A 144179-nucleotide genomic window follows, 5' to 3' on the forward strand; every position below is an offset into this window, starting at 1 on the left:
ACAAACCTAACATCATAAATTCAGTTGGTGAAAGTGCTGTACACCCCATTAAGGGAATACAATTTCCTTCCTCAATTGAAATACCCTTCATGTATCACCTGAAACTAACTCATTGTGGAGCCTAATAAGAAATACGTGGCAGATTAACAATAGAGCAGGTAGGATAATAGAAGTACCTTTATACCTAAAGTAATCCAGATAACCTTGCCTAGGCCTCCTTTAAACACACGTGCTTTTTTAGAAAGAATCGGAAATATTGACTATATTTTTTAAAAAAGCAATGGAAGAAAGGACATGGTTTCCTTCTGGGGTTTTTTCAGCTGGTGGAAATAAGGATGAGAGAAATGACAGTGTGAATGAAAGCAGTAGTCAATAAGAGCAACAAAAAAGAAGCATCCACACAATTCAACTATTAAAATAGAATTCTAATTTTTAGGAGGAAACGGTGCGCCTCAATCCCATTCCAGGTCTCTGCTATTGTGAGGCATTCAAAACGAACAGGAACTATTTCAAAAGGGACAGTTCAATATGAGTGGAAAACAAGCGATTCATGAATTCTTTCATCCATCAAAACTATGTTCAACTAGGTCCTTGCTTTCCTCCCTAAAGCTGCAATTTAAAAGCAGAAACCAGCAAATTACCATAGCTATTCAAATGATTTGTAATTGTAATAAATATACAATTCTGTGTAACCTACTTTTGATCTGAGTTATCTAGAGAAATAATCTAACAACATTATGGGGCATGATCTTGTATCGAAAGTCATGCCAGAGTACAGTGCATTCGGGAAAGTATTCAGACCTCTTGACTTTTTACCACATTGTTACATATTGTTATTTTAGAGCCTTATTCTAAAATGGATTAAATAAATAAAACATCTTCAATCTACACACAATACCTCATAATGACAAAGCAAAAACAGGTTTTTCGAATCTATTGCAAATTTATTACAAATAAAAACAGAAATACCTTATTTACATTAGTATTCAGACCCTTTGCAATGAGACTCAAAATTGATCTTAGGTGCATCCTGTTTCCATTGATCATCCTTAAGATGTTTCTACAACTTGATTGGAGTCCAACTGTGGTAAATTCAATTGATTGGACATGATTTGGAAAGGCACACACCTGTCTATATAAGGTCCCACAGTTGACAGTGCATGTCAGAGCAAAAACCAAGCTATGAGGTCGAAGGAATTGTCCGTAGAGCTCCGAGACAGGATTGTGTCGAGACACAGATCTGGGGAAGGTCTCCAAAAACACATTGGCCTCCATCATTCTTAAATGGAAGAAGTTTAGAACCACCAAGACTCTTCCTAGAGCTGGCCACCCAGCCAAACTCAGCAATCGGGGGAAGGGCTGTGGTCAGGGATGTGACCAAGAACATGATGGTCACTCTGACAGAGCTCCTGAGTTCATCTGTGAAGATGGGAGAACCTTCCACAAGGACAACCATCTCTGCAGCACTCCACCAATCAGGCCTTTATGGTAAACTGGCCAGACGGAAGTCACTCCTAAGTAAAAGGCATATGACAGCCCGCTTGGAGTTTGCCAAAAGGCACCTGGTCTGATGAAATCAAGATTGAACTCTTTGGCCTGAATACTAAGCGTCACGTCCGGAAGAAACCTGGCACAATCCCTACAGTGAAGCTTGGTGGTGGCAGATTCATGCTGTGGGCATGTTTTTCAGCGGCAGGGACTGTGAGACTAGTCAGGATCGAGGGAAAGATGAACAGAGCAAAATACTGAGAGATCCTTGATGAAAACATGCTCCAGTGAGCTCAGGACCTCAGACTAGGGCGAAGGTTCACCTAACAGGACAACTAACCTAAGCACACAGCCAAGACAACGCAGGAGTAGCTTCGGGACAAGTCTCAATGTCCTTGAGTGGCCCAGCCAGAGCCCGGACTTGAACCCGATTGATCTCTGAAAATAGCTGTGCAGTGACACTCCCCATCCAACATGACAGAGCTTGAGAGGATCTGCAGAGAATAATGGGAGAAACTCCCCAAATACAGGTGTGCCAAGCTTGTGGCGTCATACCCAAGAAGCCTCAAGGCTGTAACTGCGGCCAAAGGTGCTTCAACAAAAGTACTGAGTAAAGGGTCTGAATACTTATGTAAATGTGATATTTCAGTGTTTTATTATTAATACATTTGCAACAATGTGAAAAACCTGTTTTTGCTTTGTCCGTATTGGGGTATTGTGTGTAGATTGATGAGGAGAAAAAACAATTTAATATATTTTGGAATAAGGCTGCAACGTAACAAAATATGGAAAAAGTCAAGGTCTGAATACTTTCCGAATGCACCGTAGACCAGGTTTGAGCAGAATCATACAGCATGGAGCAAAAAGTCAGATTCAAAATTATTGGCACCTTTGATAAAGATGAGAAAAAAATACTGGATAAATAATTCAAATACTGAGCTATATTGTATGCTGAAAGAAGTTGGATAATTATTTTATACTAATATAATTGCTCAGAGAAAGATTTTGTTTAACAAGCAATATAATTATTTTCTAAAAAGTGTCAATTATTGGTACCCCTAAACATTCTTCTTCTAAAAAAAAAAAATCTAAATTAAATCTGCATTAACATTCTACTTTATTTCAGTTAAATCTCTTTTTAAGAAACTGTACTGTGGCCTTGCATGGCTTTCAGTTTCATTGGGGTATAAAAAATTAAAAATAGGACATTTTAGCCAAAGACCTGGTTGCCTCTGCCAGGAACCTGAAACTTGGCCGCAAGTGGATCTTCCAGCAAGACAATAATCCCAAGCACACATCAAAATCCACAAAAAAATGTTTCATAAAGAACAAAACCTACATTTTGCAATGGCCAACTCAGTCTCCGGACTTTGAAGAGGCCAGTGAGGATAGAAAGGCTCTGTAAAGATTTTGTATGGAGGAAAGGTCTAAGATCCCAATGTGTTCTCTAATCTCATGAAACATTTTTGAAAAAGGCTGTTAAAAAAGTGCAGTTATCCTCACAAGGGGAGGGTGCTGGAGAATTGAAAACAGGGGTGCCAATCATTTTGACACCAATCTTTTTTAGATTTGTTTGTATTACTAAAATGTATTTTCTGAGCAATTGTATAAAATAATATAAATGTCCTTTTTGTTGCATACAATAACTCAGTATTTTAATTACAAATTTCATAGTATTTTTATGTCATCTTTGTCATCTTTATCATTGCCAATCATTTTGGACCTGACTGTATCACTATATACAGCAAGGGTGGGCAATAATTTTGTCTCGAGGGTCACCTCCAGATTTCAAAATTCAAAAGGGGCAGTTATTTGAAAATATACACTGCTCAAAAAAATAAAGGGAACACTAAAATAACACATCCTAGATCTGAATGAATGAAATAATCTTATTAAATACTTTTTTCTTTACATAGTTGAATGTGCTGACAACAAAATCACACAAAAATAATCAATGGAAATCCAATTTATCAACCCATGGAGGTCTGGATTTGGAGTCACACTGAAAATTAAAAGTGGAAAACCACACTACAGGCTGATCCAACTTTGATGTAATGTCCTTAAAACAAGTCAAAATGAGGCTCAGTAGTGTGCGTGGCCTCCACGTGCCTGTATGACCTCCCTACAACGCCTGGGCATGCTCCTGATGAGGTGGCGGATGGTCTCCTGAGGGATCTCCTCACAGACCTGGACTAAAGCATCCGCCAACTCCTGGACAGTCTGTGGTGCAACGTGGCGTTGGTGGATGGAGCGAGACATGATGTCCCAGATGTGCTCAATTGGATTCAGGTCTGGGGAACGGGCGGGCCAGTCCATAGCATCAATGCCTTCCTCTTGCAGGAACTGCTGACACACTCCAGCCACATGAGGTCTAGCATTGTCTTGCATTAGGAGGAACCCAGGGCCAACCGCAACAGCATATGGTCTCACAAGGGGTCTGAGGATCTCATCTCGGTACCTAATGGCAGTCAGGCTACCTCTGGCGAGCACATGGAGGGCTGTGCGGCCCCCCCAAAGAAATGCCACCCCACACCATGACTGACCCACCGCCAAACCGGTCATGCTGGAGGATGTTGCAGGCAGCAGAATGTTCTCCACGGCGTCTCCAGACTCTGTCACGTCTGTCACGTGCTCAGTGTGAACCTGCTTTCATCTGTGAAGAGCACAGGGCGCCAGTGGCGAATTTGCCAATCTTGGTGTTCTCTGGCAAATGCCAAACGTCCTGCACGGTGTTGGGCTGTAAGCACAACCCCCACCTGTGGACTTCGGGCCTTCATACCACCCTCATGGAGTCTGTTCCATTTGAGCAGACACATGCACATTTGTGGCCTGCTGGAGGTAATTTTGCAGGGCTCTGGCAGTGCTCCTCCTGCTCCTCCTTGCACAAAGGCGGAGGTAGCGGTCCTGCTGCTGGGTTGTTGCCCTCCTACGGCCTCCTCCACGTCTCCTGATGTACTGGCCTGTCTCCTGGTAGCGCCTCCATGCTCTGGACACTACGCTGACAGACACAGCAAACCTTCTTGCCACAGCTCGCATTGATGTGCCATCCTGGATGAGCTGCACTACCTGAGCCACTTGTGTGGGTTGTTAGACTCCGTCTCATGCTACCACTAGAGTGAAAGCACCGCCAGCATTCAAAAGTGACCAAAACATCAGCCAGGAAGCATAGGAACTGAGAAGTGGTCTGTGGTCCCCAACTGCAGAACCACTCCTTTATTGGGGGTGTCTTGCTAATTGCCTATAATTTCCACCTGTTGTCTATTCCATTTGCACAACAGCATGTGAAATGTATTGTGAATCCGTGTTGCTTCCTAAGTGGACAGTTTGATTTCACAGAAGTGTGAGTGACTTGGAGTTACATTGTGTTGTTTAAGTGTTCCCTTTATTTTTTTGAGCAGTGTATATAGGGCCATTATAATTTCTATACACAACAATTGTTTTACTCAAACCTCCCGGGGTCAGTTTGAATGGACTCGGGCCGTAACTTGCCCACCCGCGATACAGTTGAAGTCGGAAGTTTACATAAACCTTAGCCAAATACATTTAAACTCAGTTTTTCACAATTCCTGACATTTAATCCTAGTAAAAATTCCCTGCCTTAGGATCACCACTTTATTTTAAGAATGTGAAATGTCAGAATACTAGTTGAGAGAATGATTTATTTCAGCTTTTATTTATTCATATTCCCAGTGGGTCAGAAGTTTACATACACTCAATTAGTATTTGGTATCATTGCCTTTAAATTGTTTAACTTGGGTCAAACATTTCAGGTGACCTTCCACAACCTTCTCATAATAAGTTGGGTGAATTTTGCCACATTCCTCCTGACAGGCCTCCTTGCCCGCACACACTTTTTCCAATTCTGCCAACAAATTTTCTATAGGATTGAGGTCAGGGCTTTGTGATGGCCACTCCAATACCTTGACTTTGCTGTCCTTAAGCCATTTTGCCACAACTTTGGAAGAATGCTTGGGGTCATTGTCCATTTGGAAGACCCATTTGCGCCCAAGCTTTAACTTCCTGACTGATGTCATGAGATGTTGCTTCAATATATCCACAGAATTTTCCTCCCTCATGATGCCATCAATTTTGTGAAGTGCACCAGTCCCTCCTGCAGCAAAGCACCCCCACAACATGATGCTGCCACCCCCATGCTTCACAGTTGGGATGATGTTTTTCGGCTTGCAAGCCTCCCCCTTTTTCCTCCAAACATAACGATGGTCATTATGGCCAAACAGTTCTATTTTTGTTTCATCAGAACAGAGGAAAGTTCTCCAAAAAGTATGTTCTTTGTCCCCATGTGCAGTTGCAAACCATAGTCTGGATTTTTATTACAGTTTTGGAGCAGTGGCTTCTTCCTTGCTGAGCAGCTTTTCAGGTTATGTCAACATAGGACTCGTTTTACTGTGCATATAGATACTTTTGTACCCGTTTCCTCCAGCATCTTCACAAGGTCCTTTGCTGTTGTTCTGGGATTGATTTGCACTTTCCGCACCATAGTACGTTAATCTCTAGGAGACAGAACGCGTCTCCTTCCTGAGCGGTATGACAGCTGCATGGTCTCATGGTGTTTATACTTGCGTACTATCGTTTGTACAGATGAACGTGGTACCTTCAGGCGTTTGGAAATTGCTCCCAAGGATGAACCAGACTTGTGGAGGTCTACAATTTGTTTTCTGAGGTCTTGGCTGATTTATTTTGATTTTCCCATAATGTCAAGCAAAGAGGCACTGAGTTTGAAGGTAGGCCTTGAAATACATACACCTCCAATTGACTCAAATGATGTCAATTAGCCTATCAAAAGCTTCTAAAGCCATGACATCATTTTCTGGAATTTTCCAAGCTGTTTAAAGGCACAGTCAACTTAGTTTATGTAAACTTCTGACCCACTGGAATTGTGATAAAGTGAATTATAAGTGAAATAATCTGTCTGTAAACAATTGTTGGAACAATTACTTGTGTCATACACAAAGTAGAAGTCCTAACCGAACAAACTATAGTTTGTTAACAAGAAATTTGTGGAGTGGTTGAAAAATGAGTTTGAATGACTCCAGCTTAAGTGTATGTAAACTTCCGACTTCAACTGTATACACAGTATGGACCAGGGTGATCCATGAGCCACCAGTAACTCACTGGCCACCTATGAGTAGCTCACCAAACAATTTTGAAAGTAAATGAAATGTTCACGTGTTCTACCTCACAAGTATCAGACACCGCAACCTCCCAGCAACAAAACATTTACATTATTTCACCCCTGGTTAGCCAGTATTAGCTTTAAAAGCCAAACCCGTAGCACACGCTCCAGCAGGTATATTTCACTGGTCCCGCCCAAAGCCAATTCCTCCTTTGGCCATCTTTCCTTCCAGTTCTCTGCTGCCAATGACTGAAACGAACTGCAAAAATCACTGAAGCTGGAGACTCATATCTCTCTCACTGACTTTAAGCACCAGCTGTCAGAGCAGCTCACAGATCACTGCACCTGTACATAGCGCATCTGTAAATCCAACTACCCCATCCCCATACTGTATTTATTTATTTATTTATTCTTACTCCTTTGCACAACAGTATCTCTACTTGCACATTCATCTTCTGCACATCTATCACTCGTGTTTAATTGCTATATTGTAATTACTTCGGCACCATGTCCTATTTATTGCCTTACCTCCCTTAACTTACCTCATTTGCACACACTGTATATTGACCAAAAAAGTATTTATTTTTCTACTGTATTATTGATTGTATGTTTGTTTATTCCATGTGTAACTCTGTGTTGTTGTATGTGTCGAACTGCTTTGCTTTATCTTGGCCAGGTCGCAGTTGTAAATGAGAACTTGTTCTCAACTAGCCTACCTGGTTAAATAAAGGTGAAATAAAAAAATTAAATAAAAAACCTAACACGTTATCTGCCAATTATTTTCCAGCAATATTGCCCATCTGTCTGTGTGGTGTGCGTGTTAGTCTATCACTCCGTGTGTAGACAGTTGATGTGATAACTGCCTTGTGGGTTGACAGAAATACTTTCACCAAAACCTTCTCAATTAAATGTTAACTGCAAAGTAGGCTTACCTGGCAGACGTACAGTACCAGTCAAAGGTTCAGACACGCCTACTCATTCAAGGCTTTTACTTTATTTGTACTATTTTCTACATTGTAGAATAATAGTGAAGATATCAAAACTATGAAATAACACATATGGAATTATGTAGTAACCAAAAAAAGTGTTAAACATATCAAAATATATTTTATATTTGAGATTCTTCAAAGTAGCCTTCCTTTGCCTTGATGACAACTTTGCACGCTCTTGGCATTCTCTCAACCAGCATCATGAGGTAGTCACCTGGAATACATTTCAATTAAAAGGTGTGCTTTGTTAAAAAAGTTAATTTGTGGAATGTCTTTCCTTCTTAATGTGTTTGAGCCAATCAGTTGTGTTGTGACAAGGTAGGGGTGGTATACAGAAGATTTGGTAAAAGATCATGTCCATATTATGGCAAGAACAGGTCAAATTAGCAAAGAGAAATTACAGTCCATCAATACTTTAAGACATGAAGGTCAGTCAATGCAGAAAATTTCAAGAACTTTGAAAGTTTCTTCAAGTGCAGTCGCAAAAAACAAACGCTATGATGAAACTGTCTATCATGAGGACCACCACAGGAAAGGAAGACCCAGAGTTACTTCTGTTGCAGAGTAAAAGTTCATTAGAGTTACCTGCCTCAGAAATTGCAGCCCAAATAAATGCTTCACAGAATTCAAGTAACAGACACATCTCAACATCAACTGTTCAGAGGAGACTGTGTGAATCAGGCCTTCATGGTTGCATTTCTACATGATTCCATATGTGTTATTTTATAGTTTTATTTTATAGTTATTTTATAGTTTATAGCGTCACTTGAGTGGGTTGAGTCACTGACATGGTGTTCCTGTCTGGGTTGGCGCCCCCCCCCCCCTTGGGTTGTGCCATGGCGGAGATCGTTGTGGGCTATACTCGGCCTTGTCTTAGGACGGTAAGTTGGTGGTTGGAGACATCCCTCTAGTGGTGTGGGGGCTGTGCTTTGGCAAAGTGGGTGGGGTTATATCCTGCCTGTTTGGCCCTGTCCGGGGTATCATCGGATGGGGCCACAGTGTCTTCTGATCCCTCCTGTCTCAGCCTCCAGTATTTATGCTGCAGTAGTTTATGTGTCGGGGGCTAGGGTCAGTCTGTTACATCTGGAGTATTTCTCTTGTCTTATCCGGTGTCCTGTGTGTATTTAAATATGCTCTCTCTAATTCTCTCTTTCTCTCTTTCTGTCTTTCTCTCGGAGGACCTGAGCCCTAGGACCATGCCTCAGGACTACCTGGTATGATGACTCCTTGCTGTCCCCAGTCCACCTGGCCGTGCTGCTGCTCCAGTTTCAACTGTTCTGCCTGCGGCTATGGAACCCTGACCTGTTCACCGGACGTGCTTGTTGCACCCTCGACAACTACTATGATTATTATTATTTGACCATGCTGGTCATTTATGAACATTTTAACATTTTGACCATGTTCTGTTATAATATCCACCCTGCACAGCCAGAAGAGGACTGGCCACCCCTCATAGCCTGGTTCCTCTCTAGGTTTCTTCCTAGGTTTTTGGCCTTTCTAGGGAGTTTTTCCTAGGGAGTTTTTCCTAGCCACCGTGCTTCTTCCACATGCTTTGCTTGCTGTTTGGGGTTTTAGGCTGGGTTTCTGTACAGCACTTTGAGAATATCAGCTGATGTACGAAGGGCTATATAAAAATAAATGTAATTTGATTTGATAGTTGTGATGTCTTCACTATTATTTACAATGTATAAAATAGTTTTTAAAAAAAGTATAATTGAATGAGTAGGAGTGTCCAAACTTTTGACTGGTACTGTATATCATGAGGAAGTATACAGTATCATTTGTATCTAATATTTGTTATTTGCAAACTAAGCCATGAAATGAGCAGCAGCAGTACAGAACCATCACTAGACAGGCACATTAGACGGCACAATCCTCACTCACTAGATACGCAATACAAAATAAATAATTGTTAGTTTTCTTCCAGACCCCCCCAAGAAATTGTCTTCTGTTGTAATTTAAGCATTTACATGAACATCCAATTTCACTGTTCCTCTAATAAACAATTGTAATGTTGAGAGTGAAAAACAAAACAAAATGTAAAACCAGGAAAAATACAACTGAGAAAACATAATTTGGGAAAATTTCAAACATAATTTGGAGAAAGAAAAATCACAGATTTTATAGGGCCATCCTTAAGAGTTGTTTATTTACCATTATTTTTACCAAGTATATTGACAGAAAACGTTATTGTGTACAGTAAGGACCAGTGGAAGACTTGCAGGTGAGAGGAAAAGAGAAGAGTTTGAAAAGAAATGAGTAGCTCTCATGCTAGAAAAGGTTGGAGACCCCTGGTATGGACTATATATAAAGTATATAGCATGGCTCTGGGAGTGAGGGTTGTTACCATCGCCTTAGATGTTGTTCTGGTACAGGGACACTTCGCAGCGCTGCCCCAATCACCATGAAGAAGGCTGACAGTAGAAGAGACACCCGCAGACCTGCAGCACAAGAGGGGAGAGATGGAGCAAGAAAGGGGCGAGGTGGAGAAAGAGGGGAGAGATGGAGAGAGAGTAAAGAGAAGAGGGGAGACAGCGATGGGAGAGGTGGGGTTGAAGTAGGTTAGGGAGTAGAGAGAGAAAAATGGGAGGTTATTCTGTATAATATTTCCAAATGTTACACTACTACTACACAATGCATTCAAAAAGTATTCAGACCCCTTTACTTTTTCCACTTTGTTACGTTACAGCCTTATTCTAAAATGGTTTCAATTTTTTTTTTCATCAATCTACACACAATACCCCGAAATAACTAAGTGAAAACAGGTTTTTAGAAATGTTTGCTAATTTCTTAAAAATTAAAAACAGAAATACCTTATTTACATAAGTATTCAGACACTTTGCTATGAGACTCGAAATTGAGCTCAGGTGCATCCTGTTTCCATTGATCATCCTTGAGATGTTTCCACAACTTGATTGGAGTCCACCTGTCGTAAATTCAATTGATTGGACATGATTTGGAAAGGCACACACCTGTCTATATAAGGTCTCACAGTTGACAGTGCATGTCAGAGCAAAACCAAGCCAGGAGGTCAAAGGAATTGTCCGTAGAGCTCCGAGACAGGATTGTGTCAAGGCACAGATCTGGTCCCCAACAACACAGTGGCCTCCATCATTATTTTTTTATTTTTTTTTTGTTCTTTTCTTTTTTTTAATACCCTGTTTTTCTCCCCAATTTTGTGGTATCCAATTGGTAGTAGTTACAGTCTTGTCTCATCGCTGCATCTCCCGTACGGACTCAGGAGAGGCAAAGGTTGAGAGCCATGCGTCCTCCGAAACACAACCCAACCTAGCTGCACTGCTTCTTGACACAATGCACATCCAACCCGGAAGCCAGCCGCACCAATGTGTCGGAGGAAACACCGTACACCTGGTGACCTGGTCAGCGTGCACTGCGCCCGGCCCGCCACAGGAGTCGCTAGTGCGCGATGAGACAAGGATATCCCTGCCGGCCAAACCCTCCCTAACCCGGACGAAGCTGGGCCAGTTGTGCGTCGCCCCATGGGCCTCCCGGTCGCGGCCGGCTGCGACAGAGCCTGGGCTCGAACCCAGAATCTCTGGTGGCACAGCTAGCACTGCACTGCAGTGCCTTAGACCACTGCGTCACCCGGGAGGCGCCTCCATCATTCTTAAATGGAAGAAGTTTGGAACCACCAAGACTCTTCCTAGAGCTGGCTGCCCGGCCAAACTGAGCAATCGGGGGAAAAGGGCCTTGGTCAGGGAGGTGACCAAGAACCCAATGGTCACTCTGGAGCTCTGTCAGAGTTCCTCTGTGAAGATGGGAGAACATTCCTGAAGGACAACCATCTCTACAGCACTCCACCAATCAGGCATTTATGGTATACTGGCCAGCAAGAGCCACTCAGTAAAAGGCACATGACAGCCCGTTTGGAGTTTGCCAAAAGGCACCTAAAGACTCTCAGACCATGAGAAACAAGATTCTCTGGTCTGATGAATCCAAGATTGAACTCTTTGGCCTGAATGCCAAGTGTCATTTCTGGAGGAAACCTGACATCATCCCTTCGGTGAAGCATGGTGTTGGCAGCATCATGCTATGGGCATGTTTTTCAGCAGGGACTGAGAGATTACTCTGGATCGAGGGAAAGATGAACGGAGCAAAGAACGATCCTTGATGAAAACCTGCTCCAGAGCACTCAGGACCTCAGACTGGGTGAAGGTTCACCTTCCAACAGGACAACAACCCTAAGCACACAGCCAAGACAATGCAGGAGTGGCTTCGGGACAAGTCTCTGAATGTCCTTGAAATGACCCAGCCAGAACCCGGACTTGAACCCGATTGAAGATCTCTGGACTGAAGAGACCTGAAAATAGCTGTGCAGTGACGCTCCCCATCCAACCTGACAGAGCTTGAGAGGATCTGCAGAGAAGAATGGGAGAAACTCCCCAAATACAGGTGTGCCAAGTTTGTGGCATCTTACCCAGTAAGACTCAAGGCTGTAATCGCTGCCAAAGGTGCTTCAACAAAGTACTGAGTAAAGGGTCTGAATATGTATGTAAAACTGATATTTCTGTTTTTCATTTTTAATCTATTAGCAGAAATGTCCCAAAAAACTGTTTTTGCTTTGTCATTATGGGCTAATGTGTGTAGAATGAGGGGAAAAAACAATTTAATCAATTTTAGAATAAGGCTCTAACAAAACGTGGAAAAAGTCAAAGGGTCTGAATAATTTCCGAATGCATTGTATATACAAAAGTATGTGGACACCCCTTCAAATTAGTAGACTCTGCTATTTCAGCCACACCCGTTGCTGACAGGTGTATAAAATCGAGCAAACAGCCATGTAATCTCCATAGACAAACATTGGCAGTAGAATGGCCTTCCTGAATAGCTCAGTGACTTTCAACATGGAACCATCATAGGATGCCACCTTCCCAACAAGTCAGTTCGACAAATTTCTGCCCTGCTAGAGCTGCCCCAGTCAACTGCAAGTGCTGTTATTGTGAATTGGAAACATATAGGAGCAACAACAGCTCAGCCGCAAAGTGGTAGGCCACACAAGCTTACAGAACGGGACCGTCAAGTGCTGAAGCGTGAATAAATAGTCTGTCCACGGTTGCAACACTCACTACTGAGTTCCAAACTGCCTCTGGAAGCAACGTCAGGACAAGAACTGTCGTCGGGAGCTTCATTAAATTAATTTCCATGGCCGAGCAGCCGCACACATGCCTATGATCACCATGCGCAATGCCAAGCGTCGGCTGGAGTGGCCATTGGACTCTGGAGCAGTGGAAACGCATTCTCAGGAGTGATGAGTCACACTTCACCATCTGTTAGTCCGACGGACGAATTTGGGTTTGGCGAATGCCAGGCGAACGCTACCTGCCCGAATGCATAGTGCCAACTGTAAAGTTTGGTGGAGGAGAAATAATGGTATGGGGCTGTTTTTCATGGTTCGGGCTAAGCCCGTAAGTTCCAATGAAGGCAAATCTTAATGCTACATCATACATCACATTCTAGACAATTCTGTGCTTCCAACTTTGCGGCAACAGTTTGAGGAAGGCCTTTTCTTGTTCCAGGACAATAATGCCCCTGTGCAAAGCGAAGTCCATACAGAAATGGTTTGTCATAATCGGTGTGGAAGAACTCCGACTGCGAGCCAGGCCTAATCGCCCAACATCAGTGCCCGACCTCACTAATGCCCTTGTGGCTGAATGGAAGCAAGTCACCGCAGCAATGTTCCAACAAGCCTTCCCAAAAGAGTGGAGGCTGTTATCGCAGCAAAGGGAGACCAAGTCCATGTTAATGCCCATGATTTTGGAATGAGAGATGTTCGACGAGCAGGTGTCCACATACCTTTGGTCACATAGTGTACTTTGTATAATTGTTGAGATCAATCTAAACATTATCCCAAATATGAATCACTAGTCCCCAGTCAACTCCCCCCAAACAACAACATCCCAGTTCTCTTCCTCATATACACACCCAGAGAAATGCAGCTTCCTTTCTGTCTTAAGTCTACATTTTCAGTTTCCACCACATGACCATCATTTAAGAGAACTTCTGTTACCCTACAGTCATTATCTGTTCCCCAATTTCATTTCAATTTTTTTTTTTTTTACATTTAAGTCATTTAGCAGAGGCTCTTATCCAGAGCGACTTACAAATTGGTGCATTCACCTTATGATATCCAGTGGAAGAACCACTTTACAATAGTGCATCTAAATCTAGTGACTCTCAGCTAGTGAGAGTCACTAGCTGAGAAAGTACACAATTGGTGACAAATTGATAGTAGAAATAGGCCTAATCCTATCATTAGATAAACTAAATCTGATTTTGATCACTGCCTAGTTAAATAAAGGTTTAATAAATACAAATAAAATAAAGAAATGTTGGGGAAACCTAAATTCTGTATCTCCGAATGTTTCTGCGGGTTCCCTTTAGGAACTCTCTGTTTCTGTCTGTCAGATCTCCATGTACTAAAGATGGCACAACTAAACAATGGCAGATGCTGGTATTTGGATCCTGTGTACAAAATACATTTCATTGTAATCTCTACCAGACAGTCATTGGAGCTACATTTCATCAGTTGGCCTACATACTACAGTAGCAAAAAATCTGAAGCTTCAAACTTTGATATAAGAGTGTACTAGGGGGAAATAGGAGAAGTGTGACTTATGCAACATTGAAATGCAGGCAGGGGTTGTTAGTTCCATGTTGCTGTTTTTCCAAAGATGGTTTGCCTGACTCTCAAATGAAGGAGATGATGTAATCGAGTTATAATCAGGCATAAGTCACACTTCTCCTATTTCCCCCTAGTACACTCTTATATCAAAGTTTGAAGCTTCAGATTTTTTGCTACTGTAGTATGTAGGCCAACTGATGAAATGTCTCTCAAAATCAATGTCTGATTTTAGTGCTTTAAAATGTTGAAATCAGATGGACCGCTGCACAGCTCTAACACAAACTGATACGGAGTGATCTCCGTTTATGTATTTCTCCAACTCTAGAAACCCCTGACTCAGAGGGGAAACTTTACAAACACTTTCCTCTTTAGCGCCATATTTAACAGTCAGGTTTGGGATACTGCAGCCATGATACCACTGACATTCTAAATGTTGTATTACACTGTATGACCTGTTTTGATTATGTAACACCCATAGCACCGTCATCATTTTGTTTTAGAGAGACAGTCATGTCCCTAGATGACTAACTAACCACATGACAAACTTATGACAAATGCCCTTTGCTTTAATATGCTTTATATGTTATTTGCTTTTATGTTACCTGGGGGATAAATTAACTGTTTTTGTCACCTGACAGTGTGTTCTGGGTGTTAGCTAACGGTGTCAATCAAGTGATGTGGAGGAACTGGTTTGGTTTGGTGGTTAGCTAGCCTGTATGGGAGCACTTGTCGAGACACTTATACATGGCTCCTTCTAAGTGTTACTTGAACTGCCTGTAAATTACACTTGACTGGACTGTGTTGTTTGAGAGCTTGGTGAAAGAGATTTCAGAGACTAACACATAAGTGGGTCCTAGCAAAAATTCCACAGAGGCAGAAAGTCAGTCACCATTTCTTACAGTAATATGTTCTTCTATGGAGGCTGGATTGTAATGGTTACTAAAAAGACTTGGTGAAGAGAACATACTGAAAAGACAGAAGCATTATGTTATTTATGGCCGTCTGGTGCCAGGACAACAACCTCTCCCTCAATGTTATCAAGACAAAGGAGATGATTGTGGACTACAGGAAAAGGAGGACCGAGCACGCCCCCATTCCCATCAACGGGGCTGCAGTGGAGCAGGTTGAGAGCTTCAAGATCCTTGATGTCCACATCACCAACAAACTAACATGGTCCAAGCACACCAAGACAGTGGTGAAGAGGGCACGACAAAACCTATTCCCTCCCCTCTTTTACACCGCTGCTACTCTCTGTTGTCATCATCTATGCATAGTCACTTTAATAACTCTACCTACATGTACATGTTACCTCAACTAACCGGTGCTCCCACACACTGACGCTGTACCGGTACCCCTTGTTTATAGTCTCGCTATTGTTATTTTCCTGCTGCTCTTTAATTACTTGTTACTTTTATTTCTTATACGTATTTTTTTTTTTTTACTGCATTGTTGGTTAGGGGCTCGTAAGTAAGCATTTCACTGTAAAGTGAAATGCTTGTATTCGGCGCATGTGACTAATACAATTTGATTTGAATATCAACATTGAAACTAGGTCAATCTGAGGGAAAATGTTTAAATGTTTCTTTGTTTCCTTTCTTGTGGTTGATTTGGTTTGGGGGGTGGTGGGGGGGGGTAGCTTAGCTGATCGACTTTGATCTATGATTTCTCAGCAATATCTTATCTTGAAAGTTTTATAGGGATTTATGTGTCAACTTCATGCACTGCAATAAAACTATAGAATTTTGGAATGGAGACAAACAATTAAAACATTTTACATAAAGGAAAGTACATTGTGTTCCAGTACAGTATTGTCAACTGCCATTTAGAACAAAACAACTCACCCTTTTTGTCCATTAGCCATATAAATAGCAGCCAAGGCGCGAACCCCACTGGACCCCAAAGAACCAGCACGGCGATGTCAGATTTGGTGAAATCGTACGCATGCATGGCAGAGTTCTGAATTGGGCCCCAGGTGTTCCATACTATCCCTTGCATGAACGCTAACAAGGAAAACAGAGTCAGAACCAGCCATCTTCTCCCGTAGACTTGGCTGTAAACTGGCTGAATGCTCGTCTCGCGGTCAGGAGGAACAAGAAGAGGTTCCCTTTCACCCTCTGTGCTCGATGCAGCACCCATCGCATTTGATACAATGTAGCGTTCGTTCAGCAGCGATTTAGTCCGAGCGCTATGTCCAATATTCGATTACACAACGGCAACAAATGTACCGGTAACTTCAATATCAGTTGCCCAGAGAAACAATAACAATCGATGTCATTGCTACTTCACTGCGCATGCCTGGACGTTCACGGAAATGGTCACAATTTTGAAACCGAAACCTGGGATGTTGGCATTACTATTAGTTGGATTCCGTTGCAAAACGTTTGGTCTGTTGCAAAACGTTTTGCAACGACAAATTAATGTTAGGTCCCGCCCCGTTTGGATCCTTTAGCTGGTGTTGCTTCCGTTTGGTTCCGAAAGTAAACGGTAAACGATTTCCGTTGCAAAACATTTAGCAATAGATGAAACATTTTCCAGCGGAATCCGACTAAACGTGATTAGCACATGTTATTGAGGGTGTAGCGAAATGCGTGTGCTTCTAGCTCTGACAGTGCAGTAATATCTAACAAGTAATATTTAACAATTTACACGACATATACCCAATATACACAAATCTAAGTAGGAATGAATTAAGACTATATACATATGGATGAGCGATGTCAGAGCGGAAACTGACTAAGATACAGTAGAATAGTATAGAATACAGTATATACATATGAGATGAGTAATGCACGATATGTAAACATTATTAAGTGAATGAGATACCGTAGAATAGTATAGAAAACATATGAGATGAGTAATGCCAGATATTTAAACATTAAGTGAGTAAGATAACGTAGAATAGTATAGAATACAGTATATACATATGAGATGAGTAATGCCAGATATGTAAACATGATTAAAGTGACTAGTGTTCCATTCCTTAAAGTGGCCAGTGATTTCTAGTCTATGCCTATAGGAGGCAGCCTCGAATGTGCTAGTGATGGCTGTTTAAAAGTCTGATGGCCTTAAGATAGAAGCAGTTTTTCAGTCTCTCTGCCCCAGCTTTGATGCACCTGTACTGACCTCGTCTTCTGGATGATAGCAGGGTGAACAGGCAGTGACTCGGGTAGGATGTCCTTGATGATCTTTTTGGCCTTCCTGTGACATCGGGTGGTGTAGGTGTCCTGGAGGGCAGGTAGTTTGCCCCCGGTAATGCGTTGGGCGGACCGCACCACCCTCTGGAGAGCCTTGCCGTTGCGGGCGGTGCAGTTGCCGTACCAGGCTGTGATACAACCTGACAGGATGCTTTCAAATGTGTACCTGTAAAAGTTTGTGAGGGTTTTAGGTGACAAGCCCCAAAAATGTAGCCTCCTGAAGTTGAAGAGGCTCCGTTGTGCCTTCTTCCCCACACTGTCTGTGTGGGTTGTCCATTTCAGTTTGTCAGTGATGTGTACGCCAAGGAAGCTTTCAACCTTCTCCACTGCGGCCCTGTCGATGCAGATAGGGGGGGTGCACCCTCTGCTGTTTCCTGAAGTCCACGATCATCTCCTTTGTTTTGTTGATGTTGAGTGAGAGGTTGTTTTCCAGGCACCACACTCCCAGAGCCCTCACCTCCTCCCTGTAGGTTGTGTCATCATTGTTGGTAATCAAGCCTACTACTGTTGTGTCATCTGCAAACTTGATGATTGAGTTGGAGGCGTGCTTGGCCATGCAGTCATGGGTGAACAGGGAGTACAGGAGGGGGCTGAGCTCTCACCCTTGTGGGGCCCCAGTGTCTGAGGATCAGTGGAGTGGAGGTGATGTTTCCTACCTTCACCACCTGTGGGTGGCCCGTCAGAAAGTCCAGGACTCAGGGCGGGGTTCAGACCCAGGGCCTCGAGCTTAATGATGAGCTTGGAGGGTACTATGGTGTTGAATGCTGAGCTATAGTCAATAAACAGCATTCTTACATAGTTATTCCTCTTGTCCAGAGGGGATAGGGCAGTGTGCAGAGTGATGATGATTGCGTCGTCTGTGGATCTATTGGGGCAGTAAGCAAATTGAAGTGGGCCTAGGGTAGCAGGTAAGGTAGAGGTGATATGATCCTTGACTAGTCTCTCAAAGCACTTCATGATGACAGAGGTGAGTGCTACGGGGCAATAGTCATTAAGTTCATTTACCTTTTCCTTCTTGGGTACAGGAACAATGGTGGCCATCTTGAAGCATGTGGGGACAGCAGACTGGGATAGGGAGAGATTGAATATGCCCGTAAGCACACCATCCAGCTGGTCTGCGCATGCTCTTAGGACGTGGCTAGAGATGCCGTCTGGGCTGGCAGCCTTGCGAGGGTTAACACTTTTGAATGTTTTACTCACGTCGGCCACGGAGAACGAGAGCCCACAGTCCTTGGTAGCGGGCCACGTCGTTGGCACTGTGTTATCCTCAAAGCGTGCAAAGAATGTGTTTATTCTGTCCGGAAGCAAGACGTCAGTCTCTGCGACGTGGCTGGTTTTCCTTTTGTAGTCTATGATTGTCTGTAGTCCCTGCCACATACTCTCGTGTCTGAGCCGTTGAATTGCGACTCCACTTTATCTCTATACTGATGTTTAGCTTGTTTGATTGCTTTGCGGAGTGAATAACTACACTGTTTGTATTCTGCCATATTACCAGTCACCTTGCCATGGTTAAATGCGGTGGTTCATGGTTTCAGTTTTGCGCGAATGCTACCATCTATCCATGGTTTCTGGTTAGGGTATGTTTTAATAATCACTGTGGGTACTGCATCTCTTATACACTTCCTTATAAACTCAGTCACCGTATCCATGTACGCGTCTCGATTATTTTCGCAAGCTACCCGGGAACATATCCCAGTCCACGTAATCAAAACAATCCTGAAGCATAGATTCCGATTGGTCAGACCAGCGTTGAATAGTTCGAAGCACGGGTACTTCCTGCTTGAGTTTCTGCCTATATCTAAACACGTCGATATACTGATTGTTTAGACTGATATCAGTGGTTGGAACCGAAATTATTTTCCAATCGTTTCTTTCTGAACAGAACAATTCTTTTTTTCCGTTCTGTTTTGCTGTTCCGACCAGCAAAATAAAGTTCTGAACTGGTTCAAAACAAAATAATCATGGTTTATATTGTTCCTTTCTTAACTCTCTGATTTATTTATTTTTTTACATTTAGCTCGAAATCCAATTACTTCACCAATGGATACAGAAGCTTGCTATGGCGCAGGAAAGCTATGCATTGGACATACAGGTGTAATGTAGGGTGCGACGTGCCTGAAATTTTGCGGGTGAGGAGAGCGTGCTGGGCATCTTGCTGTTATGACATGCATTATCTAAATTAGCTAGGCCCACAGAATTATCCCTACGGAGGAGCGGCTTCTATGAAGGAACTTTGAATGTCTTTGAACTTCAGAGAGTTGGCTTAACTAACGTTGGACCAGAGCTAGCCCTTGATCATGACTCTCAGTTCCATTACATTGCACATACTGCCACCTAGAACTTGAGAGCTAGACCAGAGCTAGCTAACATGCTAGCTAGCTAACAAGCTTGTGTGTGCAGAGTGGCTCCAGAATTAAAATAAAAACACGTCTTACCTTTTTGTAGTTAATAAATCAAATGTGAAACGTGATAACTATAGTATCCTTAACTAGCATTGGAAAAGTTTATCCATTGTTCTCTAATTAAAATTCTAATATCTGAATCACGCCTGTAACGTGCATGCTTCTGAGAGGGTAGCCTACACACACACTGGCAAAGATTTTCAGCTGGCAGGCAGGCAGACACTGGAATAAGTTCCTGACTGACAGTCAAGGCTTTGCATACGCGCTTTGTGTAAAATAACATGCTTTTAAAAGAACGGTTCTGTTCCAGAACAGTATAGATCACTTTCGTTCTCAGTTCTGGTTCTGTTCCTCGAAAAATGTCATTATTTTCTGGTTTTTGGCTCTGTTCCCAGAACCAGTTTCAACCCCTCATACAAATAGGATATGTTTCTTCATTTCTAGCATTATGTGTCGATTTCCATCTATCCATGTTGCAGAGTTCAGCACAGCAGCGCCGCCGTCTTTTGATTCGGTTTAACAAAAAATATGACACAAAAGCGTTGAAAATAGGGACAAAGTACTATTGTTTAGACTGATTTGCCCCATGATTTGGCAACTCATGCACAATTAATCTGTGCGTTGCTGCTCCTTTTGCAGGCCTTAAAGAGTTGCCAATCGGCATAAATGCAGTACATTCTTCATGTTGGATGCCGACTGAGTTCGTAAACTCAGTCCAAGGGCCTTCAAAGCCTGTGGGCTGCCAGTTGCCCATCCATGATCTAGCTAATTAGATGGGTATGTCAGTCTGTAAAGCCTTGTTCACACTGCAGGCCTTAATGCTCAAATCAGTTTTGTTTTTCAAATCCGTTTGGGAATATTCACTGTCCAAACAGCAAGTTAAAAGTGACCAAATCAGAAATGTGTGTGTTCAGACAGCAGTCATTTGCTGGCATTGCTACGCTAGTGATCATAGTACGGACAGATGTGTGTGCAGTGGTATTTATTTATTTTAATTTTATTTAACCTTTATTTAACTAGGCAGGTCAGTTAAGAACAACTTCTTATTTACAATGACAGCCTACCAAAAAGAAAAAGGCCTCCTGTGTGGACAGGGGCTGGGATCATTTAAAAAAATTAATTAAATAAAATATAGGACAAAACACACATCACAAAGGCTGATTGGTGGTGGGGCTCGTGCTTCCTATCACTCAGAAGTTACGTAGCCAGCTAAAGTGACAACAATGCCTGCCATGGATGTTTCCCAGTTGCTTTGAACGTTCAAAATCATAGTAAAGGAACACTTTCAAAACAAGTCCTTTTTGGCTAGCCACAGAAGCCAATTAGCTAGCTAGGTAACTATTTAGCTTTATAGCACAGTCACAAATTTTTATGTAAACCATTAACAAGCTAGTTGGCTACCACATGTTCTTGTTAAATTGTCAACAAAGTAGCTAGCAAGCAATAAGATATGCCAAATAACAGTCTAAAAACCACTTGAGAGCAAAAAAATCAGATTTGATCGTTCAGACACATTGCATGGCCAGGAATAAGATTTGTATGTGGCTTGAAATATTCGATTCCATTTGCTTTTGGCTGTTCAGACTACAGGAAAAATAACAGATTCGAGTTGGATATGCAAAAAAAATTAAGAATTTGATTTGAGTCACTTCAAACTGCCAAAGTGCTTCATCAAATGCCAAACCAGATTTCCATTAGTTTGCATCTCAATAAGGTTGGTCGTTACGCACAATCTTGTTGATGGTTGGAATTACGCACCATAATGCCAGTCAGAAACACGTTAAAGTCTTGTGTGGAAACAGCGTTTCATTTATAATTGGAAACAACCCAACAGTAGCTGAGCTAAAAAGTATAAAGACATTTTTGTCTTTATGTGAAATAAAACAAACAGCATTTACCAAATAGAGTAAACTCTGAACTAGGCTATATAATACATATATATATATTTTAACCTTTATTTAATTAAGCAAGTCAGTTAAGAACAAATTCTTTTTTACAATGACAGCCTACCCCGGCCAAACCCTAACCCGGACGACACTGGGCCAATTGTGTGCTGCCCTATGGGACTCCCAATCACGGCTGGTTGTGATACAGCCTGGAATCGAACCAGGGTCTGTAGTGACACCTCTAGCACTGAGATGCAGTGCCTTAGACCGCTGCGCCACTCGGGAGCCCATACGTAGGCCTACACCAATCACCCATACCCACCCGACTATCTTATCCCTTCCTAGTCCTTGCAGGTATCTAACAGAGTAGAATGGACCCCTCTTTTACAGTGACACAATGTAAAATATATCGATAATTGTGCCGATTTTATGTCATTCTTGCCCTAATTATTCATTTACAAATTATACAGGACAGGACTCTTATTCTGAAGGATTCCAAAAATCCATGACCCAGAAGTACTTAATTATTCTTGCCTCATTCACAGCGGAAAAAAAGCCACTTGAGCTTTGTTTAATTCCTCTCTGATTTGTTCGTGCAAGTGTAAAGAAAGTTGAGACCCAAATGATTGTTGTTCTGGCAAAACTACCTACTCTAGATTTCTCTTCGTGTAGTAAGAGTTTAAAGTTGTGTCCTTATTATTTTACTGTCAATAGTCTTTTATGCAGTTGTCAGCACGATTGATGTAACGGGTGTCGTAATGATCAGACCAAAACGCAGTAGGAATATTAATACTCATCTTCTTTTTATTGTTGAAGAAGGAAAACAAACAAATCACGTATACAAAAACAACACTAAACAGTCTTGTCAGGTGTACAGGCACAAAACAGGAGACAACTACCCACAAATCCCATAAGAAAAACACCCCTCTTAAATAAGACCTTCAATTAGAAGCAACGAGGAGCAGCTGCTTCCAATTGAAGGTCAACCCCATTAACTAACATAGACATAGAAAGACTAGAACTAACATAGAAATAAACTAACAAGAACATAGCCCCAAAACCCCGGAACACTCTAAACAAACACCCCTCTTACATAATAACATAACCCAACAAACCCCGAACCACATAAAACAAACACCCCCTGCCACGTCCTGACCAAACTACAATAACAAATAACCCCTTTACTGGTCAGAACGTGACAATTGAGGTGTACTGTGTGTGTGTTTGTTTGACTGTCTGTTTCTGTGATTGCATATTAAATCATTTGATCTGATGATGTAGATGACAAACAATTAAAACTGACATCATGTTGCCTTTCATTAATACTCTACAGATGCACACACTACATATGCAGGTGTGTTAAAAAAAATTCTAATAATTGTCACATGCGCCGAATACAACAGGTGTAGACCTTACCATGAAATGCTTACTTACAAGCCCTTAACAAATAATGGAGTTCAAGAAATAGAGTTAATAAAATATTTACTAAATAACTAAAGTTTTAAAAAAGTAACACGAGAAAATTACATTACAATAACGAGGCTATATACAGGGTGTACCAGTATCGAGTCAATGTGCGGTGTATAGGTTAGTCAAGGTCATTTGTAAAGTGACTATGCATAGATAATAAACAGCGAGTAGCAGCAGTGTAAAAACAGAGGGGGGGAGGGTCAATGTAAATAGTCCAGGTGGCCATTTGATTAGTTGTTCAGCAGTCTTATGGTTTAGGAGTAGAAGCTGTTAAGGGGCCTTTTGGTCCTAGACTTGGCGCTCTGGTAGCAGAGAGAACAGTCTATGACTTGGGTGACTGGAGTTTTTGACAATTTTTTGGGCCTTCCTCTGAGACCACCTAGTATATAGATCTTGGACGTCAGAAAGCTTGGCCCCGGTGACGTACTGGGCCGTACGCACTACCCTCTGTAGCGCCTTACGGTCAGATGCCGAGCAATTGCCATACCAGGCGGTGATCAGGATGCTCTCAAGTCAGGATGCTCTCGAAGGTGCAGCTGTAGAACTTTTTGAGGATCTGGGGATCCATGCCAAATCTTTTCAGTCTCCTGAGGGGGAAAAGGTGTTGTCGTGCTGTCTTCACAACTGTCTTGGTGTGTTAAGACCATGATAGTCTGTTGGTGATGTGGACACCAAGGAACTTGAAACTCTCGACCCGCTCCACTTCAGCCCCGTCGATATTAATGGGGGCCTGTTCGGCCCTCCTTTTCCTATAGTCCACGATCAGATCCGTTGCTTTGCTCACATTGAGGGAGAGGTTATTGTCCTGGCACCACATTGCCAGTTCTCTGACCTACTCCCTATAGGCTGCCTCATCGTTGTCGGTGATCAGGCCTACCACTGTTGTGTCGTCAGCGAACTTAATGAGGGTGTAGGAGTCGTGCTTGGCCACGCAGTTGTGGGTGAACAGGGAGTACAGGAGGGGACTAATCACGCACCCCTGAGTGACCTCAGTGTTGAGGATCAGCGTGGCAGATGTGTTGTTACCTACTCTTACCACCTGAGGACAGCCCGTCAGGAAGTCTAGTATCCAGTTTCAGAGGGAGGTGTTTAATTCCAGGGTCCTTAGCTTAGTGATGCACTTTGTGGGCACTATGGTGTTGAACGATGAGCTGTAGTCAATGAACAGCATTCTCACATAGGTGTTGCTTTTGTCCAGGTGGGAAAGGGCAGTGTGAAGTGCAATTGAGATTTCTTCATCTGTGGATCTGTTGGGACGGTATGTGAATTGGAGTGGGTCTAGGGTTTCCGACATGATGTTGTTGATGTGAGTCATGTCCAACACCGGCATTATGGTGTTGATGTGAGTCATGTCCAGCCTAAAGCACTTCATGGCTACCAACGTGAGTGCTACAGGGCGGTAATCATTTAGGCAGGTTACCTTTGCTTTCTTGGGCACAGGGACTATGGTGGTCTGTTTGAAACATGTAGGTATTACAGACTCGGTCAGGGAGAGGTTGAAAATGCCAGTGAAGACACTTGCCAGTTGGTCCACGCATGCTTTGTGTACACGTCCTGGCAATCCGTCTGGCCCCGCGGCTTTGTGAATATTGATCTTTTGACAGGTCTTCCTCACATCGGCTACGAAGAGCGTGATCACACAGTCGTCTGGAACAGCTGGTGCTCTCATGCATGCTTCAGTGTTGCTTGCCTCGAAGCGACCATAAAATACATTTAGCTCGTCTGGTAGGCTCGTGTCACTGGGCAGCTCGAGGCTGGGTTTCCCTTTGTAGTCCGTAATGTTTTTCAAGCCCTGCCACATCTAACGAGCATCAGAGACAGTGTAGTAGGATTCAATCGTAGTCCTGTATTGACGCTTTGCCTGTTTGATGGTTTTTCTGAGGGCATAGCGGGATTTCTTATAAGTGTCTGGATTAGTGTCCCGCTCCTTGAAAGCGGCAGCTCTAGCCTTTAGCTCAGTGCGGATGTTGCCTGTAATCCATGGCTTCTGGTTGGGAAATGTACATACGGTCACTGTAGGGACAACCTCATCAAAGCACTATTGATGAAGCCGGTGACTGAGGTGGTATACTCCTCAATGCCATTGGATGAATCTCGGAACATATTCCAGTCTGTGCTAGCAAAACAGTCCTGTAGCATAGCATTCATTATGTACAAAATTTGTTACAAACAATGCAAAAAAACTAACAAAATAGCGCAGTTGGTTAGGAGCCCGTGAAACTGCAGCCATCCCCTCCGGGGCCATTCATTTTTAGGGGCGGTACATCCTGTATAAATACAAACTCACTTCTTTGACAACTTCCTTCACAATAGCTCTGCTCTGCTAAGCGCAAGAAGTATGTAAGCCCTGACGTCTGCGGAGGCTGGCGTCAAATTGACCATGCAGAGCCTTTTCTACACACACACTACACACACATACTTTTACAGTGATCATTTGCTGCTACTCTGTTCTTTATTTTACTGTTATTATTATCTGTCCTGATGCCTAGTCACTATACCCTACCGTCATGTTCATAGCTACATCAAATACCTCGTACCTCTGCACATTGATCTGGTACTGGTACTCCCAGTATATGCATGTCGTTTTGTCATGAACCCGACGTCAGTTCAATTATTAGAATTTAATTTAATAAAAATAATTATGTAAGCTCGATATGCAGTTTCTGTAGAGACAAATCAGATCAAGTCTGAACTGTGTGATGTAGTAGGGAGTTGTAGTTTCCAACAGACCAATATTCTACATAGCGCAGAACATGTTGTAATTAACTACAATAACCATAATCCATGCCTGGTGTCAGAGATTTTCATATTATTCTGAATGTAAATCCAAGACATTCCTTTTAGTATGATATGTTACATTTCGTATGGTATGTATTATTGGATGTTATCACCCATTTTGTATATGATATGTTATGAATTACAATTTGTATTATGTTACAAATTTGCACAATAACTCTGCTGTCATCAAGGCAAAGGGTGGCTACTTTGAAGAATCTAAAATATATTTTGATTTGTTTAACACTTCTTTGGTTACTACATGATTCCATATGCGTTATTTCATAGTTCTGATGTGTTCACTATTATTCTACAATGTAGAAAATAATAAAAATAAAGAAAAACCCTTGAATTAGTATGTGTGTCCAAACTTTTGACTGGTACTGTATACTGAACCTCCCGCCCCCACCTACTGTCAACAAATCATGTCAATGTGGAGCTATACGAAGCCCTCCGCATTGGTACAAAGTGTGGGTCGATGCACAGCGATGCAGTACAGAGCTGAGCTCTGCAGAGGCCATTAGGGTAGACTAGTTGAACATGCATACATGTACATAGGCACATAGATTATATTTACGAACAATATCTAGCATAATAGAAGGAAATATGGCATTACCCTCAACCTTTGCACAGTGACCAGACCATACAAATGTACCTACAGTAGGTAGGTAGGCAGACAGCGTTTGGGTACAGCCAAGTCAAACAGGCATGCTTAGGCAAATATTTTTATAGTAAAACCAGCTTATCAGTTTTAGAGATTTACAACAGTAAAATCGTTGTATTATTGTTTCTTCTCATTGTTCGCTAGTAAACTTAGCTAGATAGCTTGCTTGATAGACAATAATTGATATTTACATCTGTTTGGAATCCTATCTTGCATCATGCCTATAATTTAGTGATTTTTAAAAGCCTCCACGGTCATGATCATAACAAATGTCAGCCCTTGTCAATGATGTTACATAGCCAGCTGGTAAAACTATAATGAACAAAAATAAACGCAAAATGCAACAATTTCAAAGATTTTACTGAGTTACAGTTCATATAAGGAAGTCAGTCAATTTATATACATTCATTGGGCCCTAATCTATGGATTTTGCATCACGAGAAATACAGATAATGTACGACGTTGGTCACATATACCTTAAAAAAAAGTTAGGGGCGTGGATCAGAAAACCAGTCAGTATCTGGTGTGACCACCATTTGCCTCATGCAGCGTAACACATCTCCTTTGCATAGAGTTGATCAGGCTGTTTATTGTGGCCTGTGGAATGTTGTCCCAGTCCTCTTTAATGGCTGTGCGAAGTTTCTGGATATTATCAGGAACTGGAACATGCCGTCGTACATGTCAAACCAGAGCATCCCAAACATGCTCAATGGGGGGCATTTCTGGTGAGTATGCAGGCCATGGAAGAACTGGGACATTTTCAGTTTTCAGGAAATGTGTACACATCCTTGCAACATGGGGCCATGCATTATAATGCTGAAACATGAGGGGATGGCGGCGTATAAATGGTACGACAATGGGCCTCAGAATCTCGTCACGGTATTGCAGTGCATTCAAATTGCCATCGATAAAATGCAATTGTATTCATTTTCCATATCTTATGCTTGCCCATACCATAACCCCACCGTCACCAAGGGGCACTCTGTTCACAACGTTGAGATCAGCAACGGGGGCTCCCGAGTGATGCAGCGGTCTAAGGCACTGCATCTCAGTGCTAGAGGCATCAGTACAGACCCTAGTTCGATTCCAGGCCGTAAACCAACCAGCTATGATTGAGAGTCCCATAGGGCAGCGCACAATTGGCCCAGCGTCGTCTGAGTTAGAGTTTGGCTGGGGTAGACCGTCATTGTAAAAAAATATTTGTTTTTAACTGACTTGTCTAGTTAAATAAAGGTTAAATAAAAAATATTAAAAATAAACGTTCGCACACATGACACAATGTCTGCTATCTACCCGGTACAGTTGAAACTGGGATTCATCCGTGAAGAGCACACTTCTCCTGCGTGCCAGTGGCCATCGAAGGTTACAACACCGAACTGCAGTCAGGTCAAACCTTGATGAGGATGACCAGCACGCAGATGAGCTTCCCTGAGACGGTTTCTGACAGTTTATGCAGAAATCCATCGGTTGTGAAAACCCACAGTTTCGTCACCTGTCCGGGTGGCTGGTCTCAGTCAATCCCGCAGGTGAAGAAGCCAAATGTGGAGGTCCTGGGCTGGCATGGATACACATGGTCTGCGGTTGTGAGGCCGGTTGGACGTACTGCCAAATTCTCTAAAACTATGTTGGAGGCGGCATATGGGAACAGCTCTGGTGGGCATTCCTGCAGTCAGCATGCCAATTGCATGTTCCCTCAAAACTTGAGACATCTGTGGAATTGTGTTGTGTGACAAAACTGCACATTCTAGAGTGGCCTTTTATTGTCCCCACCTGTGTAATATAAACATGGGACCAACACTGCATGTTGCGTTTATATTTTTGTTTAGTATTTACAGTTTCTAATGTTTGCAAGTTTGCTAAAATGTTACAAATGGTAGGCCTAGCATATAGTAACAAGTTAGCAGGTGCCAGGCTAACTAGCTAGCCAACTCCAGTCATGTGCTCACGTTTGCTGGTAAACCTAGTTTAGGTGGCTGGTTGTAAGTTAAGCTTGTTGTTTAGTAGCCATATCTATGACTAAAAAGAGAATACGTTTTTCAATCGAGATACAATAGATCTCCGATTGTAAAACCTCTTCTATTGTTTGTCACAGGTATGGCTATCTGTAGTTGATTATCTATTTTAGCTAGCTACCTACTTAACTACGTAAGTTAGCAAACAGAACAATTATTTGATTTCCCCCCAAAGTAGTATGTTAGCCAGCAATACACAATATTGGTTTCATTAGATAAACTAAAGTTAGCTAGCTAGCTAACTTTGTGACTTCTAGCTAAATCCAATGCTTTGTTTTCGAATCCTCTTCGCTATATTCCGGTTGAAACATGTATGGTTAAATACCGCCATGTAGCAACAACAACAAAAAATGCTCCATCTGAATTCGTGTTGATGACAGGAATCACTTGAAGCCATTGTGGTCTGGTCAGTTCTTTCAGTTTTGCCCATAAGATTAGGTTGTTAGTGTCTCCCTTTCATAAAAGCCTGCTTTGGGGAGGGACGGGGCCAGAGCGCAAAGCACCGCCTCACACGAGTTGTAGTCTTTCAGAGACTGGAAAAAATGTGTCAGCTTATATATTTAGGAATAAATCAGCTGACAGGAACATCGCTGAAAGACATCCAATGGCTCTATCGAACAAGGACAACCATATCAACAAGCACAAAAACATATAGTGTGATCAGTATCACATAGAGCCTTCACGAAATGCCACAAAGCAGGACTACATTTAATTTCAGATCTCGCCCCCCAGATCAATACACCAGAAGCCATAATAGGGTGTATATTCAGCACGAGAAGCCCAGACCTGCCTTCCTACTGGGAAATTATGTGTGAAACGCATCTCACTGACCTAGAAATGCCTTGGACATGATGAAAACAAGCCCAGATTCCCCCAGGGTGAAATTCCCCTTTAAGAGAAGAGAGAAAGGGTGATCGATAGCAGTTGCTTCACAAGGCTGAAAATACATGATCTAAGTGATTGATAGTTGGTATTCCACAGTCATAAAAGTATGCCTTATTTACTTTGCATAACTACTAAAATAGTGATTTTGTCAGACAGCATAGGCAGCAGCTCTTTAGAGATGAGATTATATGATTTGGAATGAAATAATAAAGTCATCAAATAAAACAAATATTTTATTAAAGTAATGTAAATAAATGATGCAGTAAATGGGCAGTGTCATGACGTTGGCCTGTGGGTAAGGTTTATGACCCCCCCCCCCCCCCCATAAATACCTTTCTCTCTTCCCCTCTCTGAATCTACTGAAGGACGTGAATAGCCTGTGTTAAATATAGAGAGTCTGGGAACATCAAACAAATGGGGAAAAGGAACCATATTTTGTTAATAAAACCAGTTGGAAATATGCTTGATAACGTAATGAGTATGGATTTCATTTCAGTTGTCATCTGAGACATTATGATTGATGACAGGACGACATAAATTGTACCTGGGAAAGTATCCACCCTCTAGTTATCAGTCACATGGAATTGTTATGCAATTGAAATGTTTGATATTGAAAATGTTTGTTAGGAGATGAAATGTAATTTTAGCTTCCAAACGAGAGAATTGGGTTTTCATAAGGAAAGTGCCCTGCTCGACCCTGTGAAGAGACAGCGGTTATAAACGATGAAACACCTCCCTCCCCCTCTCCACTATATAATCCTTTGACGAAAAGATAACCACGTTGTTCCAGTACGGGAGGTCTGCAGCCTCTACGTTAGAAGGACACACATGTCAAGTACAGAACTAAGCCAACCTCGGCGTGAGCTCTGGTATGAACTGGTATGAACTTTGAGCTTATTCACTACAGAAGTGCTCCTTCCTAGCCGTTGAGTTAGCAGCGGCCGCTGCTAACGTGGGTTAGGAAAGGACGGACGACGGATCCAGTCTAACAACCAGACGAAGATACCACCACGTATCCAATGGACCACCATTGACATTCTTCCGAAAACAGGGAGATCTGTTGGCCAACCCGGCCAGCATCTACGACCAATCTACCGAAGCGCAGCTCAGAGTAAATATTTATTGCATTTTCCTTTTCCAAATGGGCGGTAATTTAGAATGCATAAGATAATGTATTTACGATAGCATAGCTGCTGTTTCTGTGTTCCTAAATCTTCCCGCTCTTTCATTCAAGCCCAACCCCCTTTCCTTTGTTTTAACCAGCCATGATACAGGTTCCGTTCACCAGGGGTGAATTCTGTATGACATCATTGTATTTTGTGTATTTGTAATTCTGTGTGATTAGTTAGGTATTTAGTAAATAAATAATTAAACCCAATGTTGTATTGCTGATTCAACTTGTTAGCCAGGGTTCGTGAAGATAGCCAAGAATTTACAACTTTCATTATGAGACTGAAAATAAGACAAGGGTTAATATTGACTGCTATCGAGGTAAAATATTACTAAGTATTTTAAGAGTTTATTCGGAAGATAACAGCTCTATAAACGTTCTTCCGTGGTGCCCCGACTTTCTAGTTAATTACATTTACATGATTAGCTTAATCAGGTAATATTAATTACAGAGAAATCATTTTATAAGTTAGCATGTCATATCACTTAATCCGGCATAGCCAAAGACACGACAGCAGTCACTACCATCATGGGACTTTTCTTAATTGTTTCATTCAGTGTTGTTACAGCATTCAATCCATGTAATGCATAGTGCATTTAATATTGAAAAAAAATGTGAAATCGAAAACCGTGATCATTTTTTTTATCATCGCACAGCACTAATATAGCTCCATTGTTCTATTTGATTTCATTACTTGTGTTACTATTTAATTTGAATTATTAAACTCTGCATCGTTGGGAAGGGCTCGTAAGTAAGCATTTCACGGTAAAGTCTTCACCAGTTGTATTCGGCACAAAATGTATTTGATTAATATTGGCTATGCGTGTCAGACTGTGGACCACCTGTCACGATTCCTAGGAGGGAAGGCTGTCAGATTCAGAATGGGAGACGGCATGAGAAGAAGAGTAAGAGAACGGTCCAGTGCAGAAACAACTCTAACCCCTAGGCTCTTCATGTATCCACAGCCCCTTAGGCACTTCATATACTGAACAAAAATATAAACGCAACATGCAACAATTTCAACGATTTTACTGAGTTACAGTTCATATAAGGAAATCAGTCAATTTAAATAAATTCATTAGGCCCTAATCTATGGATTTCACATGACTGGGCAGTGGTGAAGCCATGGGTGGGCATGGGTGGACCAATCATGAGTTTATCCACTCAAAAGGGCTTGATTACAGACATATATCTGTGTTTTCTGTCTGTATGTTGCCAGTTCGTCTTGTTTGTTCAAGCCTACCAACATTTTGTCTCAGCTCCTGGTTTTCCCCAGTCTTTCTTTTTGTTGTCCTCCTGGTTTTGACCTTTGCCTGTCCTGACCCTTTACCTGCCGTCCTGTACCTTGGCTCTGCTCTGGATTATCAACCCCTGCCTGCCTTGACCTGTCGTTTGCCTGCCCCTGTAGTTACAATACACATTGTTACTTCACACAGTCTGCACTTGTGTCTTACCTTGATTCCTGATACAAAGGTTTGAAGATAGCCGGACCCCCATGTCCTGGGTGAGTTGGGCCGTTTTTTTTACTTAACGGACCAGTCGTAAACTTTCTCTCTCTTGCCCCTGCAGTATGGAGAAGTAAAACAAATCCCTTTGTCACAACAGAGAGAGACTGTCACGCCCTGACCTTAGAGATCCTTTTATGTCTCTATTTTGGTTGGTCAGGGCGTGAGTTGGGGTGGGCATTCTATGTCCTTTTTTCTATGTTTGGTATTTCTTTGTTTCGGCCGGGTATGGCTCTCAATCAGGGACAGCTGTATATCGTTGTCGCTGATTGGGAGCCATACTTAGGCAGCCTGTTTTCCTTTGGGCTTTGTGGGTGGTTATTTTCTGTTTAGTCATTTGTTACCTGACAGAACTGTTTGGCTGTTGTCTTTTGTTTATTTGTAAAGTGTTCTCTTTTTCCATTAAATTACAAAGATGAGCACTAACCACACTGCGCCTTGGTCTACTCCATTCAACAGCCATTACAGAAACTTGCCAAAACTTCAAACAATGAACATTGGGACAATATATTTCAATATCCAAATGTTGGGAATTATGACAGATGGAAAACGAATGTCTATTTTGTGATGTCATTAAAATTATCAGGAAGACGTGATAACGTGTATATATCAGATTTACATCTAAATGTTGTAAAACGTATATGCTTAAATATGAAAGTATTTGTGAAAAGATAATGTGATTTTTGCCATCTAAATGAGAATTGTTTCTCTTGCAAAACTTGTGCCAGTCAGTAGCCATGCCCAAGTGAGCTCAGAGTTCGTGTCAACATGATGGAACTGCCTTTCAGGTCAGAGTGCTTACAAGGACTCGTAACGAAATGTACTGTACATTAGACCAAGCAGGCGGATGGTGTAAGCCAGACTTCACGAAATGGTTAAAACTACAAGACCAGAAAATGGTAAGACCCTCTGAAACTCTCGACAAGTGAAAACTAGACGAAAACATGCCGATGAATAGCAGTCATCACATTAATGATAGTCACGTCACAACACCAATTATTTCAGAGGCTGTATGTATTAAGTGTCTCACATTAGGAGTGCTGATTTAGGATCAGTGCCTGTAGGATCTATGGGTTGGGTCTGGACTGGGCCAACTTTGCATTACCTCACTGCATTACCTCACCCAAACTTTAGGCATTGTCATGAAGATATTCTACTCCACCATTCTTCATAATTTATGAAAGTCAGCCATTGAGCTCTGTGCATCTTGCATGGCTATGTTGCCTCTTTGGCTCCAAAGACCTTGTTGTTTACTGTTATATTTACTGAACAATTTGTGGGCCTATGTTTAGTTTAGTTGTGATATACTGTGCTTTTCCAATGTTCTCAAGAAATTGTTAAGGACCTATTTGTCTTTATCATCACTTTTCAGCTGCAGAATGACCAACCTCAAGCTTCCTCCAGTTGCTCTGGTCTCTGGCAGGTTTTGCAGTTTGATGTGGTCTAAAATAAAGCTCCAGTAAAATTGTTTGTACATTTGGTAGCGTAAATATTGGCTTTTGTCTGCCAGCCTTCAGAATATCAAAAATATTTTTAAGGGCTCACCCTGGGATAGGGGGCGCCACAGCGCATTTTGAAAAAAATTTGTGCCCATTTTCAATGGCCTACTAATCAAACTCAGAAGCTAGGATATGCATATAATTAATACCTGTGGATAGAAAACACCCTAAAGTTTCTAAAACTGTTTGAATGGTGTCTGTGAGTATAACAGAACTCATATGGCAGTCAAAACCCCGAGACCGATTGAAACAGGAAGTGGAATTCTGAATTGTGGACTCAACTTCACATCTTTCCCTATTAATCACACCGTGAGCTATCGTTCATTGAGCACTTTCTATTGCTTCCACTAGATGTCCCCAGTCTTTACAAAGTGTTTTGAGCCTTCTACTGTCGAAACTGAATGAATGAGACGCTGTGGAAATTGGTCACAGGGGGAGGGCCATCACCATTATGACGCCGGCGGCCCTGTCAAACCCCCTCCTTTCGAAACGTTTTGAAACACAATACAATCGTCCCCCTCGAATCTTATTGGCTCTCTTGTTGAAACAGGCCCTGAAGATTTATGTTATACAACGTTTGACATGTTTGAACGAACCTAAATGGGGGGAAAAAAATATTTTTCGAAACCGCTGTCCCGCGCCCGACGGAGCATTTGGATACAGCCTTCAGACGCGCTAACAACAGCAAGCTAATGGAACATAAAGGATGGACTTTTTCGACCGAAAACACATTTGTTGTGGACCTGGGATTCCTGGAAGTGCTTTCTGATGAAGACAACTAAAGGTAAGGGATTATTGACAATAGTATACAAGATTAGATGTGATATGCAATTGTTCCAAGATGGCGCCGAGCTGGAATTACTAGCTAATTTTCTGAGTATCGCATCCCCTTTTATCGCAAAGTGTGATTACCCAGTAAAGTTATTTTTAAATCTGGTATGACAGGTGCTTTCAAGAGATATTCATCTATAAATCTTAGAATGACAATATTACATTTTAACCTGTTAGGGCTAGGGGGCAGTATTGACACGGCTGGATAAAAAACGTACCCAATTTAATCTGGTTACTACTCCTGCCCAGTAACTAGAATATGCATATAATTATTGGCTTTGGATAGAAAACACTCCAAAGTTTCTAAAACTGTTTGAATGGTGTCTGTGAGTATAACAGAACTCAAATGGCAGGTCAAAACCTGAGAAGATTCTGTACAGGAAGTACCCTGTCTGACCATTTCTTCCCCTTCTTGATTATCTCTATCCATTACAAAGGATCTCTGCTGTTACGTGACACTTCCTACGGCTCACATGGGCTCTCAGAAGGCGGCAAAAAGCTGAATCGTGGCTTTGCAGGCTCTGGCTGAAACAAAGTAGCGCGTTTGGGTAGTGGCTGGTTACAGTACTGTGAGACTCAGGCTCGTGCCCGCGTCGACCGAAAGCTTTGTTTTCTTTCCTCTGTTTACCTAAAAGGAGATTCCCGGTCGGAATATTATCGCTTTTTTACGAGAAAAATGGCATAAAAATGGATTTTAAACAGCAGTTGACATGCTTCGAAGTACGGTAATGGAATATTTAGATTTTTTTTGTCACGAATTGCGCCATGCTCGCGACCCTGATTTACCATTTCGGATAGTGTCTGGAACGCACGAACAAAACGCTGCTATTTGGATATAACGATGGATTATTTTGGACCAAACCAACATTTGTTATTGAAGTAGCAGTCCTGGGAGTGCATTCTGACGAAGACAACAAAGGTAATCAAACTTTTGTAATAGTAAATCTGATTTTGGTGAAGGCTAAACTTGCTGGGTGTCTAAATAGCTAGCCCGTGATGGCTGGGCTATGTACTTAGAATATTGCAAAATGTGCTTTCACCAAAAAGCTATTTTAAAATCCGACATATCGAGTGCATAGAGGAGTTCTGTATCTATAATTCTTAAAATAATTGTTATGCTTTTTGTGAACGTTTATCGTGAGTAATTTAGTAAATTGTTAGTAAATTCCCCGGAAGTTTGCGGGGGGGTATGCTAGTTCTGAACGTCACATGCTAATGTAAAAAGCTGGTTTTTGATATAAATATGAACTTGATTGAACAAAACATGCATGTATTGTATAACTGTCACGTCCTGACCAGTAGAGGGTGTAGTTGGGTCAGGACGTGGCATGTTTGTGTTGGTTAAATGTTGGGTGGATGATTGGGACTTCCAATTGAAGGCAGGTGTGTATAGTTGCCTTTGATTGGAAGTCCTATATAGGTGTGTGTGTTTTTCTTTGGGGTTGTGGGTGGTTGTTTTTGCACTGCGTTTCTAGCCTGCAGAACTGTAGCTGTTGTCACTTTGTTTGCATTGTTAAGTGGATGCTTTACTTCTTTATTTTAATTAAAGATGAGTATTCACATACCTGCTGCGCCTTGGTCCATTTCTACAGAAGACAGCCGTTACAATAACATAATGTCCTAGGGTTGTCATCTGATGAAGATCATCAAAGGTTAGTGCTGCATTTAGCTGTGGTTTGGGTTTTTGTGACATTATATGCTAGCTTGAAAAATGGGTGTTTGATTATTTCTGGCTGGGTACTCTGCTGACATAATCTAATGTTTTGCTTTCGTTGTAAAGCCTTTTTGAAATCGGACAGTGTGGTTAGTTTAACGAGAGTCTTGTCTTTAAAATGCTGTAAAATAGTCATATGTTTGAGAAATTGAAGTAATAGTATTTCTAAGGTATTTGAAAATCGCGCCACGGGATTCAACTGGCTGTTGCGTAGGTGGGACGTATTCGTCCCGCATAGCCCAGAGAGGTTATATTATACCTTCGGTCTGCTGTCACAAAATATGTACCTTTTAACATGGTTAATTATAAATGTCATCACCCACCCTTGATCCTACTGACACATTGTTCAAGCAGAATAAATCAAATGGAGACACCAATAGCAGTGTTTTCCATTAGTGCCGCCTGTTGGCTAATCAGCCGGTTATGGACTCATTTTCAGCCGGCTACATTTTCCACTTCATATTTACTAGGCTACTTTGCATTTTCATTTAAAAGTTTCAATTTGCAAGTCCGTCGAGACCTCTCCTACTAGAATGAACGATATGCATCTTCTACCGATCTATTGATAGGATAGGCGCCTGTCAGTCACAAAGTGAGCGATGACAGGGAAATGTGCCAGAGAGGAAGAGGTGAAGAGAGAGGTTTCACCCTCGCCAAAATCTGTCCAAAATAAGCCCAATGCATTTCTATGGGCTTATTTTGGACCTAAGCTTGTTGCCTGCCTTACCGCCTTTGGGACAACGACTCACATTGTTAGGTAGAAGACATGAGCATCTTGTCATCATATACAATGCATTCGGGCCCCTTCACTTTTCCAACTTTGTTATGTTACAGCCTTATTCTAAAATGGATTATATAAAAATAAATCCTCATCAATCTACACACAATAACCCATAACAACGAAGCGAAAACAGGTTTTTAGAAGTGTTGCAAATGTACTAAAAATAAAAAACGTAAATACCTTATTGACGTAAGTATTCAGACCCTTTGCTATGAGACTCGAAATTGAGCTCAGCTGCATCCTGTTTCCATTGATCAACCTTGAGATGTTTCTACAACTTGATTGGAGTCCACCTGTGGTAAATTAAATTGATTGGACATAATTTGGAAAAGTCCCACAGTTGACAGTGCATGTCAGAGCAAAAACCAAGCTATGAGGTCGAAGGAATTGTCCGTAGAGCTTCGAGACAAGATTGTGTCGAGGCACAGATCTGGGGAAGGGTACCAAAACATTTATGCAGCATTGAAGGTCCCCAAGAACACAGTGGCCTCCAACATTCTTAAATGGAAGAAGCTTGGAACGACCAAGACTCTTCCTAGAGCTGGCCGCCCGGCCAAACTGAGCAATCAGAGGAGAAGGGCCTTGGTCAGAGTGGTCACTCTGACAAAGCTCCAGAGTTCCTCTGTGGAGATGGGAGAACCTTCCAGAAGGACAACCATCTCTGCAGCACCCCACCCATCAGGCCTTTATGGTAGAGTGACCAGACGGAAGCCACTCCTCAGTGAAAGGCACATGACAGCCCGCTTGGAGTTTCCCAAAAGGCACCTAAAGGACTCTCAGACCATGAGCAACAAGATTCTCTGCTCTGATGAAACCAAGATTGAACACTTTGGCCTGAATGCCAAGAATCACGTCTGGAGGAAACCAGGCACCACTCATCACCTGGCCAATACCATCCCTATGGTGAATAATGGTGGTGGCAGCATCATGCTGTGTGGATGTTTTTCAGTGGCATGGACTGGGAGACTAGTCAGGATTGAGGGAAAGATGAATGGAGCAAATTGCACAGAGATCCGCGCTCAGGACCTCAGACTTGGGCGAAGGTTCACCTTCCAACAAGACAATGACCCTAAGCACACAGCCAAGAAAACACAGAAGTGGCTTCGGGACATGTCTCTGAATGTCCTTGAATGGCCCAGCCAGAGCCCGGACTTGAACCTGATCTAACATCTCTGGAGAGACCTCAAAATAGCTGTGCAGCCACGCTCCTCATCCAACCTGACAGAGCTTGAGAGGATCTGCAGAGAAGAATGTGAGAAATACAGGTGTGCCAAGCTTGTAGCGGCATACTCAAGAAGACTCAATGCTGTAATCGCAGTCAAAGCTGCTTCAACAAAGTACTGAGTAAAGGGTCTGAATACTTATGTAAATGTGATATTTCAGTTATTTTTTTAAATACAGTTTTTGCTTTGTCATTATGGGGTAATGTGTGTAGATTGATGAGGGAACAAAAATATTGAATCCATTTTAGAATAAGGCTGTAATGTAACAAAATTTGTAAAAAGTGAAGGGCTCTGAATACTTTCCAGATCTCTGGTACAATCAAATTTCTTTACACTGAGGGAGAGAGCGCGATGCTTGTGAATTTTAATGTCCCATGTTGACTAATGTAAGTTGTAACAATGAGTCGAAATCCAGGATTTAGCCTAATTATTGTTTTCTGACACATTCATTTTTTTTATTTTGCGTGTTTCACATAGCCAGCACGCATAGTAGGCTATTTAGGCTACGGTGTGTTGATTGACAACTAAACAGCAAGTGTTGACAAGTTTTTAAAAGGTGTCAAAGGTGTCAAACTGACTGAATAAATCTCCTCTTCCCTTTGTTATTCATAAATCATGCAACGTGGTTATATGTCCATGGTATCGCATCAGGACACATAAACCAAAGGATTTCCCAGGATGTTGGGTCTTGCCAGACAGTAGCTATGTTTCTGTTAACTTGTCCAGGGATTTTTGGTCGACATTTAGAACGTTTTCATTGAAAATAGGTGTTGACAATTGCCTACTTGGGTGCATTAATAAATTGGAGGCAGCCTGTATACCCTGCACCAGTAATGTAAAGTACTTAAGTAAAAATACTTGAAAGTACTACTTAAGTAGTTTTTTTGGGTATCTGTACTTTACTATTTATATTTTTGACAACTTTATACTTTTACTTCACTACATTCCTAAAGAAAATGATGTACTTTTTACTCCATACATTTTCCCTGGACACCCAAAAGTACTTGTTACATTTTCAATGCTTAGCAGGACAGGAAAATGGTCTAATTCACACAATTATCAAGAGAACATCCCTGGTGACTACTGCCTCTGATCTGGCAGACTCACTAAATACTAAATGCTTCATTTGTAAATTATGTCTGAGGGTTGGAGCATGCCCCTGGCTCTCCGTAAAAAAAAACATGAAAATGGTGCGGTCTGGTTTGATTAATATTAGGAATTTACAATGATTTACCCTTTTTGTCACATCCTGACCATAGTAAGATGTGATTTTCTATGGTAGAGTAGGTCAGGACGTGACAGGGGGTGGTTTGTGTTTTTCTTTTTCTATGTTTTCTATTTCTATGTTTAAGTTCTAGTTTTTCTATTTCTATGTTGTTTTTGGGTTGATCTCCAATTGGAGGCAGCTGGTCCTCGTTACCTCTAGATCATATTTAAGTAGGGGTTTTTCTTCCTGGGTTTTGTGGGTGATTATATTTTGAGTAGTGTTTCTTTCTCTCTGCGTCACGATTTGTTGTTTTGTAAATTCAGTTATTTATGTTTTTGCAAAGTTTCACGGATTTAATAAAATGTGGAACTACAACCACGCTGCACTTTGGTCCGATTCTTTCGACAGCCGTGACACTTTTACTTTTAATACTTCAGTATAGCAATTACATTTACTTTTGATACTGAAGTATATTTAAAACCAAATACTTTTAGACTTTTACTCAAGAAGGATTTTACTGGGTGACTTTCACTTTTACTTAGTTATTTTCTATTAAGGTATCTTTACTTTTACTCAAGTATGACAATTAGGTACTTTTTTCCACCACTGCCCTGCACATGCAACATTTTGGCAATTCATATCTTGCAGTACAACTCTAAATAAGACTTTAATCTCAAGAAAATACTGGTTAAATGTTTAATGTTATTTTACTTCGAAAATCATATATTTACATTGAATTAAAACCTGTTTAGGATAGGGGGCAGTATTTTCACGGCCAGATGAAAAAACGTACCCGATTTAAACTGGTTACTACTCTTGCCCAGAAACAAGAATATGCATATTATTAGTTGATTTGGATAGAAAACACTCTGGAGTTTCTAAAACTGTTTGAATGGTGTCTGTGAGTATAACAGAACTCATATGGCAGGCAAAAACCTGAGAAAATTCCAGGCAGAAAGTGGCCTGTCTGAGAATTTGTAGTTCTTCTTTTGATTCTCTATCGAAACTACAGTATCTGTGGGGTTACATTGCACTTTCTAAGCCTTCCGTTGGCTGTCTAAAGCCTTCAGAAAGCGGATTGAGGCGTCTTCTGTCTCTGGGCAGAGTATAGTAGCTCAGTTTCTCAGTGGTCTGCCTGGTGACAAAGAGATTGGATATGGTGGTTCAAGCGAGCACGCCGTTTTTTATTTTCCTCTTTGAATGAATACACTATTGTCCGGTTGGAATATTATCGCTATTTTACGAGGAAAAAAACATAAAAATTGATTTTAAACAGCGTTTGACATGCTTCTAAGTACGGTAATGGAACATTTTGAAAAAAAAATGTCTCGAAATATGCTCGCGCGTTACCCTTTGGATAGTGACCTGAACGCACGAACAAAACGGAGGTATTTGGACATAACTATGGATTATTTGGAACAAAAACAACATTTCTTGTGGAAGTAGCAGTCCTGGGAGTGCATTCTGACAAAGATCAGCAAAGGTAATACAATATTTCTAATAGTAATTCTGAGTTTAGTGTGCCCCGAACTTGGTGGGTGTCAAAATAGCTAGCCATGATGCCTGAGCTATGCACTCAGAATATTGAAAAATGTGCTTTCGCTGAAAAGCTATTTTAAAATTTGACACAGCGATTGCATAAAGGAGTTCTGTATCTATAATTCTTAAAATAATTGTTATGTATTTTGTCAATGTTTATGATGAGTAAATTAGTCAATTCACCGGAAATTTTTTGTGGGAATGCATGTTCTGAACATCACACGCCAATGTAAAAAGCTGTTTTTGGATATAAATATGAACTTGATTGAACAAAACATACATGTATTGTATAACATAATGTCCTAGGAGTGTCATCTGATGAAGATCATCAAAGGTTAGTGCTTCATTTAGCTGTGTTTTGGGTTTTTGTGACATATATGCTTGCTTGGAAAATGGCTGTGTGATTATTTTGGTTTATGTACTCTCCTAACATAATCTATTGTTTTGCTTTCACTGTAAAGCCTTTTTGAAATCGGGCAATGTGGTTAGATTAACGAGAGTCTTATCTTTAAAATGTTGTAAAATAGTCGTATGTTTGAAAAATCGAAATTATTGCATTTTTGAGGTTTTTGTATTTCGCGCCACGCTAGTGGAACGTCTGTCCTCAACAGGTTTAATACATTATCAATAATAAAATTGTAAATTGTCTTTCTACACAATACCACAGCACATTTTTCAAATCTGGGAGGTGAACTTGAAAAGGTATTCAATCATTTCACTATGTATTCCAGATGGAATCAAGGCATTAGAATGTACCAGAGGCCATCAAAATAGAGATTGTACTGCAAAACTTTTTGAACTCAGTGGGGCAATTCAGTTCAAAAGGCTTTATCAGCATGGGAAACACATGTTCTCTCCCTCTCCCTTTCTATCTTTTCATTGTCAAAGCACTTATTTTTGAGCTCAGTGTTCATATGTAGAGGCCAGACTTGAGGAGTTTCAGTCTTGGACAGAGGGTCAGACTGGTGCAGAAGATGTTGGGTGTTTTTCTGACTACCACCTCTCACAGTACTGAGCCTATGCAGACTGCTAGTACATGGCACCGCTGCTCCAAGACGAGCCCGACATGTTTGAAGTAAACTACTCTCTATTTCAGATATACACACCATCCTCAATCAATCTCACGATGCTACACAGTCACATCTATCTTATATAATCAAGGAAACTGAACAACATAATTAAGAATTATTAGTCTTTTCAGCACTGACATAATGTTGAGATGGATTACATGTTGTCACTCTGCAATTTGTTTGCCTGTGATTTCTTACTTTTTGTATGCTATTTCTGTCCTCAGTCACTAACTTTCTGTTTTCAGGTTGCCAGGTATGATGAGTAACTTGTAGGGCAGTTGAGGACAGGGCTCACATAAAGTGCTCAGTGTTATACAGATTCAGGCCATGGGGCTAGTTCTATGGAATGTTCAAGTGGTTCTGTCACAATCAAAAGCCTGTCCCTTGAATCACTCTGCTGAATTAAAGCCATTTTGGTTAACACATGGGCTGCTCTGATCTGTTATATTCAAAGCACAGACACAACTATATGGGATTTTTCCTCAGTCAATTCAGGTCAAGAGATGCATTTGAAATTCCATTCTTTAATAAAGTTGTACTCAGAGAAAATAATGGATGATTATCAATTCGTGCCATGATTTTCTATTTATTCATCAATTGAATTTAACTGAAATTGAGTCCAGTTCTGACAGTATCACACCAACATGTAAATGTCAAACAGATGCATGGATATCTTTAATGAATTCCTTTGCCCCATCAGCAATCCTGGAGAAGCTAACTAGCCTAAGCCTAAATTGACAGACACGTACAAATCAAAAGTGACAACTTTAGTAATCAGCAGACATTCTCTCTCTTTTTGATGATATCCTGTCGTGATAGGACAGACATTTTCAGTGGAACTTTTCAATGGCAGCCCTTTTCCTTTTGAGTCCTCGGGCAGACAAGGACTTGAAAGTCCACTCTAGTTCGAGCTGGCCGCTCCATTAATTCATTTTCCTTTAATGATAATAGATGCTTAAGGGGCGGCCTGCATTTTTGCACAGGTCTGATGAAATTCATGCCTTAAAGACAGGCAGTCATATGCCTTTTTAAATGATGAATAGCACCATTTAAAAGTTGCTGAAAGCCAAGATTGTGAAGTCTATCATTTACAGTTGCCTAAATATGGTAATAGTTTCATTATCCAGGGTGCTGGGCAGAAACCCACCTTTTTTTGTTGCTTTTCGACAGGAAATGATTGACAGCCCAAATGGTTTGACAAAGAGCCTACAGACAACAAACATCTTGTTTCCTCTAGAGTAGTGTTTGTCCCAAATGGCAGCCTATTCCTATATAGTGCACTACTTTTGACCAGGGCCCATAGGGGTCTGGTGAAAAGAGGTACAATATATAGGGCATAAGGTGTCATTTGGGGTGCAACCTTTGTTGTCAGTCATTGCACTGCCTATTAAGCAACCAATGAGATGGTGAATGGGCATGCATTTTCACCTGTGTCTAGTGACAATGGAGGTTTCCCTCGGGATGTATTGCTGCCATACCGTAATATTGAAACTGCTCATGGCACATTGTCATATTTGTTCCATGAATATGAATAGTTTTGTTTACAATTACATATTTAAATGTTAGATGATATTATTTAAATAGATGACCGCATGAATTGATATGAGAGATTATAGCAACCATGAATATACAGTATGATTGGTAATTACAGTGTTAGTAATTGGAACTGTATTGTGTGCATTACAGGACGTAGTGTGGTCTCAGTTTGGGTTCCTGGGTTGTAGTGGTAGAGACAGCACATTGTGGATTGATACAGAAGGTGCCAATACTCTCTGCCACCTGGACTCCTATGGGCACAACAGGTGCAAGGAAGGTAATTGTACAGAACTGGGTTGTGTTCAGTAGGCACAAAACAAGAAAAAACACCTGTGAAATGGAGAGGGATTACCTGGATATGTCCAATAAGAAGCGCTTTTTGTTTTCTGTTGCAAATTGTTTTGCTTCGATGAGCCCTAATGAACAAAACATACCTCACTGGCAAGTGGTAGTAGTGCACACAGACGATGGATGTTTCCCTTCACAGAGGGAATTGTACAATAGATTAGAATGAAACAATTTAACAGCATTATAGCTAAGAAGAAAGGAGTGGTACTGGAGTCAGACAATAGATACAGCAAATCAACAGAATGAGAACTGTCTGTAGGGCAAAGATCTACTCACCATTCATCCCTCTAACTCTGAGGAAAGAAGGTTTAGAAACCCCTTTTGGAGGATGTAGAGGTGGCCGTTTTTATTTCCTGGGAGGGGAGTGGGGTGAGGGGCTGAGAGGAGGGTAGAGAGACAGAGGGGAAGGGGATGAAACTCACTTGGGGACAGAATCAGATGGGTTCTCTGGCCCCTGAAAGAGAAAGTCATTTATCGAGGTCTCATGAGAAAGAGATGGGGGTATGAGGTGAGGCTCTTTAGAACAGAGATATTAGTTCTGTGGAGCACAGTCTGACAAAAGATACAAATATATTTTTGTATATTATATGCTCACTGCTTTCACATATGAAGATCACTATTCTTGTTTCTTTAAATTGGCTGTTGAAACCTTTCACATTGATGTGATGACCTAACCAAAAAAAACTCACCTTAAATTGAATGGTGATAGATTCCATGTTTCCTCAACTACATAGAGTATAAGCATTGGGGTTTCATGTTTTATTCGTCACATGCTGAAGTACAGTGACATGCTTAACTTGCAATGATGCATGCAATGGCTTTGGTGATGGCTTTCCCTTTAAAATAAACTGAACCTAGATCAGTACTCCTACCCTGTTGTATTTCAGGAAGCGTTGGCAGCTGTTCCCCCCTGCAAACAAGCTGTCTGTACCCCAGCAGGATACCCTATGAGTAGTCTAGTGTGACGTACTCCAGCCAGACGTACTCCGGCCCACACAGTCACCCTCTAGCCTGGACAGGTACACACTGTGCCAGTTTCCTGGACACAGGTTCTCTCGAGCATGCTTTTTAATTCCAGGACTAGGCTTAATCTGCGTTGGAGTCAGGAAGCAGGACGACGCCAGCCGCAGGACGACGCCAGGCCTGGTGGAGGACCGTACCCTCCCAGTACACCAGGTACTGGAGCCAACCCTCATGACGTCAGGAGTCCAGGAGGGACATGACGGCAAAGGCGAGGCACCCATCGATGTCCAGGGGCGTTGCGAGGGACGTCCACTGGGAACCAACAGCGCTCCTCTGGAACATACCCTCCCAGTCCACCAGGTACTGGAGCCAACCCCCACGACGTCGGGAGTCCAGGAGGGACCTGACGGCAAAAGTGATGCTCCCATCGATGTCCAGGGGCGGGGGACAACACCAGCCAGGGGACCAGGAACCACTGGGTAGTTGTAATCTATAGGTTACCTCATTGACCGGAAGACCTTGAAGGGTCCCATAAACCGGAGACTCAGCTTCCTACAGAGCAGACAGAGCAGAAGGTTCCGGTGGCGAGCCAGACACGATCACCAGGATGGAATACGGGAGCCTCAGTCCGCCGGCTCCACCTGCTCCTTCTGAACTACTCGTCTGCCGCAGGAGAGTCGGTCTGGCTCGGGGTCCATGGAGCCAGGGATGGTTATCCCAGGACACACTGGAAGGGGGTCTGCCTGGTGGAGGAGTGGCAGTGTAAATTCTGGGTGTACCCCATCCAGGGATGGAACCAGGCCAGCGCCTAAAGAACCTCCCCAGCTCCTGGTTCATCCTCTCCACCTGCCCATTGGACTGAGGCCGGTACCCAGAAGTGAGGCTGAAGGTGACCCCCAGCTTCTCCATGAAGGCTTTCCATACCCGTGACGTGAATTGGAGGCCACTATCGGAGACGATGTCCTCCGGAAGGTCATAGTGTCGGAAGACCTGCTGGAACTGTGCCTCAGCGACCTGGAGAGCAGTAGGGAGACCAGAGGGAGGGATAAAATGGCAGGATTTACAGAATCGTCTTATTCCATCTGCTGGAGGCTGCCACAGTCTGGAAGGTGAGGGCGTACTCCGCAGTGATCTGGGCACCCTGACGGAGTAGTCACTCACCTCCTGCTCTGCCCTCAGGTGGATGATCAAAGATCGCCATAAACAGAGCCATAGGAACCCAGCTCCTCCTCTCCTCTCTCCCAGACGGCCGTAGCCCACTCCAAAGCCCGTCCAGTCAGCAGGGAAATGACCGCAGCAACCTTGGACTTCTCGGTGGTGGGGGCTCCTGTCTGATGAGCGAAATAGAGAGAGCACTAGAGTAGGAAGCCACGGCATTCCGATGGAGTCGTGTCATATTTGTCTGGTTGGGACATAGACACATATACATACATACATACATACATACATGCGGAGGTTCCTCTGGCTCGCTGGGACGACTCGTGGTAGAGGAACCTCCGCTAGTTGGAGATGAATTCTCACGGGTGGTGGAGAACACGGAGGACCTTATCCATTACCGTACCCAGTTGAGCCAGCTGGTCATGGTGTTGACGGAGTAGGTGTTCCTGTTCGTCGACCATCTGGGAGATATCCTTAACTTCTGCAGCTTCCATATCTTGAGAGGCAGTATTCTGTAACGTATACACAGGGAGGCAGGAAGACGGTGAGTTTAATAATAAAACCATGAATATGCTCAAATAAGGCATAAACAAAACCAAAACTGCCTAAATACTGAGCTACTGAGGGCTAAATAAAGGGAGAGTAATCAGGGTGATGATGAAGTTCAGGTGTGCGTAACGATGGGGAGCAGGTGTGTGCAATGATGGTGTCCAGGTGTGCGTAACGTGGATTGCCAGGACCGGTGGTTAGTAGACCGGCCACGTTGAGTGCAGGAACAGGAGAGCGGGACAATGAAATGTTTGTTTTATCGGTTAATAATTGAGTAATCGTGACAGAACAGAAGCTTTAATGTTAAACATTATTGACTCTCCAAAGGAGCATGTTTCTCTGCCTCAGCGCACAGCCTCTCATCTGTTAGTGATAAGGACTTTGGTTTATAAATCCAATTAAGACCTAGCAATAATCTATAACACTGGCTGCTGAGGATTGTTCTGGCAGAACAGAGCAGAGATTCATTATGGATGAAGAGGACAGGTATGCTGCATGAAAGTAAGATTGTGCCATCAGCCACCCAGACTTCTAGGAGTTCCAAATAGCACGCTATTCCCTATATAATCCACTTATATTGACCAGATTCACCAATTCAGACGCAGCAGCCCTAGTCAATGGAATATTAATCATTGGAAGTTCAGCCTTACTCAACCCCACATTGCTGCTGCACAGTATGAGGTCTGAGTGAGTTTGCAGGTCAAAGATGTTTAAATTATTTAAAATGTTTCTTTGTCTCATTATTGATACTTTGGTTTGTGACCGCTGGCCTTTTCCTGTCTTGATACTGACTCTAGAAGCTAATTAGGAGAGGGGTTGTGTTGTCTTTTGTCTCTGATACCCACCACTCTTTCACCCTTCAGATTCCAGCAGCATCAGCCAGCACATCCATACACTCTCTCTTTGAGTCAAGACAGTGGCAAAACAATGAGTTTCTATCCCCCTTACTATCTCTGAGAACATAGTGCTCCTGCGGAATGCTAATGAAGTTAGTTACAAGTGCTACCACTAAGAAACAAAACAGTGGGGGCTGTTCATTTGGTTTATAAGTTAAACCTATTATGTAGGTACATGACACCTAGTTTTAAGGGGACTTCAAAGAATTAGGTCTTTAGAGGTTATACACTGTTATTCCAGACATCTGTTGTACAAAGCTGTGGATGGGAAACCAAGCATTATCGTACAGGTTATCCTGCACTATTATCTCATAGGTGATTCACTTTCCGATTTTTAGCAACTAATTTCAGTTGTTTTCCACAGGTCCATGTCTGTAGGGTTGAACTAGGACCCATCGTCTGTTGTGTCAAGACTAAGCCCAGTTCCCCCCTAGAAAAAAACACTTATCACTATGTGATTTATTGAAATATTGCTAAGTCTGTCCAAATCAAACAAAGCACGCAGCAGACTGCTCTCTAGGCTGAATGAATTAAGACTGCAGTGGAACCAGAGGATCAATATGGCCTGTTCACTTGAAGACCAGAGCCACATTAGGAATTGGACAAAAGTCTCTTAGAGGGAGTGGAGGGAGGTCACAAGCTGCCATCTAGTGGCTAGTGTCCCCCACTGTGTTGAACCAGTCTCAAATTTCTGTTTCATATGTCACGAACCGGCTCGAAGCCCGTAACAAAAAAAAGAGACGACTTGGAGATAAGGAATAACAAAAATATATTTAACTGAGGCAACCTATATACAAATAAAACCAGGGACAAACAAGGACCCCGGAACACCACACCAATCACACAAACAAAATACTGCCCTGGATCCTAGTCCCACTGCCCCAGCCAACCTCGTCCTCCCCAGACCTCAGCAACCTTTGGCAACAGGAAGCAACTTTTAAGAGGAAAGAAGAAAACGAGACCAGAAGGGAACAGACAGGAGCGACAGAACAGGACAATACCAGACATAATAAACAACGGTCAGTCATTTAGACATTCAGGAACAGGGCGTACGAGAGAGCGCGTCAGCAACAAGTTCCAACGAAAAGAACGTCTCAGGGTCCTTCCATTAAATTTTGCCAACAACCATAAGTTTACAACAATATCAAATAAGCCCAAGCACAACCAAGAGCGACCCCTAGGTAAATCTGGGTCACCATCCCAGAGCAAACACTCCCTGAGAGCTTTCCTTCCCTAACCAACTAGCCGCTCTTGTTGCAACTTGATTTTAGTACGCTCCAAATCCTGTTTAAATGCCAATTCCTTTTCATACTTTACACGATCATGCTCTAGCTTAAACACAATCATACTCTAGTTGTAACAGAAGCAGTTCCAAAAGAAAGACTACTAGGGCTAACAGATGGAGCGGCCATTGAACTTGGGAGACGGCGAGTCCTCAGCAGAGGCTGCCCCAGTGGTAACTCCCATCAGATTCCATCAGATTGGCTTTAAATATCAACCTAACATAATTTGACATTTATGACTAATTTCAACCTGGTAGTGATCAGCGATCTTCAACAGATGCTCTTTAGTACAGAATTCAAACAGTTCCTCTGATGGAAAGCGAATGAACTTGTCTACATTAGACACCATAGTCACAAGTAAATACAAAAAAAATATATTCCCTCTGCTGAGCACACCAGACCACAAGAGAAATGCCAATCACACTGGGCACCACAGAAGACAGATGAGATATATGGAGCTTCCCCAAATCCTACAATAACTCAACCCTAGTCTTCGTGCAGATTCTCGGTGGGTAATTACACACTGTACACCGCTAGCAAGGGAAAACCCCCACCAGCACGCTGGCAGATTCCCCCCAAGCCACAGATGTGCCACCGAGACAACTGCTGAGTCCACAGACACCACCAACAAAACAATAACCATGCCCAACCTATTCCAAAATGAAACACATCAAAGCCTAACAGGTGAAAAAAATAAAGGCTATAGCTCCAGGTAGCAAAGTGCACTACCCTACCCATTTCTCCCACGGAGGTACACTGCAGATTGTATTCACCTCAGACTGATGTCCCAACAGCGAGTAGAGCAAGAGTTTCCAGCCTGGGCAAACAAACTATCCACCACAGTGGCAAGTTTACCAAACAAAAAGGCAACCAACACTGGGCACCAAACATTACAACTCAAAAAAATATAAAAAAATTAAAAATAAATTTCGAACAAAAGATGCAAACAAAGCACCTACAGAGTTTAACATTAACTCCACATTTTCTACCAAACAATACACATACCAGTTAACCTAATGACACTAGTATTAGTCCTTGATAATGCAACAAAGTGCAATACACCAAAATGTATAGGAACCAACTTTATGATCCTGGATGACTCACACCACAAAGCGAAAATCATAACTTCAAAATCCCAGCTGACTCGCACCATAATGTGAGAAACATACCTTCAAAACCCCAGATGAACCCCCACTTGTCACGAACCAGCTCAAAGCCCATAACAAAAAAGGGAGACAACATGGAGATATGGAATAACAAAGATATATTTATTAACTGAGGTAACTCATATACAAATAAACAATGGTGTTTAGTCAGTAGCATAAGTGAGCGGTTGCATGTATAGATGTGATAATGAGGAGCGTTGAAAGATGCCAACACAAACAACCCAACCAAAATCAAACAGCATGTCTGCATGGAGAGTCTCCTCAATGAATGGGGAAGAGGTCTATTTATCCCGGGACACACCCACGCCCAGGTGTGTCCCATTTCGCTGACGACCCTCCCAGCTCCGCCCACCGACATCCTAATAAGGAAAACAAGAGCAAAGAGAAAGTATTCGGCAGACAGAGTGGGAGGGTCGTCACACAGAGCACTCAGCATTCTAATCCTTACAGTCCTTGACTCCTTCAGCTCTACTACTTATTGACTGGCTATGCTCTGCTCTGCTCTCTGACCCCTGGACTGTGATCTGTGGTGCTAGAAGACAATTCCAGACATTTTTGGCTCCTTCAGTGCGCCTACTAAGAAATATGTTCCTTATCCATATTCTTCTATATACAGTTGAAAATATACCAATTGTCATTGACAATGACCATAAGACTTGGGAAGACGGCATAAACAGATCTTGGACCAGGTTACCTTGACCCCGACTTATCCTCTTCACACTCTACTGTATGTCAAAATATTGACATTGCGTTTCTTCTGACATCTGGCCCTGTTGCCCTCCTACTCCAATAGGTGCTATTTGTTCCCAGACACTGGGGGCACCATGTGGAGTCTGTCGACCCTGTTAACGTCTCCGTCAACTCCTGGATTGAGTTGGTAAGTACAGTAAAGTCACCTCATATGCTTCAGAGGAAATTAAACGTTTCAGAGGAGGGCCATATTTACAGCTTGATGTGGTTTTCCCACCACAAGCTACCCCTACTGCCCATAGGGCCCTGGTTAAAAGTAGTGCACTATATAGGGAATAGGGTGTCATTTGGGATGCAGCCTCACGGGGGATGGATGTGACGGGTGTTGAGACTCCCTGATGATGACTGTGGGTTTTTGAGTAATGAACAGGCCTCAGAGTAAAGCTATGGCTGTCATAATGATTTGTGGGTGTGCATGTAAAGGAGTGGTGCACTGCATAACACATTGATATATCTAGATGAGAGGAATGTGTATTCAGGTAGTGTGTCACCTCTGGTGCCTCCTGATAACTGGCTCTGAGACAACGTCACAGACACAATCAATTATGCCTGCTGCACATAATGTCTTTATCAGCGACTTCTTTCCCATGATAGGAGTTTTTCTTTCTTCTTCCTGATCTGATACAGGAAGTTGATGAGGCAAGAGTAGGCGAGGCCCTAGCCAAAGCCATCGTCTGAGCTCTGAGGACAACACTTAGTAACGACAATGATGATGACTGGCTCAATCCCACTGAGGTACAGTATCCTGACCCTTGGTCCCAGATCTATTTTGCTGTCTTTTTATTTGTTTTTATTTATTTCACCTTTATTTAACCAGGTAGGCTAGTTGAGAACAAGTTCTCATTTACAACTGCGACCTGGCCAAGATAAAGCAAAGCAGTGTGACACAAACAACAACACAGAGTTGCACATGGAATAAACAAACATACAGTCAATAATACAACAGGAAAAAGTCTATATACAGTTGAAAATATACCAATTGTCATTGACAATGACCATAAGACTTGGGAAGACGGCATAAACAGATCTTGGACCAGGTTACCTTGACCCCGACTTATCCTCTTCACACTCTACTGTATGTCAAAATATTGACAGTTCACTTGGCACTGCCACAAGCCACACGAACAGTCCCAGGAATGCAGCATAGAACAACAGAGAGGAGATGATTGAATTCCAACCCACCCATATTGACAAATCTGTCTAGCTCCAATTAGCATTCAAGCATTTGAGTTGTTGACTGACCTTATGCTAGAGATTGCCTAGCCTAAAACTTGGCTTTTTAGGTAAGAAATTAAGAGCTCGAAAGAGGCTACAGAACAAAGGATTAAGTGTGTGAGACTAGTTAAGAGACAGAGACCTTGTAAACATACAGTACTGACCATAGTCCCTGAGGTATGTCAACCCTGAGTAAGGTGGATAGTGCCGAAACATTGGTTATTTTGGTTTCGACTTTATTTTTCTGAAGGTGGGGTTGGTGGTACTGATGTGAACATGCAGTACCTGAAGCTGGCTGTGGGGGCCTGAATAGAGAAGAGAGGGACAAGTCACCATGACCAACAGACCCAGGATACCCCAGCAGGGGGCCATCCAGGGACCCGTACAGGGACATATCGTGACTCCAAAGGCCAAGCTTAGAACACTAGCCCTTCATCACCACCAGCAGAGGACTCCTACTCACCCTCCTCTTCCTCACAATCTACTGTACCCTTCGGCCCCCACCTCATCCCTGTGACCTGGAACCAGAATGGCAAACAGAAAACTACAGAGCAGAACCCCAAAGAGAAAGACGGACCATCACCATCCAAAGACTGTGACATAGTCAGGCCTAGCAGCATAACACAAAGCCTCACACCCAGACCTGGTTGTGGGAGTAGAGCCCACACCAGCATGGAGGGGAGGCATGTCCAATCTCCAGTTCAGCCTCAGACCCTCTAGTGTTACCAGAGCCAGGCTACAGAGATATAGGAAGGCCACCACCTGGGGACAGAGACGAGGGTGACGGAGCATACTGCCCCAACTCCATCATCACCAACGACCTACTGCAGAACTACTGATGGAGAGACAGTCAGATCAGGGACAGCCCCACCATAGCCTCATAGTCTGCATTACAATGTTCATACTAGCGTACTACTTAGGATGAATGCCATACTACATTACTTCATACTAAGTGGTAAGCTAATATATGGATACTGCAGCAGAGTCTAACACTCACAGAAGAAGTAGATTGACTGTTAAAAGAGTAGTTAACTATTTTACAACTTGATGTTAGATGGTTAATTGCCTGGAAAGTAGTCTATGGGCCAGGAGAAACTGTAATGTATGGTTCAGTTCTCTTTAAACATCCACTACAAACTTCAGCTAACTTTAGCCACCACAAGCTAACAATCAATGGAAGTGATGGGGCATGTGAGCATGTTTTTTTCAATGGCCAAATTGATTTCAGGTGATTTTAACTTTTTACATGCTCTCACTTCCGTTGATTGTTAGCTTGTGGTGGATAAGGTTAGCTGGCATTTGTAGTGGCTGTTTAGAGAAAAAATATAATTCAGGGTTCAGTTATCTTGGCCCATCGACTAATTTACAGGTTAAGAAACATCTAACATCACGTTGTAAAATAGTGAACTACTCCTTTAATTAAGTTCCCTCAATTGTTAATTAAAAAGGGTGAAAACAGGTCAGTAAGTAATCTGTAAGTATATCGTTTTGGACTTAGTTGAGTAACACTTGAAATGCACCACAACACTCATCGAAGAAGTAGATTGTAAATAAGTTCCCTTAAGTGTTAAAAAAGGGGGAAGGAGATCAGTAAGACAGTTGACTTGAGTACCTGAGGTAGTGAAGGTAGATCATAGTAGTAAAACCTCTGACAGCGGCTCTTATGTCCTCTAATACGGCTGCTGAGATTCTCTCTGTGGAGTTAGCAGTGTTTTAGAGATTTAGAAACCACGGAATGAACTTCTCTGCTCTGCAGTGCCCACATGGGAAATCCTGCCTGGCTCATAGTTATTCCAGTGTCAGAGAAGGAAAAAGTAAAGAGATGCTCCTTCTTTTTCTACCCCCATAGATATGGTTTATTGTAGTCTGTTATAATGATTTATATGACTATTATAATCTTGGGGACTCAGTTCCATGAGGTCAAATCCAAGACAAGATTATTTCTTCCATTCTTACCATGTTTTGTTGTCTTGTGCTATTAGTTTGATTCATTTAATTCTATACACGCCGAGCAAATAGCACTCAAATAGCACTTAGAATTACTTTGTATGATCCTAATCTTTGTAATAATAGTGATATCTCTCAGATGTCGGCTACATTATCTGCATTACATTCCCCAGCTGTTTGCATCCCAAATGGCACCCTATTATCTATTTATTGAACTACTTTTGACCAGAGCCCTATAGGTGCCATTTGGAACTCAGAGAGAATGGTAGAATGGCAGCCTGTTATGAAACAGTGATTAATGAAGGTTGTCTAAGGAGTGATGGATGTAATATGTCCGTTACTAGGAAGTGGTGTGATTGCTTTCTGTCGGTAGTCATGGATCTGTGATAAGGGAAGGAAATCCCACGTGCCAAAGCCATGAATGAGTAAAAATGATAAATGTGCATACCGATTCCACCAACAGTGAGCTAGTCCTGCAAAGCCATAGGAGTAGTAAGCTTTCTAGTGACACCATCAGAAATAAAAGTATAAAATATTCAACTAGAGAAATGTACACCTTTTTATTTAGCATTTAATTTTTTATTTACAGTAAAATTACAGGAAAATGTTTCTCAAGATTAGAAAATGTTATGCTGATGATTAGGAGCAGCGTGTCTTCTCTAGAGTGTCTTGAGACTTTTCCCAGACTCCACAGTTGTCCCTCACGATGAAATCGGGGAGGGGACTGTGGATTTGTCTCCATCCTTCCTTTTGTTCGTACGTACGTCTTGCCACAGAGATCCGGCTTTTACAAAATTACACTGATTGGCCAAGGCGTGGAGCTATAGTAATTAACTGAAATTTACTAGTCACACGCAATATCTCCATTAGCCCAAGGTGGTGGCACTGCATCATTTGTGCGGGACTACATGTTTACTGTTGCCTCTCAAGTAGCCAGTATGAAGAGGGACCATTTTTACAATGTCCTGTTATTGTGTTGTTTTTGGATAGGTTCTCTTTCATTTATCATTAACTGTAAGAGACAGTTGTGTTCCTTGTCTACTATGAACAACATTATAAACAGGAAACTAACGTTTGTTTATGTGCAGTACTGCAAAATTCTGTAAAATGTTATAAATCCACAAAAATTAAATGTATTTTGCCATAAAGTATTTCAACAATGTGGTTTTGTTCCTACTGATCCTGGTTTCACCTGTCGATGTTGAGGTGTTTAGGTTGGAGTGTTAACTCTGGTTAATACATAAGATCACACAGACAGGGTGTGACAACAACAAACTACATACAGTAAGGCTCAGTGAAAATATACTCAAACACCATTCACCAAATCGTAATGCTTTGCTTCGTTTTACCAATGCATAAAAACATTCCACAATAGGGGCTTACAGGTCTATCAAGGGGGAAGTCGTAACACAGTACGTCAGTCACCAAGCTACATCTTAGTGCTCTTCTCTATTGGGTTCAAGTACATACTGTTGTCTGTCTGGTCCATGTGGTATTTCTGGTTCTTTTTCAAGTTGTCTTCATCGTCGTCATTGACTGCCTTGTCTGGGAACAGCTTGTCTAGCTCGTCAGGGTCTACGTAGGTGTAGAAGTAAGCCATGATGGAGAAGATGATGCAGACTGCCACCAGGAGGCCAGCGAACAGCAGGAACTCCATCCACTGGGAATTAGAAGTTCGACTCAACGTTAAACACATTTAACACAGGTCTATGTTGTTATTTGAAAGCCATATTTATTACCCTGCTGTACTCTACTTGAGAAAGGGACCAAGACAGTAATGATGTTGTGATTGATTGCCCTCTAGTGGACTACCACAGACATTTGGTTCTGTTTTACTGTTTTTAACTGTTTTATGCAGTCTATGGGTTCAATGGTGCAATGACAAGATTTTCTAAACGGCACAGTGAAAACAAAAGCACTTTTCTACTACTGGGACTGGGACCTACCTGATCCAGACCTGCCCCCTCTGCGACGATCAGCACAATGACATTGCCAAAGGCTACAGTCAGCAGCCAGCCAGCCTGCAGCACTGACTTCATGTTAGCTGGGGCCTGTATTGAACATAGACCTATATATTGTTTATCATTGGTGGGGAAAAGCAGGGACAGATCACACAGCTCTGGGGGATAATAGTGATGATGCACACGTTCTTTACTCAAACATTATATTCTCTCCTTGTAAAGGCGGAATTCCAAATAATCAACCCATAACCTTGTAATCCCCCAACACATTTCATGTAGATCTGAAAGGGTTCAGGTTGGTATCAGCAATATGGTTTTAGCTTCATCTTGCCCTGTGAAAGGCTAGGTAGATTTTTCATCATATTGGACACCCCAATTCTTTCAGATATTCAGAGGTGCCTACAGTATATAGGCATTTTAGGCTTATTATCAATACTCAACCAATAACCAATTACCAATCACTGCTGACCTGTGAGTAAGACAACTACTGACCTGTGAGTAGGACAACTACTGACCTGTGAGTAAGACAACTACTGACCTGTGAGTAGGACAACTACTGACCTGTGAGTAGGACAACTACTGACCTGTGAGTAGGACAACTACTGACCTGTGAGTAAGACAACTACTGACCTGTGAGTAAGACAACTACTGACCTGTGAGTAAGACAACTACTGACCTGTGAGTAGGACAACTACTAACCTGTGAATAAGACAACTACTGACCTGTGAGTAGGACAACTACTGACCTGTGAGTAGGACAACTACTGACCTGTGAGTAGGACAACTACTGACCTGTGAGTAGGACAACTACTGACCTGTGAGTAGGACAACTACTGACCTGTGAGAAAGACAACTACTGACCTGTGAGTAGGACAACTACTGACCTGTGAGTAGGACAACTACTGACCTGTGAGTAGGACAACTACTGACCTGTGAGTAAGACAACTACTGACCTGTGAGTAGGACAACTACTGACCTGTGAGTAAGACAACTACTGACCTGTGAGTAGGACAACTACTGACCTGTGAGTAAGACAACTACTGACCTGTGAGTAAGACAACTACTGACCTGTGAGTAGGACAACTACTGACCTGTGAGTAAGACAACTACTGACCTGTGAGTAAGACAACTACTGACCTGTGAGTAAGACAACTACTGACCTGTGAGTAGGACAACTACTGACCTGTGAGTAGGACAACTACTGACCTGTGAGTAAGACAACTACTGACCTGTGAGTAGGACAACTACTGACCTGTGAGTAAGACAACTACTGACCTGTGAGTAGGACAACTACTGACCTGTGAGTAAGACAACTACTGACCTGTGAGTAAGACAACTACTGACCTGTGAGTAAGACAACTACTGACCTGTGAGTAAGACAACTACTGACCTGTGAGTAGGACAACTACTGACCTGTGAGTAAGACAACTACTGACCTGTGAGTAAGACAACTACTGACCTGTGAGTAGGACAACTACTGACCTGTGAGTAAGACAACTACTGACCTGTGAGTAAGACAACTACTGACCTGTGAGTAAGACAACTACTGACCTGTGAGTAGGACAACTACTGACCTGTGAGTAGGACAACTACTGACCTGTGAGTAAGACAACTACTGACCTGTGAGTAGGACAACTACTGACCTGTGAGTAAGACAACTACTGACCTGTGAGTAGGACAACTACTGACCTGTGAGTAAGACAACTACTGACCTGTGAGTAAGACAACTACTGACCTGTGAGTAAGACAACTACTGACCTGTGAGTAAGACAACTACTGACCTGTGAGTAGGAGAACTCGAGGCCTGTGATGGAGAACATGACTTCTCCTGCTGTGATCAGGACGTATTGTGGAATCTGCCAGGCTATGTGGACATTGTTGGCCTTCACATCCTCCATTTTCTGGAGAATGATCTCTCCAGGATCCTGGGAAAAAAGTAAAGGAGGTTAGTACTGTATGCCAGTGCAGGCACTGAAAATGCTAACAATGCCAAGGTTGAGTGTTCAATTATCGCAGGGATCACATACACTTACTAGTTTAACTACCAGGTAGCTATTACTGGAGGTAGCTAGTACTGTGCTAGTCCAGGTATTTATAGTTATACTGGCATCAGGCTGTAGCAGGAAACACATATAGTATCTACAGTATGGTCTTTTGTGGTCTCATGTAAAGCCAGTGGCCTGACTCACTCCTTTGAGAATGACAGTGTACGAGGCTCCAAAGTCAAGCAGGCCCAGGGTGATGAGGAAATCCTGTGAGCCTGTTGTACACTTATCATTTGTGTACCTGTGAGAGATGGGATAGGTGAAGGATTTAGAGAAGGCAGAGGTAAAAGTGATCTGTGTCTACTGAGATATGATCTAGTATTGTATCTATTACCAATTTGTTAATATATCAGTCAGATTTTCAATGTTAGAAAATTAGGAATATCAATTATAGGATATTCTGTCAGTGGACTGGGATGAGATACTTTAATATTTGTTAAGGTGAACTACAATGGAAAGGAAATATGCAAGTCATACTCACTCTTTTCTTTCCACATTGTTATGGGGAGATATGCCATAGTCAGCAGGTACGTAAAAATCCACAGCACCCACTGTTATGTTCACAGCCTCGCTCCGTGTGTTGATGAATCTGTTCGAGACAGTGTACATGTTAAATGTTTCAGCTCCAATACATTTCTAAAGCAGGTATGCAGAGATGGGATAAAGTGTATTCATTGATCTATAGCTGAGAGTCATGGGGAACATGTATTTTTCCATTGTACAAGATGATTCACAAGATGAACTCTTATTCTTTCCTCCAGTTAAATTCACACATAAAAACATAATTACCTCAGGTACGCTTCCATTTTTTCACTTTTATGTATGTTGTCTGTCGCCTATATTATGAAAAAATAAATTAAAAAATAAACAGAAAAGATCATGAAAGTTGGAAATACAGAAATAATTTCTGTAGTAGGCTATTAAGAAGAGCTACTGGTCGTTCAATAACTTTTGTAATCATTATGGTGCTTCAGATCAGACTTCAGACTCACTAGTTTACACACAATCCCAGAACCATTGCTGTGCAGGACGAGAGTGTAGGCTTTCTGCTCTGTGAAGGTCTGGACACACTGGTAAAGAATTTCATTTTGGGTGACCGCCATATTGATGGTCTTGTTGTGTCCCCCTAGTTGAATATGCTGATATGCTGGTGGATCCTAATGGACAGACACAGTGGCAGAGTGAATTGACAAGGCTTACGTTCAACTATATAGCCAAAACAAAAGACACGCTGATTCAGAAGAACACACTCCTATCTGGTAGGACTGCTTTCTGTAAGAGCTGCTGTCAACGTTTATAAATACATGTGTTATACGCATAGCATTATCAACTTAAGTTAAGTTCATAGAAATAGAATTACAGGAATGTACAAAGCCACCCAGACCACAGCAATTTGGCCACACCCTCATGGGTACATTCATTCAATGGTTAGGTTACAGTAAAACATCCTGTTTGGTATTATCCTGTAATGTGCTTTACTGTTGTATTGTTTTACAAATCTGCCAATCTAGTTTACCTCATAGGATTTGATGGGTTGTGAGAAGAGGTTACTCCCGGGGATGTTCAGTTTGACGTCACTGACAGCCAGATTGTAGACCTGTAGCAGACATTGTCCCTGTGGCGCAGGCTCCACCACCGTTTTCTACCAGAGGCAAAGAGAAGATAGAGGGGACATTAGAATCAAGGTAGTCTCTCCCCACAGCTACAGCTGCTATACGTAGGGTAGAACGCCATGATTCTGTCACTATGGATTTAAAGAGGTCGTTCCAGAAGTTATTGAGAATTATGATAATCTTGCAAAAACACGATTAGAGATTGTTCTGGCCTTTGGCAAGTTATACAAACAAAATCTAAAGTGAAATTGAGCCAGAGATGTTTAGTCTTACCGTGACATTGACCTCCACCAAGGTGGCAGAACCGAAGGCCAGCGCTGCAAAGATCATACCCACAGCCATCTTCTTCAGCGGCCTGAGAAGAGATAGAAGAATCTGACAATCAAACAATCTGACCCCACACTATCCTTAGATACCTTACACTACACTCTTATAGACTTCTAAAGATGCCCTCTTGGATCTTAAGCACAAATTCATAACATATAGTACGAATTTGATTATTTTTTTTGCATGACATAACATAGCATTCGAAATGGATGACGTAGTATATGACTTGATGACGTAGTACACAAAACATGGGGACCACTTTTGGCTTGTGAGCACCACTTTCAAAACTACTGGCTGAATTTATACAAACGTTCGAGAGTGCATCTTTAACAGACTGCTTGACGGTCAACTCACATTGGTCAACATTGTCCCTAACACAGTTGTTACCACGCACTACTACACAGTACTAACCAGTAGTACACAGTTGATACTACACAGTAACAACAATTTCTGTTCTCAGAAATTATTAATTTGGTCAGTTGTTTTATATCTCTGTAGGAGAAGACGTTTGCACAACATTGTTTCCACGTATCTTTCACCCATCTCTATGACATGATAAGATCACGAGGTTTGGTAGAGCAGCTACAAATGTTTTCTTTATGGCCAACAGGCAGCTGTGTAAGCCACATGATGCCTGTTCTTGCACCATTCCTTACTCCCTTAGTTTCCTCATAAAAGATGACTGTGGAATGCTGTAGTGTCCACCGTCAGCTAAAGCCCCTGCTCGTTTAGAGACGGGCTGTATCTGAAAACATAGCCTTGCTTCCTTCATCCTTGTTTCCCCAATTATCCTTAAAACGCATTGGAGAAGAGGATCCAAGGTCCCTCCTCCAATGAGCTTTGATAGGAAAGGCAAGGAATTGAGGAAATAAGGACGGAGGAAGCCAGGATGAGACAGCTAGTGTTCAGACACACAAGGTCCACTCACGTGAGATTGATCCTACACAGGCCTATGAGTGGGTACACAACCATGTCAAAGATAGGCACAAACACTAGGATCAGCAGAGCGTTTAACATCTGAAAAAACAAGCAAGAACAAAACACAGGGCACACGCCTATAAATGACAATAAAAAATCCCCTAAAAATATCATAAAATCATAAAGGTTAATGCAGCATACTTATAAAAGACACCAGTAAATATTTGTGCTCAATGTTCTCAGTAAAAAGATAGCCTTATGGTGGTAATGTCCATTATAAAAGGGTTTGGGTTCAGGAGAAAACAAGTGTGATCTTAGTCAAGGCCATGAGAGAGATAACCTATGGTTACAGTTCTAAACTCAGCAAAAAAAGAAACGTCTTCTCACTGTCAACTGCGTTTATGTTCAGCAAACTTAACATGTGTAAATATTTGTATGAACATAACAAGATTCAACAACTGAGACATAAACTGAACAAGTTTCACAGACATGTGACTAACAGAAATGGAATAATGTGTCCCTGAACAAAGGTGGGGTCAAAATCAAAAGTAACAGTCAGTATCTGGTGTTAAACCTCTTCAGTTTTCATAACTGTGACCGTAATTGCCTACCGTCTGTAAGCTGTTAGTGTCTTAACAACCGTTCCACAGGTGCATGTTCATTAATTGTTTATGATTCATTGAACAAGCATGGAAAACAGTGTTTAAACCCTTTACAATGAAGATCTGTGAAGTTATTTGGATTTTTACAAATTATCTTTGAAAGACAGGGTCCTGAAAAAGGGACGTTTCTTTTTTTGCTGAGTTTAGTATAAAGATTATAAGCAGTAGTATTGTATTATATAGTGTTAGGAAGTGAGTAACCTAAGTTAGCAGGTGTGAAAAAACTATTGAGCGGAGGCCCCATATCCATTTTTCAGGGGAAGCGGAAGTTAGGTTTAAAATACTGTATCCCTGAAAACATCGTCTTTCTGTCGACCCCGCAGAGAGTGGGAAGAAAGTAAGGAACTGCAGGTACCTGCATTTGATCAGGCTTCAGGACAAATGTTGATCCCTGTAACATGGAGACAGATTTTACAACAAGATCTCAATTTCAGATTACAGTCAACGATAATAAAACAATTCAGAATACTATGAAATCATAAATATTGTACAATCACCTTTTACCACAGTTGTAAAGCACATTGCTACACAAGGAAATAAACTTACGAAGACCATTCACAACGAGACTGTTGTTATGTACTGTACATTGAAAGAAAGAAAAAGGAACTTACGAAGGCCATGTTCATCCGGGTGGCCTGGAGAGTCCAACGGGAACCCTACAGCATCACAAAACAAAGATGGCTGAAAGTTATCATGTTATCACTGGCCCATTCATTGTATTCTATAGCACTGGATAGCTGGTTTGCCGTCACCATTCACTTCAATGGCATAATCAGACCTCATTAATCCAACATGTCCTTGGCTTCTAACATGCCTAATGGAAAGCCAAACGAAATGTTCTTGCCTATAAACAACATAAATTCCCTTCCTTTAAAACTAAGATGAACGTTTTTGTTCTACTTGTTAGTTTGAATCACTGTGTTATATAAGAGGAATGTGCCCACGAAGTTTGGGTTCGGGAATGTTGGATAGATGTGGGTTTGGAGTTTTCCCTAATCAGATGGTAGTGTGGTGCTGTTTGTTGTTGGCCAGAGGAGAGGAGAGGAACCTTAAGATCAAGCAGTGAGGCAAGCAGAACTTGGGGTCCCAGAGGGCAAAGCTGGTTGAAATTACTGTCTTAACTCAGTCCATACCCACTGTATTGGACTGTATCCCGGGTTTCGGAATCATGAAAGGTATTGCTTAGGCCGGGGCTTTTTAACAGCGAGGGTGGTGATTACTGTTCTCGTGAGGCTGGTTAGGGTAAGGGTAAGCGTTGGGTCCTTACCTGCTGGTCAAACAGAGCCCAGAACATGGGCAGAGGAATGTAGAGCACTAGAACCCTTAGGACCATCTTAATCTCATGGATCAGACGTCTCTGTAGAGAAACACATAGGAAACCATACATTATGGGTCACTACCAGGAGAGACTTCTTTATCCATACACATATTCCTTTTCCTGTAGACGTTCACCTCTAGGCCAGATCTCCAAAGACAATGCAATTTTATGAAAATCTTAGGGACAATAACGTTTTCTTATCTTTATTTTATCATATCTTAATCTGAAACATTGTTAATGGGGGCAGTTAAAAGCTCCATGAAGTCATTCTAGTCGTCACTGGAGTTAATCAGAAAAAGTTATTTCATTCTTGATAATCATACCGGATACTTGTCCTCTGCCCAGTCCAGCCAGTGTTTCTTCTTAGGGTCATACTTAGAGCTCTTCCAGCGGTTCTTGATGGCCAACTGTAGGATGGAGGGAACAGGAGCAGTCATGCTACAATATTAAGCACAGGGACAGAATTTCTCAGAGGTTTATCTTTCTGTAATCTCAGAACCCAGCACCAAATCTTGAGTGTGCTGGCCAGCAATGTTAACAGTCTGCCACGAGAGACATCTTTCTATGGAAGTATATGACTGCTGAGAGAGTGAGAGACAGATGACTTACCCCCATGCACTTACACACATCCAACAAGATGTTCCCTTCCGGTGGACTCTTCTTATACATCCCACTTCCAGAGATGAACACAACTACAAAGACATAAACATATAAAGAGTGGAGTTTGAGTAGATGTTGAGTAGAAGTTGTGCTAAACTCAGCAAAAAAAGAAACGTCCCTTTTTCAGGACCCTGTCTTTCAAAGATAATTTGTAAAAATCCAAATAACTTCACAGATCTTCATTGTAAAGGGTTTAAACACTGTTTCCCATGCTTGTTCAATGAACCATAAACAATTAATGAACATGCACCTGTGGAACGGTTGTTAACACACTAACAGCTTACAGACGGTAGGCAATTACGGTCACAGTTATGAAAACTTAGGACACTAAAGAGGCCTTTCTACTGACTCTGAAAAACACCAAAAGAAAGATGCCCAGGGTCCCTGCTCATCTGCGTGAACGTGCCTTAGGCATGCTGCAAGGAGACATGAGGACTGCCGATGTGGCCAGGGTAATAAATTGCAATGTCCGTACTGTGAGACACCTAAGACAGCGCTACAGGGAGACAGGATGGACAGCTGATCGTCCTCGCAGTGGTAGGCCACGTGTAACAACACCTGCACAGGATCGGTATATCCGAGCATCACACCTGCGGGACAGGTACAGGATGGCAACAACAACTGCCCGAGTTACACCAGGAACGTACAATCCCTCCATCAGTGCTCAGACTGTCCGCAATAGGCTGAGAGAGGCTGGACTGGGGGCTTGTAGGCCTGTTGTAAAGCAGGTCCTCACCAGACATCACCGGCAACAACGTTGCCTATGGGCACAAACCCACCGTCGCTGGACCAGACAGGACTGGCAAAAAGTGCTCTTCACTGACAAGTCGCGGTTTTGCCTCACCAGGGGTGAGGTCGGATTCACGTTTATCGTCGAAGGAATGAGTGTTACACCGAGGCCTGTACTCTGGAGCGGGATTGATTTGGAGGCGGAGGGTCCGTCATGGTCTGGGGCGGTGTGTCACAGCATCATTGGACTGAGCTTGTTGTCATTGCAGGCAATCTCAATGCTGTGGGTTACAGAGAAGACATCCTCCTCCCTCATGTTGTACCCTTCCTGCAGGCTCATCCTGACATGACCCTCCAGCATGACAATGCCACCAGCCATACTGCTCATTATGTGCGTCATTTCCAGCAAGACTGGAATGTCAGTGTTCTTCCATGGCCAGCGAAGAGCCTGGATCTCAATCCCATTGAGCATGTCTGGAACCTGTTGGATCGGAGGGTGAGGGCTAGGGCCATTCCCCTCAGAAATGTCCGGGAACTTGCAGGTGTCTTGGTGGAAGAGAGGGGTAACATCTCACAGCAAGAACTGGCAAATCTGGTGCAGTACATGAGGAGGAGATGCACTGCAGTACTTAATGCAGCTGGTGGCCACACCAGATACTGACTGTTACTTTTGATTTTGACCCCACCTTTGATCAGGGACACATTATTCAATTTCTGTTAGTCACATGTCTGTGGAACTTGTTCAGTTTATGTTTCAGTTGTTAAATCTTGTTATGTTCATACAAATATTTACACATGTTAAGTTTGCTGAACATAAACGCAGTTGACAGTGAGAAGACGTTTCTTTTTTTGCTGAGTTTATTCGACATTGGTTATTAAAAAACTGATTGTAAATATACTATGGCAATACAGTTTTATGAGTGTTGGTCTCCTCCAAAGAGCACTCCCTAACTGCAAACAAATTATCATCACTGTTGTCTTTCTGTCAGACCAAGGGGGAACTGAGGGGAGACGGACATGCGGGAGTTCCCAATGAGTTCCCGAAGTGAAGTCCTTTTGACATGTAAAAATGTGAATTCTAGGAGTTCCTAGAGAAGCCTTTTCCACCCATGGTCATCCCCGAATGGTTAGAAGTAAACAAGACCCTTACTCTCTGTTATAGTAAACTTCTTGACTACACACTGAAGAGTGTTGATGATGTGTGCTATCTGGGTGGGTGACATTTGTTTAGGAACTAAAACAAATTAGCCAAAAGACCTGCAGACTGTATTTACATATGTCAACAACATTTGTGTCCTGTTTGTATTGTTATTGTAACCCACCTACCGCTAAATCAAGCATATGTTATAATGGACAAGACCAGCAAGTAGCCAATACCAGCCGTGTGTGTGTGTGTGTGTGTGTGTGTGTGTGTGTGTGTGTGTGTGTGTGTGTGTGTGTGTGTGTGTGTGTGTGTGTGTGTGTGTGTGTGTGTGTGTGTGTGTGTGTGTGTGTGTGTGTGTGTGTGTGTGCCTATGCATGTTTGTGTGTGTCTAACACAGTTCCGTGTTGTTTTGACTGGCGAGGCTCCATGTTTACCAGGCCCTACACACACATCGGTGTTCCTGCCATTAGGGTCTTTCTGCTGACTGCCTCAGAATCCCATTCTTCTTTAGGGTTCACTGCCTCTGCCAGGCTAAAGCATGCGCTATCAAAACAAACCCTGTTTTCCGACTCGGGGGCCACAGCCCCCCACTGTGACCCATAATGGTAGCTTGGCTATGTGAAAAGTAGCTCATGTATACAAGTCTGCTGCACAACCAGGTCTGTGCTGAATGCATTCAATACATACTTTACCCAGCAGGCAAGGTTGTAATCTGGTAATGTAATAACATCCTTTCTACCAGGTTTACTGACTGGGTATATTCTAGTCTCAAGTAGAAATCCAGACTGGCTTCATAAGAAGAGGTGTGAAGAAGAGAGTACACTCACCTAGAGCAACGACCATCAAAATCGCTGGTACTCCGAAGGCAAGAGCATAGCAGTCACCACCAAAACACTGCACATCTCCTGCAAGTGTAAGAACACACATACAGTACAGTTAAGCTGTGCTGTCTATGCAGCAGCCATATGCAATTTCAGAGGCCAAAGCGCTCACTATTAAGGTTAGGATTAAGGTTAATGTTGACACGAACCTCGCAATATTGGTGTGATGAGTGTCGATAAGACACTCCCACCATTGATGGACATGTAGAAAATGGAGAAGAATTTCCTCCTTTCATTTGTCTGAGGTGAGAGGGAAGAAAACCAATGATGGTGAACACTGTTTAATATCAGAAAATCAATTTAGATTAGTTATTTTACAGCTCAATAAAGTTGTTGTTTTCTTCCATTCATGGCTGAATTTCTATCATATTTCTACTTCAATAGGCCTTCAACAAAAGACATTTTAGTAATCACAGATGTTAGATTGAACCATCCCTCACATATTGCAGTGACGGTATAAAAGCAGGGGTTGGAACTGAAAATAGTTTCTAATTATTTTGTTCTGAACAGAAGTATTTTTTTTGTTCTTCGTTCCACTGTTCTGACCCGCAAAATAAAGTTCTGAACCGGTTTGGGCCCCAAAAAAGTACAGATACACACTACTGTTCAAAAGTTTGGGGTCACTTAGAAATATCCTTGTTTTTTAAAGAAAAGCAAAAAAATGTGTCCATTAAAATACATCAAATTGATCAGAAATACAGTGTAGACATTGTTCATGTTGTAAATGACTATTGTAGCTGGAAATGGCTGATTTTTAATGGAATATCTACAAAGGCATACAGAGGCCCATTATCAGCAACCGTCACTCCTGTGTTCCAATGGCACTTTGTGTTAGCTAATCCAAGTTAATCATTTTAAAAGGTTAATTGATCATTAGAAACGTTTTTACAATTATGTTAACATAGCTGAAAACTGTTGTGCTTATTAAAGTAGCAATAAAACTGCCATTCTTCAGACTAGTTGAGCATCTGGAGCATCAGCATTTGTGGGTTCGATTACAGGCTCAAAATGTCCAGAAACAAAGACCTTTCTTCTGAAACTCGTCTATTCTTGTTCTGAGAAATGAAGGCTATTCCATGCGAGAAATTGCCAAGAAACTGAAGATCTCGTACAGAGCTGTGTACTACTCCCTTCACAGAACAGCGCAAACTGGCTCTAACCAGAATAGAAAGAGGAGTGGGAGGCCCAGTGCACAACTGAGCAAGAGGACAAGTACATTAGAGTGCCTAGTTAGAGAAACAGACTCCTCAAAAGTCCTCAACTGGCAGCTTCATTAAATAGTACCCACAAAACACCAGTCTCAACGTCAACAGTGAGGCGACTCCAGGATGCTGGCCTTCTAGGCATGTTTTTTTACATTTAGCTTGACATTGAATTGCTTCACCAATCAGTGTGGATAGAACTGCTTGCTTTGGAACGGGTAAGCGATTTAATCTGTATAGGAAAGTAATTAAGAGCAAATTGTATTTTGCCGTAACAGCATAGTTTTAATCTTAGTGAAAGAAAAACACACACTGTGTTGCCAGTCACAGTGTAGGGCGTGAGATGCTACTGAAATTTTGCGAGCGGCTTCTATGGAGGAACGCCTTTGGTCTTCAGAACTGGTTTAACGTTGGACCAGAGCAAACATTAGCTCTGGTCCACAGCTCTTCCTCATTTATGGATCATGCTTGTAATGTTGTCAGTAAGCTACAAAGTAACCTATGCTTCAGAGGGGAGGGGCAGCCTACACATAAACGCATACCCACTGGCAAAGATTTCCAGCTGGCAGGAAGACGCTGGATTAAGTTTCTGAGTGACAGAGTGAGGGCTTTGCATAGGCTTTTTGTTGTAATTTGTGTGGGACTGGATAAAAATGCCCGGAATGTAAAATAACGTTATTTACCGGTTCCCATGCTTTTAAAATAAAGTTTCTGTTTCGGAACAGAAACAGAAACACTTTCGTTTCCGGTTTGGGTTCTGTTCCTCAAATAATTTCATTATTTTCCGTTTTTTTGGTTCTGTTCCCTGAAAAGTTCCAACCCCTGTATAAATGTTGGATATAATATTCTCTTACATGCTCTTCATCAAACTGGTCACCTCCGAACGCTGCTACACAGGGTTTGATACCTCCTGTACCAAAGGCTATGAGGATCAGACCCACCATAGACAGTACTCTAGAACACACACACACATACACATACACATACAGAGCACAGCGTTAGATGTCAGATTGGTCAACCCATTTACAGGGTAACATTTCTAGCTCTTAACCAATCAGTGATCAACTACCCACATGTGTATGGTTGAGTCCCCCACACTCGGTATGGCCCCAACAGACTTGACGATGTGACCGAGCACATAGACAACAGAGAGGTAGACAATGGTCCTGTGGATGACATGACACACAGTAGTTACTTTCACAATTAGCTTAGAATAGAATAGAATACTTGAAACCACAATAGATCAAACAGAGTATTTTTCCCTTTAAGGGATGAAAAGACCACCAAAAACCCTGAAATTTCCATCCCTAACTATAACATTTTCCAACAAGATAGAACTGCCAAACCCCCTTTGAGTTGCAATCTACTACAGAGATAGCCTGCAGAGTTCTGTTTTACTGTCCAGGTCTGTGCCCAAACAATTTGAGCTTCGAATTTTAAAAATCCACCTTTGCAGAAACAAGTCTCTCACCGTTGCCGCTTGCCATAGACCACCTTCTGCCCCCAGCTGTGCCCTGGACACCATATGTGAATTGATTGCCCCCCCATCTATCTTCAGAGCTCGTGCTGTTAGGTGACCTAAACTGGGACATGTTAACACCCCAGCCATCCTACAATCTAAGCTTGATACCCTTAATCTCACACAAATGATCAATGAACCTACCAGGTACAACCCCAAATCTGTAAGCATGGGCACCCTCATCGATATCATCCTAAACAACCTGCCCTCCAAATACACCTCTGCTGTTTTCAACCAGGATTTCAGCGATCACTGCCTCATTGCCTGTGTCCGTAATGGGTCTGCGGTCAAACAACTACCCCTCATCACTGTCAAACGCTCCCTAAAACACTTCAGCGAGCAGGCCTTTTTAATCGACCTGGCCCGGGTATCCTGGAAGGATATTGACCTCATTCCGTCAGTAGAGGATGCCTGGTTATTCTTTAAAAGTACTTGCCTCACCATCTTAAATAAGCATGCCCCATTAAAAAAATGTAGAACCAGGAACAGATACAGCCCTTGGTTCACTCCAGACCTGACTGCCCTTGACCAGCACAAAAACATCCTGTGGCGTACTGCATTAGCATCGAATAGCCCCCGTGATATGCAACTTTTCAGGGTTGTTAGGAACCAATATACACAGGCAGTTAGGAAAGCAAAGGCTAGCTTTTTCAAACAGAAATTTGCATCCTGTAGCACAAACTCCAAAATGTTCTGTGACACTAAAGTCCATGGAGAATAAGAGCACCTCCTTCCAGCTGCCCACTGCACTAAGGCTAGGAAACACTGTCACCACCGATAAATCCACGATAATTGAGAATTTCAATAAGCATTTTTATACGGCTGGCAGTGCTTTCCACCTGGCTACCCCTACCCCGGTCAATAGCCCAAGCCTCCCCATTTCTCCTTCACCCAAATCCAGATAGCTGATGATCTGAAAGAGCTGCAAAATCTGGACCCCTACAAATCAGCCAGGCTAGACAATCTGGACCCTCTCTTTCTAAAATTATCCGAAATTGTTGCAACCCCTATTACTAGCCTGTTCAACCTCTCGCATCGTCTAAGATCCCAAAAGATTGAAAAGCTGCTGCGGTCATCCCCCTCTACAAAAGTGGGAGACACTCTAGACCCAAACTGCTACAGACCTATATCTATCCTACCCTGCCTCTCTAAGGTCTTCGAAAGCCAAGTTAACAAACAGATCACCGACCATTTCGAATCCCACCGTACCTTCTCCACTATGCAATCTGGTTTCCGAGCTGGTCATGGGTGCACCTCAGCCACGCTCAAGGTCCTAAACGATATCATAACCTCCATCGATAAGAGACAATACTGTGCAGCTGTATTCAGCGACCTAGCCAAGGCTTTCAACTCTGTCAATCACAACTTATCGGCAGACTCAACAGCCTTGGTTTCTCAAATGACTGCCTCACCTGGTTCACCAACTACTTCTCAGACAGAGTTCAGTGTGTCAAATCGGAGGGCCTGTTGACCGGACCTCTGGCAGTCTCTATGGGGGTGCCACAGGGTTCAGTTCTCGGGCCGACTATTTTCTCTGTATACATCGATGATGTCGCTCTTGCTGCTGGTGGTTCTCTGATCCACCTCTATGCAGACGACACCATTCTGTATACTTCTGGCCCTTCTTTGGACACTGTGTTAACTAACCTCCAGACAAGCTTCAATGCCATACAACTCTCCTTCCGTGGCATCTAACTGCTCTTAAATACAAGTAAAACTAAATGCATGCTCTTCAACCGATCGCTGCCCGCACCTGCCCACCCGTCCAGCATCACTACTCTGGGCGGTTCTGACTTAGAATATGTGGACAACTACAAATACCTAGGTGTCTGGTTAGACTGTAAACTCTCCTTCCAGACTCACATTAAGCATCTCCAATCCAAAATTAAATCTAGAATCGGCTTCCTATTTCGCAACAAAGCATCCTTCACTCATACTGCCAAACATACCCTCGTAAAACTGACTATCCTACCGATCCTTGACTTCGGCGATGTCATTTACAAAATAGCCTCCAACACTCTACTCAGCAAATTGGATGCAGTCTATCACAGTGCCATCCGTTTTGTCACCAAAGCCCCACATGCTATCCACCATTGCGACCTGTATATCTTCTTGTTGGCTGGCCCTCGTTTCATATTCGTCACCAAACCCACTGGCTCAAGATTCATCTATAAGTTTTTGTTGGGTAAAGCCCCGTTCTCTCAGCTCACTGGTCACCATAGCAGCACCTACCCATAGCACTTGCTCCAGCAGGTATATTTCACTGGTCACCCCCAAAGCCAATTTCTACTTTGGCCTCCTTTCCTTCCAGTTCCCTGCTGCCAATGACTGGAACGAATTGCAAAAACCACTGAAGCTGGAGACTCATATCTCCCTCTAACTTTAACTTTAAGCACCAGCTGTCAGAGCAGCTCACAGATCACTGCACCTGTACATAGCCCATCTGTAAATAGCCCATCCAATTACCTCATCCCAATACTGTTATTTTTTATTTTTTTGCTCCTTTGCACCCCAGTATCTCTACTTGCACATTCATCTTCTGCATATCTATCACTCCAGTGTTTAATTGCTAAATTGTAATCATTTCGCCACTATGGCCTATTTATTGCCTTACCTCCCTTATCTTACATCATTTGCACACACTGTATATAGTCTTCTATTGTGTTATTGACAATGTTTGTTTATTCCATGTGTAACTCTGTGTTGTTGTTGGTGTCGCACTGCTTTGCTTTATCTTGGCCAGGTCGCAGTTGTAAATGAGAACTTGTTCTCAACTAGCCTACCTGGTTAAATAAAGTTGAAATTTTAAATATATATATTTTTTAAAGTGGCTTCTACATCTAACTCACTTGAACTTGCCCAGCCAAGAGTCAGCAATGAGGGCCCCCAGCACAGGGGTGAAGTAGCAGAGGCTGGAGAAGGCATGGTACACTGCTGTGGATAGGTTCGGGTCCCAATGCAGGTAGTTGATGAAGTACAGTGTCAGCACCGCTACAAAGAAACACAGTAAGCACCAGGTTAGGGATCAGAGTTTTGCAATATAATAATGTGGCTAAACTATCTTTTTTCAGTTTTGTTTGCTATAATATGTATATATTTACTTATTTTCAATTAGCGTACAATACAATTCACCAAATACAATTTTGAGACCCACTATCTCACTGACTACTACAATGTATTTTTTATATGTGAGACTCCGTAAACTCTTTACTACTGAAAATAAGGATGGGATTATGTAAACTCTTTACTACTGAAAATAAGGATACGATTATGTAAACTCTTTACTACTGAAAATAAGGATGGGATTATGTAAACTCTTTACTACTGAAAATAAGGATACGATTATGTAAACTCTTTACTACTGAAAATAAGGATGGGATTATGTAAACTCTTTACTTCTGAAAATAAGGATACGATTATGTAAACTCTTTACTTCTGAAAATAAGGATACGATTATGTAAACTCTTTACTTCTGAAAATAAGGATACGATTATGTAAACTCTTTACTTCTGAAAATAAGGATACGATTATGTAAACTCTTTACTACTGAAAATAAGGAAACACACTTAAAACCTTTTAAACATTAAGTCCCCTATTTAGGAGACTTTCGTTATAATGTAATTGTTTTACCAAGGCATATCAAGGTAATTGGCTTAGTAATCAACTTCTGTTACACTGGGTTTTCACCAACAACGAATTTGACTGCTTCAATTAATTTAGCCTCAAATTACTCTGGGGTATCCGGTCACATATCCACAGCCATTGGAGACTTGGGAGTACCACCTTAACGCTCATTCAGTGATTGGACTGTCTGTCAATTTGTGTCGGAACGGTACATCACAGGCACATAAGCTGCATATAGCTGCAAAACTGAGAGTTTACTGGAGCGTTAGACAGTAGTTCCATCGTTCTATGACAAACACACATCGATTTATATAGAAATTAATTTAAAAAATGTAACAGTTTGAAGATGTGAAACAAAACCACTTTGTTCATCACAGTGGGACAAACTAAATAATAGATGAAAGATGAGATTGTGATGAATCAGTAGAGTTGCTGGCCAACTCTGTGGTACGTTCACAGGGAGAGAGAGACTACAACGAATGAGAGCAGTCCACCAAGAAATGAGTCAGATTTTCCCTGACCACTAGTTACAGTTTAAGTCGGAAGTTTACATACACTTAGGTTGGAGTCATTAAAACTCGTTTTTCAACCACAAATTTCCAACAATTGCATAGTAATTTTTCCAACAATTGTTTACAGACAGATTATTTCACTTATAATTTACTGTATCACAATTCCAGTGGGTCAGAAGTTTACATACACTAAGTTGACTGTGCCTTTAAACAGCTTGGAAAATTCCAGAAAATGATGTCATGGCTGTAGAAGCTTGGAGGTGTACCTGTGGATGTATTTCAAGGCCTACCTTCAAACTCAGTGCCTCTTTGCCTGACATCATGGGAAAATCCAAAGAAATCAGCCAAGACCTCAGGAAAAAAATTGGAGACCTCCACGAGTCTGGTTCATCCTTGGGAGCAATTTCCAAATGCCTGAAGGTACCACGTTCATCTGTACAAACAATAGTACGCAAGTATAAACACCATGGGACCACGCAGCCGTCATACCGCTCAGGAAGGAGACGCGTTCTGTCTCCTAGAGATAAACGTACTTTGGTGCGAAAAGTGCAAATTAATCCCAGAACAACAGCAAAGGACCTTGTGAAGATGCTGGAGGAAACAGGTACAAAAGTATCTATATCCACAGTAAAAAGAGTCCTATATCGACATAACCTGAAACGCCGCACAGCAAGGAAGAAGCCACTGCTCCAAAACCGCCATAAAATAGCCAGACTACGGTTTGCAACTGCACATGGGGACAAAGATCGTACTTTTTGGAGAACTTTCCTCTGGTCTGATGAAACAAAAATAGAACTGTTTGACCATAATGACCATATTTATGTTTGGAGGAAAAAGGGGGAGGCTTGCAAGCCAAAGAACACCATCCCAACCATGAAGCACAGGGGTGGCAGCATCATGTTGTCGGGGTGCTTTGCTGCAGGACGGACTGGTGCACAACACAAAATAGATGTCATCATGGGGCAGGAAAATCACGTGGATATATTGAAGCAACATCTCAAGACATCAGTCAGGAAGTTAAAGCTTGGTCGCAAATGGGTCTTCCAAACGGACATTGACCCCAAGCATACTTCCAAAGTTGTGCAAAAAATTAAGGACAACAAAGTCAAGGTATTGGAGTGGCCATCACAAAGCCCTGACCTCAATCCTATAGAAAATGTGTGGGCAGAACTAAAAATGTGTGTGCGAGCAAGGAGGCCTACAAACCTGTCTCAGTTACACCAGCTCTGTCAGGAGGAATGGGCCAAAATTCACCCAACTTATTGTGGGAAGCTTGTGGAAGGCTACCCGAAACGTTTGACCCAAGTTAAACAAATGAAAGGCAATGCTACCAAATACTAATTGAGTGTATGTAAACTTCTGACCCACTGGGAATTTGATGAAAGAAATAAAAGCTCAAATAAATCATTCTCTCTACTATTATTCTGACATTACACATTCTTAAAATGGTGATCCTAACTGACCTAAGACAGGGAATTCTTACTAGGATTAAATGTCAGGAATTGTGAAAAACTGAGTTTAAATGTATTTGGCTAAGGTGTATGTAAACTTCCGACTTCAACTGTATATAAAACATTATTAGGCAGCTCAAATCTTATAGCATGTCAATTGTAAATGTTCATAGCATGACATTTGAAAATGAAATCTATGATGTGAGCTTTCTAACAGTGTAAGGCATTACAACCTACTGTTCATGGCACTCTCATGAAGATATGTTTTATATGCCCATCCACTTAACATTGACGTTCAACGGGTGGCACCCTTTTCCCTATATAGTGCACTACTTATTAATACACTACATAAGCAATAGGGTGTCATTTGGGACGCATTATATCTCTTTTTTCTTTAAGTGTGTTTCACAGGAGAGGATGTAAATCAGACAGTCAGACAGTCAGACAGACAGACAGTCAAAAAGAAAGACAGAGAGACAGAGAGACAGAGAGACAGAGAGACAGACAGACAGACAGACAGACAGACAGACAGACAGACAGACAGACAGACAGACAGACAGACAGACAGACAGACAGGGGGTCTAGATCAAGTGAAATGAAGTTCAGGTCTGAGGCCAAAATAGATACCTGGTGTGGTCCCTCTGTCATAACGGCCTCATTGACTTATCGAATTTGACATGGGCTTTTGCTGCTTCTCATGACCAGGGCCATGCACAGACATGCTCAAAATAACAAAGGACACATGTCAGATCCAACTTCAAATATGGATGCCTGCCCGGCACCCTGCCCGCCACCCACATCCAGTGGCCACTGCATGCAAGTCAAACGAGTGTGCTCTTGGGGCGGAGGAGGGGATTCAAGAGCTTATGAAAGTATCTAGCTTGATGTGCAATTCGTTACATTTAAAATGAAAAGAGACTCAAAATAAAATGTAAAAGTACGTAATAACATTTTTTTAAATCCATGGAGCGAGGGCACTTTCATAGGAGGGCAAATGGGCAGTTGAGCCCCAGTGGCAGCCACTGATTGGCTGAATACTGGACTTTTTTTTTAGATGATATATCACGTGATCTGTGCATTTGAACAACAGCATAAATACACCTACTTCAACCGAATGATCGCTGCTGCACATGCTGCCACTGTTTTGAACAGATTAGATTATACTATTTAGATTGAGCAGCTAGCTCACGTCACAAACGAATAAGTGCACCAGGAAGAACACAACAAGCATTATTTAACTGGGGATATCTAGCTAACATAATGTCACAAAGCATGATGCACTAGCCAGGTAACTTTCATTCTGAAATAACTTCCTATTTCTGAGTTAGTCAGATATTAGTTTAGAAAGACTTGAAATTGGCATGGGAGCTAACTAGCTAGCAAGTTACTAGCAGCTATAGCTAGCTAGCTGCTTTTCAAAGTTAGATAACTAGTTAATTTGACCAAAAAAATCGACCAAACTATTTCTCAATGTTTCTCAAAATGACTGTAGCTGGCTGATTCATTTGATTATGCTTTGTGATACAGTTTTAAAATGTTTTAGTCCACACAACATGTTGCCCTGTCACTTACAGTAGGACCTGATGAACAACATGGTGGGAAAAAATAAAATTAGTCATGCTTTCTTGTGTTATAAAATCCGCTATGAGAAAGTTGTAGCTAGTGTATCGCTGTCCTTCGATACTTGTTGGATGTAGTTGTCCGGTTTATCAGGTCCCAGGCTACCATGACTGTTATTATTATTTATTTACATGTTAATTACAATTTGCTTTTTGCTTTAGGGCCATCTGTACCTGATAGAGCAGATCTAGTCTCACATGCTAGTAAGCTGTCTGATGCAAGAGAATTATTGGGAGGGAGACTAGAGCAGAACCAGAAGTTCTGACTGAACAGACGCACATTTAAGGGCCCCAGAATGGTCCATTTACTTTTTGCTGTTGTAATTTATGCTATTTATGCTCCTGTGATTTCATTGGGTCAGTTCGCTATTCATAAGCAAATAGGTGGCAAAACAATCCATGTTGGTCTTCCCTGTGGCTCAGTTGGTAGAGCATAGTGTTCGCAACGCCAGCATGGTGTGTGCAACGGCAGGGTTGTGGGTTCGATTCCCACAGAGGACCAGTACAAAAAAGAAAAAAAGAAATGAAATGTATGCATTTACATTGTCATTTAGCAGACGCTCTTATCCAGAGTGACTTACAGTAGTGAATGCATACATTTCATACATTATTATTTTTATTTTTTTCTGTGCTGCCCCCCCGTGGGAAACAAACCCACAACCCTGGCGTTGCAAACACCATGCTCTACCAACTGAGCTACAGGGAAGGCTGCATTCACTACTGTAAGTCGCTCTGGATAAGAGCGTCTGCTAAATGACTAAAATGTAAATGTTCACATGTGCCCACGGAGGTAGAGCTGCTGCTGCTGGCAGTTACTGAGGGGCAGAGTAGTAACTGAACAGCTTGTTTTGAACAATATATTTTTGAAACATGAAAATGTACACATTTACCACACTTTTATGAGGATTTAAAACATAATCCATGAATTATATACATTTTATTTACACTGAACAAAAATATAAGTGCAACATGTAAAGTGTTGGTGTTATGTTTCATGAGCTGAAATAAGATCCCAGAAATGTTTCATACGCACAAAAATATTATTTCTCTCAAATTACATCCCTGTTAGTGAGCATTTCTCATTTGCCAAGATAATCCATCCACCTGACAGGTGTGGCATATCAAGAAGCTGGCCTACATACTCACCAGAAATGTCACCCATTGAGCATGTTTGGGATGCTCTGGATCAACATGAATGATAGTGTGTTCCTGTTCCCACCAATATCCAGAAACTTCGCACAGACATTGAAGAGGAGTGGGACAACATTCCACAGGCCACAATCAACAGCCTAATCAGCTCTATGCGAAGGAGATGTGTCGTGCTGCATGAGGCAAATGGTGGTCACACCAGATACTGACTGGTTTTCTGATCCACGCCTTACCTTTTTTTTTATGTATCTGTTACCAACAGATGCATATCTGTATTCCCAGTTAAGTAAAATCCATAGATTAGACCTAAATAATGTATTTCAAGAAACGTATTTATTTATATGAACTTATATGTAACTCAGTAACATTTTTGAAATTGTTGCATGTTACGTTTATATTTTTGTTCAGTATAATTTAAAATATATATTTTTTTGACCAGTCAAAGTGGGGTGCTGCCCCTAATGCCCTAATGGGAGGGCCACCGCTGTTGAACCCTATCTGTGTGTAACCAACTCCACATAGCTCCCCAGAAGAAAGGCACATTGACACCCACACTTCAGGTTGACTCAGTTTTTATCTGCAGTAAAAGATACTAAACAGTGATGACAGGCATTGCCAGGACGGTCACAGCCACACGTTCACTGCTCTCAGAATATCTCTCAGACTCAATACACAAAGTGATCGTAATGGTTGCGTTGTGTTTAGAAAATAACAAAAATACAGAAAAGCATACATGCGGTAAAAGATATCACACAGTGATGACATGCTTTGACATGACGGTCACAGCCACACGTTCACTGGTTAGGTAGGACACAATATATATTTTAGATAGGAGCAACAGTAGTGATACATACTCTCAATCTGAAGTGATATTAGTCCATAAATACAGAGCACAAGTACAACCCTTTTTATACAAACCTTTTAAGGTAGTAAGAAAATAAACATTCACTTAATATTTCAATAAACCACCAGCTAGCAAATCACCTGCTAGCAATTGCTAGAGTGACATTGTAGTGCAGTGACCCAACGGTGCTAGTTAGCGCGTCATTAACATGGCTAGCTAAGCCAGCAAAAACTTGGTTAACTTGCCGAAATATGTCTTAAATACATTAACGGCAAAATACATATATACATAGTCACATTCGTTATTGACTTCAGAATATATGAACCAGTTTTCCAAAGACACTATTGTGTTATACAGTTTTAAACAGTTTTATATACAGAGGAAGAGGCACAAACATGCTCTCAGAATATCTCTCTCAGGCTGAGGAGCAGGCAGACCAACTTCCCAAATAGGGGAGAAGCACTCAAAACCCACTAGCTGTTCTTTCAAAGCAAATATTACAATGTCCGAAGACCTCTCGTATTGCCAACCTTACTACAATGGCAGCAAATATTCTTATGAATTCAGCAACACATAATGAAAGGAAACTTTATTTATATCACCCCTTTTCCTGAAGTGAATGGTTTCACCTACAACTCCGCGAACTGCGGCGTTCTTTGATATCTACATTGCCCGCGAGGTTGATGGAAACTCTACATTTTCACTTTGTCACATGTACACTTGCCTGCTCATGTCGCCTGTTTGTGTCTTAGTTAGGTTAACTATCTTTCAAGCCATTGTAGGAGAACCATTCTTAGTAATGTTCTTAGTTAGGTTCTTACTTAGGAGAACCATTCTTTATTATATTCTTAGTTAGGTTCTTAGTTAGGAGAAACATTCTTAATTATAGGTTACTATACCTTTCATGCCATAGTAGGAGAAGCGTTCACAGAACTCATTCACCACTATAAAGGAGATGCTGACAGGGTAGTTGGTCCCACATAGTTTCTGAGAAGAAAGGAGAAAGAGAGACAGAGGGACAGAGAGAGGGGAGAAGGGAGAGAGAAAGAGAGCGAGAGAGAGAAATGCAGAGAGATAGAGGGAGAGAAAAAAAGAGAGAGGGTACATAAGGACTATGCACAGTTTACTGGAGTAGCCAATATCCATTCTAACTACAATCAGTTAAACAATACAATTATGACATTGTCCATTCATGGTACAAAGAAATGACAAGTACTACTAAGGTCTGAAGAAGAAGAAATTAAAGTTGAAATGTCGCTCAACTAAGAAACCAAGAAAACAAAGATGCCACTTTCCAAGAATCATCCAATCGATATCCATTGTGCCTGTTCAAGGCACTTTCCAAAGACAGGACCATGGATATAGTGCAATGAAACATGAAAGTAGAGAAATATCAAAAATTACCGGTGATTTGCTTGTCTTTCCATTTTCATGAATTTTCAACTCATGTTCTGTAAGGAAATCACAAAATAATTTAACATTGGAGGTATTGCATTTACAAGATGCATGTACATGACATGACGTACTGTATCTACATTTAAAGTAACTGTCCAGTGTTTCCAGATTTCTATGAAATAAGACCTATAATTAATTACAATATGATTAAAATCGTTTTCCTTCCAGTTTTTTAAATTATGATTAAAAAGCAGCTTTTCTGTGTTGGAATGGTGTGGGTGTACCCCAACAACAGAATGGTGTGGGTGTATACTGGTCCATAAAAATATGAACGCAAGTAGACCGCTGATTGGCCAGCTCATCCTCATCAGGAAATAGTAAGCATTTTTTAAATGCCTGTTTGAGATATAGGTTTGAGTTGGGGTTTTTGGAATGTTTTTTTTCTACAATGTATGCTTTGGCCACAAGTACCAGTATATGTCACGTCCTGACCATAGAAAGATGTTATTTTCTAAGGTAGAGTAGGTCAGGGCGTGACAGGTTTTTTTCTCTCTATGTTTTCTATTTCTATGTTTAGGTTCTAGTTTTGTATTTCTATGTTGGGGTTTTGTTTAGGATGATCTCCAATTAGAGGCAGCTGGTCCTCGTTGTCTCTAATTGGAGATCATACTTAAGTAGGGGTTTTTCCACCTGGGTTTTGTGGGTGATTCATTTTGAGTAGTGTATCACCTCTGCTTCACTGTTTGCTGTTTTTGTCATTCAGTTTCATTATGTATTGCATAGTTTCACAGTATAAATAAAATGTGGAATGACACACATGCTGCACTTTGGTCTGCTCATTCCTACGAAAACCGTGCCAGTATAGGATAGGACAACATTATTTAAGTATGAGTTAACAGAATATGAACTTTTAAAAGTGAGCTTTTCACTGGACAGTTACTTTAAGCATAATCTCTAATAAATGCAGGCCTTCTGTCAAATGCAATGAAATCCCACCCGTATTGCAGTATTCACGCAGTGACAAATACTAGTCAATTAGGTGCATAATTTCTGGGAATTGCCATACTGACTATTAATAATAAAATAATAATTCATGCCAGACTACTCATTATTATTACGCTCTATGGCCTATGAGAAGAGAGTGGTTTATGGTAATAATAGGTCAAATGAATACAAACGCTCCGATGATGCGTCTGTTGACTCAGTTCCATTGCAAATAGACAGATGTGATGGAAAACATATTCAGAAGTTTCGCAGTCAAAACCAAATACTAAATGCAAAATTACAAATTACACATATTTCAGCATTTCTATAAATCGAGCACATGTTACACATTTGCCTACATCCATCCATCTTGTCAAGCATTGGCATGCATAACGACAATCATTCGCCATTTGTCACTCTACAAAAACCGAAAACTATTGATAATAAAGTTTGTGTGTAAAACTCTTTCCTTCAAATATGCATGGACCATAGATCCAATAAAAATACATGCATTACCCTTTCGTGTCTCCATTTCTTCAGTTTTTTCTGGAGTGTTTTTGGCACACTAGCGTCGCATCGGTCGGTGGACCTCTTGACGTGCATCCAAGTCCGTTCCTCTCTTGTCTGTGACTCTGAGCGCACTGCGCAGTAATGGAAAACGCAGCTCTCTTATAACATATGTTCAACCCCTTAGTTAATATTCGACTCCAGATCCATGAATTTGTGACTTCAAGAGCTGTTCAGTACAGATCTGTTACTGTCAGTAGAATAGCAGATGTTACTTTACTTTCATATAGCCCAGCAGAGTCTGGACTGTGTGGGAACCTGCCTGTGAACCAGATTCTGGATGCACAATAGAGTTCTTGTTTGGGTTTTTGAACCCGCAAACCTGAGCATGGAATGCCTGTTGAAATTGGCCTGAAGTGATCATAGCCTGTGAGTTCCTTGAGTCCCACTGGTGGATAGTAGACTAACAGCAGTGTTTGCTCACGCAAAATAGGGTAGGATAAGCCTACCTTTTCATAAGAAAAGTTTAGAGAACATTTATCCCTCATCATTTTATTATCAAATCATTAGTCTGCCTATTTAACTAATTAAACTGTGGTAGTAGTTGGCTTGATGTGAATTAATAATTCGTGACTTGTAACTTCGTTAGTCTACTCTCTGACGAAGTCCATGCTGCTGAAACGCGTCAGAGATTTTACATATTTGTTCCATTAAACAAACTGTAAAAATGAAGGCATTTTCATTATATGAAGAGTGCCTCTGGTCCTCCTTGTTTTTTGAATATTTTCTGAATTGGATAACTTCGATATGTTCTGGCACTTTTAACTGAGACATTTTTAGGGTTTTGTTATCATGCATTTTTTTCTCTCTCATGGAGCGTGCTATTGTTGAAGTGACTGAATAAAATAAATTGTTCACACAAAAAAGTTTTCATGTAGTTCATCTCTAGTATTTCCTGATTTCCACACACAGGTGTAGGATCTTAATTTGACCTGTATTGTTACAGCAAAATAATCATGCAGAAACAAGATTTCATTGTAATGTTGCTTGATAAGGGGTTAGGCTATTAGCTGGCCAAAAGTAGGCTACTTGAAACGTGCAATACTGTTAATATAACCATGTTAGTGTGGGTTTTCAGTGAATGTATGTAAATCGCAAAGCTCATCTGCATTCCCTGCAGTGCAGGATAATTCTCAGCAACAAAATAGTGGATTGTAAAACTCAATAGTATATACAGTATTATTAGCATATAACTCTTTCCCCCATGAAACCCCTACCATGCTGTTTGGTTATATTTTCCATGTCAATAGTCTCCAATTGTAAATAAATGAATGGTCAGCATGTCACATTTACATTCTCCTTTGATGTGCTATGATGTTCCACCCTGGTGCCAGTGACCATCCCCTATGCATGAGCACCAAAGGCGGCAGTAGAGACACTGACTACATAACAGCATTACTTTTTAATTGGTTGTTGAATGTGTGTGCTGAGAGAAAGAGTTAATTTTATTTATTTATTTTTAAATTGAACCATTATTTAATTAGGCAAGTCAGTTAAGAACAAATTCTTATTTACAATGATGGTCTACACCGGTCAAACCCGGACAATGCAGGACCAATTGTGCGCCGCCCTATGGGACTTCCAATCACGGCCGGTTGTGATGCAGCCCAGATTCGAACCAGGTTGTCTGTAGTGACGCCTCTAGCACTGAGATGCAGTGCCTTAGACTGCTGCCCCACTCGGGAGCATGAAGACAGGATATGTACCCACTGTCCACAAAATGAGGTGGAAACCAAGCTGCACTTTCTAACTTCCTGCCAAATGTAGGACCATATAAGAGACGTATATTTCCCTCAAATTACACAAATCCACAAAGAATTTGAACACAAATTCAAAATCCCATATCTGTTAGGGGAAATACCTCAGTGTGCAATCACAGAAGCAAGATTTTGACTTGCTGCCACCAGAAAAGGTCAGCCAGTGAGTCAAAAACACCAATGTAAATAAATATAACCTATATTTATCTGCCTATTTATTTCCCTTCAGTCAATCATTCATTCTACTAGTTGCACATTGTCACAATAGCTTACTAATAGCCACTACGGCCTATTTATTGCCTTACCTCCCTAATCTTACCTCACAGATTTTTTTTCTATTGTATTATTGACTGTACATTTGTTTATTCCATGTATAACTCTGTGTTGTTGTTTGTGTCGCACTGCTTTGCTTTATCTTGGCCAGGTCACAGTTGTAAATGAGAACTTGTTCTCAACTAGCCTACCTGGTTAAATAAAGGCAAAAAAAGAATATGTAACATTTTAAATGTTATACTATATTTTTTAATCGCTAACAATATAATATTTTGAACATTATTATTCTCTTGAAACGTTTTGTGTGTCTATTGTTTGCTGTTATGTCTGATTGTTTTTGTCTTTGTTTTGTTTAATTTGCTTTGTTGGTTTTTGGTGTTGTTGTTTAGGCAATATATACTGAAGAAAAATATAAACGCAACGTGCAACAATTTCTATGATTTTACTGAGTTACAGTTAATATAGGGAAATCCGTCAATTTAAATGAATTCATTAGGCCCTAATCTATGGATTTAACATGACTGGCAATACAGATATGCATCTGTTAGTCAAAGATACTTTAAAAAAATTGGGGGGCGTGGATCAGAAAACCAGTCAGTATCTGGTGTGACCACCATTTGCCTCATGCAGCACGACACCTCCTTCACATTGAGTTGATCAGGCTGTTGATTGTGGCCTGTGGAATGTTGACCCACTCCTCTTCAATGGCTGTGCGAAGTTTGTGGATATTGGCGGGAACAGGAACACGCTGTCGTACACGTCGATCCAGAGCATCCCAAACATGCTCAATGGTTGACATGTCTGGTGTGTATGCAGGGCATAGAAGAAAATGTTCAGCTTCCAGGAATTGTGTAAGGATCCTTGCGACATGGGCCTGTGCATTATCATGCTGAAACATGAGGTGATGGCGGCGGATGAATGGCACAACAATGGGCCTCAGGATCTCGTCTCGGTATCTCTGTGCATTCAAATTTCCATCGTTAAAACACAATTGTGTTCATTGTCTGTAGCTTATGCCTGCCCACACGATAACCCCACTGCCACAACTGGGGGCACTCTGTTCACAACGTTGACATCAGCACACCGCTTGCCCACATGATGTCATAAACATGGTCTGCGGTTGTAAGGCTGGTTGGACGTACTGCCACATTTTTTTAAATTACGTTGGAGGGGGCTTATGGTAGAGTAATGAACATAAAATTCTCTGGCAGCTCTGGTGGACATTCCTGTAATCAGCATGCCAACTGCACACTCCCTAAAAACTTGAGACATCTGTGGCATTGAGTTGTGTGACAGAGCTGTACATTTTAGAGTGGCCTTTTATTGCAGAGAAATAAGCTTTTGTGCATATGGAACATTTCTGGGATCTTTTATTTCAGCTCATGAAACATGGGACCAACACTGTACATGATTTCAGCTCATGAAACATGGGACCAAACACTGTACATGTTGCATTTATATTTTTGTTCCGTGTAAAAATATGTTTCCCATGCCATAAAGCCCATTTGAATTGAACTGGATTTAGAGAGAGAGAGAGAGAGAGAGAGAGAGAGAGAGAGAGAGAGAGAGAGAAAAAAGAGAGCGAGAGAGATCAAGAGAGCTAAGGGAACCCTGGGCCATTGAAAACAGCAACCCATACAAGGACCTGTACTCAGTAATGTAATTCACTGAAAGACTTCAATTGCTCCTTTGAAATTCTGACCACAGGACCCTTCTAGCACAGTCTCAGATATAGGCTATGTTAAAACTGTGATGTGAAAAGAAAATTGAGCCTGCAAGTTCAATATGGAACCACTTCCAAAAGGGTTAACAGTTTCAAACATTGGTTGTTTTCTAAACATGTTGTGCCAACTGAATCGCTGTATCTATGGTAACTAAAATAAGCGAATAGATCTGATAGTGATATCACCCTTATCATCCAGTGACTTCAAAAGACCACACTCTAAATCCACAACACTGATTTGTCAAGTACATTTGAAGTCACAATTAACTCCAAATAATGCCATAAAGTGTAAAGGTCCCCTGTTTTATATTGCAATTTCATGCCAACACCTTTCTTTTATTCCTTTATGATATTCGAATGAGGACAGAAACTGCACCATTTGGCTTGATGGTTATCTAGGGATGAGGATGCACTTGAAGCTATGCTGTTTGAAGGGGAGATTAACAGCCAGATCATTGAGTGAGTGGAGGACTATAAATACCTTGGAACCATCATTCACAACAAGCTCTCCTTCAAAAGGAACACTGAACAGATTCACTCTAAACGTCAACAATGGCTGTTCTTTTTACAGAAATGTAGGCAGTTTAATGTACACCCATCCATTCTCCAAGCATTTTATAAATGCTTTATAGAATCCATCCTAGCTTTTAATATTGTGCGGTGGTTTGGTGCTCTATGGAACACTAGTTAGAGCTGTCACAAACCGGCTCAAAGCGCGTAACAAATGAGACAACATGGAGATAAGGAATAACTAAATATATTTATGTAACTAAAGTAAACTAAATATATTTAACAATGGTGTGTGTAGTCAGTAATCAGTAGTGTAAATGAGTGGTTGCGTGCATAAATGTGATAATGAGGGGTGTTGAAAGGTGCAAACGCAAACAACCAAAAACAGCCACAAAAATGCCAAAATCTGTGTCTGCATGGAGAGAATCTCCTCAATAATGGGGAAGACGTGCATTTATCCTGGGACACACCCACGCCCAGGTGTGTCCCATTTCACTGACGACCCTCCCGGCTCCGCCCACCGACATCCTATTAAGGAAAACAAGAGCAAAGAGAAAGAATTCGTCAGACAGAGTGGGAGGGTCGTCACACCCCCCCACATAAAACCGGGGACCAACAAAGACCCCGGAACACCATACCAGTCACAGAACAAATTGATCCAGCCTTTACATCCACTTGCCCCAGCCATCCTCGTCCTCCCCAGACCTCAGCAACCTTTGCGGACAGGAAGCAAACTTTAAGAGGAAAGAAAACGAGACCAGAAGGGAACAGACAGGAGCGGCAGAACAGGACAATACCAGACACAAAATAAGTGGTCAGTCACGTGGACATTCAGGAACAGGGCGCACGAGGGAGTGTGTTAGCAATGACATTATCAGTCCCCCGGATGTGCCACACATCAAGATGGAATGCTTGTAAAAATAAACCCAATCTCATTATCCTCTGATTAGGACACATCGTGGATCTCAAAAAGGTGAGAGGGTTATGGTCGGTGTAGACCACAATAGGTACTACTCCTGACCCGACATACACTTCGAAGTGTTGTAGCATCCATATGAGTGCTAGCGCTTCTTTTTCAATGACCGAGTAGCTCAATTGATAATGGTTAAACTTTTTGGTAAAGAAGCTAACAGGCCTCTCAACCCCAGACACATCTGCTTGCAACAAAACTGCACCTAAATGACAAATCCATGCAAAGAGCAGCCAGCACCGGAGTTGAGGTAAGCAACCTCTTTGCATCTTCAAAAGCCTGTTGACAATGAGAAGACCATACATAAACAGCCTTAGCTTTCAGCAAATCTGTCAAGGGAGCGACCACAGTAGAGAAGTTCCTACAAAAACTACGGTAATAACCAATCATTCCCAAGAAACGCATCAGTTCCTTTTTACTAGTTGGTGGTGGAAAAGCATCAATAGCTACCACTATTGCCCAAACAGGACGCACTTCACCCTGCCCAACCACCTTTCCAAGGTATGTAACAATCGCCTAAGCAAACTCACATTTAGCCAGATTGAGTGTGAGGCAACCTGCAGCAAGGCGGAACAAGGCGGTCGAACAAGGCTTGAATACAGGACAGATGTTCCTCCCAAGTATCTGCATATATCACTTTATCGTCCAGATAAACAGTGCACCCAGCCAGACCGGAGACAACCCTGTTCATGAGTCTCTGAAAATGGCAGGTGAATTACGCAGGCCGAAACTCATCACCGAATACAAGTACAGATCAGAGGGTGTAATAAAGGCAAAGATTTCAAGTGCCCTACTCGTCAGTGGCACCTGCCAATAGCCCTTAAACAGGTCAAATTTGCTCACAAACTTAGCTGCGCCCACTTGATCTACGCAGTCCTCCATCCGAGGAAGAGGAAATTAATCTGGCTTAGTGACACTGTTTTCCTTACGGTAGTCTGTACAAAATCTGTTTGTCCCATCCGGTTTACTGACCAAGATACAGGGAGAAGCCCAACTGGAGAAAGAAGGCTCTGCTATCTTACTCTTCAGCATGTACCCGACCTCAGCATCCAGACAACACAGTTTCTCTGGAGAAACTCTATAGAACCGCTGACAAATGGGGTCAGCATCTCCAATGTCAATATCATGTTCTATTAAGTTTGTACATGTAGGTGTATCAGAAAACAAACCTGTAAATCACAGAATCAGACCAACCACCTCTTTCCACCCATCAACAGGTAGATGAGCAAGAAGGCTGTCTAAAATATCCAGTGTCTGAATTTTTCAATCTACCCTGCAGTATCTACTTGCACATTCATCTTCTGCACATCTACCATTCCAGTGTTTAATTGCTATATTGTAATTATTTCGCCACCATGGCCTATTTATTGCCTTAACTTACCTCATTTACACTCACTGTATATAGACTTTTTGTTTTCTTTTGTTCTACTGTATGTTTTGTTTATTCCATGTGTAACTCTGTGTTGTTGTATGTGTCGAATTGCTATGCTTTATCTTGGCCAGGTCGCAGTTGCAAATGAGAACTTGTTCTCAACTAGCCTACCTGGTTAAATAAAGGTGAAATAAAAAAATTTAAATGCAATCGTCGGGACCAGGAACATCTTCCTCATGCACGAACCTAGCATGACAAGAACCCAGGGAAATAACAGTATCAGCCAAAAGGAGAGGTTTACCGTCCACTGTTCACTCTCAAAGGAACGTGCATAATAGGGTTTTAACAAATTTACATGGCACAGTTGGTGTGCTTTTCTCCGTTCTGGAGTGGCAACTAGATAGTTTTGCTCAGTGTACTGGCACACAACCGTATATGGACCTTGAAACTTGGCTTGAAAAGGAGAACCAACGATTAGCAGCAGAGCAAGAACCTGGTCACCTGTACAACAGTGACGAGGCTCAGTTCGCCGATCAAATATGCCCTTCATCCTCTCCTGTGAAGATGATAGCTTCTCTTTAGCCATTTCACCAGCAGCGTTCAGGCGTCGCCGGAAATCACACACATACGATAACAGGGACTGAGGGGGCTCGGGAGACTTCCAGTCATCCTGGAGAACAGATAGAAGTCCACGCACCCCATATCCAAACACAAGGTCATTTGGACTGAAACCCATGCTCTCCTGTGAAACCTCCCTAGCGGCAAACAGTAACCAAGGCAACCCCTACTCCAAATCCATCTCAGTACAATAAGCTCTCCATAAGACTTAGTGTTTGATGGAAACGTTCCAGTGCTCCTTGACTTTGTGCGTGATAGGCGCTAGACGAATTGTGTTGAATATGGAGCTGTTGGAGAACCTGACCAAACAGATTAGAGGTGAAATTACATCCTTGATCACTCTGAGTGACCTTAGGGATTCCAAACAGTGAGAAACTGAGTCAAAGCTTTTAACAGACTTAGTCATGATAGACCAGAGAAGATAGGCAGCAGGAAACCTAGTGGTCTGACACATCACAGTAAACAGATAATTACTACCCTTTTTAGGACGAGGCAGAGGACCAACACAGTCAATAATCAGATACTCAAAAGGTTGGCTGAGTACAGGAATAGGAAACGCTGGTACCTCAATAGCTTGGTTAGGTTTACCAGTTAATTGACAGGTGTGACAAGTTTTGATGAACTCAGAAACATCCCTTATCAACCTAGGCCAAAAGAAATGTCTTAATATGCGATTGTAGGTTTTCCTCACACCCATATGTCCAGCAACATCGTTGTGGGAAGTTGTCAACACCAACTCACGAAGCTTAACTGGTACAACAACCTGACTAATCACCTCCCCCAGAAAACAACTACCATGAGACACCCACTTTCTCATCAGGACGTCCTCTTGGAGAAAATAGCCATGGGCTATTCCAGAGGCACAATTGTTCCAGAGGGACAATTTGGTCACGCAACTCTTCTAATGTGGGGTCAGTCCGTTGCGCATTGATTAGATCGGAGCAGCATACAGATAAGGGGATAACAGGGAAAGCAGTGACAGACTTCTTTGTGGTATTCTCGTTAGTCGGTGCAGTGACCAGTTCGCCACGGCTCACAACTCTAACCGCTCTTGTTGCAGCTTGATTTTAGTACGCTCCAAATCCTGTTTAAACGCCAATTCCTTTTCATACTTTACACGGTCATGCTCTAGCTTCTCGCGATCACGCTCTAACAGAAGCAGTTCTTCCTGCTGTTCAAAAATAAGACTACTAGGACTAACCGATGGAGCGGTCATTGTAACGTTACGGGGAGAGGCGAGTCCTCAGCAGAGGCTGCCCCAGTGGTAACTTCAAGAATACCACTCTCCATCAGATTGACCTTCAATAGTAACCTAATAGAATGTTAGACGTTTATCACTAATTTCAACCTTGTAGTGTTCAGCAACCTTCAACAGCTGTTCTTTAGTACATAATTCTAACAGTTTCTCTGATGGAAAGCGAATGAACTCGTCTACATAAGACACCATTGTCACAAGAAAAATGAGATATATCTCACTCTTCCCCTCTGCTGAGCACACCAGACCACAACCAGAGAAATGACAATCACACTGGAGAGGAGAGATGAGATATATGGAGCTTCCCCAAAACCTACAGTAACTCAACCCTAGTCTTCATGCAGATTTGCAGTGGGTAATTACACACTGTCAGATTCCCCCAAGCCACAGATGTGCCCCTGAGACAACTGCTCAGTCCACAGACACCACACAAAAATAAAACAAAATTACCATGCCCAACATTTACCAAAATGAAACACGTCGCTAAGCCTAACAGGGGAAAAAGGCTATAGCTCCAGGTAGCAAGTTTCACTACCCTACCCAAATCTCCTACTGAGGTACACCGCCGATTGTACTCACCTCCTCGGACCGATGTCCCAACAGCAGTAGAGCAAGAGTCTCCAGCCTGGGCAGGGGCCTGGAAACTAACCAATGTACTCTCCAACACAGCACACAACAAACTATCCACCGCAGTGGCAAGTTTACCAAACAAACAAACGAAATCAGTACTGGGCACCAAACATTACAACTCAAACAACCTGTAACAAAAGATGCAAACAAAGCACCTACAGAGTTGAACATTAATGCCACGTTTTCTCCCAAACACAACACACATACTAGTAAGACAAATGACAATGGTATTAGTCCTTCATAATGCAACAAAGTGCTATACGCCAAAATGTCTAGGAACCAACCTTATGATCCTGGACGAGCCCCCACTTGTCACGAACCGGCTCAAAGCACGTAACAAACAAGGAGACAACATGGAGATAGAGAATAACAAAATATATTTATTCAACTAAAGTAAACGAAATATAATTAACAATGGTGTGTGTGTGTAGTCAGTAATCACTAGTGTAAGTGAGTGGTTGCGTGCATAAATGTGATAATGAGGGGGTGTTGAAAGGTGCCAACGTAAACAACCAAAAACAGCCACAAAAATGGCACAACTAAAATCTGTGCCTGCATGAAGAGAGTCTCCTCAACAAATGGGGAAGAGGTGCATTTATCTTGGGACACACCCGAGCCCAGGTGTGTCCCATTTCACTGACGACCCTCTCGGCTCCACCCACCGACATCCTATTAAGGAAAATAAGAGCAAAGAGAAAGAATTCGGCAGACAGAGTGGGAGGGTCGTCACAGAGCCCATTGTAATAAAAAACAGTGGGAAGGTCATTGGAGAAAGCCAGAAACCCCTTAGTGACATCTATAAAAAAAAAAAAAAACAAGGAAGAAGGGGGAACAAATAGCCTTGAACATTATGCACATACTCCATGACCAGTACAGTCCCCTACCCTCCGGACGCAGATATACTGTAGATCTGTCATACAATTCTAAGAGAGCAGCTTCTCGTTTTAATACATTTTTTTTTTTATATGTGTATATATAGCCTGTGATTGCATAGATTGCTTCTAATCTAATCTGTTATACTGTTAATGTTTCTATGTTCTATTTTGCTATGTTGTTAAGTGTCTTGTATGTATCACCCCGTCACCGCTCATGAAGTTCCCTCTCAGGAAATAAATGTTTCTTGAATTGAATACTAGGGAAACATGAATGACAGGACTTTTACTGAATATATTTTGTGATAAAAGACTCTTCAGTATGCATAAGACTTATCTAGTCTTACTATCCACGGCTTGAAGTCACCATGCTTGGTGGAGAAAATCTCACTTTTTCTGTGGTTCTGACTAAAGGGAGTACAGCTTAGACCGGAAGTTACTTTTTTGTAGCAGGTTAGGATAATTAACGTGGCAGGTTAGGAGACTTAGGTTAAGGTTAGGAAAAGGGTTAGGGTTACAGTGAGGGAAAAAAGTATTTGATCCCCTGCTGATTTTGTACGTTTGCCCACTGACAAAGAAATGATCAGTCTATAATTTTAATGGTAGGTTTATTTGAACATTGAGAGACAGAATAACATTTAAAAAATCCAGAAAAACACGTAAAAAATGTTATAAAATGATTTGCATTTTAATGAGGGAAATAAGTATTTGACCCCTCTGCAAAACATGACTTAGTACTTGGTGGCAAAACCCTTGTTGGCAATCACAGAGGTCAGACGTTTCTTGTAGTTGGCCACCAGGTTTGCACACATCTCAGGAGGGATTTTGTCCCACTCCTCTTTGCAGATCTTCTCCAAGTCATTAAGGTTTCGAGGCTGACGTTAGGCAACTCGAACCTTCAGCTTCCTCCACAGATTTTCTATGGGATTAAGGTCTAGAGACTGGCTAGGCCACTCGAGGACCTTAATATGCTTCTTCTTGAGCCACTCCTTTGTTGCCTTGGCCGTGTGTTTTGGGTCATTGTCAAGCTGGAATACCCACCCACGACCCATTTTCAATGCCCTGGCTGAGGGAAGGAGGTTCTCACCCAAGATTTGACGGTACATGGCCACGTCCATCATCCCTTTGATGCAGTGAAGTTGTCCTATCCCCTTAGCAGAAAAACACCCCCAAAGCATAACTCCACCCCCATGTTTGACGGTGGGGGTCATAGGCAGCATTCCTCCTCCTCCAAACACGGCGAGTTGAGTTGATGCCAAAAAGCTAAATTTTGGTCTCATCTGACCACAACACTTTCACCCAGTTGTCCTCTGAATCATTCAGATGTTCATTGGCAAACTTCAGACGGGCATGTATATGTGCTTTCTTGAGCAAGGGGACCTTGCGTGAGCTGCAGGATTTCAGTCCTTCACGGCGTACTGTGTTACCAATTGTTTTCTTGGTGACTATGGTCCCAGCTGCCTTGAGCTCATTGACAAGATCCTCCCGTGTAGTTCTGGGCTGATTCCTAACCATTCTCATGATCATTGCAACTCCACGAGGTGAGATCTTGCATGGAGCCCCAGGCCAAGGGAGATTGACAGTTCTTTTGTGTTTCTTCCATTTGTGAATAATCGCACCAACTGTTGTCACCTTCTCACCAAGCTGCTTGGCGATCGTCTTGTAGCCCATTCCAGCCTTGTGTAAGTCTACAATCTTGTCCCTGACATCCTTGGAGAGCTCTTTGGTCTTGGCCATGGTGGAGAGTTTGTAATCTGATTGATTGATTGCTTCTGTGGACAGGTGTCTTTTATACAGGTAACAAACTGACATTAGGAGCACTCCCTTTAATAAGAGTGCGCTCCTAATCTCAGCTTGTTACCTGTATAAAAGACACCTGGGAGCCAGAAATCTTTCTGATTGAGAGGGGGTCAAATACTTATTTCCCTCATTAAAATGGAAATCAATTTATAACATTTTTGACATGCGTTTTTCTGGATTTTTTTGTTGTTATTCTGTGTCTCACTGTTCAAAAAAACCTACCATTAAAACTATAGACTGATCATTTCTTTGTCAGTGGGCAAACGTACAAAATCAGCAGGTGATCAAATACTTTTTTCTCTCACTGTAGCTAAAATGCTCTCCTAACCTGCTATGAAAAGTCACTTCTGGTCATGGCTGTACTCTCTCTATTCTGTGGCACGTTATATTACAGTAGCTTTATGCCAGTGTAACAACAGTGTAATATCATACTGTTACAGATTGGTGAGTAAAGTAGTAAAGCAAATAGTGGAACTGTGGAATTGTGGAACCTCATAATTAAAGATTCCCAGCAGTACAAGCTGTTATTCCACAGTAGCATCTCTAGTAGTGTTGAGGCTAAAGGCCTGCGTCCCAAATGGCACCCTATCCACTATGGGCCCTGGTCAATGTCAGTGCACTAGGGGATAGGGTGCCATTTGGGACTTTGCCAGCTTTCATCCGGCAAAGTCCAAACTGTCTTATCAATCATTGTAATACTAGAGAATGTCCTCAAAAGGAATCTCTGTGAAAAGTACACCAATACATCACAAAACTGTCTAAAAGGCAATTTTATTGTGTTACATTCATTTAGAACGTCTTCAGTACTGAATCAACAGCATAACTTTGTAGGTAATTATACATCTATAATATTAAGTGCATTGTCATATTACATAAAATACATTTTAAAATCATATAACTTTTAAAAAGAACATACAAATTAAACAGTGTTTACTAGCAACAAATAACACATAGCCTCACCTAGAGCAAGACAGTTGTTAAATTAAACAAAACCTATCTACAGAAATAAATGTTAAAATAATGAGAACACACTGTCAACAACAGGGTCTTACTGTGGTCTTGCTGTCTTGTGGTCATGATGTTACACAAAATCTGTCCATGAAAATAAGCACACAAAGTAAGGAATGTTTGTATGGAGGCCAATCAGTGTCTAATTTGGTCATCAAAATGTTTTATTGCTAATTGATGCTTATTTGATTAAATATATGTTTCTTGATGCTTAGGTTGTTACAAATGCACTGATATAAGTGCATTTGGCATTTCGGGCTACTTTGAGTTGTGCCTGTGTCATAGAGATAGATAGAGGACTCATCATGGATATATGCTTTGGCATATATTATACGCTTTAGCATGGACATTGCCTTTGAGGGCTTCCACCATTTTAAAGTAGTCAATTGGGTGTGAATTCATATGAGTTGGGAGTCCATGCTCTGTCGCAGCCGGCCGCGACCGGGAGACTCATGGAGTGGCGCACAATTGGCCCAGTGTCGTCCGGGTTAGGGGAGGGTTTGGCCGGCAGGGATGTCCTTGTCCCATCGCGCACCAGCGACTCCTGTGGCGGGCCGGGCGCAGTGCACGCTGACAAGGTAGCCAGGTGTACGGTGTTTCCTCCGACACATTGGTGCGGCTGGCTTCCGGATTAAGTGGGCATTGTGTCAACAAGCAGTGCAACTTGGTTGGGTTGTGTTTCGGAGGACGCACGGCTCTCGACCTTCGCCTCTCCCGAGTCCGTACGGGTGTTGCAGCGATGAGACAAGACTGTAAATACCAATTAGATACCACGAAATTGGGGAGAAAAAGGGGTAAAAAAATTAACAAAAAAATATATATAATAGCACAGATACAAAGATGAGTCTTCTATCTATCTCTTTGGCCTGTTGTTTACACACATATCTGCCCTTTCATTGGCTAGAATGCCCTCACCTGATCTGGTTTCCTCCTTCATCTTTGAGGACATATATTTCCATTGGCACAGCGGTCACTTGTCTATCTTGTCAATATAATATACAATCTTTGATACTAATGTGGTTCATAGTGACATTCCTTCCACTGCCATTGGTTCCTCTTGCTACTGGACTGTCCTATTAATAAACTGTAGGTTGATTGGGGTAGCAGGGACAAGAAGGGTTCTTGTGATTGGCTTAACTGTGGCTCCGGCAGGATCTGCACGTATTTCATAGTGTTTTATCAACTGGGAGGACAGAGAGAGGAAAACACGTTGACATTAGTATGTTATTGTCCTAGTCTGAGAGAATATCAGCTATCCACGTGTTCAATGGAAAGATATATACTGTACATAATAGATAAAAGGAACAAAAACAAAAACTCATGAATTGCACAATAACCTAGAAATATGAACTCTCCTAATTGGGAAATTAATGACAATGTTTTATCACAATGTGTCGTGACAGTTGAAACATTTACAGTAAATAGATCATGAGAAAGTCCTTGTTTTATCCTATTATTGAACTGTGTCTCTGAATCAATAAAACATATGAGAACACTATACAGGATCTTAAAGGCTGGAGGTTTGAACTCCTTCCTTCCAACAATCCAAGTTAAGTTAATGATTACATATTCTTTGCCGACAGACAGATTCATGGTATCACCATGTATCCAGATGGGATGAATCAGACCAAAGGTGAAGGTCTGGTGTGCCATGTTTTCCTTCCAATGCCAAAGCTAACAGTGGAACACCACAACAAGTTGAACCAGATTCTACAAGACTGTTACTACAGACTACAGCAACACTAACTAACTTAATCAATGTCCTGGTTTTGGGGCTAAACAGTTGGTTAAACTTACTGTAGCTTTAACCTCTCAACCCTCTAGAGTCACTGTCAAATGAAATATGAAAATTGGTGTTGGAAATGTATTACAGACAGAGGATGCTGTATTGACCCCTGACCATTACCAGATGCAGAAAATCTAGCTTTGTAACAAGTGGTCAGCATCCCTAGCTACTATTACAGTCCTACATAACAACAGAAGAATGCTGTTTGATGAAGGGTAGCTACTGCAGGGGTAGCTGATGCTATAACAGTACTATACAACTACAGAACAGGCCTGGAAGTCTTACCCTTGAGAGGATGAGGTACATCTCCAGCTCGGCCACCCTCCGGCCCAGGCAGGCCCGGACCCCAAAACCGAAGGGCACTGAGCCGAAGGGGTGCTGGTTCTTCTTATCTTCCCCCCGGCCCCCACGGAGCCAGCGCTCTGGCAGGAAGGCATGGGGCTCCGGGAACACTGTCTGGTCATAGGACACGGCATAGTGACACAGGTGGAACAGGGTCTGGAACAGAGAGATGGAAAGAAAGGAGGAGAGAGAAGGGATGGAGGGAGAGAAGAGAAGAGAGGAGAACAGTCAAACATAGCCGCTCTCTAACTCTGATTAGTGGTATACTGTATAATTGTTTGGTATGAGAGATATTGACAAACCAAAACTCTACCCTGGATTTCAACTAAATAAAATATTGAATGGTGAAAGTGCATGTATATCTCTGGATAAAACTGAATAGACAAGTGTGATCGGGATCTCCTCTACATACAGGATGAAAAGAAAAGTAATTAAATTCCCCAATAGCAACCATTTCCAACAGTACAAGATGACAAAAGTAAAACTCACATTTTTGGGGAAGAGGTGGTCCCCCACAACTATCTCATTTTCCACATTGATGCGGGCATTTCCTGGTACTACTGGGTACATCCTGAGGAGGGAGAATACAAGAAAGTCACTAGGAGTAGAGAGTGTAGTGGAGTTAGTTTCGACTGCAGAGTAAAATGCTAAAATATAGCGCTATGTGGTACATCTTCGAGAGAGAAAGGGATTGACTAATTTGACTAATTAACAAGAAATAAATCATTAAAAAAACTACACATAAGCACATTGGCGTATAATGAATTTAACAACTCATTATAATTCATTATGAAGACCTCATTATGAATATAATAACTTTAATAACCCATTATTCATTTTATTAATTAGTGAATTTACTGAAAATGACCTGAGTGGGGATGACAGATGACTAATAACATACCGTAGTGTCTCCCTGACAACTGTCTTAAGCCAGGGCATTCTGGCAATGTCATCACTGGTAGGCACCTTGTCCCCCGGGCAGACACTGATCACTTCCTGGTACAGCTTCTCCTGGATCTCTGGCTCCAGGGCCATGTGGTACAGAGACCACGAGATGGTGTTGGACGTCTGGAGGATACAAAAACAATTACAATAAGAATAGGTTGTGAGCTAATAATATTGCACGGATACTGTTATGCTGTTGTTGTAACTGTACATGACAAAGTTAGCTAATGTGGTTATGTTGCAAACGTTCATTCAGCAAATCACAATCTAAAGTGGCTGAAATTAAGAAAAAAATGCCCCCCACCAGGCCATCACCTCTTTCCCCACCTGTTTCCACCCTACTGTGAAACAGCTCCTCACTGGTATTTTCACACACACACACACACACACACACACACACACACACACACACACACACACACACACACACACACACACACACACACACACACACACACACACACACACACACACACACAGACACACAGACACACACACACACACACCGTGTCGACCCCAGCCAGCAGTAGCTCAGTGATGGAGCCCAGTATCTCAGTGACAGACATCTGTTCGCTGACAAGGAGGTGTGTGAGGTACTCTCCCTGCACCGGCTGGCCCAGGCGCACCCTCTCCTGGATCTCCTCCATCTTCTGACGCACCTGCTCCTCTGCTGCATGGGGAGAGAGCAGAGGTCAGAGGATATAGCAACCAGCACAAAGACAATATAGATGCTTAGGGTGAATCTCAAGTCTTTTCTCAATTCCTTGTGTAGCAGATAGGGATCTGTGAAACTCAAATTCAGCCTGAAGTGTCCCACTTGCTCTGCAGAATAGCTTGCTTTTCGGTGGCACAACTGGGTAAGACGCTTCAGGAGGGCAGTTACAGGTGTTTGCAAGTGAGAGGTCCTGTGTTTAAGCCTCAGTATGAGCTGAATCAGGAGAAAGTAGGACTGGCTAAGCAAGCAGCGTGACATCCTTTACACTTGCATCCTCTATCCTTGCCTTCTTCTCAAACAAGAGCGAGAAGGGCATTGGATGTTCTTCTCCCCACTCACTTCCCTCTGATGTTCTGAGGAGGAGGCAAGGAGAGGAAGCGAATAACCGAGGAAAGACTTCACCCTCGCTATGGACCTGAGTCATGATGGGATGTTATTTTTGCTCATGTAGGATATCTGCCACTAGATGGCGATATACTACAATGTAATATGACTTAGCCTGTCAAAGCACCCTGAGCTCAACCCAACAAGCCAAGGATTGTCAGAGTGAACTTTGCTTATTGGGGCAAGTTTCTTGCCAGGAGCAGTGCACCTGTTTGATTTGCTTAGAGCTGAAACACAGCCATTGAACTTTTGAAACCTCTGCTGAAACTAAAGGAGACAGTATTGTAGGGTATGTGAGGGCACTCACTCCTTTTACATGAGAAATCAAATCAAATGTTATGTTACATGCTTTGTAAACACGGTGTAGATTAACGGTGAAATGCTTACTTACTGGTCCTTTTTCAACAGCACAGAGTTAAAGATTAAAAACAAATGTAAACAGTGACACAAGGAATAAATACACAGTGAATAACAATAACGAGTAAAAATTAACATGGCTATATACAGGGAGTACCAGTACCGAGTCGATGTGCAGGGGTAGCTATGTACATTTAGGTAGGGTTAAACTTACTAGGCAACAGGATAGCCAATAGACAGTAGCAGCAGCGGGAAGCCATTTAATTAGCTATTTAGCAGTCTTGTTTAGCAGTCTGGTGGCTTTGGGGTATAATGCTGTTCAGGGTCCTGTTGGTTCCAAAGTCAGTGCACTGGTATCGCTTGCTGTGCGGTAGATAGGAGAACAGAATATGGCTTGGTTGGCTGGAGTCATTGACCATTTTCTAGGCCTCTCTCTGACACCGCCTGGTATAAAGGTCCTGGATGGCTGGGAGCTTGGCCCCAGTGATGTCACCACCCTCTGTAGCACCTTACGGTCGGGTGCCTTGCAGTTGCCGTACCAAACGGTGAGGCAGCCAGTCAAGATGCTCTCAATGGTGCAGCTGTAGGACTTTCAGAAGATCACTACAGCCCTGTCGATGTGGATGGGGGCGTGCTCGCCCCTCCATTGCCTGTAGTCCACGATAAGCTCCTTTGTCTTGCTGACATTGAGGAAGAGGTTGTTGTCCTGGCACCACATTGCCAGGTCTCTGACCTCCTCCCTATAGGCTGCCTCATCGTTGTCAGTGATCAGTCCTACCACCATTGTGTCATCAGAACACTTGATAATGGTGTTGGAGTCGTGCGCAGCCACGCAGTCATGGGTGAAAATGGAGTACAGAGGGGGACTAAGCACACACCCCTGAGGGGCCTATTTAAAGGTCTTACTCACATCGGCTACAGAGAGCAAGATCACACAGTCATCTGAACCATGCTCTTATGCATGGTTCAGTGTTGCTTGCCATGAAGTGAACATAGAAGGCATGTAGCATATCTGGTAGGCTCGCATCGCTGGACAGCTTGTGGCTGGGTTTCCCTTTGTAATCCGTGATAGTTTGCAAGCCCCGCTACAGGCATAGTAGGATTCGATCTTAGTCCTGTATTGATGTTTTTCCTGTTTGATGGCTTGTCGGAGGTGTTCGCGGGATTTCTTATAAGCATCCAGATTAGTGTCCCGCTCCTTGAAAGCGGCAGCTCTAGTCTTTAGCTTAGTGCGGATGTTGCCTGTAATCCATGGCTTCTGTTTGAAGTATGTACGCACGGTCACTGTGGGGATGATGTTGTTGATGAACTTATTAATGAAGCCGGTGACTGATGTGGTAAACACCTCAATGTTATTGGATAAATCCCATAAAATATTCCAGTTTGTGCTAGCGAAACAGTCCTGTAGCTTAGCATCCGCTTCATTGAACCTCTTCTTCCGTATTGAGCATGTCACTAGTACTTCCTGTTTGAGTTTTTGCTTGTAAGTAGGAAGCAGGAGGATAGAGTTATGGTCTGATTTGCCAAAGGGAGAGCGAGGGAAGGTATTGTGTGCATTTCTATGTGTGGAGTAAAGGTCATCTAGAGTATTGTCACCTATAGTTGCAAAGGTGACATGCTGGTAAAATGACGTAAAGCAGATTTTAGTTTCCCTGCATTAAATTCACTGGCCACGAGAAACACTGCCTCTGAATGTGCATTTTCTTCTTTGATTATGGCCATTTACAGCTGGTTGAGAGCGGTCTTAGTGCCAACATCGGAAAGTGTGCTGATGATGTAATATAACATCAACAACATTAACACATTGTACCATTTGCATGTTTCACATGCGAAACAAGTGAGTGCCCTCCAAATATACCCTACATCCCACCCCTCACTTGCTTGCATGTAGTAGAGGTTACTTAAGTTCATGGCTATGTGATGATGTGTTATGTTGTGAAGTTTTACTGTAACTTTTTTAACTATTTTCTATATGCGATGGAGCATGTGATGCAAAACTAATATCTGCGCAATTGTGAAACATAGCATGATTCATTCTGGAAATAATGGCTTCTGGATCACTCACCAACTTTGAAGAGGTGATCCCAGACAGCCACAAAATGTTTCCAGAAGGGGAGGTATGGCCAGGTGGACTTGGGGAAGAGAACGATGATGGGGGAGAGGCGAAACATCTCTCCTACTGAAACAATGAACTTCTGGGTCTCTTCAGGAACCTCCTCATTCAGACAGCCCATACGGGTCTCAAACAGCACAGAACAGATCCCTGAGGACAGAGACAAACAACGGTAGCAGTTTATTTAATTGTATATAGATTAGATAGATCTATACTTTATTGATATCCAAAGGCATCAAATTCAATGCCGGTAGAGAAATAAGCAGCTATTAACTTAGAAAGTGCATGGTAAAATGGTAATTACACAGTTATAACCTATGAATTACTTGTTTGTTTCTTTAGGACCATGTCATGAGTATGATGACATTATGTGAGGTTAAAGGGTACATTACAGCATCAGGATGGCAGTTTACAGAGTGTATGACGATGATTATGTCACATCATACAATCGCGATATGCGAGCAAAGACCATAGTTCGTATCGAGTACAGGGGTGTCAAACTCATTCCATGGAGGGCCTTGTGTCTGGGATTTTTGGGTTTTCCTTTCAATTAATTCCTAGACAACCAGGTGAGGGAAGTTCTTCACTAATTAATTACCTTAATTCATCAATCAAGTACAAGGGAGGAGAAAAAGCCCACAGACACTCTGCCCTCCGTGGAATGAGTTTGACTCGTGATCTAGAACATCCAGATAGACATTTTTCATCTCTACTGCCCTTGACCAAATGAATACGATGTCCTTCAAAATTATAATAAGAACTGCCTACCTAACAAGGTAGTAAAACGATCAGCTACTCAGTATCTACTCAACTACCAAGGCTAAAGATCACTATGCAATTACTTCAAGGTCATCACTTTCTAACAGATATAGCCGTCCACAACCCTCACAATGCACCTTGTTCTTTCACATTCACACGTTTCTCCCAATTCACAGAAAACCGATACCAAAGACACAGAAACACGTGCACCTGTGCCAGAACGTAGCGTCAAAATGACATAATTATAAGATCATGATGAGGACAGCTTTTTATACTTCATGAAGCAGATATCAGTTCCTCGATTGTTCTAAGATTTTCCTTTCTAATGACTAGACCAGGGGTATTCAAATCTTACCCTACGAGGTCTGGACTATTTCTGGCTCTGTTCAACCGTATAATTAATTGCACCCCCTTGGTGTCCTAGGTCCCTGATTAGAACGGAATCATTTTTAAAAAGCAGTAGAATTGGCTTAGAGGTCCAGATTTTAATCTGATGGGGACTAGAAAATTATTACAGACAGTCATTTCCTCTGTTAATTAACCTTCAAAGGCGAACTTGTAGAGTTCTCCAGCCAGGTCGTTCACCATGACCCCTTCTCCCTTGGTCTCCCTGAGCCATGCCACCTTGTCTATGAAGTCTGTAACCACGTCATTGATGGCGTTGGTGTAGGCTGAGACATGCTTGGGCTTCAGCATCCGCGGGTTCAGGATACTCCTGATCCGCTGCCACTGAGCACCCATCCTGTAGTATAGACACAAACAGAATCATGCTTTAACATGGAGAAGAGATGTATTGTATAGTAATTTGAAACAAAGAAGCACTGTTTCAGAGAGAACATGCAAAACACCCATAGGTAGGCAGACCCTCTGATGTGTGCTGTTTTCCATTTTAACTGAGCTCCATTTCCATTTAATCTAACATTTCTACCTTAGACAACTTGTTATGTACAGAGGTAGGATCTTAATTTGATCACTCTTTTGTTGCCTAGAATTTTCCACACCACAGGAAATGCAGATGAGCTTTGTGATTTAGATAAATTCACTGAAAACAAACACTTTACGCCACTTTACCTGTTATTTCAACTTGTTGTGACAACTTGTGACAGAGTGATGTACCACTGACATATTGTTGTGTGCAAAAAGTGACACAATCGATTTGTGCTGGATGTGTCAATGGGTTCGTACATGCATAATCTATGACCAGAATAACTATTTTACCTCATTTAGCCACAAAATCCCTAGTTTGAAAGCAACTGTTTTTCTGAAAGCAGTGCTGCGCCTTTTTCCTGAAATGTGGTCCCACGTGGGCCAGCCCCTAGCGATTTGAGTTCTAGCCAATGAGCCTTAGCCCTTCGGCATTTGAGTGACAACTAGCAAGATGCACACACAGCAGAGCGGGAGAGAGAGCAATGACATGGTGCGCATATCTGAAAATATGTGACGTAGTACGCTATTTTTCAGGGACCCCTTTTGGCTTGTGAACGCTACTTTCAGAACTACTGGCTAAAAAGTATTCAGAAGTACCAGAAAATCTCTTTAACCAATCCCCCAGATGCACCACAATCCTTTGCTACTACAACACTGGTTCAAGCACGACATGATGGATCATGCTGAGGTTTTATGTCCTAGGTTTTGTGTTTCATGTACAGTCTGGCTCATCTAGGCTCTGTATGCAGCCCATGGTTCAAGTGTTTGTGCTTGTCAAATTCTTGCGCATTCTCTTGTGCATGTTCCTACTACAACACTGATATTTCACTGTGGTGTTGGGACAAGCAACACAGGAATAACTACATACCAGTGGAGTGACATTCATACTCCACAAGACTTGCAACCAGAAGACTCTTCCCAGTCCCAATAACCAAAACGAATTCAAGACAACACACAGTAATGTATAGAGCCATGATAACATTAAACTCCTTGCAATCTCAAATCACTCAAGCAAGCAGCCAAAGCAGCAAAATTTGCTTTAAAAAACAAGTAAAACAGCACATCACAGCACAGCGCCTCTGACCTAAATAGCTTGTAGCATCTCCCTCCTGAGAATATCTGGTATTTGGGCTGAAGTTCAAGATAAGGTGTGCCCTTAGCATTAGGATATTAGAGCCTGCTCAGAGAAAGTAATTGTAAGCAAAGCCTCAGTAGAGTAAGGATTTCAGTCATGCTCCGTATGATATGATAGTCTGCTCAGCTCACTGACAAGCTAATGTCTTGAGAATCTCTCAGGTTGTTTAAAGAACATTGGTGAAGTGACATTAGAATTTCAGGTCCTGCCTCAGTAAATCAAAGTATTATTGATGTATGATTGTTAGGCTTAAGGGTATGAAGTGTGTATTCTTATTTTAAATGTAGGTAAGTAGTTCTGTCCTTGAGTTGTTACCTACAGTGCACTTGGAAAGTATTCAGACCCCTTGACTTTTTCCACATTTTGTTACGATACAGCCTTATTCTAAAATGTTTTAAATCGTTTTTTTCCCCCCTCACCAATCTACACATAACACCCCATAATGACAAAGCGAAAACAAGATTTTAGGAACTTTAGCAAATGTATTGAAAATAAAAAACTGCAAAATACATTTATATACAATTGAAGTCGGAAGTTAACATAAACCTTAGCCAAAAACATTTTTCACAATTCCTGACATTTAATCCTAGTAAAAATCAGTTAGGATCACCACTTTATTTTAAGAATGTGAAATGTCAGAATAATAGCAGAGAGAATTATATATTTCAGCTATTCCCAGTGGGTCAGAAGTTTACATACACTCAATTAGTATTTGGTAGTATTGCCATTAAATTGTTTAACTTGAGTCAAACATTTCGGTTAGCCTTCCACAAGCTTCCCGCAATAAGTTGGGTGAATTTTGGCCCACTCCTCCTGACAGAGCTGGTGAGGCTGAGTCAGGTTTGTAGGCCTCCTTCCTCGCACATGCTATTTCAGTTCTGCCCACAAATGTTCTATGGGATTGAGGTCAGGGCTTTGTGATGGCCACTCCAATACCTTGACTTTGTTGTCCTTAAGCCATTTTGCCACAACTTTGGAAGTATGCTTGGGGTCAATGTCGATTTGGAAGACCCATTTGCGACCGAGCTCTAACTTCCTGACTGATGTCTTGAGATGTTGCTTCAATAGAGCCACATAATTTTCCTGCCTCATGATGCCATCTATTTTGTGAAGTGCACCAGTCCGTCCTGCACCAAAGCACCCCCACAACATGATGCTGCCACCCCCGCGCTTCACGGTTGGGATGGTGTTCTTCGGCTTGCAAGCCTCCCCCTTTTTCCTCCAAACATAATGATGGTCATTATGGCCAAACAGTTCTATTTTTGTTTCATCAGACCAGAGGACATTTCTCCAAAAAGTATGATCTTTGTCCCCATGTGCAGTTGCAAACCGTAGTCTGGCTTTTTAATGGTGGTTTTGGAGAAGTGGCTTCTTCCTTGCTGTGCGGCCTTTCAGGTTATGTCGATATAGGACTCGCTTTACTGTGGATATGGATACTTTTGTACCTGTTTCCTCCAGCATTTTCACAAGGTCCTTTGCTGTTGTTCTGGGATTGATTTGCACTTTTCACACCAAAGTACGTTTATCTCTAGGAGACAAAACGCGTCTCCTTCCTGAGCGGTATGACGGCTGCGTGGTCCCATGGTGTTTATACTTGCGTACTATTGTTTGTACAGATGAACGTGGTACCTTCAGGCATTTGGAAATTGCTCCCAAGGATGAACCGGACTTGTGGAGGTCTACAATTTTTTTTCTGAGGTCTGGGCTGATTTCTTTTGATTTTCCCATGATGTCAAGCAAAGAGGCACTGAGTTTGAAGGTAGACCTTGAAATACATCCACAGGTACACCTCAAATTGACTCAAATAATGTAAATTAGCCTATCAGAAGCTTCTACAGCCATGACATCATTTTCTGGAATTTTCCAAGTTGTTTAAAGGCACAGTCAAATTAGTGTATCTAAACTTCTGACCCACTGGAATTGTGATGCAGTGAATTATAAGTGAAATAATCTGTCTGTCAACAATTGTTGGAAAAATTACTTGTGTCATGCACTAAGTAGATGTCCTAACCGACTTGCCAAAACTATAGTTTGTTAATAAGACATTTGTGGAGTGGTTGAAAAACGAGTTCTAATGACTCCAACCTAAGTGTATGAAAACTTCTGACTTCACTGTAAATGTAGGAAAGCACGTATAAAAAAAGATGTAGTTCTGTCCTTGTCTATTCATGTTATGTATTATGTAATGTTTTATGTTTTGTTTGGACTCCAGGAAGAGTATCTGAAGCTTTATGGGATCGTAATAAAATACTAAAATGCTAAATACTAAATATCCTGTCTGTGCAATGACAGTAGCCTGATCCTAGATTGTACTGTATAGCCAGCTCCTACACTCTTAAAACAAAGAGTTCCAAAATGGTTCTTCTGCAGTCCCCATGGGAAAACACTTTTTGGTTCCAGGTAGAACCTCTGTGGAAAGGGTTCTACATGGAAGCCAAAAGGTTTCTACCTGAAACCAAAAGCATTCTACATGGAACCAAAAAGGGTTCTTCAAAGGATTCTCCTATTGGGACAGCCAAATAACTTTTTGGTTCTAGATAGCACCTTTTTTTCTAAGAGTGTATGGCCCTTGTCATGACCATTGTAGTTGGCACGGCCGCACAAACAGATCTGGGATCAGACTACAATGAAAGGGCCTGGGACTGGGTTTCCACTGTCTACTCACTCTGTGAGGGGCCCATAGGCGTGGTTCCTCAGCTCGCGGTAACTCCTCCAGTGGGGCATGTCCGTGCGGGTGGGATGGCGGCCCTCCTGTCTCAACACCTGCTCAATCAGCTCAGCACTGGCCACGTTCACTATCACCAAGGGCCCGTAATTTGACTTCCACAGAGGGCCATAGATCTTGCTGTGTTCAATCTGGGGGAGGGGGGAGAAGAGCATAATTGCAGCGTGATGCCTACAGTAAATGCAAAACAATTTTATGGAATGGTTTTGATAAATGAGTGCATGCATGGCACATCTGGCTCTTCTGGAAAGTACAGCAAGACATAATAGTCCTGGGGCTCCATGCAAGATCTCACCTCATGGAGTTGCAATGACCGTGAGAACGGTGAGGAATCAGCCCAGAACTACACGGGAGGATCTTGTCAATGATCTCAAGACAGCTGGGACCATAGTCACCAAGAAAACAATTGGTAACACCCTACTACGTGAAGGACTGAAATCCTGCAGCGCCCGCAAGGTCCCCCTGCTCAAGAAAGCACATATACATGCCCGTCTGAAATTTGCCAATGAACATCTGAATGATTCAGAGGACAACTCGGTGAAGGTGTTGTGGTCAGATGAGACCAAAATGGAGCTTTTGGCATCAGCTCAACTCGCCATGTTTGGAGGAGGTGGAATGCTGCCAATGACCCCAAGAACACCATCCCCACCGTCAAACATGGAGGTGGAAACATTATGCTTTGGGGGTGTTTTTCTGCTAAGGGGACAGGACAACTTCACCTTATCAAAGGGACGATGGACGGGGCCATGTACCGTCAAATCTTGGGTGAGAACCTTCTTCCCTCAGCCAGGGCATTGAAAATGGGTCGTGGATGGGTATTCCAGCATGACAATGACCCAAAACACACGGCCAAGGCAACAAAGGAGTGGCTCAAGAAGAAGCACATTAAGGTCCTGGAGTGGCCTAGTCAGTCTCCAGACCTTAATCCCATAGAAAATCTGTGGAGGGAGCTGAAGGTTCGAGTTGCCAAACGTCAGCCTCGAAACCTTAATGACTTGGAGAAGATCTGCAAAGAGGAGTGGGACAAAATCCCTCCTGAGATGTGTGCAAACCTGGTGGCCAATAAGGGTTTTGCCACCAAGTACTAAGTCATGTTTTGCAGAGGGGTCAAATACTTATTTCCCTCATTAAAATGCAAATAAATTTATAACATTTTTGACATGCGTTTTTCTGGATTTTTTTGTTGTTATTCTGTCTCTCACTGTTCAAATAAGCCTACCATTAAAATTATAGACTGATAATTTCTTTGTCAGTGGGCAAACATACAAAATCAGCAGGGGATCAAATACTTTTTTCCCCTTACTGTACATACATACATTTTTCAGGAATCCCATGCATGGCTTTCTACAGTGTGGCAGGAATAATGTGATACAGTGCCTTCAGAAAGTATTCACACCCTTTGACTTTTTCCGCATTTTGTTATGTTACAGCCTGAATTTAAAAATGATTAAATTGAGATGTTGTGTCACTGGCCTACACACTATACCCAATAATGTCAAAGTGGAATTATGTTTTTAGAATTATTTTCAAATGAATTAAAAATGAAAAGCTGAAATGTCTTGAGTCAATAACTATTCAACCCCTTTGTTATGGCAAGGCTAAATAAGTTCAGGTGTCACGTTCTGACCAGTAAAAGGGGTTATTTGTTATTATAGTTTGGTCAGGGTGTGGCAGGGGGTGTTTGTTTTGTGTGTTTCGGGGTTTTTGGTTTATGTTCTAGGTTATCTATTTCTATGTTTTTATCTAGCCTTTCTATTTCTATGTTAGTTTTGTCAATGACCTCCAATTAGAAGCAGCTGGTTGTTGTTGTCTCTAATTGGAGGCCATATTTAGTTGTGTTTGTTTTCACTTGTGTTTGTAGGTGGTTGTTTCCTGTATAGTCTGTGCACCTTACGGGACTGTTTTCGTCGTTTGTTTTGTTTAAGTGTTTTTTCCTTCAATAAAAAAGAAGATGATAAATATACCCGCTGCATTTTGGTCCACTCCTTACGACGAACGTTACAGAACCACCCACCAAAGAAGGACCAAGCAGCGGAGGAAGGAGCAGCAGGAGAGCTACTTGGAGTCGTGGACATGGGAGGAAATATTGGATGGAAAGGGACCCTGGAGGTAGGCTGGGGAGTACCGGCGACCAAAGGAGGAACTGGAGGCAGCTAAGGCAGAACGACGGAGGTATGAGGAGGCAGCCCCCAAAAGTTTTTTGGGGGGGGCACACGGGTAGTTTGGCTGGGCCAAGGGTTAGCCCTGAGCCAACTCCCCGTGCTTATTATGGAAAGCGTTTGGCGTGGAGAGCACCGTGCTATGCGGAAGTGAGCACGGTCTCGCCCATCTGCACGCACAGTCCGGAGTGGTCGATACCAGCCCCCCGCAAGTGCCATGCTAGAGTGGGCATCCAGCCAGGAAGGAGTATGCCTGCTCAGCACATCTGGCCACCAGTGCGTCTCCTAGGCCCAGGCTACCCTGCGCCTGCTCTACGCACGGCAGCCATCATTCCTCAGCACAGCCCAGTTCACCAGCACTCCGCCCGTGCCGGGCTACAGTAACAACTCAGCCAGGACGGGTTGTGCAGGCTGTGCGCTTCAGACCTCCAGTGCGTCTTCAAGACCCAGTGTATCCTGTTCCTGCTCCTCGCACTAGCCCTGTGATGCGTGTTACTGTTCTGGCGCCTCCAAAGCCAGCCCCACGCATCAGGCCTCTAGCGCGCCTGCCCAGTCCAGTACATCCTGTTCCTGCTCCTCGCACTAGCCCTGTGGTGTGGGTTACTCGTCTGGCGCCTCCTAAGCCAGCCCCACGCATCAGGCCTTCAGTACGCAGTCCCAGTCCAGAGCTTCCGGCGACAGTTCCTCGTCCAGAGCTTCCGGCGACAGTTCCCCGTCCAGAGCTTCCGGCAACAGTTCCCCGTCCAGTGCTTCCAGCGATGTCCAACAGTCCGGAACCGACAGAGATGGCCTACAGTCCGGAACCGACTGAGACGGCCCACAGTCCGGAACCCGCGGAGACGGCCCACAGTCCGGAGCCCGCAGAAACGGTGCACAGTCCGCAGCCCGCAGAGACGGCCCACAGTCCGGAGCCCGCAGAGACGGCCCACCGTCCGGAGCCCGCAGAGACGGCCCACCGTCCGGAGCCCGCAGAGACGGCCCTCAGTCCGGAGCCTGCAGAGACGCTCCTCGGCCCGAGGTCTCCAGCGACGCACCTCGGCCCGAGGTCTCCAGCGACGCACCTCGGCCCGAGGTCTCCAGCGACGCACCTCCGCCCGAGGTCTCCAGCGACGCACCTCCGCCCGAGGTCTCCAGCGACGCACCTCAGCCCGAGGTCTCCAGCGACGCACTTCAGCCCGAGGTCTCCAGCGACGCATCTTAGCCCAGAGCCTTCAGCAGTGGTCTACAGCCCTGAGCTTTACATTTACATTTTAGTCATTTAGCAGACGCTCTTATCCAGAGTGACTTACAGTAGTGAATGCATACATTTCATAAAAAGAAATCTCCGTACTGGTCCCCCGTGGGAAACGAACCCACAACCCTGGCGTTGCAAACATGCTCTACCAACTGAGCCACATGGGATCAGTACGGATCAGCCTTCAGCGGGGGTGGGCAGGTTAGAATGGGGACTAAGGCCGGAGCCAGAGCCACCTCCGTAGTTGGAGGATTGGGGGGGGGTGTAGCACGGGAGCTGTTGTTGACGGTGGCCACCCTCCCTTCCCTCCCTTTAAGTTGGGGTTAATTTTTGTGGGGTTTTTGTTTTGAGGTGCATTCAGGGTCTGCACCTTTGGGGGGGGGGGTGGGTACTGTCACGTCCTGACCAGTAAAAGGGGTTATTTGTTATTGTAGTTTGGTCAGGGCGTGGCAGGGGGTGTTTGTTTTGTGTGTTTTGGGGTTTTTGGTTTATGTTCTAGGTTATCTATTTCTATGTGTTTATCTAGCCTTTCTATTTCTATGTTAGTTTTGTCAATGACCTCCAATTAGAGGAAGCTGGTTGTTGTTGTCTCTAATTGGAGGCCATATTTAGTTGTGTTTGTTTTCACTTGTGTTTGTAGGTGGTTGTTTCCTGTATAGTCTGTGCACCTTACGGGACTGTTTTCGTCATTTGTTTTGTTTAAGTGTTTTTTCCTTCAATAAAAAAGAAGATGATAAATATACCCGCTGCATTTTGGTCCACTCCTTACGACGAACGTTACATCAGGAGTAAAAATGTGCTTAACAAGTCACATAATAAGTTGCATTGACTATGTTTAACATGAAATTTTGAATGACTACCTTATGACTAACTTAAATTTAAAAAAGCAGACATTGAATATCCCTTTGAGCAAGGTGAAGTTATTAATTACACTTTGGATGTTGCATCAATACACCCAGTCACTAGAAAGATAATGGCGTCCTTCCTAACTCAGTTGCTGGAGAGGAAGGAAACCGCTTAGGAATTTCACAATGAGGCCAATGGTGACTTTAAAACAATTTCAGGCTGTGATAGGAGAAAACTGAGGATGGATCAACAACATTGTAGTTACTCCACAATACTAACCTAAATGACAGAGTGAAAAGGAGGAAGCCTGTACAGAATAAAAATATTCCAAAACATACATTCTGTTTGCAACAAGGCACAAAGTAAAACTGCAAAGGATGTAGCAAAGAAATTTGCTTAATGTCCAGAATACAAAGCTTTATGTTTGGGGCAAATCCAACACAACACATCACTGAGTACCACTCTTTGTATTTTAAATCATGGTGATGGCCTCATCATGTTATGAGTAGGCTTGTCATCGGCAAGGACTATTACGTTTTTTTAGGATAAAAATAAATGGAATAGAGCGAAGCACAGGCAAAATCCTATAGGAAAACTTGGTTCAGTCTGCTTTCCAATAGACACTGGGAGCCAAATTCACCTTTCAGCAGGACACTAACCTAAAACACAAGGCCAAATATACACTGGAGTTGCTTACCAAGACAACATTGAAAGTGGCATAGTTAGAGTTGAAAATGGCAAGACTTGAAAATGGCTGTCTAGCAATGATCAACAAACAATTTAAAAGAGCTTGAAGAATTTCTTTTTTCTTGTGAAAATATTGTACAATCCAGGTGTGCAAAGCTCTTAGAGATTTACCCAGAAAACGCACAGCTGTAATCGCTGCCAAAGATGATTTACTTATGTAAATTAGATATTTATATATTTCATTTCCATTAAATTTGCAAATATGTATTTAAAAAAAAAATTCTCCCTTATGGGGTATTGTGTGTAGATGGCCTTAATTTAATCCTTAATCTAATTTAATCCTTAATCTTAATCTTCAAGCATGTCAAATTGATATATACATGTGAAATCTCATTAAATATTGCAATTAAGGATCTTCAGAAATCAGTGATTTGGATAACAATTTGGGCATATTCTTTGAACAATTTTGTGAATAATTTAACATCTTTATACAGTATATCTGGCACATCCATCTTATTTGGCTGTGTATTCTATATCAATCACCGTGAACATTTATGATTTTATTGGGCATTATACAATTATATTTCATACATTTATGGTCATGGGAAATTGATCCAATAAGACTCCATTAAATTGTTTGGAGGCCATATTAGAAAAAGGCTTCTCGGGGATTAATGCATGAATCCTGTGGTGTATCTACAAATATTTTTAAAACCCTATTCTAGCTGTGCGGGTGCAATTTGGTGCTTCTATCACTAAAGTTACAATCCATAAACGTAGCTCTCCCACTACATGGAATTCTATGGCAAAAAAAATGTATGCACAATATGGGCTATTTTTAAACAATAATTGTAGGTGGTGCTTTCAAAGTTGTTTTTATTATATATAATTTGAAAGGTAATTTCATGACCGTTCAGAACCACTTGTCAAACAAGTGTAAAATGTATCAGTTTTTTTTTTTTAACCAATTTATACGGGTACATCTGATATGTACCCTAGAGGTCAAAGGTCAAAGTCTATTGACCTGGACATTGCAAAAATATGCCTAATGGATAGCTGTGAATCTAAGCTTTTCAATTATATACGATTAAACTATACATGACAAATAACTTGTTGTATACTGACGTTGTTTGCCAATAGATAAAATACCTATTGGAAAATGTAAAGGGATGGAGGGAGGGAGGAATGGATGAAAGCCATCAAACAAAGCTGCCATTGCTACACTGCTATCATACATTTTCTAACTCTATGGACAAAGAGCTTCAAGAAAATCACTATGAAACATCGTCACACCACCCCAAATCAACCTGACCGAACCCCTGGCACACGGACTAGGAGATTAGACATAATAATACGCAACCAGTGTGGTATAACACTCGCGGCTAGGTTTCGCAATGCACTGTAATAACACTCTACAGCACTTACTTGCATTTGATGTGTTGTCTGAAAATACCCTTTCCCGAAAAGCCAATATAAAGATCTCAGAAAACTAGGCCCATCCAAATCATCTATAGTTTTCTGTTTATTGTTATCCCTCACGATAGTGGTAGTGGTAGAGGCATCGCGCCGCCTGTCACTAATGTAGGTTAACGTCGGTGTCACTCTTTTAATCCCGTTCCTATTCTCCTGTGTACAAACACGCAGTCCGATCTGTAATAAAGATCTGCTAAACATGTTGACGCATAAACTGTCCTTCCGACTGCTGGAAAGTGTAGTCTGTTATTCTTATCCGTACGACTCAGCGTTCTCCTGCCTATTATAATGGCCACTTGTTTTTATCTACTGAGTGAGAGCGCAGCCAGCCATCCAACTGCCACTGTTGTCCTAATTTTTCAGAACGCTAGTGAACTTTGATACCGTTTATTGTCGGCTATCCATGTGAACTCCCCTTTACTGCCAGAGGATACCTTTCCCTATAGTCCAAGGTTACAGTCAGTGGCTAGAGCTCTATAAATCATCAAAGGGGCTTCAGTTTTTTTTTAGATACCCCTACCAGAGGTAGAACAAAGCACAATCATGTTTTTTTCACATCTCTAATGTCTCCCATCTATGAAATGGATGATTGTGAAAAAAATATTTAACTGCAAAAGTGGTTAAATTGATAGATACTGTGACACCTCACACCCTCCAACCATGAGACACAAAGAGACACATAAACTCATATAACCCAATATATGAAGCTCTGATATTTCTAACATTTGTAATACAAGTAGTCAATACAAAAAACAAACAGTGTTAGGGTATCTTAATGCATCTTGGAAATATAGACCTGTAAACACAGAGATACAATAGGTTGAAATATCTACCATGAACAGGCTATTGTTGTAAGAATGTGTGTCTTTACACGGTATGCTGTAATTTGTGTACAATTTTTAAAAAACTATTACGCATTCCTGCGCCTGTCTCCTGAATAATTTATACCAGCGTGACAACGTGTTTTAATCACCTTTGGCAGCAATTACAGATGTGAGTTTTCCGGGTAAATCTCTAAGAGTTTTGCACACCTGGATTCTACAACATTTGCACATTGTTCTTAAAAATTCTTCAAGCTCTTTCAAGTTGGTTGTTGATAATTGTTCAACAGCCATTTTCAAGTCTTGGCATACAGTTGAAGTTGGAAGTTTACATTTTAGTCATTTAGCAGACGCTCTTATCCAGAGCAACTTACAGTAGTGAATGCATACATTTCATATATATATATTTTTTTTTTTCTGTGCTGGCCCCCCATGGGAATCAAACCCACAACCCTGGCGTTGCAAACACCATGCTCTACCAACTGAGCTACAGGGAAGGCCACTTTATACACTTTAGCCAAATGCATTTAAACTCAGTTTTTCACAATTCCTGACATTTAATCCTAGTAAAAATTCCATGTCTTATTTCAGTTAGGATCACCATTTTATTTTAAAAATGTGAAATGTCAGAATAATAGTGGAAAGAATGCTTTATTTCACCTTTTACAGTTGAAGTCGGAATTTTACAGACACTTAGGTTGGAGTCATTAAAACTAATTTTTCAACCACTCCACATATTTCTTGTTAACAAACTATAGTTTTGGCAAGTCGATTAGGAAATCTACTTTGTGCATGACACAAGTAATTTTTCCAACAATTGTTTACAGACAGATTATTTCACTTATAATTTACTGTATCACAATTCCAGTGGGTCAGAAGTTTACATATGCTAAGTTGACTGTGCCTTTAAACAGCTTGGAAAATTCCAGAAAACGATGTCATGGTTTAGAAGCTTCTGATAGGCTAATTGACATCATATGAGTCAATTGGAGGTGTACCTGTGGATGTACTTCAAGGCCTACCTTCAAACTCAGTGCCTCTTTGCCTGACATCATGGGAAAACCAAAAGAAATCAGCCAAGACCTCAGGGAAAAAAATTGTACGACTCCACAATTCTGGTTCATCCTTGGGAGCAATTTCCAAATGCCTGAAGGTACCACGTTCATCTGTACAAACAATAGTACGCAAGTATAAACACCATGGGACCACGCAGCCGTCATACCGCTCAGGAAGGAGACGCGTTCTGTCTCCTAGAGATAAATGTACTTTGGTGCGAAAAGTGCAAATCAATCCCAGAACAACAGCAAAGGACCTTGTGAAGATGCTGGAGGAAACAGGTACAAAAGTATCTCTATCCACAGTAAAAAGAGTCCTATATCGACATAACTTGAAACACCGCACAGCAAGGAAGAAGCCACTGCTCCAAAACTGCCATAAAAATAGCCAGACTACGCTTTGCAACTACACATGGGGACAAAGATCGTACTTTTTGGAGAACTTTCCTCTGGTCTGATGAAACAAAAATAGAACTGTTTGACCATAATGACCATCGTTATGTTTGGAGGAAAAAGGGGGAGGCTTGCAAGCCAAAGAACACCATCCCAACCATGAAGCACAGGGGTACAGCATCATGTTGTCGGGGTGCTTTGGTGTGGGACTGCTGCACTACACAAAAGAGATGGCGTCATGGGGAAGGAAAATTACGTGGATATATTGAAGCAACATCTCAAGACATCAGTCAGGAAGTTAAAGCTTGGTCGCAAATGGGTCTTCCAAACGGACATTGACCCCAAGCATACTTCCAAAGTTGTGCAAAAAATCCACTATGAATGGCAAAGAGGGGTCCGGATGCGCCAGCACGGGAGCATCGGTAGACCGAGTCTTCAGACATCCAAAAGCTCTGTCCGCCACCGCTGACCACCGCAAACGCACCGGCCCCCTCTTCAACAGTGAAGTAATGGGAGCCGCCACCTGCCCAAAACCCCGGATAAACCTCCGGTAGTAATTGGCAAACCCTAAAAACCGCTGCACCTCCTTTACCGTGGTCGGAGTCGACCAATTACGCACGGCCGAAATGCGGTCACACTCCATCACCACCCCAGATGTGGAAATGCGATACCCCAGAAAAGAGACGGCTTGTTTGGAGAACACAAATTTCTCGGCCTTGACATACAGGTCATGCTCCAACAGTCGCCCAAGCACCTTACGCACTAGAGACACATGCGCGGCGCGTGTGGCGGAGTAGATCAGAATGTCATCGATGTACACCACCACACCCTGCCCGTGCAGGTCCCGGAGAATCTCATCTACAAAGGATTGGAAAATGGCTGGAGCATTCTCCAACCCATACGGCATGACGAGGTACTCATAATGGCAAGATGTGGTACTAAACGCGGTCTTCCACTCATCTCCATCTCGGATACGCACCAAATTATATGCGCTCCTGAGATCCAGTTTTGTGAAGAAGCGTGCTCCGTGAAATGACTCCACCGCCGTGGTGATGAGAGGTAGCGGGTAACTGAATCCCACTGTGATGAAATTTAGACCTCTATAGTCAATGCACGGATGCAAACCTTCCTCCTTCTTCTTCACAAAAAAGAAGCTCGAGGAGACGGGTGACGTGGATGGCCGAATGTATCCCTGCCTCAGTGACGTATGTCTCCATAGCCACCGTCTCCTCCTGTGACAGGGGATACACGTGACTCCTGGGAAGTGCAGCGTTAACCTGGAGGTTTATCGCTCAATCTCCTCGTCGACGAGGTGGTAATTGAGTCGCCTTCGTTTTACTGAAGGCGATAGCCAAATCGGCATATTCTGAGGGAATGCGCACAGTGGAGACTTGGTCTGGACTCTACACCGTAGTCGCACCGATGGAAACTCCCACACATCTACCCGAGCACTCCTCTGACCTCCCCTTAAGAGCCCTCTGTCTTCACAACATTTTAGGATTGTGATAAGCTAACCAGGGAACCCCCAGCACCACCGGAAACGCAGGGGAATCAATGAGGAAGAGGCTAATCTGCTCCTCATGACCCCCCTGCGTTACCATGACCAGTGGAACTGTGGCCTCCCTGACCAGCCCTGACCCAAGTGGTCGACTATCTAAGGCGTGCACGGGGAAGAGTTGGTCCAACTGAACCAAAGGAATCCCTAACTTAGTCGTGAACCCACGGTCCATAAAACTCCCAGCTGCGCCTGAATCGACTAGCGCCTTATGCTGGGAATGAGGGGAAAACTTGGGAAAAGAAACCAACACATACATATGGCCGACAGGGAGCTCTGGGTGAGCCTGGTGCTGACTCACCTGAGGTGTCCAAGTAGTGCTCTGCCTGCCCTCTCGACTCCCAGACGAGCTCCTCCAGCTCCGACCACAGCTGGTGCAGGAGGAGACTCCTCCTCCAGTCGTCCTAGCAGCAGCACCCCCTAGCTCCATGGGCGTCAGAGCGGGAGTGCTGGGAGATGGAACGAACAGGGCCCGATCAGGACGCCCGCGAGCAGCCAGCAGGTTGTCCAATCTGATGGACATGTCGATGAGTTGGTCCAGAGTTAGGGTGGTGTCCCGACAAGCCAGCTCCCTGCGGACGTCCTCTCTAAGGCTACACCTATAATGGTCCATCAGGGCCCTGTCATTCCACCCCGCGCCAGCGGCCAGGGTCCGGAACTCCAGTGCGAAGTCCTGCTCGCTTCTCGTCTCCTGCATTAGATGGAATAGCCGTTCACCTGCTGCTCTGCCCTCCGGTGGATGGTCGAACACAGCCTGGAAGCGACGGGTGAACTCTGGGTAATGGTCCCTTGTTGAATCCGGACCCTCTCAGACCACGTTGGCCCATTCCAGGGCTTTACCCATAAGACAGGAGACGAGGACGTTGACGCTCTCCTCTCCCGAGGGAGACGGGTGGACGGTCCCCAGGTAAAGCTCCAACTGGAGCAGGAACACCTTACACCCGGCAGCCGTTCCATCGTATTCCCTCGGGAGCGCAAGCCTAATCCCGCTGGGGCTGGGCGCCGTCGGAGATGGTGGTGGTGCAGGTTGGAGAGCAGCGGAAGGTGGGGTAGGGAGAGCGCTCCTCTCCCATCTCTCCATTCTCGCCAACACTTGATCCATGGTGGTCCCCAGACGATGTAGGATGGCGGTATGTTGAGCAACACGCTCCTCCATTGTTGGGTGGGGCGCGTCTGCTCCTGATGACTCCATAATATTCGGGTGCGGGATTCTGTCAGTACTCACTAGGAGTGGTTGGGTGAAGTCAGGCGCAGGAGACCAAATATGCAATAGTAGAGCGTTTTATTTCCATAGTCCAAACCACCATGAACAGGCATGAATAAGGAAAACCCAACCAGACAAAAATGTCCACCCCAAAAGGGCCGGAACGCAGTCCAGAATAAAACGCCAGTCCACAATAGAAAAAGAGAAATACGTAACCCCCAAACCCACGACAGGTAACACGAAACAATCCCGCACAAAACTCAACCTAGAACAGCAAGACTTGTCACGTCCTGACCAGTATTTAGGTATTATTTGTATTGTAGTTTGGTCAGGACGTGGCAGAGGGTATTTGTTCTGGTTGGTTCGGGGTGGTTGGTTGTGTTTAGGGTGTGTGATTTGTTAGTTCTGGGTGTAGGGTATGTTCTAGGTTGTATTTTCTACGTTCTGTCTAGTTGAGTTTTTCTATGTTTAGGTTTGGGTGTAGACTCTCAATTGGAGGCAGGTGTTTCTATTTTCCTCTGATTGAGAGTCCTATATATAGGTATGTGTTTGGGTTTGTTAATTGTGGGTAGTTGTATTTCGCACTGCTGTAAGTATTAGCCTGTGAAACTGTCGGTCTGTCGTTCTTTGTTTTCTTGTTTTTCTGTGTTCACATTTATTTAATAAAATATAATGATGAACATGCAACCCGCTGCGCCTTGGTCCTCTCTACCCAATGACAACCGTTATAAGACTAAATAACCCACTAATGAACTCAACTCAAAACAGGTGCAACACAAGACAGACAAAACCAAACGAAAAAGGAAAAGGGGATCGGTGGCAGCGAGTAGGACGGCGACGATGGCCGCCGAGCCACGCACGAACAGGGAGAGGAGCCACCTTCGGTAGAAGTCGTGACAGAAAAGCATACCTGAGGTAAAAGATATCAAACAGTGATGACAGGCTTTGACATGACTGTCACAGCCACACGTTCACTGGTTAGGTAGGACACAATATATATTTTAGATAGGAGAAACAGTAGTGATACATACTCTCAATCTGAAGTGATATTAGTCCATAAATACAGAGCACAAGTACAACCCTTTTTATATAAACCTTTTAAGGTAGTAAGAAAATAAGCACTCACTTAATATTTCAATAAACCACCAGCTAGCAAATCACCTGCTAGCAATAGCGAGAGTGACATTGTAGTGCAGTTACCAATGGTGCTAGTAAGCTCATCATTAACATGGCTAGCTAAGCCAGAAAAACTTGGTTAACTTGCCGAAATATGTCTTAAATACATTAACGGCAAAATAAATATATACATAGTCACATTCGTTATTACGCGAGGTTGATGGAAACTCAACATTTTCACATGTGCACTTGCCTGCTCATGTCGCTTGTTTGTGTCTTAGTTAGGTTAACTATCTTTCAAGCCATTGTAGGAGAACCATTCTTAGTAATGTTCTTAGTTAGGTTCTTACTTAGGAGAACCATTCTTTATTATATTCTTAGTTAGGTTATTAGTTAGGAGAAACATTCTTAATTATAGGTTACTATACCTTTCATGCCATAGTAGGAGAAGCGTTCACAGAACTCATTCACCACTATAAAGGAGATGCTGACAGGGTAGTTGGTCCCACATAGTTTCTGAGAAGAAAGGAGAAAGAGAGACAGAGGGACAGAGGTAGGGGAGAAGGGAGAGAGAAAGAGAGTGAGAGAGAAATGCAGAGAGAGTATTTGATCCCCTGCTGATTTTGTACGTTTGCCCAGTGACAAAGAAATGATCGGTCTATAATTTTAACAGTGAGAGACAGAATAACAACAAAAAATCCAGAAAAACGCATGTCAAAAATGTTATAAATTGATTTGCATTTTAATGAGGGAAATAAGTATTTGACCCACTCTCAATCAGAAAGATTTCTGGCTCCCAGGTGTCTTTTATACAGGTAACGAGCTGAGATTAGGAGCACACTCTTAAAGGGAATGCTCCTAATCTCAGTTTGTTATGTGTATAAAAGACACCTGTCCACAGAAGCAATCAATCAGATTCCAAACTCTCCACCATGGCCAAGACCAAAGAGCTCCTCAAGGATGTCAGGGACAAGATTGTAGACCTACACAAGGCTGGAATGGGCTACAAGACGATCGTCAAGCAGCTTGGTGAGAAGGTGACAACAGTTGATGCGATTATTCGCAAATGGAAAAAACACAAAAGAACTGTCAATCTTCCTCCGCCTTGGGCTCCATACAAGATCTCACCTCGTGGAGTTGCAATGATCATGAGAACGGTGAGGAATCAGCCCAGAACTACACAGGAGGATCTTGTCAATGATCTCAAGGCAGCTGGGACCATAGTCACCAAGAAAACAATTGGTAACACACTACGCCGTGAAGGACTGAAATCCTGCAGCACCCGCAAGGTCCCCCTGCTCAAGAAAGCACATATACATACCCGTCTGAAGTTTGCCAATGAACATCTGAATGATTCAGAGGACAACTGGGTGAAAGTGTTGTGGTCAGATGAGACCAAAATGGAGCTCTTTGGCATCAACTCAACTCGTCGTGTTTGGAGGAGGAGGAATGCTGCTTATGACCCCAAGAACACCATCCCCTCCGTCAAACATGGAGGTGGGAACATTATGCTTTGGGGGTGTTTAACTGCTAAGGGGACAGGACAACTTCAAATCTTTGGTGAGAACCTCCTTCCCTCAGCCAGGGCATTGAAAATGGGTCGTGGGTGGGTATTCCAGCATGACAATGACCCAAAACACACGGCCAAGGCAACAAAGGAGTGGCTCAAGAAGAAGCACATTAAGGTCCTGGAGTGGCCTAGCCAGTCTCCAGACCTTAATCCCATAGAAAATCTGTGGAGGGAGCTAAAGGTTCGAGTTGCCAAACATCAGCCTCGAAACCTTAATGACTTGGAGAAGATCTGCAAAGAGGAGTGGGACAAAATCCCTCCTGAGATGTGTGCAAACCTGGTGGCCAACTACGAGAAACGTCTGACCTCTGTGATTGCCAACAAGGGTTTTGCCACCAAGTGCTAAGTCATGTTTTGCAAAGGGGTCAAATACTTAATTCCCTCAATAAAATGCAAATCAAATTAGAAGATCTTTGACATGCGTTTTTCTAGATTTTGTTGTTGTTATTCTGTCTCTCACTGTTCAAATAAACCTACCAGTAAAATTATAGACTGATAATTTCTTTGTCACTGGGCAAACGTACAAAATCAGCAGGGGATCAAATACTTTTTTCCCTCACTGTACACAGAGACTGTATGCACAGTTTTCTGGAGTAGCCAATATCCATTCTAACTACAATCAGTTAAATAATACAATTATGACATTATCCATTCATGATACAAAGAAATGACAAGTACTACTAAGGTCTGAAGAAGAAGAAATTAAAGTTGATGTCACGCCCTGGCCATAGAGAGGTTTTTTGTTCTCTTTTGGTTAGGCCAGGGTGTGACTAGGGTGGGCATTCTATGTGCTTTTTTCTATGTTTTTGTATTTCTTTGTTTTGGCCTGGTATGGCTCTCAATCAGGGACAGCTGTACATCGTTGTCGCTGATTGGGAGCCATACTTTTGCTTCTTAAGTTCAAGTGTTTCGTATTATTAAAACTTCAATATGAACACTCACCACGCTGCATCTTGGTCCCCTCTGTCAGACGATCGTTACAGTTGAAATGTTGCTCAACTAAGAAACCCATATAACTAAGATGCCACTTTCCAAGAATCATCCAATCGATATCCATTGTGCCTGTTCAAGGCACTTTCCAAAGACAGGACCATGGATATAGTGCAATGAAACTTGAAAGTAGAGAAATATCAAAAATTACCGGTGATTTGCTTGTCTTTCCATTTTCATGAATTTTCAACTCATGTTTTGTGAGGAAATCACAAAATAATTGCATTTACAAGATGCATGTACATGACATGACGTACTGTATCTACATTTAAAGTAACTGTCCAGTGTTTCCAGATTTCTATGAAATAAGACCTATAATTAATTACAATATGAGTGAAATCGTTTTCCTTCCACTTTTTTAAATTATGTATGATTAAAAAGCAGCTTTTCTGTGTTGGAATGGTGTGGGTGTACCCCAACAACAGAATGGTGTGGGTGTATACTGGTCCATAAAAATATTAATGCAAGTAGACCGCTGATTGGCCAGCTCATCCTCATCAGGAAATAGTAAGCATTTTTTAAATGCCTGTTTGAGATATAGGTTTGAGGTTGGGGTTTTCTACAATGTATGCTTTGGCCACAAGTACCAGTATAGGATAGGACAACATTATTTGAATATGAGTTAACAGAATATGAACTTTTAAAAGTGAGATTTTCACTGGACAGTTACTTTAAGCATAATCTCTAATAAATGCAGGCCTTCTGTCAAATGCAATGAAATCCAACCCGTATTACAGTATTCACGCAGTGACAAATACTAGTCAATTAGGTGCATAATTTCTGGGAATTGCCATACTGACTATTAATAATAAAATAATAATTCATGCCAGACTACTCATTATTATTACGCTCTATGGCCTATGAGAAGAGAGTGGTTTATGGTAATAATAGGTCAAATGAATACAAACGCTCCGATGATGCGTCTGTTGACTCAGTTCCATTGCAAATAGACAGATGTGATGGAAAACATATTCAGAAGTTTCGCAGTGAAAACCAAATACTAAATGCAAAATTACAAATTACACATATTTCAGCATTTCTATAAATCGAGCACATGTTACACATTTGCCTACATCTATCCATCTTGTCAAGCATTGGCATGCATAACGACAATCATTCGCCATTTGTCACTCTACAAAAACTGAAAACTATTGATAATAAAGTTTGTGTGTAAAACTCTTTCCTTCAAATATGCATGGACCATGGATCCAATAAAAATACATGCATTACCCTTTCGTGTCTCCATTTCTGGGTGTTTTTGGCCCACTAGAGTTGCATCGGTCGGTGGACCTCTTGACGTGCGTCCAAGTCCGTTCCTCTCTTGTCTGTGACTCTGAGCGCACTGCGCAGTAATGGAAAACGCAGCTCTCTTATAACCCCTTAGTTAATATTCGACTCCAGATCCATGAATTTGTGACTTCAAGAGCTGTTCAGTACAGATCTGTTACTGTCAGTAGAATAACAGATCTTACTTTACTTTCATATAGCCCAGCAGAGTCTGGACTGTGTGGGAACCTGCCTGTGAACCAGATTCTGGATGCACAATAGAGTTCTTGTTTGGGTTTTTGAACCCGCAAACCTGAGCATGGAATGCCTGTTGAAATTGGCCTGAAGTGATTATAGCCTGTGAGTTCCTTGAGTCCCACTGGTGGATAGTAGACTAACAGCAGTGTTTGCTCAGACAAAATAGGGTAGGCTAAGCCTACCTTTTGATAAGAAAATGATTGACACAAAGTTTAGAGAACATTTATCCCTCATCATTTTATTATCAAACCATTAGTCTGCCTATTTAACCGATTAAACTTTGGTAGTAGTTGGCTTGGTGTGAATTCATAATTCGTAACTTGTAACTTCGTTAGTCTACTCTCTGACGAAGTCCATGCTGCTGAAACGCGTCAGGGTTTTTTACATATTTGTTCCATTAAACATACTGTAAAAATTAAGGCATTTTCATTATATGAAGAGTGCCTCTGGTCCTCCTTGTTTTTTGAAATCCTTATGAATTGAATAACTTCCATATGTTCTGGCACTTTTAACTGAGTCATTTTTGGACAAGTTATCATGCATTTATAGGGTTTTGTTATCATGCATTTTTTATTTATTTCTCATGGAGCGTGCTATTGTTGAAGTGACTGAATAAAACAAATTGTTCACACAAAAACGTTTTCATGTAATTCATCTCTAGTATTTCCTGATTTCCACACACACAGGTGTAGGATCATAATTTGACCTGTATTGTTACAGCAAAATAATAATGCAGAAACAAGATTTCATTGTAATGTTGCTTGATCAGGGGTTAGGCTATTAGCTGGCCAAAAGTAGGCTACATGAAACGTGCAATACTGTTAATATAACCATGTTAGTGTGGGTTTTCAGTGAATGTGTGTAAATCGCAAAGCTCATCTGCATTCCCTGCAGTGCAGGACAATTCTCAGCAACAAAATAGTGGATTGTAAAACTCAATAGTATATAGTATATATTAGCATATAACTCTTTCCCCCATGAAACCCCTACCATGCTGTTTGGTTATATTTTCCATGTCAATAGTCTCCAATTGTAAATAAATGAATGGTCAGCATGTCACATTTACATTCTCCTTTGATGTGCTATGATGTTCCACCCTGGTGCCAGTGACCATCCCCTATGCATGAGCACCACAGGCGGCAGTAGAGACACTGACTACATAACAGTGTGACTTTTTAATTGGTTGTTGAATGTGTGTGCTGTGAGAAAGAGTTAATTTTATTTATTTATTTTTTATTGAACCATTATTTAATTAGGCAAGTCAGTTAACCTCTCTGGGAACGTGGGACGCTTGCACCCTAGTCAACAGCCAGTGGAATCGCGTTGCGCGAAATACAAAACCTCATAAATGCTATAACTTCAATTTCTCAAACATATTACTATTTTACACCATTTTATAGATACACCTCTCCTGAATCGAACCACGTTGTCCGATTTCAAAAAGGCTTTACAGAAAAAGCAAAACATTAGATTATGTTAGGAGAGTACCCTGCCAAAAAAAATCACACTGCCATTTTCAAAGCAACTAGATGCATCACAAATACCCAAAACACAGCTAAATGCAGCACTAACCTTTGACAATCTTCATCAGATGACACTCCTAGGACATAATGTTACACAATACATGCATTTTTTGTTCGATAAAGTTCATATTTATATATAAAAACAGCATTTTACATCGGCGCGTGACGTTCAGAAAATATTTTCCCTCAAATGCTTCCGGTGAGCAGCGCTACAATTTACAAAATTACTATTCGAAAACATTGTTAAAATGTAATATTGTCATTTCAAGAATTATAGATAAACATCTCATGAATGCAACCGCATTGCCAGATTTCAAAATAACTTTACTGGGAAATCACACTTTGCAATAAACGACGTGGTATGCTCAGAAAAATAGGCTAGGCGATACATGTTAGCACCATCTTGGAACCATCTAAAATCAAATATACTATTGTAAATATTCCCTTACCTTTGATTATCTTCATCAGAAGGCACTTCCAGGCATCCCAGGTCCACAACAAATGTAGTTTTGTTCGAAAAAGTTAATAATTTTCAGCCAGAGTCGCCCGCCAGCCGGGCGCAGCCAGAGATGCCCGCCAGCCGGGCGCAGCCAGAGTCGCCCGCCAGCCGGGCGCAGCCAGAGATGCCCGCCAGCCGGGCGCAGCCAGAGGCACCCGCCAGTCCGGAGCCGCCAGAGCCGCCCGCCAGTCCGGAGCCGCCAGAGCCGCCCGCCAGTCCGGAGCCGCCAGAGCCGCCCGCCTGTCCGGAGCCGCCAGAGTCGCCCGCCAGTCCGGAGCCGCCAGAGTCGCCCGCCTGTCCGGAGCCGCCAGAGTCGCCCGCCAGCCGGGCGCAGAGCCCAGTCCGAGCCGCCAGAGCGCCCGCCAGTCCGGGCCAGAGCCGCCCGCCAGTCCGAGCGCCAGAGCCGCCCGCCTGTCCGGAGCCGCCAGAGTCGCCCGCCAGTCCGGAGCGCCAAGTCGTGTCCGGCCGCCAGAGTCGCCCGCCAGCCGGGCGCCGCCAGAGTCGCCCGCCAGCCGGGCGCAGCCAGAGTCGCCCGCCAGCCGGGCGCAGCCAGAGTCGCCCGCCAGCCGGGCGCAGCCAGAGTCGCCCGCCAGTCCGGAGCTGCCGGAGCTGGGCCATTGAAAACAGCAACCCATACAAGGACCTGTACTCAGTAATCTAATTCACTGAAAGACTTCAATTGCTCCTTTGAAATTCTGACCACAGGACCCTTCTAGCACAGTCTCAGATATAGGCTATGTTAAAACTGTGATGTGAAAAGAAAATTGAGCCTGCAAGTTCAATATGGAACCACTTCCAAAAGGGTTAACAGTTTCAAACATTGGTTGTTTTCTAAACATGTTGTGCCAACTGAATCGCTGTATCTATGGTAACTAAAATAAGCAAATAGATCTGATAGTGATATCACCCTTATCATCCAGTGACTTCAAATGACCACACTCTAAATCCACAACACTGATTTGTCAAGTACATTTTAAGTCACAATTAACTCCAAATAATGCCATAAAGTGTAAAGGTCCCCTGTTTTATATTGCAATTTCATGCAAACACCTTTCTTTTTTTCCTTTATGATATTTGAATGAGGACAGAAACTGCACCATTTGGCTTGATGGTTATCTAGGGATGAGGATGCACTTGAAGCTATGCTGTTTGAAGGGGAGATTAACAGCCAGATCATTGAGTGAGTGGAGGACTATAAATACCTTGGAACCATCATTCACAACAAGCTCTCCTTCAAAAGGAACACTGAATAGATTCACTCTAAATGTCAACAATGGCTGTTCTTTTTACAGAAATGTAGGCAGTTTAATGTACACCCATCCATCCTCCAAGCATTTTATAAATGCTTTAGAGAATCCATCCTAGCTTTTAATATTGTGCAGTGGTTTGGTGCTCTATGGAACACTAGTTAGAGCCCATTGTAATAAAAAAAGTGGGAAGGTCATTGGAGAAAGCCAGAAACCCCTTAGTGACATCTATAAAAAAACAAGGAAGAAGGGGGATCAAATAGCCTTGAACATTATGCACATACTCCATGACCAGTACAGTCCCCTACCCTCCGAGACGCAGATATACTGTAGATCTGTCATACAATTCTAAGAGAGCAGCTTCTCGTTTTAATAGATTTTTTTAATATGTGTATATATAGCCTGTGATTGCATGGGTTAGAAGCAATCTAATCTGTTATACTGTTAATGTTTCTATGTTCTATTTTGCTATGTTGTTAAGTGTCTTGTATGTATCACCCCGTCACCGCTCATGAAGTTCCCTCTCAGGAAATAAATGTTTCTTAAATTGAATACTAGGGAAACATGAATGACAGGACTTTTACTGAATATATTTTGAGATAAAAGACTCTTCAGTATGCATAAGACTTATCTAGTCTTACTATCCACGGCTTGAAGTCACCATGCTTGGTGGAGAAAATCTCACTTTTTCTGTGGTTATAATTAAAGGGAGTACAGCTTCAACGGGAAGTTACTTTTTTGTAGCAGGTTAAGATAATTAACGTGGCAGGTTAGGATAATTAACGTGGCAGGTTAGGAGACTTAGGTTAAGGTTAGGAAAAGAGTTAGGGTTAGCTAAAATGCTCTCCTAACCTGCTATGAAAAGTCAACGAGGCAACGAGGAAAAGCTGCCTCCAATTGAAGGTCAAAACAATAAACCAGACATAGAAATAGAAAAAATAGAAAATAGAACACAACCCAAAAACCTCGACAACACAAAACAAACACACCCCTGCCACATCATTAACAAACTACAATAACAAATAACCTCTTTTACTGGTCAGGATGTGACAGTACACCCCCCCCCCAAAGGTGCAGTTCCCGGAAGCACCTCACAAAAATAAACAAAAAATAATAATAAACCCCAAAACAAAAATAATCCTAACTAAAGGGAGGGAAGGGAGGGTGGCCACCGTCACCGACGGTTCTTGTGCTACACCCCCCCTCCCCTACCTCCTACTACAGAGGTGGCTCAGGCTCCGGCCTTACTCCCCAACCTAACCTGTCCACCCCCCCTAAATGCTTATTATATTTTACCCCTCCTGAAGTCTCTGGGCTATGGCGCATCGCTGAAGACCTCGGGCTGATGCCCGTCGCTGGAGACCTCGGGCTGATGCGCGTCGCTGGAGACCTCGGGCTGATGCGCGTCGCTGGAGACCTCGGACTGGAGGGCCGACTCTGGCTGCGCCGGTTCCGGACTGGAGGACCGACTCTGGCTGCGCCGGTTCCGGACTGGAGGGCCGACTCTGGCTGCGCACTGGAGGGCCGACTCTGGCTGCGCCGGTTCCGCACTGGAGGGCCGACTCTGGCTGCGCCGGTTCCGCACTGGAGGGCCGACTCTGGCTGCGCCGGTTCCGCACTGGAGGGCCGACTCTGGCTGCGCCGGTTCCGGACTGGAGAGCCGACTCTGGCTGCGCCGGCTCCGGACTGTGGGCCGTCTCTGCCGTCTCCGGACTGTGGGCCGTCTCTGCCGTCTCCGGACTGTGGGCCATCTCTAGACGGGGCACTATCGCCGGAAGCTCTGGACGGGGCACTGTTGTCAGACGCTCTGGACGGGGCACTGTTGCCCGGACGCTCTGGACGGGGCACTGCGCACTGAAGGCCTGATGCGTGGGGCTGGCTTAGGAGGCGCCAGACTAGGGACACGCACCACAGGGCTAGTGCGAGGAGCAGGAGCAGGACGAGCTGGACTGGGCTGACGCACTGGAGGCCTGGTGCGTGGGGCTCGTACTGGAGGTACCAGACTGGAGACACGCACCCCAAGGCTAGTGCGAGGAGCAGGAACAGGACGTACTAGACTGGGCTGACGCACTGGAGGCCTGGTGCGTGGTTCTGGCTTTGGAGGTGCCAGACTAGAGACACGCACCTCAGGGCTAGTGCAAGGAGCAGGAACTGGATACACCGGGCCATGAGTAGGCACTGGAGGTCTGGAGCGCACCTCCTGCACAACCCGTCCTGGCTGGATGGTAATAGTAGCCCTGCACGAGCGGAGTGCTGGCACAGGGCGAACTGGGCTGTACAGAGGCCTGATGGCTGCCGTGCGTAGAGCAGGCGTAGGGTAGCCTGGGCCTAGGAGGCGCACTGGTGGCCAGATGTGATGTGCATGCATCCTCCTTCCAGGCTGGATGCCCACTCTAGCACGGCACTTGAGAGGGGCTGGGATCGCTCGCACCGGACTGTGCGTGCGCATGGGCGAGATCGTGCGCACTTCCGCATACACCGGCGCTATCCACTCCACACGCTCCCCATAATAAACACGGGGAGTTGGCTTAGGGCTCACCCTTGGTCCAGCCAAACTACCCGTGTGCCCCCCCCAAAAAAAATTTATTGGGTGTGCCTCTCAGGCTTCCTTGCCAGCCGTGTCCCAGCATAGCGTTCTCTGTCCTCTCCAGCCTTCCTCCATGGTTGTTCTCCCACTAGTATCTGCTCCCAAGTCCAAAACTCCTTATAACTCTGCTGCTGCTCCTTCCTCCGCTGCTTGGTCCGTTGGTGGTGGGTAGTTCTGTCATGGGCGTCATATGAATTGGACCAAAATGCAGCGGGTACGTGAATGCTCATTATCTTCTTTATTAAACAAAAATGAACACTGAACAAAAAGAACTACGAAAACAGTCCTGTCAGGTGCAACAAACACTAAACAGGAAACAACTACCCACAAATCCCATAGAAAAAACACCACTACTAAATAGAACCTTCAATTAGAGGCAACAAGGTACAGCTGCCTGCAATTGAAGGTCAAAACAATAAACTACACATAGAGAAACTAGAAAATAGAACATAGAAATACAAAACATAGAACACAACCCAAAAACCCCGACAACACAAAACAAACACACCCCTGCCACGTACTGACCAAACTACAATAACAAATAACCTCTTTTACTGGTCAGGACGTGACAACTGTGGAATTGTGGAACCTCATTATTGAAGATTCCCAGCAGTCCAAGCTGTTATTCCACAGTAGCATCTCTAGTAGTGTTGAGACTAAAGGCCAGCGTCCCAAATGGCACCCTATCCACTATGGGCCCTGGTCAATATCAGTGCACTAGGGGATAGGGTACCATTTGGGACTGAAGCCAGCTTTCATCCGGCAAAGTCCAAACTGTCTTATCAATCATTGTAATACTAGAGAATGTCCTCAAAAGGAATCTCTGTGAAAAGTACACCAATACATAACAAAACTGTCTAAAAGACTATTTTATTGTGTTACATTCATTTAGAACGTCTTCAGTACTGAATCAACAGCATACCTTTGCAGGTAATTATACATCTATAATATTAAGTGCATTGTCATATTACATAAAATACATTTTAAAATCATATAACTTTTAAAAAGAACATACAAATTAAACAGTGTTTACTAGCAACAAATAACACATAGCCTCACCTAGAGCAAGACAGTTGTTAAATTAAACAAAACCTATCTACAGAAATAAATGTTAAAATAATGAGAACACACTGTCAACAACAGGGTCTTACTGTGGTCTTGCTGTCTTGTGGTCATGATGTTACACAAAATCTGTCCATGAAAATAAGCACACAAAGTAAGGAATGTTTGTATGGAGGCCAATCAGTGTCTAATTTGGTCATCAAAATGTTTTATTGCTAATTGATGCTTATTTAATTAAATATACGTTTCTTGATACTTAGGTTGTTACAAATGCACTGATATAAGTGCATTTGGCATTTCGGGCTACTTTGAGTTGTGCCTGTGTCATAGAGATAGATAGAGGACTCATCATGGATATACGCTTTGGCATATATTATATGCTTTAGCATGGACATTGCCTTTGAGGGCTTCCAACATTTTAAAGTAGTCAATTGGGTGTGAATTCCTATGAGTTGGGAGTCCATGCTCTGTCGCAGCCGGCCGCGACCGGGAGACCCATGGGGTGGCGCACAATTGGCCCAGCGTCGTCCGGGTTAGGAGAGGGTTTGGCCGGCAGGGATGTCCTTGTCCCATCGTGCACCAGCGACTCCTGTGGCAGGCCGGGCGCACTGCACACTGACACGGTCGCCAAGTGTATGGTGTTTCCTCCGACACATTGGTGCGGCTGGCTTCCGGATTAAGTGGGCATTGTGTCAACAAGCAGTGCAACTTGGTTGGGTTGCGTTTCGGAGGACGCACGGCTCTCGACCTTCGCCTCTCCCGAGTCCGTACGGGTGTTGAAGCGATGAGACAAGACTGTAACTACCAATTGGATACCCCGAAATTGGGGAGAAAAAGGGGTAAAAAAATTTACAAAAAAATATATATAATAGCACAGATACAAAGATGAGTCCTTTATCTATCTCTTTGGCCTGTCTGTTGTTTACACACATATCTGCCCTTTCATTGGCTAGAATGGCCTCACCTGATCTGGCTTCCTGCTTCATCTTTGAGGACATATATTTCCATTGGCACAGCGGTCACTTGTCTATCTTGTCAATATAATATACAATCTTTGATACTAATGTGGTTCATAGGGAAATTCCTTCCGCTGCCATTGGTTCCTCTTGCTACTGGACTGTCCTATTAATAAACTGCAGGTTGATTGGGGTAGCAGGGACAAGAAGGGTTCTTGTGATTGGCTTAACTGTGGCTCCGGCAGGATCTGCACGTATTTCATAGTGTTTTATCAACTGGGAGGACAGAGAGAGGAAAACACGTTGACATTAGTATGTTATTGTCCTAGTCTGAGAGAATATCAGCTATCCACGTGTTCAATGGAAAGATATATACTGTACATAATAGATAAAAGGAACAAAAACAAAAACTCATGAATTGCACAATAACCTAGAAATATGAACTCTCCTAATTGGGAAATTAATGACAATGTTTTATCACAATGTGTCGTGACAGTTGAAACATTTACAGTAAATAGATCATGAGAAAGTCCTTGTTTTATCCTATTATTGAACTGTGTCTCTGAATCAATAAAACATATGAGAACACTATACAGGATCTTAAAGGCTGGAGGTTTGAACTCCTTCCTTCCAACAATCCAAGTTAAGTTAATGATTACATATTCTTTGCCGACAGACAGATTCATGGTATCACCATGCATCCAGATGGGATGAATCAGACCAAAGGTGAAGGTCTGGTCTGCCATGTTTTCCTTCCAATGCCAAAGCTAAAAGAGGAACACCACAACAAGTTGAACCAGATTCTACAAGACTGTTACTACAGACTACAGCAACACTAACTAACTTAATCAATGTCCTGGTTTTGGGGCTAAACAGTTGGTTAAACTTACTGTAGCTTTAACCTCTCAACCCTCTAGAGTCACTGTCAAATGAAATACGAAAATTGGTGTAGGAAATGTATTATAGACAGAGGATGCTGTATTGACCCCTGACCATTACCAGATCCAGAAAATCTAGCTTTGTAACAAGTGGTCAGCATCCCTAGCTACTATTACAGTCCTACATAACAACAGAAGAATGCTGTTTGATGAAGGGTAGCTACTGCAGGGGTAGCTGATGCTATAACAGTACTATACAACTACAGAACAGGCCTGGAAGTCTTACCCTTGAGAGGATGAGGTACATCTCCAGCTCGGCCACCCTCCGGCCCAGGCAGGCCCGGACCCCAAAACCGAAGGGCACTGAGCCGAAGGGGTGCTGGTTCTTCTTGTCTTCCCCCCGGCCCCCACGGAGCCAGCGCTCTGGCAGGAAGGCATGGGGCTCCGGGAACACTGTCTGGTCATAGGACACGGCATAGTGACACAGGTGGAACAGGGTCTGGAACAGAGAGATGGAAAGAAAGGAGGAGAGAGAAGTGATGGAGGGAGAGAAGAGAAGAGAGGAGAACAGTCAAACATAGCCGCTCTCTAACTCTGATTAGTGGTATACTGTATAATTGTTTGGTATGAGAGATATTGACAAACCAAAACTCTACCCTGGATTTGAACTAAATAAAATATTGAATGGTGAAAGTGCATGTATATCTCTGGATAAAACTGAATATACAAGTGTGATCGGGATCTCCTCTACATACAGGATGAAAAGAAAAGTAATTAAGTTCACCAATAGCAACCATTTCCAACAGTACAAGATGACAAAAGTAAAACTCACATTTTTGGGGAAGAGGTGGTCCCCCACAACTATCTCATTTTCCACATTGATGCGGGCATTTCCTGGTACTACTGGGTACATCCTGAGGAGGGAGAATACAAGAAAGTCACTAGGAGTAGAGAGTGTAGTGGAGTTAGTTTCGACTGCAGAGTAAAATGCTAAAATATAGCGCTATGTGGTACATCTTCGAGAGAGAAAGGGATTGACTAATTTGACTAATTAACAAGAAATAAATCATTAAAAGATCTACACATAAGCACATTGGCGTATAATGAATTTAACAACTCATTATAATTCATTATGAAGACCTCATTATGAATATAATAACTTTAATAACCCATTATTCATTTGATTAATTAGTGAATTTACTGAAAATGACCTGAGTGGGGATGACAGATGACTAATAACATACCGTAGTGTCTCCCTGACAACTGTCTTAAGCCAGGGCATTCTGGCAATGTCATCACTGGTAGGCACCTTGTCCCCCGGGCAGACACTGATCACTTCCTGGTACAGCTTCTCCTGGATCTCTGGCTCCAGGGCCATGTGGTACAGAGACCACGAGATGGTGTTGGACGTCTGGAGGATACAAAAACAATTACAATAAGAATAGGTTGTGAGCTAATAATATTGCACGGATACTGTTATGCTGTTGTTGTAACTGTACATGACAAAGTTAGCTAATGTGGTTATGTTGCAAACGTTCATTCAGCAAATCACAATCTAAAGTGGCTGAAATTAAGAAAAAAAATGCCCCTCACCAGGCCATCACCCCTTTCCCCACCTGTTTCCACCCTACTGTGAAACAGCTCCTCACTGATATTTTCACACACACACACACACACACACACACGCACACACACACACACGCACGCACGCACGCGCACACACGCACACGCACGCACACACACGCACCGTGTCGACCCCAGCCAGCAGTAGCTCAGTGATGGAGCCCAGTATCTCAGTGACAGACATCTGTTCGCTGACAAGGAGGTGTGTGAGGTACTCTCCCTGCACCGGCTGGCCCAGGCGCACCCTCTCCTGGATCTCCTCCATCTTCTGACGCACCTGCTTTTCCGCTGCATGGGGAGAGAGCAGAGGTCAGAGGATATAGCAACCAGCACAAAGACAATATAGATGCTTAGGGTGAATCTCAAGTCTTTTCTAAATTCCTTGTGTAGCAGATAGGGATCTGTGAAACTCACTCCTCAGCCTGAAGTGTCCCACTTGCTCTGCAGAATAGCTTGGTTTTCGGTGGCACAACTGGGTAAGACGCATCAGGAGGGCAGTTACAGGTGTTTGCAAGTGAGAGGTCCTGTGTTCAAGCCTCAGTATGAGCTGAATCAGGAGAAAGTAGGACTGGCTAAGCAAGCAGCGTGACATCCTTTACACTTGCATCCTCTATCCTCGCCTTCTTCTCAAACCATCAAACAAGAGTGAGGAGGGCATTGGATGTTCTTCTCCCCACTCACTTCCCTCTGATGTTCTGAGGAGGAGGCAAGGAGAGGAAGCGAATAATCGAAGACTTCACCCTCACTATGGACCTGAGTCATGATGGGATGTTATTTTTGCTCATGTAGGATATCTGCCACTAGATGGCGATATACTACAATGAAATATGACAGCCTATCATGCACCCTGAGCTCAACCCAACAAGTCAAAGATTGTCAGTGTGAACTTGCTTAGTGGGGCAAATCTCTTGCCAGGAGCAGTGCACCTGTTTGATTTGCTTAGAGCTGAAACACAGCCATTGAACTTTTGAAACCTCTGCTGAAACTATAGGAGACAGTATTGTAGGGTATGTGAGGGCACTCACTCCTTTTACATGAGAAATCAAATCAAATGTTAAGTCACATGCTTAGTAAACACAGTGTAGATTAACGGCGAAATGCTTACTTACTGGTCCTTTTTCAACAGCACAGAGTTAAAGATTAAAAAAATGAAAATAGTGACGCAAGGAATAAATACACAGTGAATAACAATAACGAGTAAAGATTAACATGGCTATATACAGGGAGTACCAGTACCGAGTCGATGTGCAGGGGTAGCTATGTACATTTAGGTAGGGTTAAACTTACTAGGCAACAGGATAGCCAATAGACAGTAGCAGCAGCGGGAAGCCATTTAATTAGCTATTTAGCAGTCTTGTTTAGCAGTCTTATGGCTTTGGGGTATAATGCTGTTCAGAGTCCTGTTGGTTCCAAAGTCAGTGCACTGGTATCGCTTGCTGTGCGGTAGCATCAAGAACAGTCTATGGCTTGATTGGCTGGAGTCTTTGACCATTTTTTGGGCCTCCCTCTGACACCGCCTGGTATAAAGGTCCTGGATGGCAGTGAGCTTGGCCCCATTCATGTACTGGGCCATACTCACCACCCTCTGTAGCGCCTTACGGTCGGGTGCCTTGCAGTTGCCGTACCAAACGGTGAGGCAGCCAGTCAAGATGCTCTCAATGTTGCAGCTGTAGGACTTTCGGAAGATCACTACAGCCCTGTCGATGTGGATGGGGGCGTGCTCGCCCCTCCATTGCCTGTAGTCCACGATAAGCTCCTTTGTCTTGCTGACATTGAGGAAGAGGTTGTTGTCCTGGCACCACATTGCCAGGTCTCTGACCTCCTCCCTATAGGCTGCCTCATCGTTGTCAGTGATCAGTCCTACCACCATTGTGTCATCAGAAAACTTGATAATGGTGTTGGAGTCGTGCGCAGCCACGCAGTCATGGGTGAAAAGGGAGTACAGGGGGGGACTAAGCACACACCCCTGAGGGGCCTATTTAAAGGTCTTACTCACATCGGCTACAGAGAGCGAGATCCCACAGTCATCTGGAACAGCTCATGCTCTTATGCATGGTTCAGTGTTGCTTGCCATGAAGCGAACATAGAAGGCATGTAGCATATCTGGTAGGCTCGCATCGCTGGGCAGCTTGTGGCTGGGTTTCCCTTTGTAATCCGTGATAGTTTGCAAGCCCCGCTACAGGCGTAGTAGGATTCGATCTTAGTCCTGTATTGATGTTTTTCCTGTTTGATGGCTTGACGGAGGTGGTAGCGGGATTTCTTATAAGCATCCGGATTAGTGTCCTGCTCCTTGAAAGCGGCAGCTCTAGTCTTTAGCTTAGTGCGGATGTTGCCTGTAATCCATGGCTTCTGGTTGAGGTATGTACATACGGTCACTGTGGGGATGATTTTGTCGATGAACTTATTAATGAAGCCAGTGACTGATGTGGTAAACTCCTCAATGTTATTGGATAAATCCCGGAAAATATTCCAGTTTGTGCTAGCGAAACAGTCCTGTAGCTTAGCATCCGCTTCATTGAACCTCTTCTTCCGTATTGAGCGTGTCACTAGTACTTCCTGTTTGAGTTTTTGCTTGTAAGTAGGAAGCAGGAGGATAGAGTTATGGTCTGATTTGCCAAAGGGAGAGCAAGGGAGGATCTTGTGTACATTTCTACGTGTGGAGTAAAGGTCATCTAGAGTATTGTCACCTATAGTTGCACAGGTGACATGCTGGTAAAAATGACGTAAAGCAGATTTTAGTTTCCCTGCATTAAATTCACTGGCCACGAGAAACACTGCCTCTGAAAGTGCATTTTCTTGTTTGCTTATGGCCATTTACAGCTGGTTGAGAGCGGTCTTAGTGCCAACATCGGAAAGTGTGCAATGTGTATGTTGTTGTTAATGATGTAACATAACATCAACAACATTAACACATTGTACCATTTGCATGTTTCACATGCGAAACGAGTGAGTGCTCTCCAAATATACCCTACATCCCACCCCTCACTTGCTTGCATGTAGTAGAGGTTACTTAAGTTCATGGCTATGTGATGATATGTTATGTTGTGAAGTTTTACTGTGTACATTTTTTAACTATTTTCTATACGTGATGAAGCATGTGATGCAAAACTAATTTCTGCGCAATTGTGAAACATAGCATGATTCATTCTGGAAATCAAGGCTTCTGGATCACTCACCAACTTTGAAGAGGTGATCCCAGACAGCCACAAAATGTTTCCAGAAGGGGAGGTAGGGCCAGGTGGACTTGGGGAAGAGAACGATGATGAGGTTGAGGCGAAACATCTCTCCTACTGAAACAATGAACTTCTGGGTTTCTTCAGGAACCTCCTCATTCAGACAGCCCATACGGGTCTCAAACAGCACAGAACAGATCCCTGAGGACAGAGACAAACAACGGTAGCAGTTTATTTAATTGTATATAGATTAGATAGATTTATAGTTTATTGATATCCAAAGGCATCAAATTCAATGCCGGTAGAGAAATAAGCAGCTATTAACTTAGAAAGTGCATGGTAAAATGGTAATTACACAGTTATAACCTATGAATTACTTGTTTGTTTCTTTAGGACCATGTCATGAGTATGATGACATTATGTGAGGTTAAAGGGTACATTACAGCATCAGGATGGCAGTTTACAGAGTGTATGACGGCAATGATCGGCTATGAAAAGCCAACTGACATTTACTCCTGAGGTGCTGACCTGTTGCACCCTCGACAACTACTGTGATTATTATTATTTGACCATGCTGGTCATTTATGAACATTTGAACATCTTGGCCATGTTCTGTTATAATCTCCACCCGGCACAGCCAGAAGAGGACTGGCCACCCCTCATAGCCTGGTTCCTCTCTAGGTTTCTTCCTAGGTTTTGACCTTTCTAGGGAGTTTTTCCTAGCCACTGTGCTTCTACACCTGCATTGCTTGCTGTTTGGGGTTTTAGGCTAGGTTTCTGTACAGCACTTTGAGATACCAGCTGATGTAAGAAGGGCTATATAAATACATTTGATTTGAATTTGATTTGATTATGTCACATCATACAATCGCGAAATGCGTGCAAAGACCATAGTATGTATCGAGAACAGGGGTGTCAAACTCATTCCATGGAGGGTCTAGTGTCTGCGGATTTTTGGGTTTTCCTTTCAATTAATTCCTAGACAACCAGGTGAGGGAAGTTCTTCACTAATTAATTACCTTAATTCATCAATCAAGTACAAGGGAGGAGAAAAAACCCACAGACACTTTGCCCTCCGTGGAATGAGTTTGACTCGTGATCTAGAACATCCAGATAGACATTTTTCATCTCTACTGCCCTTGACCAAATGAATACGATGTCCTTCAAAATTATAATAAGAACTGCCTACCTAACAAGGTAGTAAAACGATCAGCTACTCAGTATCTACTCAACTACCAAGGCTAAAGATCACTATGCAATTACTTCAAGGTCATCACTTTCTAACAGATATAGCCGTCCACAACCCTCACAATGCACCTTTTAAAAAGCAGTAGAATTGGCTTAGAGGTCCAGATTTTAATCTGATGGGGACTAGAAAATTATTACAGACAGTCATTCCCTCTGTTAATTAACCTTCAAAGGCGAACTTGTAGAGTTCTCCAGCCAGGTCGTTCACCATGACCCCTTCTCCCTTGGTCTCCCTGAGCCATGCCACCTTTTCTATGAAGTCTGTAACCACGTCATTGAGGGCGTTGGTGTAGGCTGAGACATGCTTGGGCTTTAGCATCTGAGGGTTCAGGATACTTCTGATGCGCTGCCACTGAGCACCCATCCTGTAGTATAGACACAAACAGAATCATGCTTTAACATGGAGAAGAGATGTACTGTCTAGTCATTTGAAACAAAGAAGAACTGTTTCAGAGAGAACATGCAAAACACCCATAGGTAGGCAGACCCTCTCATGTCTGCTGTTTTCCATTTTAACTGAGCTCCATTTCCATTTAATCTAACATTTCTACCTTAGGATCTTAATTTGATCACTCTTTTGTTGCCTAGAATTTTCCATACCACAGGAAATTGATTTAGATAAGTTCACTGAAAACAAACACTTTATGCCACTTTACTTGTTATTTCAACTTGTTGTGACAACTTGTGACAGAGTGATGTACCACTGACATATTGTTGTGTGCAAAAAGTGACACAATTGATTTGTGCAGGATGTGTCAATGGGTTCGTACATGCATAATCTATGACCAGAATAACCATTTTACCTCATTTAGCCACAAAATCCATAGTTTGAAAGCAACTGTTTTTCTGAAAGCAGTGCTGCGCCATTTTCCTGAAATGTGGTCACACGTGGGCCAGCCCCTAGCGATTTGAGTTCTAGCCAATGAGCCTTAGCCCTTTGCCATTTGAGTGACAACTAGCAAGATGCACACACAGCAGAGAGGGAGAGAGAGCAATGACATGGTGCGCATATCTGCATATATGTGACGTAGTACGCTATTTTTCAGGGACCACTTTTGGCTTGTGAGCGCTACTTTCAGAACTACTGGCTAAAAAGTATTCAGAAGTACCAGAAAATCTCTTTAACCTATCCCCCAGATGCACCACAATCCTTTGCTACTACAACACTGGTTCAAGCACGACATGATGGATCATGCTGAGGTTTTATGTCCTAGGTTTTGTGTTTCATGTACAATCTGGCTCATCTAGGCTCTGTATGCAGCCCATGGTTCAAGTGTTTGTGCTTGTCAAATTCTTGCGCATTGTCTTGTGCATGTTCCTACTACAACACTGATATTTCACTGTGGTGTTGGGACAAGCAACACAGGAATAACTACATACCAGTGGAGTGACATTCATACTCCACAAGACTTGCAACCAGAAGACTCTTCCCAGTCCCTATAACCAAAACGAATTCAAGGCAACACACAGTAATGTATAGAGCCATGCTAGCATTAAACTCCTTGCAATCTCAAATCACTCAAGCAAGCAGCCAAAGCAGCAAAATGCTTTAAACAAGTAAAACAGCACATCACAGCACAACGCCTCTGACCTAAATAGCTTGTAGCATCTCCCTCCTGAGAATATCTGGTATTTGGGCTAAAGTTCAAGATAAGGTGTGCCCTTGGCATTAGGATATTAGGGCCTGTTCAGAGAAAGTAATTGTAAGCAAAGCCTCAGTAGAGTAAGGATTTCAGTCATGCTCCGTATGATATGATAGTCTGCTCAGCTCACTGACTAGCTGATATCTTGAGAATCTCTCAGGTTGTTTAAAGAACATTGGTGAAGTGACATTAGAATTTCAGAGCCTGCCTCAGTAGATCAAAGTATTATTGATGTTTGATTGTTAGGCTTAAGGGTATGAAGTGTGTATTCTTATTTTAAATGTAGGTAAGTAGTTCTGTCCTTGAGTTGTTACCTACAGTGCATTTGGAAAGTATTCAGACCCCTTGCCTTTTCCACATTTTGTTACGATACAGCCTTATTCTAAAATGTTTTAAATTGTTTTTTCCCCCCTCAACAATCTACACATAATACCCCATAATGACAAAGCAAAAACAAGATTTTAAGAACGTTAGCAAATGTATTGAAAATAAAAAACTGCAAAACACATTTACATACAGTTGAATTCAGAAGTTTACATACACTTTGGCCAAATACATTTAAACTCAGTTTTTCACAATTCCTGACATTTAATCCTAGTAAAAAGCAGTTAGCATCACCACTTTATTTTAAGAATGTGAAATGTCAGAATAATTTTAGAGAGAATTATTTATTTCAGCTTTTTCCAGTGGGTCAGAAGTTTACATACACTCAATTACTATTTGGTAGCATTACCTTTAAATTGTTTAACATGAGTCAAACGTTTCGGGTAGCCTTCCACAAGCTTCCCACAATAAGTTGGGTGAATTTTGGCCCATTCCTCCTGACAGGGTTGGTGTACCTGAGTCAGATTTGTAGGCCTCCTTGCTCGCACACGCTTTTTCAGTTCTGCCCACAAATGTTCTATGGGATTGAGGTCAGGGCTTTGTGATGGCATCTCCAATACCTTGACTTTGTTGTCCTTAAGCCATTTTGCCACAACTTTGGAAGTATGCTTGGGGTCAATGTCCATTTGGAAGACCCATTTGTGACCAAGCTTTAACTTCCTGACTGATGTCTTGAGATGTTGCTTCAATATAGCCAGATCATTTTCCTGCCTCATGATGTCATCTATTTTGTGAAGTGCACCAGTCCCTCCTGCAGCAAAGCACCCCCACCACATGATGCTGCCACCCCCACGCTTCACAGTCGGGATGGTGTTCTTCGGCTTGCAAGCCTCCCCCTTTTTCCTCCTAACATAACGATGGTCATTATGGCCAAACAGTTCTATTTTTGTTTCATCAGACCAGAGGACATTTCTCCAAAAAGTATGATTTTTGTCCCCATGTGCAGTTGCAAACCGTAGTCTGGCTTTTTAATGGTGGTTTTGGAGCAGTGGCTTCTTCCTTGCTGAGCGGCCTTTCAGGTTATGTCGATATAAGACTCGTTTTACTGTGGATATTGATACTTTTGTACCTGTTTCCTCCAGCATCTTCACAAGGTCCTTTGCTGTTGTTCTGGGATTGATTTGCACTTTTCGCACCAAAGTACGTTCATCTCTAGGAGACAGAACGCGTCTCCTTCCTGAGTGGTATAATGGCTGCGTGGTCCCATGGTATTTATACTCGCATACTATTGTTTGGACAGATGAACGTGGTACCTTCAGGCGTTTGGAAATTGCTCCCAAGGATGAACCAGACTTGTGGAGGTCTACAATTTGTTTTCTGAGGTCTTGGCTGATTTCTTTTGATTTTCCCATGATGTCAAGCAAAAAGGCACTGAGTTTGAAGGTAGGCCTTGAAATACATCCACAGGTACACCTCCAATTGACTCAAATAATGTCAATTAGCCTATCAGAAGCTTCTAAAACCATGACATAATTTTATGGAATTTTCCAAGTTGTTTAAAGACACAGTCAACTTAGTGTATGTAAACTTCTGACCCACTGGAATTGTGATACAGTGAATTATATGTTAAATAATCTGTCTGTAAACAATTGTTGGAAAAATGACTTGTGTCAAGCACAAAGTAGATGTCCTAACCGACTTGCCAAAAGAAAAGTTTGTTAACAAAAAATGTGTGGAGTGGTTGAAAAATGAGTTCTAATGACTCCAACCTAAGTGTATATACACTTCTGACTTCACTGTAAATGTAGGAAAGCATGTATAAAAAAAAAGTAGTTCTGTCCTTGTCTATTAATGTTATGTATTATGTCATGTTTTATGTTTTGTTTGGACTCCAGGAAGAGTAGCTGAAGCTTTATGGGATGGTAATAAAATACTAAAATACTAAATTTCCTGGCTGTGCAATGTCAGTAGCCTGATCCTAGTTTGTACTGTTTAGCCAGCTCCTACACTCTTAAAACAAAGAGTTCCAAAATGGTTCTTCTGCAGTCCCCATGGGAGAACCCTTTTTGGTTCCAGGTAGAACCTCTGTGGAAAGGTTCTACATGGAACCCAAAAGGTTTCTACCTGAAACCAAAAGCGTTCTACTTGGAACCAAAAAGGGTTCTTCAAAGGATTCTCCTATTGGGACAGCCAAATAACCTTTTGGTTCTAGATATCACCTTTTTTTTCTAAGAGTGTAAGGCCCTTGTCATGACCATAGGAGATGGCACGGCCGCACAAACAGATCTGGGATCAGACTACAATGAAAGGGCCTGGGACTGGGTTTCCACTGTCTACTCACTCTGTGAGGGGCCCATAGGCGTGGTTCCTCAGCTCGCGGTAACTCCTCCAGTGGGGCATGTCCGTGCGGGTGGGATGGCGGCCCTCCTGTCTCAACACCTGCTCAATCAGCTCAGCACTGGCCACGTTCACTATCACCAAGGGCCCGTAATTTGACTTCCACAGAGGGCCATAGATCTTGCTGTGTTCAATCTGGGGGAGGGGGGAGAAGAGCATAATTGCAGCGTGATGCCTACAGTAAATGCAAAAAAAATTATGGAATGGTTTTGATAAATCAGTGCATGCATGGCACATCTGGCTCTTCTGGAAAGTACAGCAAGACATAATAGTCCAAGATGTGAAGATAATAGGTAGAAAAAAGTATAAGTGCACATTGTTTTGTCCAATAGAGGTCTTGGTCACATTGTGCTAACTTTTTTATGACGTGTACCTAGCAAAAAACACAGTTCAGATTGTTCAGACAGGTCGAAACATGACATACATTTTTCAGGAATCCCATGCATGGCTTTCTACAGTGTGGCAGGAATAATGTGATACAGTGCTTTCAGAAAGTATTCACACCCCTTGACTTTTTCCACATTTTGTGAAAACTCGCAGACATTGTTTGTCAATGGATAAAATACCTATTGGAAAATGTAATGGGATGGAGGGAGGGAGGGATGAAAGCAATCAAACAAAGTTGCCATTGCTACACTGCTATCATACATTTTCTAACTCTATGGACAAAGAGCTTCAAGAAAATCACTATGAAACATCGTCACACCACCCCAAATCAACCTGACCGAACCCCTGGCACACGGACTAGGAGATTAGACATAATAATACGCAACCAGTGTGGTATAACACTCGCGGCTAGGTTTCGCAATGCACTGTAATAACACTCTACAGCACTTACTTGCATTTGATGTGCTGTCTGAAAATACCCTTTCCCGAAAAGCCAATATAAAGATCTCAGAAAACTAGGCCCATCCAAATCATCTATAGTTTTCTGTTTATTGTTGTCCCTCACGATAGTGGTAGTGGTAGAGGCATCGCGCCGCCTGTCACTAATGTAAATTAACGTCGGTGTCAATCTTTTAATCCCGTTCCTATTCTCCTGTGTACAAACACGCAGTCCGATCTGTAATAAAGATCTGCTAAACATGTTGACGCATAAACTGTCCTTCCGACTGCTGGAAAGTGTAGTCTGTTATTCTTATCAGTACGACTGAGCTCTCTCCTGCCTATTATAATGGCCACTTGTTTTTATCTACTGAGTGAGAGCGCAGCCAGCCATCCAGTGTTCCAACTCCTCCGTAAGGAAAGTAATTATTGGCTGTCCTAAAAGTCGCTAAAAGTCGCTAATGACGTCATCACCTAATTTGCATAAATAGCCATGTGCATGTAATTCTGATGGACGCTGTAGAAGAGAGGAATAACATCGTGGGAGAGACAAAGTGAGTAAAAAACACCCTAAATATGTTTTGAACTACAAATTTACGAAAATTAAATACAGCAATATCTCATTTACATAAGTATTCACACCCCTGAGTCAATACATGTGTCACGGGTTCCTCTGGAACTATCATTACGCACACCTGTCCCCTATTCCCACTGATTAGTACTTGTATAAGTGTGCCCTTTGTTCACCATGGTGCTGTCGATTATTGTTACTATGTCCGTTGGGGCATGTGAGTACCTGTGCTGTGTGTTTTGGGCATTCGTGCCCTTGTGGATTGTGCTGATTATTACAGGTCACGTCCCGTGCATTAATCATTGTGCACATGTGTATTTATTCGAGGTACTCCTTGTTCTTTTGTTAGGGTTTCAACCCTGTGTTATTGTTACATGTTTGCTTGGTCTTCGTCCCTGTGTCTTTACACGGTACGCCGTAATTTGTGTACAACTTTTTAAAAACTATTACGCATTCCTGCGCCTCTCTTCCGAATAATTTATACCAGCGTGACAACATGTTTTAATCACCTTTGGCAGCAATTACAGATGTGAGTTTTCCAGGTAAATCTCTAAGAGTTTTGCACACCTGGATTCTACAACATTTGCACAATGTTCTTAAATTCTTCAAGCTCGTTCAAGTTGGTTGTTGATAATTGTTCAACAGCCATTTTCAAGTCTTGGCATACAGTTGAAGTTGGAAGTTTACATACACCTAAGACAAATGCATTTAAACTCAGTTTTTCACAATTCCTGACATTTAATCCTAGTAAAAATTCCCTGTCTTATGTCAGTTAGGATCACCATTTTATTTTAAGAATGTGAAATGTCAGAATAATAGTGGAGAGAATGCTTTATTTCAACTTTTACAGTTGAAGTCGGAAGTTTACAGACACTTAGATTGGAGTCATGAAAACCCGTTTTTCAACCACCCCAGAAATTTCTTGTTAACAAACTATAGTTTGAAAGTCGGTTAGGACATCTACTTTGTACATGACACAAGTAATTTTTCCAACAATTGTTTAT

General features: G+C 42.5%; 5 protein-coding genes across 7 annotated transcripts; all 5 read right to left on the reverse strand.

The window, feature by feature from the left end:
- Nucleotides 1-9734: 9734 nt before the first annotated feature.
- On the reverse strand, nucleotides 9735-16486 carry dirc2 (disrupted in renal carcinoma 2). The gene is given in 2 exon segments (NM_001141452.1): nucleotides 9735-10052; nucleotides 16096-16486. Coding segments are annotated over 2 exon segments (393 nt in total). The 5' UTR covers nucleotides 16391-16486; the 3' UTR covers nucleotides 9735-9954.
- Nucleotides 16487-44661: 28175 nt separating this feature from the next.
- On the reverse strand, nucleotides 44662-46593 carry LOC123730549 (uncharacterized). Its single transcript, XM_045707816.1, has 2 exons — nucleotides 46091-46593; nucleotides 44662-45943 (listed from the first exon to the last, which is right to left on the reverse strand). Exons 1-2 carry the CDS (start codon nucleotides 46304-46306, stop codon nucleotides 45482-45484), a joined length of 678 nt encoding a protein of 225 aa, XP_045563772.1. The 5' UTR covers nucleotides 46307-46593; the 3' UTR covers nucleotides 44662-45481.
- Nucleotides 46594-54434: 7841 nt separating this feature from the next.
- On the reverse strand, nucleotides 54435-81250 carry LOC106586419 (solute carrier family 15 member 2). Its single transcript, XM_014173652.2, has 23 exons — nucleotides 80966-81250; nucleotides 79475-79521; nucleotides 78970-79057; nucleotides 71721-71862; nucleotides 68426-68518; nucleotides 68207-68306; nucleotides 66300-66390; nucleotides 66097-66174; nucleotides 63346-63428; nucleotides 63060-63143; nucleotides 62686-62775; nucleotides 62030-62074; nucleotides 61774-61809; nucleotides 60767-60855; nucleotides 59785-59866; nucleotides 59415-59540; nucleotides 58891-59055; nucleotides 58688-58734; nucleotides 58380-58487; nucleotides 58043-58139; nucleotides 57635-57778; nucleotides 55840-55944; nucleotides 54435-55553 (listed from the first exon to the last, which is right to left on the reverse strand). Exons 1-23 carry the CDS (start codon nucleotides 80979-80981, stop codon nucleotides 55323-55325), a joined length of 2187 nt encoding a protein of 728 aa, XP_014029127.1. The 5' UTR covers nucleotides 80982-81250; the 3' UTR covers nucleotides 54435-55322.
- A 12301-nt stretch (nucleotides 81251-93551) lies between these two features.
- Nucleotides 93552-121298, reverse strand: LOC106586420 (sterol 26-hydroxylase, mitochondrial). Of its 3 annotated transcripts, none has more exons than XM_045707420.1 (10): nucleotides 121247-121298; nucleotides 118964-119051; nucleotides 105933-106123; nucleotides 101748-101947; nucleotides 100399-100596; nucleotides 97384-97547; nucleotides 96834-97000; nucleotides 96422-96503; nucleotides 95876-96088; nucleotides 93552-94987 (listed from the first exon to the last, which is right to left on the reverse strand). In XM_045707420.1, exons 3-10 carry the CDS (start codon nucleotides 105989-105991, stop codon nucleotides 94865-94867), a joined length of 1206 nt encoding a protein of 401 aa, XP_045563376.1. In that variant the 5' UTR covers nucleotides 105992-106123; nucleotides 118964-119051; nucleotides 121247-121298; the 3' UTR covers nucleotides 93552-94864. The 3 variants fall into 3 exon arrangements, with proteins under 3 accessions (XP_045563376.1, XP_045563377.1, XP_014029129.2); XM_045707421.1 differs by lacking the exon at nucleotides 121247-121298 and adding an exon at nucleotides 121048-121218; XM_014173654.2 differs by lacking the exons at nucleotides 118964-119051; nucleotides 121247-121298 and adding an exon at nucleotides 112344-112752.
- An 8031-nt stretch (nucleotides 121299-129329) lies between these two features.
- On the reverse strand, nucleotides 129330-143011 carry LOC106586421 (sterol 26-hydroxylase, mitochondrial). Its single transcript, XM_014173655.2, has 9 exons — nucleotides 142618-143011; nucleotides 141724-141914; nucleotides 137581-137780; nucleotides 136171-136368; nucleotides 133119-133282; nucleotides 132616-132782; nucleotides 132204-132285; nucleotides 131658-131870; nucleotides 129330-130769 (listed from the first exon to the last, which is right to left on the reverse strand). Exons 1-9 carry the CDS (start codon nucleotides 142864-142866, stop codon nucleotides 130647-130649), a joined length of 1587 nt encoding a protein of 528 aa, XP_014029130.2. The 5' UTR covers nucleotides 142867-143011; the 3' UTR covers nucleotides 129330-130646.
- Nucleotides 143012-144179: the final 1168 nt, after the last annotated feature.

Source organism: Salmo salar, chromosome ssa25 (genome assembly GCF_905237065.1).
Source record: "Salmo salar chromosome ssa25, Ssal_v3.1, whole genome shotgun sequence".
Classification (NCBI taxonomy): Eukaryota; Metazoa; Chordata; class Actinopteri; order Salmoniformes; family Salmonidae; genus Salmo; species Salmo salar.

Coding starts and splice junctions, on each gene's coding strand:
- LOC106586419 (XM_014173652.2), bottom strand. Junction 62,075..62,685: donor GGGCTCTGTTTGACCAGCAG/GTAAGGACCCAA, acceptor GTGATGCTGTAG/GGTTCCCGTTGGACTCTCCA. Junction 59,541..59,784: donor TGGTGGAGGTCAATGTCACG/GTAAGACTAAAC, acceptor TGCCTCTGGTAG/AAAACGGTGGTGGAGCCTGC.
- LOC123730549 (XM_045707816.1), bottom strand. CDS start 46,306: ATGCCGTGGCTTCCTACTCTAGTGCTCTCTCTATTTCGCTCATCAGAC. Junction 45,944..46,090: donor ACCTGAGGGCAGAGCAGGAG/GTGAGTGACTAC, acceptor ACTGCTCTCCAG/GTCGCTGAGGCACAGTTCCA.
- LOC106586421 (XM_014173655.2), bottom strand. CDS start 142,866: ATGTTTAGCAGATCTTTATTACAGATCGGACTGCGTGTTTGTACACAG. Junction 137,781..141,723: donor GCCTATGGGCCCCTCACAGA/GTGAGTAGACAG, acceptor TCTATACTACAG/GATGGGTGCTCAGTGGCAGC. Junction 136,369..137,580: donor CTACAAGTTCGCCTTTGAAG/GTTAATTAACAG, acceptor CTCTGTCCTCAG/GGATCTGTTCTGTGCTGTTT.
- LOC106586420 (XM_014173654.2), bottom strand. CDS start 112,592: ATGTTTAGCAGATCTTTATTACAGATCGGACTGCGTGTTTGTACACAG. Junction 106,124..112,343: donor AGACAACACATCAAATGCAA/GTAAGTGCTGTA, acceptor CCCCTCCCCCAG/ATTGAACACAGCAAGATCTA. Junction 101,948..105,932: donor GCCTATGGGCCCCTCACAGA/GTGAGTAGACAG, acceptor TCTATACTACAG/GATGGGTGCTCAGTGGCAGC.